Source organism: Oryza glaberrima, chromosome 1 (assembly GCF_000147395.1).
Source record: "Oryza glaberrima chromosome 1, OglaRS2, whole genome shotgun sequence".
NCBI lineage: Eukaryota > Viridiplantae > Streptophyta > Magnoliopsida > Poales > Poaceae > Oryza > Oryza glaberrima.
Genome location: NC_068326.1, coordinates 1,423,033 through 1,547,935, shown reverse-complemented (window position 1 = coordinate 1,547,935; position 124,903 = coordinate 1,423,033). Strand labels below are relative to the sequence as shown.

Below are 124,903 nucleotides of genomic sequence, written 5' to 3'. Positions count from 1 at the left end.
ACACACGAAACATACGGTTTGGTTTAAATACGGATGGCATGAATCCTTTTGGAGAGATGAGCAGCGGCCATAGCACTTGGCCCGTTACGATGTGTATCTACAACCTCCCCCCGTGGCTATGCATGAAGAGGAAGTACATAATGATGCCGATTATAATTCAAGGCCCCAAGCAACCTGGTAACGACATCGATGTGTACCTAAGACCACTGGTCGAAGATCTTAAACTGTTGTGGAAGAAGGAAGGTGTCCCCGTGTGGGATGAGGACAAACAGGAGGAGTTTAACTTACGAGCGCTGCTGTTCGTAACCATCAACGATTGGCCTGCACTTAGCAACCTATCCGGGCAGTGCAACAAGGGGTACAAGGCTTGCACCCACTGTATGGATGAAACAGAAAGTACGTATCTTAAGCACTGTAGGAAGGTTGTTTACATGGGTCATTGTCGATTCCTTGCAGCAAACCACCCGGTACGGAAGAAAGGCAAGCACTTTGAACATAAGGCGGACCACCGTACGAAGCCTAAACATTGCAGCAGGAAAATAGTGTTTGCTATGGTTAAAGATCTTAAAGTAGTGTTTGGAAAGGGGCCTGGCAGCCAGCCTATAGAGAGCGAAGATGGTCACGCGGTGATGTGGAAAAAGAACTCTATATTTTGGGAGTTACCCTATTGGGAATTCTTGGACGTCCGCCACGCAATCGACGTGATGCACCTCACTAAGAATCTTTGCGTAAACCTTCTTGGCTTCCTAGGTGTATATGGAAAGTCCAAAGATACACTGGAAGCACGTAATGATCTGAAGCATATGGAACAATGCGGTGACCTTCACCTGGAACCAAAGGAGAAAGGAAGCCATTACTTGAGTCCAGCCAGCTACACTCTTAGCAAGGCAGAGAAGGAAAGTATGTTTGAAAGCTTGGAGAGCATCAAGGTACCATCTGGATACTCCACGAATATAAAGCGAATAATAAGCACGAAGGAGAAGAAGTTCACAAATCTAAAGTCTGATGACTGTCACGTGTTGATGACACAGCTGCTACCAGTTGTAATAAGGGGTATCCTCCTAAACAATGTCCGGGCAACAATAACAAAGCTATGTGCTTTCATGAACACAATTTCGCAGAAGGTCATCGATCCTGATAGATTAGAAGCCCTGCAGAATGATGTGGTGCAATGTCTTGTCAGCTTTGAGTTGATATTTCCACCTTCATTTTTCAATATAATGACGCATCTGCTATGTCACCTTGTCAAAGAGATCGGTATTCTCGGTCCTGTGTACCTACACAACATGTTTCCTTTCGAGAGATACATGGGCGTTCTGAAGAAGTATGTTCGTAACCGTGCTCGTCCAGAGGCAAGCATCGCCAAGGGGTATGGAACAGAGGAGGTCATTGAATTCTGCGTAGAATTTATCGAAGACCTTCGCCCAATCGGGGTACCTGAATCACGCCATGAAGGGAGACTACGGGGAAAGGGGACTCTCGGAAGGAAAGCAATAATGACGGTAGACAACAATTTATTCCGTAAAGCCCATTTCACGGTTCTGCAACAATCTTCATTGGTGGCTCCCTACATCGAGGAGCACTTGGCTCTATTTCGCAACAGAAACATCAGTAAGTCCGATGCATGGATTACAAGGCATCACATTGATACTTTCTCCACGTGGCTGCGACAACATCTCATGGGTAACGAGACGATTAACCAACAACTGGCCTTCCTGGCGAGGGGACCATCTAGCTCGATCGCGACATTCCAGGGATATGAAATCAATGGGTACACATTCTACACGAGGGCCCAAGACATGAAGAGCACGAACCAGAACAGTGATGTTCGTATCGATGCCATGGGACACGATGGTACAACTGGCATGTATTACGGTGCCATCGAAGACATATGGGGAACTTGACTATGGACCTCTCAAGGTCCCTCTGTTCCGGTGCCAATGGGTTAGGTTGACTGGTGGAGGCGTAATGATTGATGACAGTGGGATGAAAACGGTTGACCTTAACAAGGTTGGATACTCGGACGAACCTTTTGTCCTTGCCAATGATGTAACCCAAGTTTTTTACGTCAAGGACATGTCTAGCAAAGGAAAAAAGGGCAAAGGGCCTAACGAGCCGAAGCGCCACGTGGTTCTCCCAGGAAAAAGAAAAATCGTCGGAGTAGAGGACAAGACTGACGAGGATTACGATCAGTTTGATGGGCAACCCCCTTTCACGGTGACGATTGACCCTAGCATCCTCCTATCAAATGAAGACACCCCTTACTCATGTAGCGATCATAAGGAAGGAACAATAGTGAGGAGAAAGTACGTGCGGTCAACCGTCACCGCCGATGTATTGCCATAATTGTTCTGTACACGATGTAAACTATGTTGGATGTACTGAATATCCATACAAATCAATTGTTGTATGGCATATGTTAAATATGTATGATTATTAGAATTTTTATCAAATTGAAATCATCCATATGCTAGTTATATATGATTATTAGATTTTTTGTTAATTATGTACGATTATTAGAATTTTAATCAAATTGAAATCATCCATATGCTAGTTATATATGATTATTAGAATTTTTAAAGGTTTTAAATCATGCACGTGGTATTTACATATGTTAATTATAATTTTCAACAATTTAATATCATGATATGCTAGTTATATATGATTATTAGATTTTTTATTAAAATCATACATGTGGTATTTACATATGTTAATTAGAATTTTCAACAATCTAATATCATGATATGCTAATTATATATGATTATTAGATTTTGTATTAATTTTAAATCATGCATGTGCTATTTACATATGTTAATTAGAATTTTTAACAATTTAATATCATGATATGCTAATTATATATGATATTAGATTTTTTATTAATTTTAAATCATGCATGTGCTATTTACATATGTTAATTAGAATTTTCAACAATTTAATATCATGCATATGCTAATTATATATGATTATTAGAATTTTTAACAATTTTAAATCATTCATGTGCTTATTATATATTATCCACGTATTCTACTACGTATAACAATAATTTTTCGAAGGTTTTATCATTAATTGTTCGACTTTAAATAATTGTAATGCATTATTTACTATTTTAGAAACACATATGCAATGAAATTCAAGACACAACTGCTATTATCTTTAGTCCCGGTTCCTAACCCTAACCGGGTTTAAAAAGAATTTGGAAATAGCGGGAAAAGATCTTTAGTCCCGGTTAGTGAGAACAACCGGGAGTAAAAATATCTTTACTCCCGGTTGGTTGTTCTCACCATCTCAACAACCGGGAGTAAAAATATCTTTACTCCCGGTTTACCAACCGGGACTAAAGAGGTTGGTAACAACAACCGGGACTAAAGATTCTTTAGTCCCGGTTGTTGTTACCAATCGGGAGTAAAGATATTTTTACTCCCGGTTGTTCTCACCAACCGGGACTAAAGATCCGGGGGTATATATATTCCTAGTGCGCCCTCGTCTTCTCCACCAACACTTAGACGTTTTTCGATCTCGACTTCTCCTTTGCCGCCACCGTGCCTAGGGCAACCCCGCGCCGACACCGCCGTCGTCTCTCGCCGTCGCTTGGCGGTCCTCGCCGCCTCCGCCGCAGACGCCGCTGCCGCATCACTTGGGTGAGAGCCGTCGCTGCCTCTCTCTCTCTCTCTCTCTCGATCTCGATCTCGATCTCCCTCTCTCTCCACGGCCGACGACCGACTTTGACGCGGCCACCGCTGCCGACGACGCCATCGCCACTACCACGAACGCCACCCCCGCCTCGAGCTCGCCACGCCGCCGGGCTGCTACGCCACGCCGCCGCGACGCCATGCCGTCGCCCCTGCCACTCCGCCGCCACCGCCTCGAGCTCGCCACGCCGCCGCGACGCCACGACGCGGCCGCCGCGCGCCGCCGCCGCGCCCCCACGCCGCCGGGCCCCCTCGCAGCCGCCGCCGCGCCCGCACGCCGCCGGGCCGGCCCACGGCGCCCCGACGCCGCCGCCGCGCCACTGCCGCGCGCGCCCAACATTGCCGAACGTGGTTGAAACGTGACCGAACGTGAACGATACGTGGACGACCTTTGAACGAACGCTGAACGAACGTAACGAAACGTTAACGAACGCGAACGAACGTGGACGAAACATTAACGAACGCGAACGAACGTGCACGAAACGTTAACGAACGCGAACGAACGTGAACGAAACGTTAACGAACGCGAACGAGCGTGAACGAAACGCTTACGAACGTGACTGAAACGCTTACGAATGCGAACGAGTGTGAACGAAACGATTACGAAACGCGAACGAACGTGCACAAAACGCTTACGAACGTGAACGCACTTGTACTAAAAGTGTGAGAACGAACACGTTTATACTAATACGATTTACTGGTAATACATATATGATTATATATGTAACTTGGCCCGTTTAGACTAATACATTTTCCTGGTAATGTTGCAGAGAAGACGTCGTCGTCGTCCCTCAAGCCGAAGTGGTAGCTAGCCATCGAAGGAATTCGCGCAGGCAAGTGATGTAAAGAAGTGATTGTTAGATATTTAATATAAGATTGTTAGACTTAGCATATATGATTATTACAATTTTAATATAAGATTGTTATCAATTTAATATAAGATTAGTAGCGATTTAATATGAGATTGTTATACTTAGCATATATGACTATTACAATTTTAATATAAGATTATTAGAGATTAAATATAAGATTGTTAGAGATTTAATATAAGATTGTTAGACTTAGCATATATATGTATGATTATTACAATTTTAATATGAGATTAGTAGCCATTTAATATAAGATTATTAGACAGCATATATGACTATTACAATTTTAATATAAGATTATTAGAGATTAAATATAAGATTGTTAGACTTAGCATATATATATGATTATTACAATTTTAATATGAGATTAGTAGCCATTTAATATAAGATTATTAGACTTAGTATATATATATATATATATATATATATATATATATATATATATATATATATATATATATATGATTATTACAATTTTAATATAAGATTAGTAGCGATTTAATATAAGATTGTTGTACTCAGCATACATATATGATTATTATAATTTTAATATGAGATTAGTAGCAATTTAATATAAGATTGTTAGACTTAGCATATATGATTATTACAATTTTAATATAAGATTATTAGAGATTAAATATAAGATTGTTAGAGATTTAATATAACATTGTTAGACTTAGCATATATATATATATATATATATATATATATATATATATATATATATATATATATATATATATATATATATATATATATATATATATATATATATGATTATTACAATTTTAATATGAGATCAGTAGCCATTTAATATAAGATTATTAGAGATTTAATATAAGATTAGCAGAGTTTTAATATTACGGTACGTAAATACATCCTATATACCTAACAAATATTTTTTGTATGCACAGATGGCTGATCGCAATTAGGAACAGATACTATACGATACAATCGCAGAGGGAAGCAGCCAGTACTGGAATGAAGGAGAGGGGAACGAGGATCCAAACCAGTACTTGAACGAGGAGGGGAACGTGGAGAGGGATGCGGAGGGGAACGAGGAGGGGAATGATGAGGAGGAGGCTAGTGGAAGTCATCCCTCCGCTGGACAGAAGAGGGCACGCGGACAACGTGGTGCCGCGAAGAAGATAGAGGGTCGGCACATCATAACTAAGGTGGACGAAGACGGCCGACCTAGTGCCCCGGCAGAAGCAGCCAAGAATTTTGTATGCCACAGCGGTTGGGTTGTGAGGGACAACGTGCCTGTCAGCACGGTGTACTGGCGCAGAACAAGGGCACGCGGGGATAATGACAACTTTGTCCCGGACTTAGAGAAAGAGATGCTGTGGACCACAATGCTCGAGACGTTCACGCTACCCGCGGGTACGGAGAACATAGTGAAACAGTGGACTCTGAAGAAAGTGGCAGAACAGTTCCAGAGCTTCAAGGGAGATCTCTACAAGAAATACATCCTGAAGGGACTAACACCGAACTTCGACGTATTCCCAAAGCTAAGGGATCATTGGGACGAGTTCGTTGCTTACAAGACAGGGCAACAAGGGCAAGCGATGATGGCCAGAAACAAAGACAATGCTGCCATGAAGAAGTACCATCACCACTTGGGGTCAGGCGGATATAGTGTCGCAATGCCGAAGTGGGAGGAGATGGAGGCAAGTTTGATTGAGAGGGGTATCGAACCGGCCACCGCTAAATGGCCGGATAAATCGAAGTTTTGGTACTATGCTCACGGTGGAATGCTTAACCCAGTTGATGGCTCCCTTGTCTTCAGCGATCAGATACGCGAGGCTGCCAGTCGACTAACGGACGCAGTGGTAGCCTCTTCTCAGGGCACATTCCGACCCGACAGAGAGAAGGATGAGCTGTCACTCGCCCTACAGACTCCCGAGCATCCAAGACGAACACGAGGGAAAGGCGTGATTCCCTGGAAGATTGGATTTAAGGAGGACATCCACACGTACAGGAGTCGGATGAGGAGCAAGAGAGATACCGAGGCGAAGATTGCAGATCTTGAGTACAGGGTATCGAGCTACGAGCTCAGCATGCAAGAGGAGGTGGCAAAGAAGGTGGATGAACGTATGGCCGCACATCGGTCCCAGGATCCCCAGCCGTACATTCATCCTGCAATGGTCAGCCCATCAGACAATCATAGCAGCTGCGCCTCAACGGGGCAGGTCGGATCACAGAGCATGGACGCCATGCAAACCCATGACGAAACCACCTGCCCCGTTGATGAGATCACGCAGCGGACACCATGTGAGCTGCATATTCCCTTCAAGAACTTATCAATCAAGGTATGCTCGTAGTTTGATGATTTTTGACTTGTACATTCCGCAAGTTGCTGCTTAGGTTGATTACTAATAGATAACCTCTCATCACGTGAAGGTGGCGTCGGGAATGGCCATCCCAACGGACCCTTCCGGGACTTACCACTGCAGGCCGATTCCAGCAGGATACTCGAGGGTCGAAGTTGAGCTGGTGGAAGCCGCGTACGAGGACCTCGAGTTGGACTACCCAGGAGGAGACGGTGAGACGCATCTACGAGACACAAGCCACGCCATCATACTATGGCGCAAGCGGTACATCATCCTTCCTGGGCGACAGGCGGCGTCTCGTGCACCATCTCCTCCGGCTCCGCCATCTCCTCCTGCACCATCTCCTCTAGTTCCTCCGCCACGTCCTCCTGCACCATCTCCTCCGGCTCCTCCGCCACCTCCTGCTGCACCATCTCCTCCGGCTCCTCCACCTCCTCCGCCTCCACCGTGTCTGCTTGCACCTCCCAAGACAAGGTCTTGCCAAGCTCCACCGCCTGCCCGCACAAGGGCAATGAAGAAGGCGAAAGTTGATGCCACCAAAAACAAGGAGCCACCGTACGATTGCAGTCAAGAGGAGCTTGATGCTTATGTGGCAGGAGAGGTGAAGAGTCAACTCAAGCCTCGGAGTCCTGAAAAGAAGATACCTATTGACCCGAGCGTGAAGAACTTCTTCAAGGGAATGTCCACAACAAACAAGGAGGCGTTACAGATATCGGACTATGACCGAACACTTCAGAGAGCCTATCACAAGAAGTCCAAACCAGTCCCTCAGCTTGGAGAACAACCAAACCAAGAGGTCGAGCCGTTGGTGACCGGCGAAGATTTTGGCATAACGGAATTCATTGCAGACACCGGTCTAACTGTGGATCAATTGGTTCGAGGCGCACCAATCCCGAAGGCAGAAGTGGCATACAAGTTTGAACTCGGTAAACCGCTTGTCAAACCTGAACAGCTGCAGTCCCTACCGACATAGATGTACAAATTCCATGAACGGTACATGGAAATGAGTGCCAAGGGTAGAGAGATGTTCGGAGCGAGGATCAGAAACCCCGACTTCTTGCAAGGAGAAGATGTTCTCTGGATCCATTTCAAGGATCTCTTCGATCTGTACCAGTTGGACGCCCTCGACGTCTCTCTTCTGAGCGCATAGATTTTGTGAGTATCTTTGAGTTCGATTTGTTTCGTTCAATAATTAGCTCCTGGCATATATGTAAGCAATAATACTTTCCTTTCATCGTTGTAGAATGGAGATTCAAAGGGCCCGACAGTGGAGGGTCTACGATACTGGGTTCATCGACCCTCGGAAAATCAACACCGAAATGATCGACAAGTACGAGAAAGACACAGAGGACAATCTCGTCCATCTCCTAACGCAGCAGCATTTCAAGACGTACATACTACTGCCGTACAACACAGGGTGAGTTTTTATTGTCGTTCGAACAAATTTCATTCCCATACATATAGCATGTACATTTTCGATCATATATATCTCATCTCACGCATATTCTAGATTCCACTGGGTCCTGTTATTCTTTGACTTGGACGCATGCAGAGTCACTGTGTACGACTCAATGAATAAAGAGGAGAAGATTTTTGACAAGGTCTTCAAACTGATAGACAGGTAATATAATGCCATCTATTCCAAAGTCGCGGGGAATCTATTGCTATTATGTTGATCTCAGGTAATAATTAATCATAGCTTGCAACTGCATATGTAGGGCTTGGGATCGGTTCCGTCAATTGGTCCGCGGGACTTGGAAAGAAAAACTTGGACGGAGGTTTCATTTTCCAGTGAGTACATGCATGATCCTAAATTATATTGAATTGAATCTCTAATTACAGTTAATATAAAGAGTATATTAAATCTCTCATCGTTTCTCATGTAGTGTGCAAAGCAGGACCAGGGAACTAACTTATGCGGCTACTACGTATGCGAGTATGCCCACTGCCTATCAAACCAAATATGCACAACACGAGAGCTCGATGTACGTATACATAAACCATTCAAAAGTTCATTGCGTATCGATTTGTTAAGTTGTTTATTAATTTCATATATTGATACGTCATTATTTTTCGAATGATAGCGTATTCACATGAAGGATAATCTCCCACACAAGGATTTTATCACGGCTGTTCAAGAACAACTGATGGGATTCATCAACGAAGATGTCCTTAATCCCGACGGTGAATTCTACTACGACGGATCGACAATTCATAACGTCGGTCCTTCCTCTTCTGACATAACGCCGGCGTCGAAGTCGTAGCTATATATAGCTACCGAGCAAAAGAATTGTACTATATACGCATGTATATATATATATATATATATATATATATATATATATATATATATATATATATATATATATGTACACATTTACTTTTGTGTTAATATATATTTTGGTAACATATATATATGCACATAAAATGTTAAGTGCTTTAAATTATACATATGTGTGTAATATATGATTTATACACACACACACACACACATATATATATATATATATATATATATATAACCAACCATGCAGCAAACAGGGCCATGAAAAAAAAAATGGTGCACCGATCTTTACTCCCGGTTGGTAACACAAACCGGGACTAAAGATGGTTTGGCCGGCCACGTAGCTGATCGATCTTTAGTCCCGGTTATTTCACCCAGGACTAAAGATAGCTATCTTTAGTCCCGGATTCGTAGTCCCAGTTGGACAACCGGGACTAAAGGGGGGTTACCAACCGGGACTACAAACGGTTTCTCCACCAGTGAAACATTGGTTAAAGGATGATAAAAAAAAATGGTCCCAGTAATACTTCTTCTACTAAAAGTATTTGCCTCAACCCCTCGTCCCCAGATCCTCTTCTATCTCCCTTAATCCTAAGATGAGTGCATTGCATCATGGCATGCATCATTTTGTTTTGAATTGCATTGTCATCACATTCTCACTAGAGATCATCATGCCTGTCCGGCCAAACAGATTACTGTATGCTGTACCTACGGCTGTAGTAGTAATAAAACCTCAGACCTCAGTAGTCGAGAAAGAGAGCGGCAAGATGGATCGCTTTTTTCTCACTCTTTCGCTCGTCCCTTATGAATTATGATCGACATGCTCCAAGATCCAAGATCCATCATCCATGATTTGTTAATGTTTGGGTGGTTAGTGGCGTACGCAGTGTGGCCATGATACTATATACTCCAATCAATTTGCTCATGATCGATGCAAACCTGTCAGATCCTCCCGTGTGTAACGTGCTTTTAGTGGTAGGCGTTCAGTCTAGCCGAAAATTTCAATTTCGGTATTCAGTTTTTCGATCATTTCGGTTTTTATTTCGGTTTTTAAAAAGTCAGGACCAAATTTCATCCAAAAAAGTCAGGACCGATAAATTCGGTCTCGGTCTCGGTCTGACCGAATTTGGAGGAGCCGGGACGGAGGTGTGCCGAGACGGGGCCGACTTGAGGCGGCACACGCCGTCGATGCCGATGCGGCGGTGGTCGGTGACTCGGTGGGAGTATGGTGGTGCCGACGCATCGTGGTGGAGGTGGAGGATGGATCCAGCGGGTAGCGCGACCGGCGAGGCGGCATGAAGGCGGAGACGGCGCTGGCGAGATGGAGGCGGAGGGTGGAGGGCGGAGGGCGGAGGTGGTGGCGCCGCGCGATGGGGGTGGAGACGGAAGTAGCGCGGCCGCGCGGGATGGATAGGCATGCGGCGGCGATGGGGATGCGGACCCGGAGGGCAGCGCGATGGGGGATGGATGGGGATGTGCCGATGCGGCATGTGGGTTGGAGCGGGTGGCCTCTAGGGTTTAGTGCAGTATTGGGCTTATTGGGCCTCTAGACCTATTGGGCTTGTTCTCTCGGTTAATTCGGTTAACCGAGCCTAATAACCGAATTACCCAAACAAATTTTGGTCTTTGACAGGCTGAGACCGAATTACTAACCAAATTTCTTGGTCTCGATTTTTTCGGACTTGGTCTCGATCTTTTTGGTTTGGTTATTCGGTTAGGTCTTATATTGCCCACCCCTACGTACACAATGATCGTTGACAGTAGTGGGCCTATGGTGATCCTAGCGATGAAACCGCCTAGCCCCGTTAGGTTTCAGGGAAACCACGTAATGGGCCGAAAACTCCAGCCCAACATAGATCCCCTCGTATCCGGCCTGGCCCAAATTTTCCTGCGGCCCACGTACTCCATCCTTCACCTGGGATTAAGATATTTTCATTTTTCTCCCTCCAAAGCAACACGAAGGGCGGCTAATGCTAATCTGAAATCTCCTCTCGCCCTATCGGTTCCGCTTCTCCTCTCCCCTCGCCATGTCGCTTGCCGTGGCCACTCCCGCCTCCGCCCGCCTCTCCCCGCTCACCACCTCCTCCCCCGAACCCTGCCGCCGCCGCCGCCTCCTCCTCTCCGCAGCCGCCCCTCTCCGGCGCACCCGTCTCCGGCGCCGCATCGCCGTCGTCGCGTCCGTCCCCGACCCCGCGGCGCGGCCGGCGGAGTACACGCCCTGGCTCATCGCCGGCCTCGGCAACCCCGGCAGCAAGTACCACGGCACGCGTCACAACGTAAGCGGGATGCCTTCTCTCGTTGCGCACCTTCCTGTCCGATTTGAGATGCTCACCCTCTCACCGCTTTGTGCTCGCGTTCGCGTTCGCGTTCGTGATTAGGTGGGGTTTGAGATGGTCGATCGCATCGCGCGAGACGAGGGGATCACCATGAACACGATCCAGTCCAAGTCGCTGCTCGGAATAGGTACCGTACTCTCTTGTTGCAGTGGAGTGGACTATTTTGTTTCATGCTAGGGATCTAGTTGTGCAGTAATGTCTGCTGTTGCAACTGGTATCTAACTTAAGTCCCGTACTTGGTAACAGCAGCTAGACCTACATTTTAGCTGAAATCACAGTAGTTGAAGCAATTGATTTGGTGCAGAAGACCACATTGACCTTTGTATGAGTTATTGGGATGTCAATTTAGAGTTTGGTGACGTAAAAACATGTTTTCAGCAAGTTTTAACAGAACGAATTCAATGTTTTACTGGTTACCAACTTACCAATCTTATTCTGATATGGAGCCCCTGCCTTTTCTACTCTCGAGTTCTGTCCTTGTGGAATACTGGTGGGGATGTTTTTCATGAACTCACAATATTTACTCCAAATTTCAGCAGTTCTTAGTTTTAGCGAAACTGGATTTCGTTGTCTACTTCTCTCCACTGCCTTTTGCAGTTCCTCCAAATCCAACTTAAGAAATATTATTGTTTTTCAGACTTAAGATTCAATGAATATAGGTACTGTATTCTTTGGCCTTTTGTACAGGGATAACTTATTTTTTTAGGATAGCACAAGTTATTTAATTTGATTGCATTTAACTGTGAAAGTTCTAAGAAACAATCTTCATGTTTAAGAACAATCAACCATATATTTCTGCTGATTGACAGGAATGTTGTTTGGAAGTACCCCATCCCATATGTTGAGCTAAAGCCAAGTATGCTCATGTCCTATTTCTATTTGAAAACCCAGAACTTCATATTTGCATTGAAAGTTTAATTTGCAGATTGGATATCCGACCATTCTATCATGTCTGATCTACAGTTGCACTGAGCTGTCGTTTCTTTCATTCACATATAATAATCACAATACATACTGTACTACAGAGGATCATTGTTAAAATTGCCTTCATTAGTGCTCTCATGCCTTTATTTAGTATTAGTAATATTGTTCAGATTGTCGGAACTTGGAAGTACTAAATATGTGCAGCAGCATATGTTTGATGCACCAATTACTCCTGAAGAAAGTACAATAACCTCTTTCACTGAAGTTTGTCTAGTCCACTGAATATTTTTTTCTTGCTGGAAGTATAGTCTCATGAACTGCAGTATGTATAGCAGTCAGCGTCATAATCTTGTTATTGATATTGTAAATTCCTGTTGTTCGGTGGAATTTTTGTGCAGGTTCGATTGGGGAAGTGCCTGTCTTGTTGGTAAAGCCACAATCATATATCAACTACAGTGGGGAGGCAGTAAGTTCTTACTATTGTTTTTTTTAATTTGCAATTTTTAGCTTGTGAATAATAAAAAGCAACTTCATACTGGCTACTACAAATAAAGGCCTCTTTAGAGGGCTCTCCCTCATTGTTTTCCCATAAAAAAATTTGTCTGCAGGTAAGTTACTCATAGAAATAGCAGCCTCTTATTTTCAAAAGAAATGCGACATATTTTTATGTGCCAAACTTTGTCGTACATGACCTGTTATAAAATATTCAGGGCAGCTGAACTATAAAATTAACTTTTTGATCTGTTTGGTTCTATGCCAATCTTAGCCAAGCCATTTTTTTGGGCAATGGCAAGATTTGGTCATACCAAAATTCTTGGCAAGGTTGTTGATTGGATTGTTGCCTTTTCTTTTTTTGGGCAAGACTACCTAAGCTTTGACTTGTATTGCACCGAAAGGGATGCCAAATAATTTGGCAATGCCAATTTTTTGGATCTAAACCAAATGAATGCAAAAAAAATTGGAATGCAAAATTTTTGGCATGGTTGAGTTGGGCAATGATCCAAACAGGCCCTTCATTCTTTTTTTTTTTTGAAAATTACTGCCTGCTAGCAATTTTGACAAAAATAAGATCAAGTAAACACAAACCTTTCCTAAATCTGTGATCAAGTAAACACAAATTAATCTCTAATTAATAAGAAACAAGATGAGTCTGCGGGGATCTTCAAGTTATATTTCTACCTTTAGACTCTCTTATTCATTAATTAATAGTAACTTTCAAAGCAGAAGTACTTTGAATTGGGAACATGATACAAAAGGAAAGCACCAAATGTTGATAATATTTGGAATGAATAAAAAATATACCTCAGCATATAACTCCTTATTTCTGCTCTTTTTTTTTTCTTAAAATATCATGCATTATGTCTTATGGTGAAATGAGACTATAAATTGTTGTTAGGACTTAAGGATCACCTGTTTTCTTCATTCTAATGTCATATAATTTCTTGCAACTTCTCAAATCACCCTGTACGATCGTGCTATCTTGTGAAGATTGGACCTCTTGCTGCCTATTATCAAGTACCATTGCGGCATATCCTTGTGGTACATCTTATCACTGTTCTTACGCTGATTTATGGCTGGTATTGAGTAGCATGTGCTTGCAACTAACATCAGTATGTTCTGTTTACTAAGATGTATGATGAGATGAGTCTACCCAATGGTGTATTGCGTCTTCAACGGAAAGGTGGTCATGGTCGCCATAATGGGTAATATCCAAGTTTCCAAATATCTTATACCTTTCTCAGTATCGTACTTGAATGTGAGTTGATGAAATCTTCGAAAAGGTGGATAGCTGCATTGGGTTTAAATGCTTCAGTATGCTTGCGCCTGTTCAGCTTTACTCTATATAGAGAAAATTGTTAATTTCTTTCTTGAGAGGCTCTATGGAGCCTGTTAGTCTGCTTATAAGTATTATGTGTTTGACATAGCTGTCTATGTGGTCCTAAACTCCTAATAGTTAGAGACGTTACCTTTTATTAATCCAATACCGACTTCGCTTCACATTAACCAGTTTCTGTGAAAAACAGCCTGCAGAACGTAATGGAATGTTTGGACAGTTCCCGTGAACTTCCTCGTTTATCTATAGGTACGTCACCATGTTCACCATGCATTCTCTGGAAATTCATATTGGACCAATATTGAGCTATTGACTGCTGGATATAGGCATTGGTAGCCCACCCGGCAAAATGGACACGCGTGCTTTTCTTCTGCAGAAGTTCAGTTCAGAGGAACGGCTGCAGGTATTGCTTTGCTCTATGTTTTAGTGTTTTGTAGAAGATATGCCATATAGTGTGAAAAACTCTTGCCTGTAATTTCTTGTCTGCTGTGACCTATTTTTTCTCTGCTTCACCATGTTCTTCCCTCCTTTCGCTCTCCAGTAATGCTCCAGTACAGCTGTAGTGATAACAGGCTAGCGCTATTATAAATTTATTATAATTCATCATAAAAGGATAAAAGATAGAAACAGGAAAAAGATAAAAGATGTCCTACCATTTGGTTCGATCACCACAATCGATGCACATTGATATTGGATGTAAGTTGTAATGTTCACACTTTGTAGAAATGTTCATGTGCAAACTCATCTTATTTATATACAAAGAATAAGCTTCCAGGTTGAAGAGACTAATACTTTGGAGTACCACAACTAGATCCCCCCGACCCCCCAACCAGGAAAAAGTTGGTTCTGGAAAAGAACATTAGGGATCTTACCTTTTGCTTTGTCATTATAAAGAAAAAAAAACTGCTGTTAGTTAACCCTCAAGTTTTCACATTTTCCATTGAGCCTCTATTTTTCTCAGAGCAACTCTATGATATGGTTGTTGCTTCTTGAATAGTGATCTAAATTTGTTCTGTAAATTTGATCAAGATTGACACTGCTTTGGAGCAAGGGGTGGATGCTGTGAGAACTCTTGTGTTGAAGGGTTTTAGTGGAAGTATTGAGAGATTCAATCTGGTTCAGAAGTACAAGTTCCACAGTGTTTGAGAATTATTAAGAGGCTTGGATATACTTGCTGAGGACGCATAAATACGCATCATCAATATCATTGGAAGTGTCGGATGTGGTACTTTGCACAATCTACGTAAGTGCACTAAGTTGCTTCTGCAGTATCCTATAATTTTGAGGATGCTAAGAAACTTGCAGGGTGTATATAGGTAGAGTACTTTTGCATTCTTTCCTTAGAGCAAGTTTCATTAGAGAGGTAGTTGTGACCTCTAATTTTGTTCATATGTAAGCTACTTATTAAGTATAAGAGGTAGCATATACAATACACCACCTCTACACTAGCTTTATTACACTAACCCCAATAATCTAAAAGTATTTTCATTTTATTTGTTTGTTTAATCTACTCTTCTCTTTTCATATAGAGCTTATGTAGAGATTGCCCCTTGAGTGAGGGGTGGCTCCTCCTATCCCTCTTCTCTTCTCTCCCTCACCTCATCATGTGAGCCAACATGCAATCTTGGGGCAAGTGCTTAGGGGTTTATTATAATTGCTCTTAAGAACACAAATTGTTTACTCAAATTGGAAGCTAAATATGTTATTTTGACAAAGTCTAGAATTACTTGTCACTTCTGTAGGTTAATGACGAAGACACTTTAGTGATGTAAAAGAGGAAAGAGTCTTTCCTTCTCCTGCTTCCTAAATCTCTGATTTTATCATGCAAATAAATGTAGCTGTCTTTGTTGGAGTGGATCATCTGCCTGCAAAGTGATCGTATAGGTGTTTTTATTACTCCGGCCGTACAACTCATTTTCATCAACTTGATGTGGTAAAGTTGTTTAGTAGTCTGGCATGTTATATATAGACTTATAGTTATACATGTCTATGCCCTGATGTTATCTTGTCATTAAGAAACTTAAGGAGATCCTTAGCAAATCTTTGATAAGGACTTGATATTGAATATTGTTTTCTATTTTCTTGTGCTGATATGTCAGTCTGAACTCGTGAGGGTGAGTATGGGCAGAAAATCTTCTTTGCCATGTAAAAGTTATCTCAACTTCTCGCATCAGTTAACCTACAGTACTATCTAGAATAAGAGTCAAGCTGATTTAACCCTCTACTGTTCAGGGCTAATCTGTAACTTTTGGTGATTAAATGCCACCTGCAGCTCTCTTGCAACCTATTATCTAGCTTAGCTTAATAAAAAACTAGGTCTAGAACATTGCGATATGTGATAATTTAAGGAGGCGACATCTGTTAGGCTTTGGTTAATCTATTTTCAAGTGATGACAGGATCCTCTGGGTATTAGAGTACATGAAGATGGTGATTATAATTGTATCACCTTCTGCTTTCATGCCTTGTTTCCCTATTCTCACTTTGTTTCTGCAGTCATCCTATACTTATATCTGTGCATGCTAATATGCTACCAAATGTGCACAAAGCCACAAAATATACTGAAGGCAGTTGTTTACCTCTTAACATGGGGCCATATATTTTTTAGTACCATGAAATGCAAACAATAATCTGATGCGAACATCCATAACACTAAAATCGCATCATATTGTTTTCCTTTTTGTGTTTTTTGGTGGCTGGTACCATGAGCATGAAAAATATCATTTGTTTGTCAGTTTTTATAAATTCTATTTTTTTTTCTGTGGTATACTTTCTAACAAGAAGAAAGGCAGTGAGGGAGCAATGGGTGAGGAGAGCATCATAGAGTAGAGACTGAGGATACATGGAGTTGAGCAAGAAGGCTAATAGTTTTTCTTTTTTTCTAAGGTGGAATGCCATGTGGGCTAGCTCTGTCCAGCATGCGTGATTGTTATCATTTGATGAGGCATTTAACACACTTATCCCACACACTTGCAGTAAGTATTTTTTCTGCCTTAAATGGTTGCTTGATTAAATTTATGGTTATGCATTGCATTGTCTGGCATTGGAAGTGTGTGAAAGCTAAAGGAAATAAGCATGCACCCCTTCAAAAATAAGATGCAATAGCTGTTGGGTTCTTCATTCATATTCGGTGAAGAGATGCAAATCAAATTTAAAAAAAATCATCGATGTTGAGTTACTATTATACATTGGTCCAAAATACCCGTGTTTTAGTAACAATTTGTAAGCTGCTACTTCCTCCTTTTAACATTTCTAGATCATCACTTAAAATATCTTGTGAAAGAACCATCTAGAGGTGAATGTCTCATGAAGTGGAAATTCTATCTTATGATGATCCAAATGTGTTCGTTTCTTGCTGGCTTAAAAACAAAGTGTAACATTAACTTAATCAGTTCTTTTTACTAGTACATCAAAGTGAAAATGGAAAGAACTAGTCCAAGTGCAGTACTACCTATGTTCCAGAAAAGCTAGAGATAACTTGTGGTGTGATATTACCAATAAGGCAATAACCACCAGGTGATTTGTCTAATACATCACAAAGATACGATATTTGTCAAAGGCTTAGTTTTGACCTTGGTTTAAAGACCAAAAAACATTAGTCTAATTACCTCACTTCCACTACTTTCTGCTAGGAAAATTCCCTCCGCCTAATTCTTTTCTAACCACCAAGTGGATTCCAAAGTTTTAAAGATTATATTATCTAAAGCTCTTTCCTCCACCATCACGTTACCTAAACTACTTGCTAATCCTTTTCTTAAAGCCATCACAGAAGTAGGGTATGGAGTAATCATACATCTAATCCATGTGCATCCATCTGTTGATCACTCGCTCACAGAGGCGCATTAGATTTACCAAGTGTCGTGATTGTAGCTGTATATATTAGCTTAATTCACGGGCTATGCTGGATCCCTGTTTTAAATATTTTCTGCTGTGACGGTTAATCCTAGTGCTTGGTTAAGCTTTGGACATTCTAGATTATAAGATTTTGTTCTAGGTGTTTCTTTAATCCCTCATTGCATAATTAAGTATACTGGAGAATCACTTCACATGACTTTAAGTGAAATCCACCCAATCTCAAGTACTTATTTTTATGGAGTAGGTAATGTCACTTGGCATACTAGAACATAGTTTATAGTCCTTGCTCACACTGCCTGGGTTTATTAACTAGCTTTGAAACTTATTCTTAAGGAAGACATCAAACCCAATTATTAAGCCAAACCATTCTTTAATCCCCCGTGGTGGCCCAAAAAGCACTTGTGGAGAAAATAAAGAGATATGGTTACTAACTTGAGTGTTCTATATACACGCATTTATATATATATATATATATTTCCTAGGAGCAAAATGGGTGAGGTCATCCAGGGGATTAAACTATGTGCTAAACTTGTCATCATGAGCCCAAAAGAAGGATTTTCCTTTGAGAGCACAACTTGGTGCGGGCCCCTTATGGGATTCGGGTGATCTTAAATGTTGCCAACTTTGTGCTTGCAATCAACTAACAAAAATGTTGGGGATGTGACCAGGAGCCTTTGTTGAGGCAACACAACAAACAACAAAAACATGGGACCTAGTGTGTCTAGCTTGTAATCAAGCGGCAAGTGACATGCATTGTATCTTATCAGCACCCGTCAAGGCTACTGAGTGGTGTTTTCCTGCTGCTGTGATTAAATGCTTAAATGAATGGTTCACATGTGTTAGGTGCTCCATGGAGTAAGGTGCCGTGACTGCCGTCTAGGGAAGCCTTGTGCAAGCCATACAAGGCAGTGGCAAGCTTTCTTATCTCCTTTTTATAGCCTTGTTCCTGAGCATTATTGCAGTAGCTTTGTAGAAGATATTTGGATCAAAACTATATTTTTTCTGTTTGTATAATTGGATAGTCAACTTGATAGATTTTATTTTCTAGTTGCAAATAAGGCTCTGTATTATATTAGAGAAGCAAATATGCATAACCAGCTAAGAGTGCCACAGGAGAACTATACGAGAGCCAAGAGTGCATAATTTGTGTTTTCTTTTCCTTGAGGGTTAGAGAATTTGTAGATGAGGTGCTCAGTGCACTGCAATGCAAGGTGGAGACCACTGTAGCAGAAAAAGCTATTGACCTATGCAACACCCAAATGAAGTTGTCCCTTGTTGGATAACCTCTAATCTTTAATTGGTGGGACACTCAGATGATTCAATGACCTTATGCTTGTTTTTGGTCATAAACTAGGAAATAGTAAGTGGAACGACAAAAGAAAACGGGTACATGCATTTTATTCCCTACATTTTAGATAGGACATAATCAAATAAAGGGAGATAATATTGACATGTACAGAGATACATGTAGGAACTCCTCTTATTGTGTTCCTAAAACCAAACCTGTCTAAAACCCTAAAAGAACCTGTCTAAAACCAAACCTGGAGGTTCATGACAATAACACAATTGTTAAACTATATAAAATTATATCCAGAGCTTATGTTTGAATTCAATCCTGAGATAATGCTTTCTAGCACCGTTTTCATATTACAATGATTACTTACACTTCTGGGATCAAATCTTAATAATTTGAGTAAAGATGAATGTAACTGTAATACTATTTTATTAACTCAACTTGCAAAATATGATCAAGTGCATCTGCATGTTATGATCAAGTGGATTTTTTAGTTAACTATCTTGCCGAGTCATCAAAAACCTGAACCTCATCATACAATGCATGTGCATTTGCTGGTCGACTAGAATGCATATTAGATTCTTTGCAAGCATAAACAATTCATATTAGTGAAGGAGAACTTGCATATTAAAAGAAAAGACCATGTGCTTTGCTGCAACCTGCAGTCTGCAAGGAAAGCATTTTGGATGGCTTGCCTTCCAACCGTCCAAGCTTCTTTCAGACAATTCCTCCTGGAATAAAACATGTTAGATATTCCGAAAGTAGTTGGTGTCTTTATGGGGTCCTAGAATTGCTCATCCTATAAGGAAGCTCAGAGTATGGAAGGACACAGGACAAGTAGATGAGGACTTTTGAAGTTAAAGAAGCCAAAGTTTCTTTATAGAACGTAGCAACTTGGCTCCTCTACATTTTTGTATTTTGCTAGAATAGTCACTAGCTTGGGGGATGGGTTAGAATCAGTCCTAACAAGTTAACTTTTACTGCTCTCTTCTTGTTCGATCCATACATGGGAGATGAATATTTTTGGCTCAAGTTCTGTCCTATGAGATTGGATGGTTGATCATAATGAATATGTATTTTTTTTGTTCCACTTTAAATTATTAGATACGTTACAGTCCTTTAAAATGATATTATGGTTTGTGGAACTAGCTACATTTCTTCAGATTCATGGAAAAAGTAGTTACTGTAACTTGACTAAAACAGTGTTTGTTTGGACAAATTTATTGATAACTGACTATTAAAAATTAGATGGTTGGACAAATGGACATATCATTGAGATCGAACCTAGCTAATATGCCTTCTATGTCAAGGCAATTGGTATTCATTTCATGTGATCTTTCCCAGTTGCTCCCTGTAGAGTGAAGGGGTCTCAAAATCAGAAGAAGGTTTGAAATGAAATATGACTAGATCTGACTGAAAGGAACACTTCAACCACTCTGTTTTGGGTATCTGACAGGAAAATTACTGTAGTAGATAAGAACCCAAACAGGTTTAATGTTCCTAATAATTCAAATTGGACCTGTACAGGAGTAGGATCTATCTCAATTATAGCATGCATGGTGGTCACATGTGTACAACTTTCCTTCCTCACATCATTGCTTTTCTGAAATGTGCATCATATTGTGTAATATTGTTGATGTTTTTTATGCTTTCCATGCATTAGCTTACAGGCTAGAAAACAATCTTCTCTATTTTTCTTCTCTGTTTCAGGACAGTCATCTTAGGAATTCACGTGAATTGGTACCTCATTTGGCATATTAATTACACTGTTCTTCGTAATCTAGAAACTTGAAACGATTGAGCTGCTGGGTTACAGTTAATAGAATTGTTTACTAGGAGATCCTATGCATTGATTGAATTAGATAGGTGATTAGTCTAGATCCTCCAATTATTTAGAAACAAAAACTCCCTCGTCCATCTGTTCAAAAAACTGTAATCACAATATGAACTCGTGCCGTGTAAAATAATTCACAAAGAAGCTTGCTTAGTTTTTGTCGGTAAACGGTCTTGAGCTCATTGTAAGCCGATAATTATGCATGATGTGAGTAATTATTGGCTCTTACAGGAATATTCATGAGCTTTGGTTATTGAATGCTTGTCTAGATATGTAGCACCGTTTACAAAATGGATCAACTGGGGAGCAAGGGAAGATTCAATGCATGTGATGTTTCTTATGTAGCGTCTGCTAGTCTGAATTAGAATCTAGGAACTGTTACTAGCTATGTATATCAAAAGTTTATCATCTATCTATTACATATATTTGTTGGTTAGTTTTGTACAGAATATTAGTTTAGGTTACAGGTGTCAATATCAAATAAAAGGCAGCTTTGTTGAAATGAAATGGGCTATCAGGTTAACTGATTCATAAGAACCTATGGACGCTTATTAAATGATTCTTTGACTCTACATTTGTTGTGGATGGAGGCTGTTTAGAATAAAAAAGGGTACGGACATATATACTTTATGGTCACCAATGCAATCAAGTATTTGATCAACTTGTCTAACCTGAAACAATTAAATTAAGCTGAAGGTCCATGATCTAAGCATAGGTAGAAACTACAGAGTAAAAAACGAAATGGATCAGATTAAAGCCACCTTAGGTGACAGCTATATAACCACCACTCCTCTATGTGAAACTACTGATAATATATTGAAGATATCGTCATTTCTTTAATAACAGCACTTGCTACCTCAAAGCTCATGTTTTGGTATTTGAAAGGGATAGAAAGAAAGGAACTGAGGGGAGCTGAGTTTAGGGGACAGGGTGGGCCTTGTTTAGAAGTTGGAGAAAGACTTTAGAAAGAGAGGAGATAAGTAGGGAATTTGGGAGTGAAAGATACATAGAACCTTTCTTGGATGGTGGAGGCGAGATTATGTTAGAGAAAAAAAGATGCAGAATTCTAGCTTTCTCTGGGGTTAGTAGGATTTGGGGAGATTTCTTTACAAGCGGGTTGAAGCAAAAGTCTAACCAAAAAGGTTGCTGATTTGAACTTGAGACGCAGGAGATTCTGGGCTTGATATACAGCCCCCAATTAGTTTAGCTGTGTGAAAACACGTACTGTATTAAGATAAAAGGCAATCTCTGCGCACTAGTTACAATTGTGACTTATAAAGGCTTGCACACACACATGATCTGATCCTCCTGGATGCTGCAAAAGTTGCAATGTGTATATAGTGAATGCATGGCAATTCCTTCCTCCTTTTGATTGTAAGTCAAACATGATTTCTTCTAACAAGGTAGTTCAACTGTACAAGTGCCAGTGACCTCTCAGGAGTTGTCTTTTCTCTACAAATGACGCCTATGGCAAGTACAAAGACAAGAAAACCCACCGCATCAGCTGAGCTTTTAAGGTACATGTTTTTCTTGTTAGACATGACTGATCCAATGTTCAGGTAAAAGAATTACTAAAGATGTTAGTAAAGCAAACGTACAAGAATATCAGATGACTGTTCTTGAAGATTATCTAGCATAGCCTGGTGCTTAATTACTAACCTGCACCAGCATTCTACTCAATTACATCATAATACTGTGGTAGTGCATAACTGTGCAAATTATGACATACAAAATAAGATCGTATTCTAATTGACATGGATTCCGCTTCTTATTTTACTTTATAGATCAATTTCTTGAAATTGCCTTTTATATTTCGATGATCCCAGCTTCCGTTGCTGATTAATTCCCACTCATAGCAGTACACCAAGTGGAACTCTTTTCACTTGAGTAGACTAGCAATAATTGAACAAATCTTAATGCTTCATTACTTAAATTAATGATGTGAAATGTTGGGGAAAATATAACTAGCTAGGTTGGCAAAATATATTTTCCATTTTATCGTGCCTCTTTTATTTCCCCTTTTGCAAAGTTTTTCTTCTGCATTGTGTTCCTTTTTTGTGATTAAGCTTAAATTTCTGCCAGATAAAAACAGATACATTCCGAACACTGGGAACATAATTGCGTCAATTCTTGTCCTTGCCACTTTTCCTGCAACATTGTTTATTATTGTGATGGAATATATGTTTAATGCTTGCTGCAAGAAAATTCCAAGTGCGTCTCAATGTGCATTCCTAGTGACATAAAATGCGGTGAGGACGAAGCTGTGCCTGCATGTGCGCTCATGAGCTAATCAGTGAATATTCTTATTTGGTTGATCGTATCTCAATGGTTTATAGAAAGCGATTAACAAGTTTTTCGAGCTGTGGAGTGGTAAATTGCATCTAGATGAAACGAAGAGAACAAAATAACTTTTTTGTGTACGTATATGAAGTAAATTGAACAGATAATCCCTACTGTTTAGAGCATGCAACTGTGCAAATGCCTGTTGAAATCAAGCTAGAGAAATACAGCTACAAATCTACAAGTTAAGCTAAAGGGTTATTATTTCGAACTACTCTGGTTGTCGGTGATTTGAGCTTTGAAGTTGTTGATTGCTTACCATCCGTTATTAATTTGTTTGTGCTTGTTGATTTGCTTGATACAACTATGAATTGTAAGTTGATTTAGGTGCTCGAGGAAGTTGCTCCTGCGGCTTTAATCCGTTGAATGACGTTGGATTTCTTAGCACTTGCGCTTCTTCCAATTTTGTATTTTATTAATCAGTTTCTTGGAAGAGCAATAAATGCTATTCTGTCGCCTGGTGGAATCATATATAGACCCCCACTTAGCCGCTAATAGCGATTGACTATACAAGCCATTTCATATTGGCAGTATTACACTGGGATCTATATTCTACTCTGTTTTTTATAGCCTTAAAAGAAAACATATTGTTCATACCTTTTCCGTACGCAAACACGAATATACATGCATGCTAGCTAGGGCTGATTTTATGGCTAGAATATTTTTATGATGTAGGAGTACTTCATTTTATTTGTGAAAGAAAATCATGTTGAAAGTTTTCTTTTCTTGACGAATATCTATATATTGTTCTGCAGAGACATAATATTGATTCCAGGGATGGGACTCAAAGGCGATTCTTTGCCGAGGTCATCCATCATCATGATAGGAATTGAAAGCTATAGCCCACACAACGGAACAAAACGGAGCAAATACGTACGTACATCAGTACATGTACATTTCCTACGTACGTACTACTGCTATACTCTTCTGCATCATATACATTTCTACATGGAGAATTTTAAAAAGCATATAGTCCAACCCCAACACGCATGAGCATTGCAACTTTAGTTTGTACTCTACACGCGCAGATCGAATAAGTTGAACAATCGGGTATAATTTAGCTTAGCTAAGTGGCACCCACTTAATTAATTAGCTCTCCTGCACATGCATGGTCCCTCACTGATCTCTTATCTCTTTCTACATACATCGATCGAGCCATAATACAAGGCAAATTAAGATATTTAATACATAGACACAGTTATATATAAGTACAAAAGCGCCGTAACAACCAGGAACCCTTGAATAAAATTATATTGTATTCCGTTGCCTCTCCTCTACACAACACCGCGACTCTATCGGTATAAACTATTTGCATTACGTACACAAAACAACATAATTGAGCATCCGGCTGCATGCATCGGTCGATCCAGCTTTGATTAAGAAATGAGCCCTAGTACGTATTAGTTGGCCACTTAGTTCCATCTAGCAAGTGACACATACATATATACTAGTCTACTTCACAGACCTAAGCTACATGCCTACAAAGATATACATATAGTACTCATATATATATTTATTTATATATCTAAATATCCTATCATGCGTGTGCCTCTAGCCCCGGTAGTAATTAACAAATCAACGAGGAAGACGAGCACATAAAATAGTGCAACATGGAGCCGAGACAAGCGCAATCTAGACCTCGACCTGTCTCTTGTGACCTCTGTGTGTGTGTTGCTTCTCCTGTTCATCACAAGTACTCCAACTCATACTACTACTAATCTCTCTTTCCTACTTTGCATCGATCGTCCCTCTCCCTCTAAAGTGCAAGAGGCCGGGATATAATATTGTGTACATGCTGCATGTATTCAAATCATTCACCTGCCTAGCTATGAGCTCCATGATATATCCATTCTCGCCTGTGCAAATCCTGCAGCTCCAGGTCTTATATATACTGCCCCTTCTCACCTGACACAGCTCCAACCCATGCACATCCATCCAACTTAATTTGACAGCAACTCACTGCAGCTTAGCTCTCTTTCTCTCTTAGTTCTCTTCTTCTGTAGCAAGTACCACCAGTGCCAAGCTTCTACAGTGTGCTGCTCGCTAGCTACTCGTCTTTGCAGCCATGAGCATGACGAGCCCCAGGCTAAAGCTCTTCGGCTTCGACGTCTCCGAGGAGGAGACGGCGGAGCACGAGGAGCAGTACTCGGCTGAGCCGGAGAACGCGCCGGTCTGCGGGGGCAACGGTGGCGGCGGAGGCGGCGGCTCGGACTCGTCCTCGTCGTCTACTACGACCACCACGACGGCCACGGCCGGCGGCGACGGGCGGAGGTACGAGTGCCAGTACTGCTGCCGCGAGTTCGCCAACTCGCAGGCGCTCGGCGGCCACCAGAACGCGCACAAGAAGGAGCGGCAGCAGCTCAAGCGGGCGCAGCTGCAGGCGGCGGCCGCGGCCGCCGGCCGTGTCGCGGGCGGCGCCGCCGCGCTCTACCCGCGCGCCAACCCGATGGTCTCCGCCTTCGCTCCGACCCCCCACCTCCTCGGCGGCGGCGAGGCGGGGCCCACCAGCTGGGTCTACTTCTCCCCGCGCGCCGCCGCGGTGGCCGGCGGGGCGCAGGGCCAGCAGTTCCACGTGTCCCACGGCTGCGTCTTCCCCGCCCGCGGCGCCGGCCCTGCCGCCGTCGCCGCCGCCTCGCCGGCTGTGTTCTCGTACACTCCGGCGACGTCTGCCGCCGCCGTCGCCGCGGCCTCGGCACCCTACGTGACGACGGACGAGCACCACGGGCGGAGGATCCACGCGAGCTCGGCGGCCAGCCTTGCGAGATATCCCGGTCCGGCGATGGTGGTGGCGGAGCCGGTGGCCACCGTGCCGGAGGACACCTGCCTGGGGCTTGACCTCCAGCTCAGCCTTGCGCCCGCCGGCTTGTGACTTCACCGCCGCGCTTGCATGAGTTCGCGCGCGTGGTCGACGACGACGACGACGATCCGGCCACACTACTGCGCGAGAGCGAGCTAGCTACTGTTTACTATGGTAAAAAAGAATTAATTACCTACTAGCTGCCTACGTCCGTAGTTGATCCGTACTAAGATCCCTCTCCCTGGCTAGGTAATTAGCACTAGTAGTACTTAAGTAAATTAAGTATTTTTAGCTTCTGGGACTTGGAGAGCTGCATGTAAGCTGCCTGTAACTCCTGTTCTTATTGATATGCATGATTTCAGAGAGATCAATGACCATGGACGCCATGTAAATTTTTGTCCCCACCCTATAGCTTGTTCCTTGCAATTTTCAGACGAAATTACCACCGATTCTTTGGTTGATCTGTATCTAATTAAATTGGAGTGTCCGTGTTTTGTTTTCTAATTAAGGAATTATAAGGAGACAAGACAATTAAGCAAGCAATCTAATTGGGCGTGCATATATACACATTAGCAATGTAATTAACCCTTTTGTGTTTGAGTGCTCCCTGAGTCAGTTTTCCTCTTTCTTTTCTGATGCCACCACCTTAGACTTTGCCCCTTTATATGTTTTACTCCATTAATTAATCATCATTTTTTCAACATGCATGGCTTGTGTACAACAAATTAAGAAGACTAATCAAGCACTAAGATCTTTTTCTAGAGTTAACCCCGGCCCCCAAAATCTGTTACTTTTGCACGTAATCAGTTACTGAAAGCTACCCATAACCTAAATTAATATTACAACTTACAGTGAGCAGCCAGCTAGCTAGTGCAACTCTAGAATTTATATATTTTTGCAGCGTACTACACATGGGTGAATTAGCTCTACTAGGTTAACAATTATCATAGCAAGTTGAGATAATTAGATGCATGCATATGGGTCATTGCAATTGGAAGGATTATGCATGCAGCACCAAGCTAGCTAGAGATAAATGTTGAAGAGCGCACCAGAGGTGATGTAACAATCTTGTTCCGTGTGCAACAACCTAGCTACCATCAAAAAAATAATATTTTTTTATATAAAAAATGTCCATCACTTGTGCATGCCCAAGTTGTGTTTCAGCGATAGATTCATCATACTGCACTGTTCATGAATACTATTCAGTTCAGTCATACGTGTCAACGACATGCAGCTGATGAGCTTAGCAAATTAAAGATGACGTATGCATCTGTACAAGCATGCATGCAACACGTCACCTTTTTTATCAGCTGGAAATTGACTAAAAATATTAGGAGCACTAATTAGTCCAAGCATATTGCTAATATATTGATCTTGCAAGATAAGCATAGTTAAGTGAAATGAGTTAGGAGATGGCTACTCCGTTAATGGGCAATGGTCTCAGCTCTCAAACAGAAGCAAGAAAATTTCTTTTTATGGTAATGTCCGGCGAATCCCTGCATAGAGATTCTGGTGGGCCCCACACACCTACGCACACTCCGAACTCGGTTCGCCTCGGCCACATAAGCTATAAAAAAACCGGCCTCCACGTTTCGGGCTCTGATTGGACGAATCATCCACCCAGTGAGAGCTCGACACGTGTCCTGCACTCTGTGCCGTCCGATTGGCCGCCTCAGCGACAGCAGCCACGACCATGAAACGTTGGCAAACGCAGGGAAAGCCACACATGGCAGCCAATAGGATCAGGCTGTGCTGCTTTACTCCAAGGGTTTTTTTGTTTTGTTTAGTGCATGTGACAGGGGTTTAATTGGTACTATTATTTTGTTAATTTTGTAGGCATCCCCTAAACTAATTAAGATTAGCTAGTCAACATGTGCACAGTAAAGACACTCAGGGAATGGATGATGATAGATCATCCTAAGATCCGTATCACTTATATTAATCACAGGTTGCCCACTTTTGGGCTTTATTTTAACTGGTCATCCACCAGCTGTCATGCGTGGTCTTATTGGTCCCCTCTTCCTTCTTCCATCCCTTTTATCCTGCCCCTGAAGACCGTATTATAAGACAAAACTGTCGGTGATATATTGCACTCTACGCATATATTAATTATCGGTAGTTACGTGCGCACAAGCTTTTCCTACCATATATGCTAGGTTCACCGGTTAGAGAGTGCTCCAAAACTAGAGTCCATAGATTAAACACCATTAATTTGTGTGCCTAGCGTAATAATTAATTTGTTGCGACGACGGACTCTTACCAAAAACTCGCATCGCATTCAGATCGATACGAGTGGATTATGCTAGTTTAAACTATACAGGGTTAACCCTATTCGAAGCTAATAAAATATGCAGGTTAATTGTATAATGCCCTACACAGGTCATTATGCAGTCACTTCACTTAGCAAAGCATCATCATATATAAACTAATCGCCATCAGCTGCTATAATTGTACGGGATGCATGTAGAAAGGTTTTGATAGGATGTCTCCAGACAAGCAACTAGCTTAGTTTAATATATAATCCTAGTTAATCTAATTGTCCTTGTCAGATGGGGGTGTGTACCACAGCACCAGCTCAGTCTACTCGACAAATCTATAGCTGACAAAACTGCACATATATTGACCCCCTCTACATCTCTTTAATTGGCTTAATTTAGTTAGCAGTCTTGACGAAATCAAATAAACCAATCATAATTAAACAAGCTAATTGAGAGATGGCATCATCTTTTCTCGAAGATTTACTGGCTAATTGGCTACGAATTGCATGAGATGGAACTACTGGTAATCTAGGCTTGCATCATCTTGGGATCTTGTGTTGCTTGTGGGTTTAGTTAATTGGTGGCCCAAGTACACGTAGGTATAGGTCTTTTAATAAAAAGACAAGCTGTAGGTGACGCATGGCGAGTCCTGTCTAGTGCAGAGAGAATTCATTCTATATCTCTCCTTGGAAGTTTAGACCAACAAGCAAGTTAATTACTCTTTGAAAGAGCTAGCCGGCCATTTTTAATTTACTACTAATTAATTTGTATTCAATTGTTTGGTGACTAAAACCGGAGATGAGCTCTAGGTTGTGGTTTGAATATTTGCACAAGATCAGGAAGGAAATTTATAGCTAAGAAGATAGCTGCTAGATGAAAGGGATGGCCAAATTAACATTTAATTAATTAATTTGTTTGAAGTGATATGCAATTAATCATCTTCTAGAATTGCGATGTATGCATGTGTGGGGCCGGATTGGCAACTTCTTAGGGTTCAAGTTGCCAAATTCTTGTTCCAAGTGATGTGATATGAAAGGTGATGTAAAGCTAGGCATGTTGATAAACATATTGCGCCGGTAGGTTTCTATCCTGATATCAACTCAGACTTGTCCTTCTTCTTCCTGTCTCGATTTTCTGATGCAATTGTAATCTTCAAAGCACCGAATAATTAAGTATTTAATCTGTACCATTTAGTCCACCAGCGTACGCTTTATTTGAAGACTAATTTAGTCACAATTGTACTGCAAAAAGCTTGCTTTCACTAGGCCCATAATTGCTCTTTAAGAAATTATTTTTTGCCAGAATTAAGCAGCTAGCTAGCACTCATCTGTATGTAGCCGTTGGACTTTTCCAAAATACTAGAGTTCGGCGGTTGCTAGTTTAGAAGTTTTTATTTTGTAATTATTTGTAGTTAATTGTGTGGTCTTCCTGTGATCTGCAAGATGGGTGTTCTAATTTATTGTTTCCGCCCCTGGAAACATGTTTGCCCATTTGCCATTGCCACCTCTTTCTGTCGAGAGAGCTTGCAATGCACGTGATAAAAAAAAATGGTCTCTGATCACTTTCTTATATGCAGAGATGAACCCTCGTACTACTTATATTCAGTTTCAGGGATCGCTTTGTCAGGGTTAACATATTTTAAATCCAATTTGCTGCTACTAAACATTCCTCTGTGACCAATTTGACACACAATGAGTACGATTCCTTTTGGACTGTGCATTGTCCAGTTTCATCAGCTTTTGTTTGGAACAGAAATGCAGGGGATGAACTGTTTCATGTAAACTTACATGTTACATGCTCCTAGTAGTTCTAAAATATATGTAACTGCAAAGGTTGAGGCGTAATATATATGTTACACAGAACAAATTCTTCTCACTGCTAGTTTGACATATAGTTTAAAATTTCTGTACAAGTGGAAGGCATAGTTCCAAAGGTCAATAATTGATCACCATTGCACATTGTTATGTTCTGAAAAAAAAAAAGTACCTGCTTTTGAAAGAAGGGGACATAACAAACTGAATGACCACCAAACAACATTTTCCCAAAGCTTTCTTAAACCATACTTGTAAGTTGGACACCCAACCACTAGAAGCAATAAGTTGATGAACCATCATATTTCCCAACAAACTGCTAGCTATGTTGAATTGATACCCTTATTACCACAAGGCACCTAGAAAAAAAAATATTTTTTGACCCCTAGGAGTAAAGGCTAAAGAATTAATGCTAGCTAAAACCTTTGGCCTGAGGCCCATGTGAGTCACCATCACCAAGATGTCCCAACTACAAACAAGATCTCAAAAGGGGAGATTTGAAAACACTTTTGTTATGATCTCACTTGAGTCCTTGCATTGATGTAGTTTTATGTCAAGAAAACCTTATCTCAAATGGAACGTGATTAGATTGTGGGCCCTACCCTGCCTCTTATCATATTGTTTGTTTTATAGGCCTTCTCTCAACTTGATTATTATGCGCCGAAAGATTGCATCTTAATTGTGTGATTTTTGGAGAGTTCAAATATGCTATAAGTAATTGCGGTGTTCCCAATTTTGGGCAAGCATCTTAGTTGGCATGCAGCATGCATCCTCTAGTGGAACCAGGACATAAGGTAGAAGCACATCAAATTAGGCTTTGACAGACAAGGATGCACTTGTTGATTGAACCATCTATTTGTCTCCGCTATATAGTCACAATGGTTATTAGTGTTATTATGCTATTCTTGACCAATTTGGCTTGAAGCATTGCTTGATGAAAAGGACCATCGAGGAGAAAAGTCTTCAGAATAGAACATATCTCTTTTATTATCATTATTGAATAGAACATAACTCTTCAATATTCTCTATATTATTTTACTGTCAAATTGATAGGTTGCTGTAATATTCAGTGACGTAAACTCGTTTCTTACTTTACTGTAAGGAAGATGTAAATTCATTTTCATGTATATACGCTTCTCTAGTTTTTTAAGACCCTCTGTGGTTTTTAATGGGTTACTTATATGTCCTTTAATTTAATTAGGAAGGTAGCTCGCGCATTCGTGCGGGTATGTATCGTAGGTTGCATTTGAGAAACTTATAAGACAATGTACTAACGGAATAATACATGCCATATTTCAAAACTATGATTTGTCTATGTTTTCTCCGTTAGCATTGCATGACGAATTTAATTACGTTATTTATAAAATTGTCTACTGGAGATTGGGTTTTATGGTACCTAGGACATCTGTCTGTTGAAGTTCTATTGGAAAAGAGAGAAAACTTAAGTTGCTATAAAAGACATTGGATATGTAACAATATATAATTAATTGCTCTACCAATTTATGTAGAAAACCAATAATTAATTTATTATTTGATAGTAGACGTAATCGAATTATCATAGCTAGCCAGCTAGGGATAGTTCCTCATAGAAAATTATGACTATTGTATAAATGGAAATATGATGAGACATACAGTTGTTTTAGTGTTCAACCTTTAATAATTAAAAAATATGATTTAAATGGATAAAAACAATAAAATTTATGATTCAAAGGTAATAGCCATTCAAAACCTTGATATCTCAATCGACTAATGCATTCGACCAATGTGGTTTTTTTTTTTTTTTTGCAAACACTCTGGCACACCCTTATATTAGAAGAGAAATGTGAGATATCTACGATGAGATCAAACAGTGGAGGGGATGGACATGTAGGTTTGATTAATTTAAGCAGAAATAAGGATCATACGTTTAATTTGTTTGTTTCTTTACCATAACTTTTATAATTTCCATTAACTTATTAGAGGCGTTAAGAGAATTTTTTAGTGGCAAGGTGTTTAATACAATCACAAATATTTGCTTTGATTTAAAATACCTTTTTATGTTACTATGGGGTATTTATAAATCATATAATCATTTATCGATTCCAGGTTTAATTTGCATTTTTCTTTATCAAATTTTTTGAATTTTCTTCAACTTATTAGAGGTGTTAAAAGAATTTTTAGGAACAAAACATTTGATCTAATCACACATTTGATTTTATTTAAATTTCACAAAACTACATGTATTTTGATCAAACTATCACAAAATTACATATTTAAGGCGTTGTATTATAAAACTACAGATTTAGCACCATATTTATCAAAAAAATAATATTTAAGGTTAAGTATCACAAAACTGCATATTTAATATTGAAGTTAACACAAAACTATAGTTTTTAGAGTTTAATCCCTAGCACCATTATTATGCTGGAGCTGTAAACATTATTTTTTTTTGACTAAATTGGTTCTAAATCTATAATTTTATGATAATTTAGTTACTAAATATGTAGTTTTGTGACACTTCATTTTAAATGTGTAGTTTTGTGATAAATTTGGTGTTAAATGTGTAGTTTTGTGATACACCAATTCAAATCTATAGTTTTGCAATAATTTGATCATAGTATCTGAAGTTTTTTGTGTTATTTACTCTGAAATCATTCATGGAATCCAGTATCATTGTCCATGGAGTGTACATTAATTGAAATTTCAAAGGTTAGCTGATGCTTTCATGTATACAAGCATGCCAGACATATATAATTTCTGATTGGGATGAAAGAGTATATATATAAGTTAAAGGTATCAATCTATTAAAAACCAAAGTAACTAACAAATTGTAAATCGTGAAGGTATATGTCTCACACTATTTTTTATTTGACAATAAAATCATAGTCAATGTGCACCTTAAATAATTGATTGATATATTAGGATATAAAAAGATAGACTAATAAAAGAACAATTCAACATATATATATATATAGTTAAAAGGTTATTCATCGACGATCACATACATCAGTAATCCATGCCGGTAGGCTCGCATGAAGATATACTTGAGGCCGGGAGATTCGGCTATATACCATGGAAATTTTATTTAAAATTAGTTAACAATATAATGCTTATCTTAACTACCATGGAGAAAAAAGAGGATGGAGAAGGGCGTGCATACGTACGCGCGTGAGCCGTGATGGGAGAGGATCGGATCTGTGGGGGCAGCGGCGCCGTACATACACTATTTTATATATAAATTTAATGGTTTATAATATTGGACCCACGTATTTAAGTGAAAAATAAAAGGGTAGGTGTTTTTGCCATATGGCAATATAAGAGCGTTTTTAGAACGCCACATGGCAGCTTGAGAGCGTTTTAAGGAAGTTTAATGGACTTTTAGTATATAATAGATAGATAGATGGATGAAAACCAACACAATTCACACACAACAACAACCTACCGGCATTCATCAGACTAACAAGAACTGAAAACTTCTATAAAACTCATCCATATGACTATAAACTTAAGTTGCTGCATCTTATAGTACTCCAAAATATGTTTTTTTTTCCTGTAATCAGATGACTGCTTGTTTGTTTTGGGTAATGAAAATTTCCTGTTATCTAAGAAAAGAGTACTCCAAAATGACACTAAATTGTTTTTGAAGAACATCAATTTTAGGCGAGGCAGTTTGAAGAACATTAATAAGGCCTAAAAGGCTACTGCTCATATATATGAAATAAAAAAATTTTAACTAGCTAGCTAAACCAATAATGTTGCTTGCCAAGAAGAAAGAAACATGCATGACTGCAGTGTGCACTAGCATGGATTTCCAATAGAGAAGAGAACAGCTTTGCTTCTTGTTCCGGAGTTCATCAATCCCCCTCTTTTAGGGGGTCCTGCAGGAGGTAGCTAGTCTAGAACTGAAGCAATGGAGTCAATGTCTCCTTCAGATCGAATCATGGAAGACATTAGGGCATCATCATGCTCAAGTGCAAGAAGTCCCTGCGTTTTCGTGGAGGGTGGGGTCCTCCCCCTGTGGCGCCAACCAGTCACAAATCAACAAGTAGAGCCAATGTTTTAGTAGCCCTAGGAGTGAGTGCTATGATTAGAAGGAAGATGCCATGCTTAAGCTAGCAGCTGACACCTTGACATGCATAGCATAGCATTATGTAGGGGAGATCAAGGAGGAGGCAGGGATAAAAGTGCACAACTGTGGTGGACTGCTGATCATTTGGTCTGATGAAAGCTTGCCCACTTTATTGGTATCTGTACTTTGCCTTTCACTTGAGACTTAGCCTGTTTTTTCTGGTATAGCTAAGCTAATCTATGCTTGCTCATCTTTTCCACAAAGGCTTTGTGCTCAACTGGTGAGTTTTGATTGGCTGGGAGAGTACTTGATAAGTCTTCAGATAAAAACACTACCTTTTTGTTCAGCTCCAGCATATGCATTTCAGGTTTCACTCCTAGTAATTAAGATAATGTTTATGCATGATGTGTGTCTGCAAGTGTGAATTTTGGCCTACTTAGTAGCTTTCAGTTGGCCAAGCACTTTGACAGTGCCCTCCACCCTGGCAAATTAAATTAACTCTGGATTAATTCTGCAATGCAATCTGATCCAAAGACCCTAGCTAGTTGCTGATGCCTTATAATTAACTCTAGATTAGCTAGGCACTGAGTTAGTTATAAAAACCATGCACATTGCTAGAGCTGAAATGTTTAAGTGTAGCACATGCATGCTAAGTGCTGTAGGTTCCACGTTTAAGTAGATGGGTCCAAAGACTATAGCTTGGATCATTAAGCAACAAAGGTATCTCATTATTGAGCTGCTTTCTAATGTACTCAGAGCTAATGCTCAGCTACTGATGGAGTCAGTAACTGTGCTAGATTAGCTATAGTGTGGTGTATGCTTGATTACCACTTGTTGCATAGGTACTTAATTAGGTAGGTTTGTTAGTCATCAGTTGTAGGCAGGCATCTAATTAATGGTGATTGTCGGTCGGAGCTAGCTAGGTAGCCACCATCATCAAATTTTTCCTTTTAAAAAAACAACTTGAGTTACTTGCAAGGCAGATTAACAACAGTGACGTGTGATGGTAAACCTGACGTTGATCAGGGACATGATGCAGCACCCAACACGGAACAGCAGATTAGCTTAGCTACAGCAGCAGCAAACAGCAAATTCGGAGTTCATCAGACGACAGAGAGAGATGGGGAAAGGGAAAGGAACAAGAAAGCAAAAGGAAGCGAGATCGATGGATCGAAAGGTGGTGAGAAAAGGGAGACTGAGAAAGGAATCGGGCAAAGCTGGTGTCAACTCCTGTTCCCGATCCTTTTTTTCTCTTTCTTCCCAAAAAAACATTATTCTCGTGTATACTCTTCTTTGCTTGACATATCAGATCAACCAGTGTAGGCCCATGTCTTGGGTGAACGAATCTGCTGTTTTTGCATAATTCTGTTCGTCGAATTTGGTCAGATTCAGGAACTGAAGGGTTATTACTCTGCTTCAGATTTCAGACAAAACTTCGATCCCAAGGCCCAATCACACAATCACTGGTCTAAATAAGGAATATGTATATTTTTCCTCCTTCCTTTTCTTGCTCTATGTAGAATCGCCTCCCTCAAGACTTATTCATCCAAAGGGAAAGTTTACTTTAGGTCCCTCAATTTGTCGACGAGTCTAAATTCATCCCTGAACTAAAGTACCAAGATATAACATGTCCCTCAACCTTCAAAACCAATTCAAATAAGGTCTCTGGACAGTTTAGATGGTGGTTTTGGCTGACGTGACGTCTACGTGGCACTTAAAGTATTTTAAAAACTGTGGGACCCACCTGTTAGTGAGTTCCAATTAAAATAAAAAATTACAGTGGTCCCCCTTATTTTTCGTTCCTTCTTTTTTTCTCTCTCTCTCTCTCACTTTTCTCCTTTCTTGCTTCTTCTTATTCCCGGTACCTGGCAGTCGGCCACAGGTTGCCGTCCTCCTCTACATTCTTGATGTTGCTCAACCTGTTCTGGAAGAAGATTGGCCCGCCCTAGTCGATCACCACGAATGAGAGGGAGAGAAAAGATGGAGAGAGCGGAGAAAAGAGAGAGAAAAAAGGTGAGATCCACTGTAATTATTTTATTTTAATTGGACACTCACTGACGGTGTGGGTCCGATGGTTTTGAAAAGACTTTAAGTACCACATCAATGTCACATAGGCTCCATGTCAACCAAAACCACCATCCAAAACCGTCTTGCGATCTTATTTGCACTGGTTTTGAAAATTGAGGAACGCGTCATATTACTGCGGTTCAGGGAAGAATTCCAGACTTGGCAACATGCTGAGGGACCTAAGTGAACTTATTCCTCATCCAAATAACTCAGAATTTGCGCATTCCGTGGCCCAAGAAACACCCGCAAGTCAAGTCTCGTCATGGGCCTTCGGATAGCCCACGACGTGGTGCTATGAAGTGGGCCTCGCATTGCTTCCTCTCCCGACGAAGCCCAGAGACGAGAGGCACCCACCTGCGCCGCCGCCGTCGCAGCAGCAGCAGCAACGATGAGCAAGAGCGCCGGCGCGGCGGCGGGGCCGACGGCGGCGGCCGCGGCAGCCGCGGTGCAGAAGCAGAAGACGCTCCTCCAGAAGGCCGACGCCGACGTCTCCAGCCTCGTCGACAACTTCGCCGCCTTCATCAACATCGCGCGCGTACGTCCCCCCCTCCCCACTTCTCCCTCCTCCTCTTCCTTGGTGTCGTACCAAACCCTAACTCCTACTTCCGCTCCGCTCGTCTCAGGTCAACGACCCGCCCGTGCGCAACACGCAGGAGGCCTTCCAGATGGACATGCGCGGCTCCCGCTTGGTACACACTTGCTCCATGATTTGTTTCTTCGCGGCGGTGTTTAAATCATGCCCTATAGTATTTGTCTAAATGAGCAAATTTAGAGCTACGATGCCCCTAATTTTAAGCTTTGATATCACATTTGATGTGCCGGCTGGATGGAGAACTGGAGATGTTCCTCCTACCTCAGTAGTGGAGACAATTGGTGTGTAAGAAGAAATACCGAGGAATTACTTGCTCAATTTGGTATTACCATTGTATTAGGGGTCAAATTAAGCCATGGCAGTGAATCCTTGGTGCCATATCCTTGATAGCTGTTTGTTAGGATTTAGGAGTTATAGTATTGATTTCTTGATTTCAGGTGCACCCTGATCTAGTTGGAACTTATAACTAGAAGGCAATCCTAGGCAAGAGTGAAACTAGCTTTGCTTGGAAACCTCAGCTGTTTGGTAGAGGCAAATTAATCTTGCTTTGCTAAGCAAAGTAGGCAATAACCGTCAACAAATCCTTGCCCACCATGGAGAGCCAAGTTGGCTCTCCCTGGACGGCAAGCAATGAAGCCCAATGTCATGGATGCAAGCAGTCAAAGACATGCTGGAACCACTTGGAGGGACGTACAGACAAGCAACTCGCTTGAACCAAACAAGCATACTAACTTCTATGAGCTAGCGATCAGACGGCCTATCCTATCTTATCCTGGCTAAGTAAACTTAGTGAGGATTCCAAACGCGCCTCTACTGAGTCAAAGTTCAAATAGACGAAGCTATCCAACGCAGAGGAGATATCACCGTGTTTAATCCGACACCCAAAAACACTATCTGGAAAGGAGATATCTAGTGCAAACAAGGACATCGCTATAGAGATGGAATTTGATATTTGAATAACGGTAGGGATGTTATCTGGGTAGGGTGAAAATGCAGTGCATATGAAACAGGGAATCAGGGATTGGTTAGTTAAAATTCAAGCAAGAAACTGACTCTAGTCACGCAGAGTAAGATTCAGAACATGATATCATAGTTTGTGTATATCTGTGGATTGAGAAGAACCTACCTCAGACACGCAATGGCCTTACTTATCATAGACAGTATGGTAATGGTAATGAATAATGAGTTTGAATCACATTTTGTTGCCTATGTATTTTCTGATCTACCTTTATGTTAACATATTGCAACCATCCATTCTACAAAGTATGCTTTTGTAATATAATTGGAAGCTAGTTCTAGTAATCAGTATCATTTGGCAAACCCGTTGAATGTGTAATTTCAGCTGCGATATGCTATCATGCTTTTCAGATACATTCAGCTGATTCTCTGTTGAAACTAGTGTCAGAGCTTAAGAGAGCAGCTATCTTTTCTGGGCTTGCTTCGTTAACTGAAAATGTGGATAGGCGGATTGAGATCCTTAGTCAACAAGCTGAAGGAACAGAGAGAATGCTGGAGAGGATTGGGCAGGAGGCAGCAGGAAGCCTAAAGGAGTTGGAGGCACATTACTACTCATCTGTTGTGCGGACACCACCGGATGAATGAGGTAAATTCTACCTTTCTCTGAGTGAAAGATATTTCCTTGTAATTGCTGGAGGTGCATAGTTGCTTACAATACTAAGATTTGGTGTCAATTCATGGTTAATTGCAATTTTCAGTCAAAGACCTTTGCTGATGAAAAATTGTACATCAATTGATATGCAAAGCATAACGTTTAGTTGGGTCTAATTTGGAATTCTTGCAAGATGGACAAGTTGGTGGGTATCCCATAGATTGTTTTGCTGCCTCCATAAAAGATAGCCAGTTAAATTTGTTGAATTTAAGGGCACCTACAATGGTTATCTATAGGCTCTCTACAAGAGATCCATGTCAGCATATTTTCCTACTTGGAAGATATTAAATGAAGAGAGAGAGCAAAGCTATCTACTAACTTAGAGATAGTCTATAGAGAAAAACGAGGCAAGGCATGAGAGAGTTATAGATACCCATGTAGACATACTATTGAGGTGGTTTACTATTAATCTAGTCTATTGCTGAAATGTACATGTTTTATAGAAAGCACATTACTTTACCATTGCGGGTGCTCTAAGCAACGTCTTTTGGCCATTCTACATGCTATGCTTATATACTACTCCCTCAATCTACTTTTGATAGTCATATTTCATCTTGGTACACAGACCAAGGATAAGTAATTCTATTTATCTTTAAACATGCTACTCCCTCCATTCCAAATTGATCTACATATAGTTTTTTTGAGGTTATTTCTAAATGATCTACATATTTATGTTCATTCATTAGGTCTATTCGTTATTTGTGCGTTGGAGTAAATGGACATTGATGCATGCATCCATGCACACAAGCATTTATAACCCACATGCAATATCTTGATTTGCTATTGGCTAGGAAATAGTGGGGATGATGCATGCATTGAGTTTGTTGCTAGAGTAAATATAGTATGAGAGAGTTATTAGTTTTTTTTTTGTCTTGGTATACTTATGAAATATGTAGATCAATTTGTAATGGAGAGAGTACTAGTTATTCCTCGTAAACATGCGATTCATTAATATTTACATTTCTCGATGCACATATAGCCAATCTTGTGTGGAAGAATAGAGAGTTACGCATTAAATCCGAGAAGTCATTAAGAGGATAGGTTGTTGGATTGAAATATGCCTATCAAAAATAAATTTTTCAGATTTGGAAATATGCCTATCAAAAGTAGATGGAGGGAGTAGTAATTAGCAAGTACCTAGATAGATTCACAGCAAAAGGTTTGCCTGTTGATAATTATGGAGACATTAAGGCAGCGCGGCTGTTAGTACTCTAATGATTTATTTTTTTAAGCTTAAGTTATTTGGTTTGGCTTTTAGATGCGACCGTATATGCTCTTTTTATATATGAAATAGACTAAATGACCAACTCCTAACTAGTCAGAAATGACTAGTAAGTCTACAAGCTTTCTACTCATTGATCGTCTTTACTATGTTATCAGGATTATCCCTTCTGAATAGGCGTGGACTTTAAAGCAGTAGTGACAATGACTTGTTCAGTATGTCTTATGTAAAATCACATTTAATTTAATCAAGAACTGATTTGATCTTTTTGCCCCAACTTTACTGTATAAGTTGTTGGGAACTTGGGATGCCTTTCTGGTTTCTACCTTTTTAGGCGTTCTAGTTTCCACCCAAACGAAGCTGTTTGCTCTCGTACGGCTGTGTAATTTATCTCTACGTGCTAAATTGATTACCTTGCATTGGAGGAACAATATTGACGCTAACATGTGTTACAGCGGACTTGTTCAAACTGGTTAATATGAGTACATACCATTTTTTGCATACCCTGCTGATGTTAATCTCAGATCGTTCTGTAGAAATTCATAGTACGTTCTTCAGGACTCTGTAGAAAATCTCAGATTGCTCATCCGACAATCCTTGTGATGTTGGATTGTAGGAGTACCTATGAGGCTATGACAAATGACAATCCTTGTGATGTTAGAAAATATCAGGTTGTAGTAGGATTCTGTAGAACTATGACACGATCTTTACCTTTTCGACGTCCTCCTGCCTCGTCAAATGTCAGTTCCAGCACACTTCTGTGAGCTGTGACGAGAAGGACCGGAAGAAGTGCATGGTATCGTGTCATTTTACAGTGTTATTTCCTTTTGAGTCTCTTTTTATAGCACTATCTTTGTTGGATCTTTTCGTTCATTACTTCTACTCCCCCTTTCCAATTTTTTTATTTTTTTATAGATTTGTTCTAAGTCAAGTATTTATATCTTTTATTAATATTTTTTTTAAAAAAATCATAGTTTAACAACGTGTGAATAACTCTCTCTGTTTCTTTTTTTTTAATTACACAGTACAACACAGACACTCACAACGTACATGCACTTACTCCTATAAACGCACGCACGTAAACCCTACCTCTGTTTGTGTTTATGAGGCATGCCACTATACAATGAAAATGTCAAAGCCAGCGAACTTTAGCCATTGATTCCTCATAAATGGTATTGTTAATATGCATACAAAAGTAATCTTTCACGAAACTACGTAACGTAAGAGTATAATTCTATTGATATCGTTTTTAATACTAAATGTGCAAATCCTGGAGTAATCATTGGTGAAAATTCACTAACTTTGACTCTTTTACTTTATATAGTAGCATGTTTTATAAAAAGAAATGAAGGGAGTTTATATATATCATGAAAATATTTTTAAGATGATGTTAAGCTATATGAATTTTTAAAATTTAGTAATTAAAATATATCAATGTTTGACTGATGATAAAACTATCTTTTTTAGGGAATTGATCAAACTAGAACGAGACAAAATTTAAGACGGAGGAAGTATTTTAATGGTGAAGCTAGTGTAGTACTCCCTCCTTCCCTAAGGCCCTGTTTAGATTTCATCCTAAAACTTTACACCCTATCACATCGAAGATTTAACATCTGCATGAAGTATTAAATATAGGCTAAAAATAACTAATTGCACAGATTGCGATTAATTTGCGAGACAAATCATTTAAACCTAATTGTTCCATGATTTGACAACATGGTGCTACAATAAATACTCTCTTTATTTACTTTTGATAGTTATATTTTCAAATCTGAAAAAATAATTTTTGATAGGCATATTTTAATCGAACAACCTATCATCTTAATGACTTTCTCAGATTTAATGCGTGACTCTCCATTCTTCCACCCAAGATTGGCTATATGGACATCGAGAAATGTAAATATTAATGAATCACTTATTTGCGATGAATGACTAGTAGCATGTTTAAATAGATGATAAGTAGAATTACTTATCCTTGGTCTGTGTGCCAAAATGAAATATGACTATCAAAAGTAGATGGAGAGAGTATTTGATAATGACTGATTAATTAGGCTTAATAAATTCGTCTCGTGGTTTACTGACTGATTATACCCAGTGACACGCCAAAACTTTATACCCATAGAACTAAACACCCCCTAATTAGAGGGCTGAGGATGTGAAATTTTGTTGATGTTGTCTGTCCCTCGGCTATTTGCATGCATGCGGAACGACGCTTGGAGAATTGCTAGGTAGTAACGTTTAGAGAACCGCTCTCTGCATTCCAAAATTTAACATATAACCACCCTTAATCAAAAACCAAGAAATAATTATTAACATATCCTAATTTGGATCACCAATAAATATATTTTAAGAGTAGAGGATTTTAAAAAATAATAATTTAATGGAGATGAAGTCCTAGTCAATTGCATACTACATGAATGCAGAAAAAATCATAGTCAATTGCATATATGAACGCATGCCTTATATTATACTCCCTCTATCTATTTTTGATAATCATATTTTATCTTGGCACACAGATCAAGGATAAGTAATTCTACTTATCATCCATTTAAACATGCTACTAGTTATTCCTCATAAATAAGCGATTCATTAATATTTATATTTCTCGATGCCGAAGTAGTCAATCTTGTGTGGAAGAATGAAGAGTCACGCATTAAATCTGATAAAGTCATTAAAAGGATACGTTGTTGGATTGAAATATGCCTACTAAAAATAATTTTTTCAGATTTGGAAATATGTCTATCAAAAGTAGATGGAGATAGTATAATACTAAAAAAAAAAAGTTATACCTTATATTATAAAATGGAGGGAGTACAACCATTATAATTGAGGACGATGAATAAGGTTAATTAGGACGTGATCTTTTTGGTATTGGCTTGTGTATAGTTCACGTCAAAATTAGAAGTTTGATTAAAATTTTAATGATGTGACGAAAAATTGAAAGTTTTTGTGTAGGAAAATTTTAATGTGATAGAAAAGTTAAAAGTTTAAAGAAAAAGTTAAAAACTAAACCAGGCCTCGGTGATTTTTCTTCACGCTCTCTGATTAGGGACGGAGAGGGAGTAGTATTGACTTCAGTCCTTGCATATCCCTGTACCGCCAAGTCTATCTTGGCCATGAAGAAAAAACATCTGAGCTTGCAGGTGTTGATAATTGTAGTAGATCGATCTTGAAGAGGACGAGCGTGGCCTCGGCGCACAATCCGAGGAGCACGAGAGCTGCCGACACCGCAGAGCGTCCAGCTCGACCTCCCCTGGCTCGAGATCTGTGGACGCATGCATCGCCCAGCACAAAATGGTCACTCAACTTTCCTCGCGATAACATTCATCTCTAGCTTCATGTTGCTTAATTAACTTCCCGTGTAATGTTAGTATTACTTAACACTGTCAGTTGTGACCATTTATACACGGGAAAAGCTACTTTCCCAAACCCACAGGGCCGGGGTTACAGCGCCCCGGCGGTAAGCACGATTACTACACGGTAACTGCGGTAACCGTGAAAAACCGTACGAAATCTATCAAAAATTCAAATTATTTTTTAAATTTATTTAAATTTAAGAAGGTTACCGTTGTATTTATATTACCGTACCCCGCGGTAAGCGCGGTTATCGACGGTAAGTCGAACCCTCCATCCATGTCATATGGTCTCATTCTTTTCTAATTGATGCATTTCATGAAAAATATTTTTTATATATAGAAGCTTCAAAATATCAAATAATTATATCTTTCAAATTTAGTAGAATTAAAAACTTAATTAATCATGTACTAATAACTCATACTTAATCATATAATCGTGCGCTAGTTAGACACATAAAAGTTGATTTCATTTGAAACAAAGAGCATGTAATAAGTACGTTCGTGTAGCACGTTGTGTGTTGCATGATTCCATAGAAAAGGCAGAAGCATCAAACACATCCGCACATTCAGTTGCGTGAGTTCTTGTGCGCCATACACATATACTCTCCCTCCGTTACTAAATATTTGACGCTGTTGATTTTTTAGCATATATTTAACCGTTCGTCTTACTCAAAAACTTTTGTAAAATATATAAAACTACATGTATACATATAAGTATATTTAACAATAAATCAAATAATAGAAAAAAATTAATAATTACTTAAATTCTTTAAATAAAACGAACAGTCAAACATATTTAAAAAAGTCAACGGCGTTGAATATTTAGAAACGGAGTGAATACATACGTACAGTTCCAAGGCGAGAGAAAGCTATGATGCTCGTTGACATTGTGTATTTTTCCTTTCTGGAATCAAATACGAGAAGACTAATTTAGTTTTGTGTCAACGCGTTGACAGTGCACCGCCACTGAACGAATTCGACGGAGTTTAGCACGTGCCAGCTGAAGGCTAGGTTTCTCTTTACAAAATTTTATTACAACGCGGGATGTCTTGGTCAGAATCTCACCCAAAGCACACATAACGGCAACTTTCTCATGCACGTTTAAATTAAAAACTTTAATTACAACTTCTTACAGAATAGTAATTGAAGTGGATAACCTCCGTTTTCTACTCGCAAAACCTAAGAATGTTTTGGTCTCAGATGCAGGTGTGCATTTGCAGATCATTACGGTTGGACTACGTTGGCACTGTTCAGTACTGGAGTAGTACAAGCTCGCTTTTGTCCTCACCCCCATTGCTCAGCAACCACGGAACAGGGTAGACTTCTGCCCAAGTACGGCTGCAACTGCAACAGCTGCACTGCAAGTCAGCAACTGCTATCCCGAATCATAATGCACTGGGTTTGGGAAAGTTCCTGAAGCTTTGCCAAGCACAACCCATTTCTTGAACAAGAACAGCACTACACCTGTAGGACTCTCTCAATTACAGTAAAAATGCTTTCAGCAAAACAGTTCCTTTTGTCGACTGTCGACATGGGGACTCGATGACTCATCAGTTCATTGTCAGTTGAACGATCATTACTACTACCTGCCATACTTTGTCAGAGTTGAAAGTATCCCAGAAAGAAGGAACTACTGCTGCTACATGTTTGAGCAACAATTGCATCCATGCATGTCGCCCTGTTGATATTATGTTAATCCCATATGAATGTTAGGTGCAATGTCAAGGTCGCACGTATGATCGATCTGGACCATCCGCTACCAATCAGATGGCCTCTACTGTACAAGGATCGCCCTGCAACTCGACCTGCAGAGGAGAGGACCATTGGCGTGCCGTGCCATCTATCCATCTAATAATCTACTTGTCCACAGTCTCATCACTGTTATTTACTCACTCATCACCACAAATCGAGCCGTCCAAAATTGACCTAAAATGGTAAGGTAGCAGTCCAAAAATTTAATACCACTCCAACTAGCAACCCGTAATTCCGTATCAATAGCTCTCGTTTATCACATGAAAACAACCGGCGCAGCAGCAGCAAACCCTCTTCCGGCTAATTCCAGCAACGTGCGTGGACCAAGCCCACCATGGTCCGACTGGCCGAGCAAACCTGGCCCGGTCCACGTCCACGACCGGGCCCACCCGTGATCAGATACGTGTCAACCATCCTCAGTTCCTCTGACAGGTGGGTCCCACGAGGCACTAAAAAGCCAAAGTAAAAACAGGCGACGAAAAGGCTCTCCCTGTGCTCACTGGCAAGCAGGCGCCAGGGTTTGCAAAACTGTTCGGCTCCAGTGCGGGCCGGGCCCACCCGTCAGCCTCACTCCCTCTGCTTGCGGCAAGCGATGCTGTTGGCCCAGCCGCAAACCCAGCAGTTACCGGTATGCGACCATGATTAAGGATAACATTGGTAATTAAATACTATAAAACTTACTGATTGGAGTACTACATAGTCAAATAACTTGCATAATATCGTTGCCACCTTGAGCATGAAGCAGTGCAATCGAAAAAAAAACAAAAGGGAATTTAACGATGGATGCATGGAAGGAAGGTAGCATTAACATTGCAATTGAGATGTTGTTAACAAATGTACCATCAAGGAGGACAATACCACTACTGCTACCACTTCATAATTAGGAGGTCCTTCTGCTAACAAGAACAGCTACTCCTTAATTAATTACCACTGCTAATATTGCCGCTACTCCCACTCTGTTCAATCAACCAATCGATTTACTACTACTAGCTCGTAACAACAACACCATAACAAGGGAGGAATTTAACATGGGGTTAATAAGGATCGATTAATAACAGGAGATTGTTGTGATTGTGATGATCGATGAATTACTAGCTTCTGGGATTTCTTGCCTGATAGTAGATGTCACAGTGCTCTGATCTGCTCTGCTCAGCTCACCGATCGTCGGGCACCCGGTAGGACTCGACGGTGATCTCGGACAGCCATGCACCGGGAAATAGCAGCTGGGGACGTGAATTTTTACGAAATTACGGATGGGTCCCTGGAGGATGAACGGTGGGGGCCGAAGCGTAAGGAAAAGGGAAGAGATGGAGGAGGATGAACTCACATCGAGTTGCTTCTGCACGGGGCGAGGTCGCCGCCGAGGCCGGCGGCGAGGGCGCGCGCCGGTGACGGCGTAGACGTCCTCCTCGATCTCCTCGCTCGTCAGCGTCACCGAGAACCGCGCCCTGTCGAGGGCCTCCGCGCGGGCCCTCGCGGCCCTCCGCTCCGGCGGCGGAGACGCGCTCGACGCCGGGGCGACCGCCGGGCGACGTCGACTGCGCAGCTTCCACGGGCGCGAAGCAGCCGCCGCCGGGGCCGGGGCGGCTACCGCCGCCGCAACTTCCGCGTCGGCCACCACGTCGCTCCCATCCACCTCGCGGAGGTGGAGCAGGAGCCGCTCCTTGACCCCGTCGAGCTGCTCCGGGGAACGCCTGGCGGCCGCGATGGCGTCCCCGGCGCGGTTGACGTGGGCGCACCGCAGGACGCGGTGGCTCCCCCACGTCTTCAGCGACGGGAACGACGAGAGGACCGCGGCCTGGTGGCGAGCGCTCGACGCCGCCGCCTCCACCGCCGCGGCGCCATCCGCGACGGGATCCGGGGGAGGAGGCGGGTGCGGCTCGGCGGAGATCACCATGGCCGCGGCCGCGGGCAAAGCCGCGACGACGAACGCGCGCGTGGAGGCCGCCGTCACCCAGACCTCCTCCGACTCCGACTCCGGTGGCGGCGACAGCGGGGGAGGGGGAGGGGGAGCGCGTGGGACGTGGAGAGGAGGGCGGCTTTGGCTTTGGGGCTTGGGTGGGGCGATGGAATGGAAGTGTGGGGGAAAGGAAAAATAGATGGAATAGTTGGTGTTGCTTGTGAATAAATATTGGGGGCGTGTGCGTTGAGGCCAAGTTTTTTTTTCTTTTCTTTTTTGTTGTTGGATGATTTTTTTAAGGAGAGAAGTGTGTTTTCTCTTGATGTTGATGGGTGGTAAATTTGGATAATTATGGAACTGCATGGGGGTGTGGTTTTCTATTTTCATGCAACACCTTCCTGCCGTCTTCTAGGTCCATTCTTTAACAATTGACTAAATTTCGCGGTTAAGCACAGCACGGATAAGCACTATTTTAGGATGATATTAGTAGGATCGAATGATGGTTTTTCCCAACGTTGTCTCCCGACACGGGAGTTATAGCAAGATTAATTGAATATTAGTAAAAAACTTGAAAAATATATTAATATATTTTTTAAAAAAGTAAATTTTCATATAGAAAACTTTTTTAAAAAAAATATACCAATTAATAGTGTAAAAAGTGTGTGCGTAAAAATCGAGGAAATTGAGTTGGGAAAGAGGAGAAAATAACATGGCCTTTAGGCAGTCCCAACCCTCCACCTAGGATGGTGTTTATGGCATTAATTACATTGCCATGTAGGACTTTTATTTTATGTAGCACTATATTAATTAAGAGAGAGTGAAGAGAGGAAGAAATTGGGTCTCATGCAAGATATAGCTTTAACACGAGAACCTATGCAATAGGCACTATCAAGTTTTGCATTGGGAGAGAATAGTGTCTTCATAATAGATGAAGAATAAATATGATTGGTAGAGAAGAGAGATGATGTATTTATTAATAGCCCACTTTATGAAACCATGGGTTGTGGAGTGTAGTTTCTATTGTGATGTCTTATTGGCATAACACCATAGATACTACTTATGGACATTATGAGTTGGGACTGCCCTTAACCTCTACTCCTATTTATACGTTCTTTCCTCAAGATTCCTAGCCTCACCTCTCATGTTATCCATACACACGCTTTTCAAAATACTAGACTATGCGAGTTTTTTAAAAATTAATATGCAAAAGTTACTGTAAAAAATTATATTAATTCATGTTTTCAATTTTTAAGTTAACACTTCATTAATCATGTGTTAATTCATCGTTTCGTTTTGCGTACGACGAGGATGATATCCTAACCTCTTCAAAATAACACAGCCTTAGAATTTGATTAAACATACCTTTGTATATGCTTGGTGTATTTCCATGTTTGTTTTGTGCTTCACAAAACAACGAACATATTTTATTCACGGGATATAAAATATCTACTTGAGTGTAGTGATACATTAATATCTTAAAAGAAACAAACTTTACAAACAACTTAGGACAGTTGTCTAAGCAATTTAAGATTTTTTTTGACAAATCGTATTTTTAGAAACATAAAGCAAATAATCATAAAAAACAATCCAATAGATTAATTACAAAATCACATAAGACCTTATTGGTTTGGAGAAGATTAAAAAGGATTAGAGGAAATTGATGGAAAATAATTTAACACCATAATAAGTGTAAATAAATTGCTTCCAATCCCTCCTTTACGGGGATTAACTGAACATGGTCTAACTGAATTGTCACTACAGTCGATTGGTATTATGAGATGAAAAACTGAACAATTGTTGACACGTGCAATGGCAATATCTCTCCGAGCATGATCCGAATCCCCTGCAGTTTGAATTGCTAATGCTACAGTCTTTCTCGGTAGCACTTGAGCACTTAGATTAAAAACGAAACGGTTCAGATCAGCAAGTATTGTAGCATCAATATTTTATTTTTTAGCTTGTACTATCACGTTAATACCGTAGAGGTTGGTTATAGCCCTAGAATTATGAATAGAAGGTGCAGATTTCTCCTAATTTAATTTACTGTAGCACCTCTCCATTTCATACTCTAATGCAGAGGATCCCAATCCGAGCAATACATGCTTGATGAAACATGCTGGATACAACACAAATAGGATTGTGATATGATTACGAAAAGTGGTATGGATTTCGTGATGATTGTTGCAAAGTACCACTGCCGACCATGTACGCAAGGAAGCGCGAGATGACGAGGGGCAAAATGGGGAAACCACACTGGAAACTGGCTGCGCGGCGTAGCCCGAGACCAAAGAGCATCCATCTCCATCTCCGAGCCCGACCTCGCGAACAGCCCACACGTACGTTACTGACGCCATAACGTCCGAGCCACCCACCAACTAACCAACTGACATGTGGGCCACAGGCGTTGAGCCCCACACTCCAGTGTCCGTTTACGTATCGCGTCCAGGGAGGAGAGCACGGATCGCAACGGAAAGTGCGGCGTGCACAAAAAACTCCGTATCCAGCAACTGGCATGTGGGCCCCACAGGATGGAGGCCCCACATGTCAGTTTTTTTGGGGGGTGTCTCCGTCTTTTCTCTATGGTTTGAATGTTCTTGGGCGTACGGCTGTCACGTGTTTCCGGCGGACGGGTCGTCTTTTTTCAGCGGTAGGGGTAGTACGGCTGCCATGTGGGACCCGCCACCGAAAACCGTAGTGACGCTCTCTCTCTCTCCATGCAAAAGAAAGGAAAGAGAACAGCTTTCGCGATGGGACGGTTGATTCTCCTGCTTGTCTCGCTCGACCGCTGACGACGAAGATACATTGTACTCCCGTCTCACTGCCAGGTGGGCCCGGACGTCGTGTGCGGTTGGCGCAACGCGCAACGATTTGGGCAACACGACTACCACACCGGTTTCGAGGTTTTTGTTGTAGACGCAGTCCATGGACCGACGCGATCAGTAGCCGTCCATTCTGGGCCTCTAAGATTCTCGAAGCGGTCGATCCTGTGGACTGGGTCTACGCTGAATCTACGGAACCAACCGACTAACGAGGTAACCAACTGTTTACTGGTCTCCATCAAGTTTATAACCGCTCGCGTCGCGCCCATCTCCACCAATCCACCACCGCCACGCCACTTCACCCTTGTTTTTTTTTTCCCCTCCTCGCAAAGTTCAAACCCCCTCTTCTTCCCTCCCTCCTCTCCTCTCCTCGCTTCCGGGTTCCGCCGCGGCTTCATCCGATCGCCCGCGCCAAGAACTCGATCCTCATGGAGGAAGGCAAGCACGCGGTTGTTGATCTCTCCGAGGAGGAGGAGCGCAGAGGAGGAGGGGCTCCGGGGGAGGGTAGCTCCGACGAGGTCGGCGATGCCGTGGGCCTGGGGCGAGGGGCCGAGTCGACGGAGCCGGAGGGCTCATCGGCGGTTGACGATGCCGACCATGGGGTCGCGGCGGAGGTTGCCAAGAACGACGATCTCGAGGTGAGTGGATGAGGGATGAGCCGCATTGGGTGCTGGGTGCTCGACCGACTCTAACTTCTCTGTTTCTTGGCGGTTCGTCGGTGCAGGAACCGTTGCTCGAGCCGGAGGGAGTCACGGCGGTGGGAAGCGGCGGCGGAGATGGGACCGCGTCGGACGGCGGCGAGAACGAACTCCATGAGGTGCCCAAGAACCCGATGGCGACTCGCTTCGGTGAGTATTCCCGAACCGCTCCCCTGTTCTTGGCCATCTTCTTCCCGAATGAATGTTCCCCTGTTCTTGGCCATCTTCTTCCCGGATGAATGTTCCCCTGTTCTTGGCTATCTTCTTGATTCGTCTGACGATGATTCTTTTTCAGCGTTCCGAGCCACGGATGCAAACGCGACGCCGGTCTCCACCTATCGCGGCATGTTGTCACGAAGCAGGAAGAATGCCGGCCCGACGCGCTTCGTCTCCGCGGGAGCTCCCCCGTCGGCTGATCCCGAGACTCCTGCTCTGAGCACGTCGTCGTCAGAGCTCGTGAAAAGCTCACCGGAGAATGCCTCTGCAGTGCCCGATGCTGACCATGGCGCCTCGCCAGGCAGAGGAAACGAGCAGGATCTTGAGGCGGCCGAGAAGCAGAGCGAGGCTCGCTTCGGTAAGATCACTAACCCCGACGAGTTCTTGTTCTTGGTTTTCTTCTTGATCGATTCGTCTGACGACGAGATTGCCAGTGTCCGGCCACACGGCGGCGAACGCGATGCCCCCCTCCACCTTCCGCATCCGGCCGTCTCGAAGCAGGAAGCAATCCAGCCCGACGCGCTCCATCCTCAGGGAAGCCGATCCGCCTCTGCCTGGTAAGATGACAATTCCAATTTTCCAAACGGCTTCTGTTCTTGGCTTGGTTTCCATTCGATTCCTCTGATCAATCGACTTCGATCGCCAGCTCCGGACGCGGCGGCGGCGGCGGAGTCCTCGCACCGCGAGCCTTCTCGGAGCAAGAAGCAGCCCCGCCCTGAGCGCTTCATCCCGGAGGAAGGCGAGGCGGCCGCCCGCGCCAAGGCTCGCCGGAGTGGCATTGCTCTCGACAGGTTCATCACCTCTCAGCTCAACAACCCGTCGGGACCGAGCACGGAGTGGGAGAGGGAAGTCACGGCGGCCGACGTCGTCGGCGGCGGCCAGGGAGAAGAATGCACCACGAGCGATCAGCCTTCTTGCTCGATAGCCATCTCTGATTCGGGGCCACCTGAAGAGCCGCTACCTGACGACAGGCGAAGAATCTACAGCGTTCTGGCCGTTCTTGGCGTTTCACTGGCCGTCAGTATGGCCGTGCTCGCGCTGTTCTACATCTTTGGATCCGAGTCTCCATCTCCGCCCAGCGACCCGAACCAGGAGGTAATCTTCAAACAGTACTGATTCTGAATTTCTGATGCATGGTTTAATCTGTTGGTTTTTGTGAGTTCTGATGTGAAATGTGCTGTTCTTGTTGTCTGTGTTCTTCAGTGACAGGGAGCGATCTGAATGATTCAAGATTCAGGAAAGGATAGCTGACACAATTCCTTATCTGTAATTACTTTTTCCTCTTCGGTGACGCGCTGGTGTTATCTGCTTCACTGCTTGTAAGGGAGAAGATTTGCTGAGTTCTGTTCGACGCGTTGCTATTAGATGGTTGTAAATGTAGCAGAATTACTGATTACTGTTTGTCTTGTACAGTTTCGATCGTGTGTTGTTACACGGTCGCTCTGGTGCCTGTATATAAGTGAAAGAAAGAATCACTGCAAGATAGCATTAGTTTCATGAACTTCAGCCTTTCTGTGTTCAGAATGGTTGCAATATGCCGTTTCCTTTTTTTTTCGTAAAGAATCTAAACGATATGGAGCTGCCATTTTTCAGTTCCACAGGATGAAAATATCAGCTTACAGATTAATGAATTCTTGTTATGTGAAGTGTGAATGTTATGTCGGAGATGTATTCTCCCCTCTTAATTGCGGTGGACATCTGTACACTGTTTCAGACCTTGTATGTTCATCTGAATCGTGGATTCTTTGCTTTGGCCTGAAAAATAAGGAAATGGAATACTACTGTTCTGAACCTCCTTATTCTTGGTCTTTCTTAAGGAAAGCAGGAGCTCTGCAGTGCATTAAATATAGTACTCTAGAAAATAAGTAGGGTTACAACATTTGCGTAATGGAAAAAAACTGGAAGAAACAGAAAATAAAATGAATAGAATTATGGATTCTTTTCATAATAAAAATATGCTTTCGTTGAGAGTCGAACTCAAGACCTCCCGCTTACTAAACGGGTGCTCTAACCAACTGAGCTACGAAAGCAACTGTTGGTTCGCAAAACGGCACTTGTTATGTTAGCTTTGTTCTTACTAAACTGCATTAGTACAACATGACCAGAGCAACAACTTACACTGGTAAATCATAATACTCATCTCTTGCATTTACCAATGTGTTAATTTGAAACATTCACAACATTTCTTCTTTATTTGTTCTGCTCTTGAATCCAACCCCTGAATCCATCGACTGCAGACGGCCCAAGACTCTGAACTTTGTGAAAGTGCAGTGTCCCGTAGAGGCCGGATTGGATGCATCCATTGAAGTTAGTATCCAACAAAGCTGGCCCAAGCACTAGAATCCCAGAATCACTGCTTCCATTTTCCTTCCAATTTTCTTTTCCAGTAGAGAGGAGACACCAACAGGTACAGGCGGAGGCTTGTGCTATCCGGCATGCGCTGTGGCTGGCCAAAGAAGAAGGCTTCCATAACGTGATTGTTGCTTCCGACTGTCTTTATGTTATCCAAAAGCTAAACTCAACTGGGCAGGATCGCTCCAAGATCGGTTGCCTGGTTGAGGACATCAAAAAGTTTGGTGTTGAGTTTATCAGTGTTTCCTTTATCCATGTTAGTCGTTGTTCTAATGTAGCGGCACACACATTAGCTCGTTGCTCTGAGCCCTCTGTCTGTAATGTTTACCGTAATGAAACTCCAGACTGTATCCGTGAGATGCTCCTGTCTGATGCTCAGTAATCAATAAAGTGCCGTCTTCATCTAAAAAAAACAGGTACAGGCGGCTGGACAGCGCCAAGCTCGCCGTAACAACAGTGTAGTGAGCTATAAAACGTCAAGAATCACCATAGATCCAGGGGCTTGGCCCCCTAATCTAATCAGAGAGCAAGCAAACACGAGGGCAACTGTAACACCAGCCTGAAGCCAGTAGAAGATGCCAGCCGAGTGAACAGTGATCACTGAGGACGAACAGAAAGAACTGTTACTATACACAGCACAGCCAAACATTCGTTCATATGGCTTCCCTGAATACAAGGGCGACCCTGTTTCAGATGCTCCCCTATACTTTGACCATTGCCGCCTCCATCCTTAGGTTTCAGGTTCTTCAACATCAGCTTAATCTAAAGCTCAGGTTTTTGTTATTAGTAGTACTTCTTTTTTCTCGCACGCACAGAAGTATTGCACGTCAATATATTAGAAGAAAAGAATATTTGTTACACGACACATTAAGCCAGACCGACTTATGCCAATAGAGGAGGGAAACAAAAGACTAAGGAAAAAAAAAAGACTCGGATACTACGACTCCAAACAGCGGGAAGGGGGCATAGCCCACTATTCTCCTAATAAAACCCCAAAATTAGCAATGCCAGCTAACAAACAAAGATGGCCCTACTAGTAGTACTTTTAATATTGAAGCAACATTTGGAGCTGGTGTTAGAAGTAGAAGTGAAGAGAGGTTGCATTACTGCGTCAGAGTTGTGTTAGCTGTGACTGATTAACAGGTCACTTGAACTAGATGTGTCAGTGAGATATGATCATATGGTTGCAAAAAAACTCTTTGGCAATTATGTTAAATAAATCGTTTGCATGCATGGCACTGCACAATGATTTCTGATCTACTCTGGTCCAGCATCTCTCAAAAGCGAAGGCACGGAAGAATAATTGGGCGTGTGTTCAGAAGGAAGGTGACTGTTCAGTTGCTTTAATACTTTTATACAACTATATATGATGTATTGTCCAACACGCTGTTTCCTGATCGATCATGCAGACGTGTACACGGTTGGAGAATGGAGACAGTTACCTTGTCATAGATAGAGTTCATGACTTTTTACCAGAGACCCAGACTAGATTCACCTGTGTGGTCAAAATGGAGAAGAATTCAAAGATCTTTTCGCTTTTTCTTGTTTCTTTCTTCAGTGCGGCGCCTGAATGGAGAAAGAAAAAAGGAAAGAGAGGAGGGCGAGAGGCTACCTTTTCTGATATTTGTTTCTGTCTTGCTGTCTAGAGAGCATGATTTTGGGAAATTTGATCGAAATATGCATGAAATGGAGCCAACATGGGTTGCCCATCCCCCCGTGTTTGCGCTGGTTTCACTGATTGAGAGATAGGGACTAGTTAGGCCACCCCCATCATATTCTGTTCCAACAAAGAGCTTAACAATGTCTTGCTGTCGATGTCTCGCGATGCATTATATTACAGCATCAACAGTGACACAGTGATCATGCATTTTCTAGCCTTCGTTGTAAGTTGTACTAACTAATTGTGAATATCCCACCGATGCTAAATTTAACTAAATCCCAGTATATATCGATGTCGCCTCTGTACATTGCGCCTCATGATTCAATGATGGTTGAATGCATGGGACTAGCATGGATTTTAGAAATGGACAATGCTGCAAACTGAGAGCAAGTTCAATAGTATAGCCCACTACTAGCTCTAATTTATCTATAGCCGATCTAATAGCCAATTCATACAATAGTAGCTTACTATACTATTAATATATGGTCTCACCTTCATACACACATCGCGTCTTGGAGTTCGTGCTACAGCTGGCTACAAATCTATAGCCCGCTGCTCTTCTCTCTCATCGTTTATCTCATTAAGATATGTCTATAGCTGTACCTACTCTGAGTAGTACGAGCAGCAGTACAATATACGAAATGATTAGCATGACGGTTTTGGGTAGAAAGCAGAGCAGCGGCCTAGGTACGTAGGCTAAGCAGGATGAAGGCTGCACGCCACCAAAAATGCCAAGCTGGATTGCCAAAATCTCACATCCAAATAAACGAGAAAACGGCAAAGGCATATGTCATTCACGTAGGTAGGTGACCGACCAGGGGACCCGTCCCGCGCGCGTTACACCGATCGAATCAATCGCGGTCCGCACCGCAAGTGGATTTTTATCCCTTGGAGATATCCCTTTGCATTTCATTTAATTGGTTATAAAAAATTTTTAAAAAAGAAAATATATTAACATGTAATATATCATTTCATAAACATGCAAGTTCAAATTTAACTTCTACATCTCGCAACGAAAAAGATAAATTTGACTGTAAATATATGTTAACTAGGTACGGTTTAATTTGTTATTTTTGTTACGAGATATAGATGTTGAATCTGAACTTATATGTTTGTGGAGTGTTATATCACATGCTAATACATTTTCTTAAATTTTTTCTTAACCATCAAAGTGACACAGAGGATCAAAATAGTTTCCCGTCCGCACCCACAATTCCGCTGCGAAATTTGCACACACACATGCATGGGTCCCCTGCCCTTCCACGCCTCCGCTCTATTTATCCATTTCTTCTCTCCAACCCCGCTTCGCGTCGATCTCGATCTCTCACTCGTTTGTGGTCTCACAACACTACTAGCTGTGGCAGTGGCGCCAATGGAGGAATTAGCACCGGAGCTGATCGGCCCGAGGATCTCCTTCTCTCACGACGGCGTTGTGGCGACCGCCGGATCAGCCGCGACACCGGCGCGGTCGGACACGTCGCTCGTCGTCGTCATGTCGTCGTGGCGGCCGCGGCTCCCCGAGCCGGAGTTCGACTTCGCCAATGCGGCCGCCGCCGACGTCGCGCCGGCCGATCGACTCTTCGCCGGCGGGAAGCTGCTGCCCGTGCCGCCGTTGCCGCCGGTTCATCCCAAGCCAAGCCCGTGCAAGCAGCCGCAGTCAGCAAGCGGCGGCGGCGTGAAGCCGACGAGTTACCAGAGGCGGCCGGGTTCTTGGACGTCGCCGTTCACGCGCAGCTGCAGCGTGAATTCCGCCACGACGGCGACGGCGACGGCGGCGCCGCGGTCGGGGAGCTTCAGTTGCCCGTCGTTCCCGCTCATGCGGAGCCGGTCGGCTGGCTCGGCGGCCGCGGCGCAGGGCGGCGTCGTCTCGGGCGGCGGTCACCACCGGCCGCCGCAGCACAAGAAAGCCGGTGCTACAGCAGCAGCTTACTACTATGGGGGCAGTAGAAATGGCAGCTCCGGCCATGGCGTTAGGGTTAGCCCGGTGATCAACGTGCCATCCATTGGCACCAGCATGGTGAACATGCTGAGCTACTTGCTCTGCGACTGTGGCAACAAGACCACCAAGAACAGGGGTTTCGGACTTAATTGCTAGCTTAGGTGGTAGTAGCTTAGATAGAAGTAATTAAACAATTAAGCAAATGTACTCATCATGCTTGCTAGATTCTAAATTCACTACTACTAGTCAATTGGGCTATGAATTGTGATCAATTTTCGCTAGTTTGACGCTGATGATGATGCTCCTCGATCCAGCTTCTGTGAGGGGAACAGATGGCAATCAATTAAATGAAGTGATCTTTCTTGAAAAGATCCCTTTAATTTAGCTAGCTACTCGCTAGCTATTGGTGCATTGATGATTGGTTTTGTGTTTGGCAACGCATGGGTGAGGGACGAGGAGAGGAAAGGGGGGAAGTGCATGCATGTGTAATTGTGTGTGGGGGACGTGCGTTGGAGGAGCCATGGGAAGAATGGATCATTTTGCGGGGTTGATGGGGTGCATGGGGGAGTAGGGGTCCCCGTCTTTCCCGCCTGCCCTTGCTTGGCTTCGCAGCATCTTCTCCTACAGCAAAATTGCCACGAAATCGACGGGCATACTTTCATTAATTTACCGCATATAGTTGTTGAATTTGTTTTAAAAAAACACTTTCATATTCTTCACGGCATATATATACGTTCGTCCATTTGCCACAATTTGATACTGTGGTGTAGATTTGCACCTGTGTTTCTTCCTGTTCCCTGTCTCTTCTTCTTCTTCATCATCCTGTATGTCGCACCGGATGCCCTACCTCTACCTATTGGACAGACCATACTAAACGAACATGTTTAATTAAGCACGGTTGTCTAGGTTTCAGCTCTAGAAGAGATGGAAGAGCTGTGCCAAACAGACCGTAGCTAAGCACGGGTAGCTCGATTGCAGATTTTACATTTTTTAGGTCAACTGTAACCAATTTTGGCCAAGTGTACTATAGTGTACTACTAACAACAACAATTGGTAAATGGTAATGTCATAACGCATAGCAGTAACTATGATCTCGTGGAGTGCCGGAGAGGAAGCGATCAAAGCGAGGCATTTCTGAGACCCACACAGATGACATATTCACATGCCACCGATCTAACGTGCCTGGGCCTCCGCACCCTGATTTTTTATCAGACTTGTACGATCCACATCGGGTCGCTATTATTGGTAGCTCTCCTATTTCCGTTAATCTTCGTGGGTGGGCCTACAAGCAGCAACAGGAATTTTAGGCGGAGATATTTTGGGCCTAAAAAGCCCTTCTAGTAAGGTTCGTCCCATTTTTAGCTATTTCCGGCCCAGGTACCAGGTGGCCCGATTCTCTCGTCGTACCAATCTCCACCAGCTAGGCCCACTTGGGGTGAGGGCCCATATTACCAGGCCGTGCAGCGAAGAACCTTCCCAAGTGAGCTTAATGGGCTCCGATGGAATCGCCGCCGCCGTCGTGCTCAGACCACGCCGCCGCTATCTCGATGTGGGAAACCCGCCGCCGGCTGCACATCCGAATGGCGGAGCTCGCTGCTCGGGAACCAGGCAACCCGCAGCTTGATTCCCTGCAGATTTCCATGCGCAGCCAGCATCTTGGCTGCGCCGACGACGGCCGGACGGCGGATGCGTCGGTAGCTTGTGGCATCGAGCTCCACGGCCTGGCCTGGCCACGCCGCGCCTCCATGCGCAGCTACTACTGAAGCCAGGCGTTGCGCGAGCCACCCGTGCGGCGCCGCGCGGAGCTCGGCGGCACGCGCCATGGCCATCGGCTGCCGCAGGCGCCATCAATTTATTCTTTGATGAGTGACGGTCGACGGTGGGTGAATCGGTTAGTTCACTGACTTGTCTGTTCAACATGTTAACGAATAGAAGCCCAAAATCCTAGTTGTTCACATCATTGATCCGAATGTCTCAAGCTTCACCAATTGCAAAACCACTGTCAATTGCCACACATAATGCTGCTGGTGTGATACTAGTATACGTTAGGTGTCTGGGGACATATTGCCATCATTGTAAAGAATTGGCAACCTGTGGTTTGAAGCACAGTTGATCTGATGACCAACTACCCAACCTCTAGCTGGCTAGCTGTGTAAATATTAGTCCAGAAAGTCAGTAAGCACTTGATAAAATTTGGCAGGCGTTCTTTCACTGGCCTGGCTGAGGAAAAAGAGAAAGAAAACCAGTAAATGAGTCCAAGCTTACAGCAGAGTGTAACATCTTGAGCAGACATGCTACGCATATCAACTACTAAAGGCGGTGTAAGAGATGCACAAAAGCTTTGGTAATAAGAACTGAATCCATGAGTAATAAGTAGTAACTACTGAAAAATACAGATATCAAGCTACACATTTATGCATTGCACCTTATGTATATGCAGGTCAGGTTCGTCGTTGGCTGACCAGAGGGTGAAACCACCTGCTAATCCAACTTGTTTTCATCAGAATACCTGCTGCAAACCCAACTCCAAAGCCCACGCCAACTAAGAGAAACATCACAATATCGACATGCTCAAAGGAGCTCTCTGCATGTGGTTCAGCACTTGGAGGACTCCAACTGGCACATTTAGGCAGCGGGTCTCCACAAAGTCCTGCGTTGCCTTCATATGAACTGCTTTCAAATGTTGCAAATTGACGTGACTCTGGTATCTTTCCCTCCAATTTATTATTGCTCAGGTTCAAGACGGTTAGAAATGTCAGGTTAGTAAGCTCTTGAGGAATCTCTCCTGAAATTCGGTTTGAAGACAAGTCCAGTGATTCCAGAGCAGTTATGCCGCCAAGCTGGGGTGGAATTCTTCCACTGAAGGCATTATGTGACAGGTTTAGTACATGTAGTGAAACAAGTTTTCCGACCGACTCAGGAATGCTTCCTTCCAATGCATTATCTGATAAGTCGATTGCTGTCAAGGTAGTTAAGATCCTTTCAAAAGTCATAGAGGACCCTTTACATGAGATTGTTACAGTATCTTGGTAAAATCCATATGATATGCCTTGACGATGGCTGATAATTTCTCCTGTATTATTGTACTTCTTCATAGATATAAACTTTTGAAGCCATTGCGGATGCAAATTGCCAGTGAAGTTGTTTGAGGCCAGATCAATGATTTGCAAGTTTGAGAAGTGATCTCCAGATTTGTCCTCAAACGTATAACCTATAGAACCGTACAACTGGTTTGATCTCAAGACAAGGACACGGAGATAGGAAAGACTTCCTAGCCAAGATGGAAAAGTGTCGGCAATTTTATTATTTCCCAAGTCAAGAACCTCCAAATATGTGCAGTTACCAAGTGCCCTTGGAAGCCGACCTTCAATCTTATTCCCATTTAAATCTATTGTCTGGAAAGCACATCTTGTAACATTGGTAGGTAACATCCCTTCAAAGTGATTTCCCCTCAAATTTAATATGTTTCCGAAGTACTTTTGTTCCATTACACAGGATGGAAATGTCCCACTAAAGTTGTTATACGCCAGGTTTAGTACCAGCAGGCTTGAATTGCAAATAGAATGTGGTACATTTCCACTTATATTATTCTTGGACATGCTGAGATACCAGGTTTTACTAAGATATAAAGTGAAGTTTGGCAGAATAGAAGAGAATCTGTTATGTGAATAATCCAAGAATTCAGCTGATGCGTTTGGTATAGGAATCTGTCCTTGAAGCATATTGGAACTGAGATCCAAAGTTTCAAAGTTTCTATTAAAAGGGAGAAGATATGAAGTAACTTCCATACTGGTGAGCATGTTGTTGGAGAGATTTAAATGCACAAGGCTACTGCTCCATTTCTCCCATATCCAATTTGGTATGTTCCCACTGATTTTATTGCAAGAAAGGTCCAGATAAGACATGTCACTCAGACGAGACAAAATACTTGGAAATTTAGTTATATTGCAACATGCAAGTCCTAGCTCGTTAAGTTCAGAGAGATACGTAGATGAAGAGTTATCGCCTTCGTCATCCATAATGACAGACAAGTTATTGTGTGAAAGATTCAAAGCACGGAGCTTCTTTAACCTCTGAAAAGATGAAAAATCCACAGAGCCTGCCAAGTTGTTCGAGTCAATTTCTAGAGCAATTAAACTAGTGAGTTCAAAGAATGACTTGGGAAAGTCTCCTGTCAATTCATTTCTGGTCAACCGCAGTCTCATCATATAGGAAGGCACAGCATCAAACTCTTGTATAGGACCAGAAAAATGATTATCATCAAGTTCCAAGGAGAGTAGTGCTGGAAGAGTGAAAAGCCGTGCTGGAATTTCGCCGCTCAGAGAATTGGCTGGAAGCCCCAAATATATCAGTTTACTCATGTTGACAATTGAATTTGGTATTCTACCAGACATATTGCACCCTTCAATCAATAACACCCTCAATTGCTTAAGTTGTCCAATTGCATAAGGTATTGGTCCAGAAAACTGACAAAGTGTAATTACCAATATCTGCAACTTAGTGAGATTGCCAATTGTGGATGGCATTGAACTGTATGTACTGCAGTTTGATATATCCAAGCTTTGCAAGTCCACGAGATCACCAATTGCAGACAATATTGGCCTAGGGAGGTTGCAGTCATACATACTCAACCTTCTCAAATTCTGAAGTTACCAATGGATGAAGGCATTGTGCTAGAGAAGTCAAACTCAGATAGTATCAAGCTTGTCAAGTTCTTGTGGTCCCCAATCCATGACAACAAATTGGATCCTGAATCTCCTAATAATTCCGAATTATGGAGTTCCAGGTGGCATAAAGACCCAATCAAACCAAATGACGTGAGAAAATCCTTCGAAATTAATTTCCCTTCAAGACCCAACTCCTTCAACATATTGAAATTGCTAGAAGAAATTGGTTTAGCATAGGAAAAGCTAGTCCCCTCTAGCCTCAATGTCTCCAAAGAGGTTGGAACTTTTGGCAAATGCCCTAATAGATTCATATTAAAGGACAAATCGAGGATTCTTAGATTTTTCAGTTGAAAGAATCTATCAGGAAACCACCCTTCAAGATTATTATCCGAAAGTCGAAGCACAGTTAAATTAGCAAAACCCATGAAGAAATCTGGAAATATATTGACAGCTATACCAGGGTTGGACTGAAGATTTATCACGGTGAGAGAATGGAGCCTCAAAAGGGAGTGATGAATAGGAGTGTTGAGAGAGCAACCTTCCAAGCTAAGTACCTGAAGACGAGGAACTGATTGAGCAAGGGTTTTGCACCACTCATCTACATCTGTAGACATATCCATGTTGTCGAGGTAGAGCTCTTTCAGATTGCTAAGGTTTGCTACTAGGGACATCAACCTGGATTCCTGCAGATAATTAGAACTTCCACTTATAAAGTTCATCCAATCATAGCGGTCGGAAAGGTCCAAGGACACAAGATTAATGAGTTTGCTGATGCCCATAGGTATCTGACGATCCAAGCCCGAATTGGAGAGGTTGAGGTGGGTGAGCGAAGTGAGCCTATCGAATTCAGCATCTTTGGTGGTACTACTGGTACCCAAGGAATTCATGCTAAGGTCTAGGCGTTGTAGGGATGTGAGACTGAAGAGTGCAGGTTCAAAACCATCACTGACACTGTACATGCCCCGCCCACTGAGATCAAGTACCGTGACAAGATGAGAAGAAGCATCGCAGCCAACTCCCTCCCAGGTACAACAATCGGTTCCATCTTGCCATGTCGGAAGGATGATCGTAGAATTACCCCAGTAGAAAGATTCCTTTAGCTGGAGGAGGGCTCTAGCCTGGTCTGGATGACACCAGACAGTGTTGTTACTGTCAAGGTGAGCCCTGGAGGTAGCTATTGTGGGAAGATGTAAAAGGAAGAGGAGGGGTAGTAGTCCCAAACCTATGGAAGCCATATGTCGAAACACAATACTACTTAACAAGATGGAGTATATGAGTAAAGAGGATGTGCTACGATATCTACGAGACACAAACATACAAGTACTACATATAAGAGGAGAGAGTAGCTGCAAAGCACTGGTGTAGTGGATCAAAAGAACCTGTTGTGAATGAAGATTACGCGTAACGGGTTGGATGGGTTGCACCAATGTGACTCGTACATATTTGTCCGTTGGCTCAGTGCAATTGTGCGAACATCAAGGACTGAATTTGGTTCATAGAAATCAATGTCCGAGTGAAACGATTTGAGTACCAACCAGCCAGCCACCACCACACATTGCTGCAGGTGGCACCATCACGTAGCTAGCTGAAAGAAAAGAGCCGATGACCAGTCTTGCATACCTCGGGTCACACGCAACTGTGACGCTTGACTATTGCTAGACCAATCGCCAGCCAACACAGACCATTTTGTACGTCAGGACAATGTCCAAAATAAACGGAGAAAAGGCCCTGGTCCTTGAGGCCCAGAAGAAAAGGGCCTATATAGCGTCTAGGCCCGTCATTGTGAAGGTTTGAAGTATTAGGCCCAAGTATCTAACAAAGATATGGAGGCCCAGATATCAGGATTTCCATATGGCACTGTTTACTGAAGACTGACGACTGAAGAAGAGTTGTGTTGAGCCGGAAAAGCTAGCGCGCGCGCGCCGGCGTGGGCCTTTCGGCCCAAAAGGCCCACGCCGGCGCGCGCGCCTCCTCCTTTTTTTTTCGTTTTCTTTGCCGATTTTTCCCTTTTTTTTTTCCTAATTTTTTTCTGATTATTTTTTTTATCTTTTAGCATGTTTTGAGTTTGAAAGTTTTTAAATTTTGAGTTGAAAATTTTCAAATCTAAACTTGGAAGTTTTTAAATCTCGACTTGAAAGTTTTCAAATCTCGATTTGAAAATTTTCAAAATTTTTCGAATCTTGATTTGAAAGTTTTCAAAATTTTCAAATCTGGACCTGAAAGTTTTCGAATCTCGATTCTCGAGTTGAAAGTTTTCGAATCTGAGTTGAAAGTTTTCAAATCTCAAGTTAAAAGTTAATTTTTTTCAAATCTTGATTTGAGAGTTTTCGAATCTCGAGTTGAAAGTTTTCAAATCTCGAGTTGAATATTTTCGAATCTCAAATTGAAAGTTTTCAAAATTTTCAAATCTGGACCTGAAAGTTTTCGAATCTCGATTCTCGAGTTGAAAGTTTTCGAATCTGAGTTGAAAATTTTTAAAATTTAACTTTAAAATTTAAAACTTAAATCGAAAGTTTTCAAATCTAACTTAAAATTTTTTCAATATGTTAGTAAAAAAATCTAAAAAAAATTCCAAAAAAATTTCCTAATTAGTATCATTAGTATTAAGTATATTAACTAATACATGTAGTTAACACTAAAGGGGAGAGATGGGAGTGCTCGCTGCTGGCGCGTACGCGCCAACTAGCAGTCACCGTGTCGAGCCACGCAACATCATAATGGTCAATGATTCTTAAATAGCCGCCTGCCGCCTTCAACGTCTGAAATCCACACGATACCATACTGACAACCTTCAACCACAAAACGAAGCTGTCCACGTTTGCTGGGAGCACCGGTTAGCAGTCAATTTCTCTGATTTCGCTAATGACAGGGTTAGCACTGAGGTTTGGCGCAAAAAACATCAAAAGGGGTTTGGTTTACGCCGGGCCATTGAGAGCGGCTTGTCATCTTATCCTGGCCTCTTGTTTGCCTTTCAATTGATCAATTGATCATGCACGTGGCGGTTTAGCCAAACTAATCAGTGTTTCTTATAGACTTTTCGCAGAATGGCATGATATGCAACAAAGGTTTCGTGTTGCCTGATATGATGTCCAATAAAAAATTCGTTGCTCGAGAATGAACTCGTGATTAATCTCCAACAGACAGCTCAGCTCGCTTGGCTCTACTAGTTTGCACGTACAGTCATCTTATCAGCAAAGTGTGGTGAGAAGAGGGCGATTATGACATGTAGTAATAAAACTGATAAATTGTGGATGATGACACGCAGGAATTCTAGTAATCAGTACTACTATTTCTAGTTAAGCAACACAGTGTTTTCCTCCATGAGTCAGAATAAATAAATAAATAAATAAAGAGTATTTTGACATAAACACTTGTCTTCCAGATAGCTCCACAAGATGGTGTGTTAGTCAATTTGGGTTCGAAGTTATTATGTCATTTTTTAATATGAATGTTTTTTAGTGGTTTGATCGATCCTCGTGATCTCCATGATTTCTCTGTATACAACATAAACAAATAGTTTATTTGTGTGATAAGATGGGGAAACCCTTATTAATTCCCTTAAAGATTTGCGAAGCTTACCGCTGTGCAACTGAATATGTACTTGTGCTGGAGCTGGTGGTGTCAGTTTCGTCTATTTTGGACCGCCGACAAGGATGATAGGAGTGTGAGTGTGGCATGGAAGAAAAATGTGTTCAACGCCTCACACACTCTAGCAGCCGCGTCAGTCAAAGGCACGCCTAACAAGCATCCCCAAAAAATATACCAAGCATGAAAGATTGGCATTTGGCAACATGCTAATTAATATGTTGTTCAGAGATCTGAACGCCTATATATACAGATGCTCTCTTGGGCTTTGGCTATAACCACAAACACAAAGCATAAAGCCATCTACTAGTACAAAGTAGAGGAAATAGCTCAAGGCTTTGGAACGCAAGAACATCACCATGAAGAGCAGCACTCTCTTGGTGATCCTGGCTGTCCAGGCCGCTCTTATCATGGGAATCTTTGCTGCTGTGGCAAAAGAAAATGGTACTGTATACTACTGTATACATTAATCTCTTGCCGCTGATGGATATGATTCGCCTATCTTAGCTAGGCTGCTTAACTGCGTTCTCAGTTTCTCACACTGACCATTTCTGTCTTCTCATATGCTTACTGATAATAATATGTCATGCAGTACAATGTAGTGGCTATGATTGATCTGAAGGATCGAATTTTTATGTGTGCAGCCGTGGGTGAGAGCAAGGCGATCGACATCAACCCGGGGCAGCTCAAGTGCTGCAGCAACTGCAACTTCTCCTTCTCGGGGCTCTACACCTGCGACGACATCGTCAAGAAATGCGACCCTGTCTGCAAGAAATGCGCCGTCGTCAAGACCTACCCTGTGAAGATGTTCAAGTGCACCGACACCTTCCTCGGCATGTGCGGCCCTTCCTGCAAGCACTGATCGATCGATCGATGATGACCTGAATAATGCATGATCGCGAGCCATTGCTGTCATCTATCTGTGATCTGTGCGATATACAGTGTGCATGATATATCATATCTCGATGCTAGCTAGTATACTGTATACTCGAACAATAAGCCGTTGTCTGAGTGAAGGACCCAATAAAAATAATGAAGCTAGCAGGTGTTTGCATGTTACTTGGGAGACTTGTGTTTCCCTTGGACTTGAGAGGGACATGAGACCAATGTTAATATTATCTTGTGATAATAGATATCTATTGTCTATATTATCTGTCAGTAAGGAAAATCTGTCTACCTTCTTTAATATCCATCAAGTTTATTACAATTTGCTGATTAGCACATCATCATGTCAGAAAAACATATTGCATACACTCCTAGTACTATATAACATAGATAATACTTTTTTTATACAACCAATTAATCAATTAATGATTAAACTTTTTATAACAAAATATTCCTTTCAACGGGGAAGCACCCATAATGCGACCCAGACCCATCAGATTTGAATTCTGGTGTGCACGAATATTAAGTACGTTTAAGTGTATTTTCAATAGGATAGTGAAACCAAGGATTTATCGATCGGATTTATTTCTTTGATAGGAGGTGCACTCATCGATGAGGTGGAAAACAAGCTTAAAGCCCATGGTTCAGATCACATTAATTCGAAGTTGTTGTCTGATGAGTCGAGCCAAGCGAGGCTTTTAGCTCATGAGCTTAACAAGAGAGCTCACGAGTTGCACGTTTAGCTCGTTAGTATCATATTTTTATGAATTTGGTACTTCTTAACTATAAGTATTTAATTAGTCCTTTAGTTATATCTAAACTATTCATATTTAGTTAGTTATTTATTAATTAATGTTTATTGTTATGTTGATATATGATAAAATGGTAGATTTGAAATTATAAACATGGTATACATGCCTTAACAAGCTTAACGAGCACTAACTCGCAAGCAAATTGTGTTAGGCTTTTAACTCGTTAAGCTTAATAAGAAAAGCCGAGCTAGCTCGTTAAGAGAACGAGCTCAAACAAGCTGAGCTAGCTCGTTATCCACCTTTACCATCTTCTAAATAATCGGAAAAAAGATACTCCCTCCGCCTTTAAATATTTGATACCGTTGACCTTTTTAGACATGTTTAACCGTTCGTCTTATTCAAAAATTTAAGTAATTATTAATTATTTTTCTATCATTTGATTCATTGTTAAATATACTTTTATGTATACATATAGTTTTACATATTTCATAAAAAGTTTTTGAATAAGATGAACGGTTAAAGATATTTAAAAAAGTCAACGGCGTCGAATATTCATGGACAGAGGGAGTATATTCCTCAAGGGAAACCTCTCAGATCCATGGAACCAATCAGCCTGAAATTCAGGCGGCTTACAATACAATCATATCTGAGGACCCCATTTAGCTGTTTATTGGTAAATCAAGCTTTCCAGATAAACAGTCATTAGGTGGCCCGCCCAAGACGTCGATCGATTGGCCTCCAGAAAGAGATGGCGAGCAACCGGCAAGTGCGCGCACGCTCGACTCGCCGAGGCACACGAGTTGCGCATGGTTTGCGTTGGGCCGTCGCCGTCGAGCCGATCGGCAACGCGGCGCCCGGGACCAATTCCCATTCTCATTTGTATGTTTGGATAAGTTTTAGATTCTGAGAAGCAGTTATCTTTTTAGCCAGTTTTTAAGAATCTGAAAAAGCTCTGAAGCCAGTTTTTAAGAATCTGAAAAAGCTCTGAACTTCTCTAGCTTCTGGCTTCTTAGTTCATTTTTCAGAATATGTAACTGCAGATTCTCAGAAGCTGTGGACTGTTTAAAACAGCTTCTAACATAAGCAGCTTTTAGAAAAAGCTGCAGCTGGGACAAGCTCTCCCAAACAGGGCTTGGCTCGCGCGGGTGGCCGCGCTGCTGTGACTGCTACTATGGTTGTGTTTAGATCCAAAGTTTAGATCCAAACTTCAGTCGTTTTTCATCATATCAACATATCATACATACATAACTTTTCAGTCACACCATCTCCAATTTCAACCAAAATCAAAACTTTGCACTGAACTTAAACACAGCCTATACTTCTCAGCTGGCACGCGTACCATGCTACTATCCCCTATTCTTGCAGCTCGATTTCGACATGGTTTGCATGCAGCTAGCTAGCCGCCTACTGTTGCACTCGTACACCGTCCACGTGCATACAGTCGATTAAAGATTTGGCTTTCTCCAATGGCAGATGGCTAAATGGTCCGTAGTCCGTACACTAGGTTTGGCAGGATGCCATCATGCCAAAAACAAAACGCTAGCTAGGCTAGTACGTACTCCTCGTCTCAAAAAAAATATACTCCTACATCCATAGTAACTTATTCTAATACTAGGGACATTTCATATTAATATCATTTTAAATCATACTATTATTTAGTAAAACTAATAATTATGTAGCTACATTTAATTTGTTACTAAATATTGATAATATCTATAGAATTTTAACAATATTACATTGAGTCTATCCTACCAAAATTTTGACAAACCAAAATATAGTAAGGCTGATATTACCAAATTTTGAAAAATGTTTATTTTGGTATCAATCTGAACAGACCTTACTAATTTTATACAGAAAAACTACTTTACAGTATTCCGTGGAGACGAAACAGTAGTACTGCCTTACCTCCTTCTCTTCCCCTCTCTCTGTGTCTCTTCCCCTCCACTCGCTCTCTCTCTCTCTCTCTCTCTCTCTGACTACCACCCATGAGCACGGAGGCGACGACGGCAACGGCGACGACAACGACAGCGACGACGACGATGACGACGGCAACGACGACAATAGTGCCGTCACCACCAGCCCCCGCGGAGGACCTGGACGACAGCCGGCAGGGCTCCCGACCACCACGGGCGACGGCCGCCGTCGAGAAGCCTCCCCCTCAAACTCCTCAAGCCGCTCCTCCTCTTCGTCGTTCTTGCCACTGCCGCCCTCCTCCTCCTCGGCGGCGCTAGCGCCTCCTACGGCCGGGGAGCGATGGACGCGGCCATCGGGGGCGAGTGCTTGGCACAACATGAGCGACGAGGAGCTACTCTAGGCGGCGTCGATAGAGCCACGGGTTCGGCGGTTTGGAGCGAGGCACAACGACAACCGACGGAATGGCACAAGGTAGGCACCAGATATGTCGCCTCCTCTTCCTCCTTGTTGACGAAAAAATCGAACACACCGGTCTGGGAGATCTGCTTAGCTCCAGTGCAAGTCCAAAGGTTGATGAGATGCGGGCGTGCCAGTCAGTTTGATCCTGCAACTGACAAGATATGCAAATAGTAGATCAAAACAGCCGATCGGCTGTTAAGCCAATGGAGTAGTTCCAGCCGATAGCCGATAATAGCCGATGCCGATACCAGCCGATAGCGATAGGGTTTAAGCAATCGGCTATATGTCTAATGTAAATAATGATATGAAGGCAATCGGCTGATGATGATGTAATAAAATAACAATATAATCCAGTAGAAACCAATCGGCTACAAACAAAATATAATAAGCACTGATCCGAAGGTTAAAGCATACATCGGCTGGAGATCCGATGTCATGAAATCCACAAGATTAGATTAAACAGTGAAATCTTTGTCGTCATCGGCTAAATCCAACTTATATGTATATGCAATCCTTATGAGCTGATGCAACGTTCAGATAACTCACCGGCTGAAACCCCGATGAAACCCTTATTGGCAGTCAAAAAGCAGGCTAGAGATTATGGTTCTAAGCACGACTTAGTAGATCAAACTTAACTGATGCAGCACTAAGTATGAAAAGAAACATAATATCTAGACAATCAAGCCGTTGACTGAGTTTTCGGGGTGGTAGATATCTAAGCTAATCTAATCTAGCAACGCGATTTAGCCGATACCGGCAGAAACCCTAAAACGAGAAGCAGCCGATAGAGCTAAATTGATATGCTAAGACTAGATTAACATAGACATATAATAAATAAGTAGGCAAATATATCATCCAAACCAGAGCAATCCAAGAGGTCGAATGTACTGATGCAGCCTTGAACGACGCCGATGTAGATGAGACAATTGCCTGGGCCAACGGAACATTGGACTTATCCCTTCGCCGGAGATCGAAGACGATGCAGCCCCGCGTCGGGTGCCAAGTTCCGCCGGAACGTAAAAAACAAAAGTAGAAGTAAAAAGGGTGGCGATGCGCCAAATTGTATTGATCGTAGAGATTGATTACATAGACCCCGGGTGTACATATTTATACCCATGGGTTGATACAAGTCCTTGTCGAACAAGAAAGAAACTAACCTAAAGATAAAAGGAAAATATAAAGTCCTTATCGGACACTAAACACACTTTCCTAAAGATAAAAGGAAACTAACAAACTATTCCTAATTAATAGATAACTTGCCATGCCGCATTCTCTTTGAACTCGGTCTCTTCTGGATAAGCTTCCTTTCGTAGATCAATTTCCTTAACCGAATATAGCAGGAATCCGACTATTGGCGACTTGATAACTCCCATCGGCTGATTCCGAGATACTGCAGCCGATAATGATTCTAAGCCGATGGCGTCTTTGCCGATTACCAAATTTCACTGTTAACACTCCTCCTCCGCCGCCGCCCCGCTGCTCGACCTCCCCGACCCGCGACTCCTCATCCTCCTCCTCTATCTTGAGGTATCACGCTGATACCCAGGTACCAAGGCCTGATACCTAGGTAACAAGGCCTGATACCTAGGTACCAGCTCGATACCCAGGGTACCAGGTATCAGTCGATACAGGGGTACCAGGTACTAGCCGATACCAGTGTAATAGGTACCACCTCGGTACCTTACCCAAGGTACCAGGAGGATTTAGCGATGAGGTAGCTGCTACTCTAGGTGCTCAGGGGCTACGATGCCGGCGAGGTATCACGCATGATGCCGGCGAGGTATCACGCATGAGGGTAGCTGCTACTCTGGGTGCTCAGGGGCGACGACGCCGGCGAGGTATCGCGCGAACGCGCGATACCGAGGAGGATTTGGCAGTGAGGTAGCAGCTGCTTCGGCGATGACGCTAGCGAGGTAAGGTAGCCGTTGCTCCAGCGACGATACCGAGCAGGCGGTGGTTAAGTATCGAGACAAATCACGTGTTCTGCGAGGGTGCTTTTTTACGTTGTCGTTTCCGTTTTTAATTATCCCGTGAGTATACTATTTCCGCGGAATCCAATGGGGTAGCAGTCCTCAATTTTATAGGACGACGGGTGTGATTTGTTTGTCGAGGCTAGGACATCTTCTTGGGGAATAGATCGAATCCATTCCTGTAATTGTGAGCGGTCACCGTCAGGTTTGCAAGTTGATGCAAATGGCGAGCATCGTCCACGTGATATGTACGAGTAGTTGCTTAATTACCCGAGGTAGATCACTCGACTGTACTGTGCGGTGTGCAGTTGTACCATCAGATTATGCTGTGGAATGATGCTTCTCTCCATGTTACTGATGCTGAGAAGTGACATTGGGTTATTGTAAGGAGATATAGGTTTTGCATTTGCTAACTTAATTAAGTGAGGTTAATTAAGCACTAATGTCTCCTAATAGCTACACAAAGTAAGCTTGGGAGAAACACCAAACCGACATGTGCATTCCAGATCGCAGACCAGGGTCAAAAAAAGACGCACCTGACGAAGTTAATTTCCAAGGGGAAAAAAAACCGATCTGGACACCTATAAATAGAGCTGGTCAGATGCGCTTAGCCAGCAGCAACCACAACCGCTCAAAGCACTCCGCGAGTAGACCGAGCAAGGGCAGAGCTTTGTGCATAGCTATAGCACGATAACAATTTACAGGTGACCATGAAGAGCAGCACGCTCATGGTGATCCTGGTTCTCCAGGCCGTCCTGGTCATGGGGATTTTTGCAGCTGTGGCTAAGGAGAATGGTACGTGTGTTTCTTAATTGTCAAATTAAGTTTTGGCCCGGCCAAATGCTAGTTAACTTGCTCTGTAAACTGGATTTACACTCTCACGAGATTTCTAATAACTTTATCCAACAAAGCCAGTCAACTACTTTACAGTTTTAGAAAGAACAACCATAGAGTGTGCGTTTCCATTCCCGTAGTATGTTGTTGCTATCAGGATTCGGAATTGCGGTGATTAATGATTATGCATCGTATACTTTAGAGATTTTTCTAAGGCATACAGAATGAATGAAACTATAAGGTCGCCGTCGAGAGGATAGGCTGGTAGATCTTGCCATCTTGGGGTCGGCCACTCTCATTCACTGGATCACTGTCACTGGCACTCCACTTGCTCGACGTGCACAAAAACATCCAAAGCATGTATTGGCTGGGCTCCATCATGCCAACCTGACAGCCTGTATACACAAGCATCATTCAACATCCATGCCCATAAATGGATAGGCTCAGAGCCGGAAAGAACCCAACAATTCAACCCGAGTTTCTACTAACTTACTTTCACCGTTTTAACTATCCAAATGAATGTAAAGAAAACTGCCTGATTAATCACTGAATGGCTGCACGCATAATTGGTTGCAGCTGTGAGAGAGCAAGGGCAACACTGAGACCAACGGTGGCAAGCTCAAGTGCTGCAGCAGCTGCAACTTCTCCTTCTCGGGGCTCTACACCTGCGAGGACGTCGTCAAGAAGTGCGACCCCGTCTGCAAGAGCTGCGCCGTCGTCAAGACTCACCCTGTGAAGAAGTTCAAGTGCACCGACACCTTCCTCGGCATGTGCGGCCCTCCCTGCAAGCACTGAAATCCTCTCAATCCAAACTCCAATGTGCTGTGAGAGCATGGCCATGGTGCTTGAGTTCGTGCATACGCATGCCGTCCCAAGTTACATGCCAACAAATAAGCCGTTGTTTCTTAGATATATGTACGCAGTAAGTGAAGATGTAGCTGGTTGATGTCAGTACTTCACTGACAGTCACTCTGCCAGCACGTGTAATGCATCTCTATGTGCTCAATCGAGCTGGGGCAAGAATAAACGCAGCTGTTGTTTCTGTGCTTTTCATATGCTGCTTCGGTTTTCCATCAATTATCCTAACGTATGGCAGATGCCAAATTGGAAAGAGCATTTTGCATAGGATGCACAATGCTTTATCGTCATGTTCATTAGAGGATTGTTCCCAGATCTACATGTGTGAGTCTACTACAGAACTGATCAGATTGAGCAGAGCTGCTCAAGACGTATAGGAGTCTGGCAGGTTGAACTCTGAGAGAGCCATTCGATCCCGGATCATTACACCGGCCTTGGGCATGACATGCCAGTGTAGAACAAGCTGAACTTTCTTCCCGCGCAAACTGCTTCCCTGATGAGAGCAGATGATTCTAGTCAAGAGAAATTCCAAGAATGCATGCAAACTAACACTCATTTTGAAGCAATATTGACGCTTTACCTGGTCAATCAGAGGATACTTGCTCTTCACCTCCACTTGCAAATTTGCTTTGTCTTTGTCGGGTATGATGTGGTCCCACAATGAAACCTGTCAAATAGCACAATTTCAACATGAGCATGGATTGATCGACCACAACCACTAGAATATAAATTGACCAGCTTAATTGTATATCCGACTACATAGTATCAAAGCAATGAGCAACTTGCTGGAACAACTTAATCAAAAGTCTACTTGCTAGTTAAAGAAAAATACTGCACTATACCAGCACAATGAATACATGTACCAGAACATTACTACAGATTTGAGCCAGTTTCTATAAGGTAGCGTTCAAAACAAATTGTTCACTGAATTATTGCCGCAGATTATTTACTTGATTATAGGGATAAATTAAATATTTTGAGAAATATCCTTAACAGATAGCTTAGATAAGCAATCGTATTTGTAGAAGCATGGAGCAAATAATCCAGTGAAAAAGCTAAAAAGAAAGGGGTATGTACAGTGGTCTAAACATGCCATGCACGATTACAGATTTCATGTAATCATTGATTGAAGACCAGCTACTTGTTCTTAATAGATACTGGCAGGAAAAATCTGCTGGCCATGGTAAAATGTGAACAAGTTACCTGGTTAAGCGAATTCTTCGAGTTCTCATACTCAGCAGTCAGAAAAATGAACACCTGTATCAAAGGAACAACTTAGTAACTGGCTATGAAAACATTGAAGTAAACCAAAACTTTACAAAATCATGTGATAAAAATTGGGAAATCCTACAACTGAAGTATGGACTGCCAAATTGAAATGTTTGTAGCATTAGCTAGCAAGTCAATAACATTCAGTGGATCGTCCCTGACCATATTTTTATTACTGATTTCACAGGGTAAGCAATAATGAACCATGACAACATTAAAGCATCAAATAGTGATACGGTGCTCATTGCTAAAGTTTTGTAATGCCTCTAAACTGAGGACAGCAGTCCAGTTTCTCAGTAACAAATTATGTAAAATGCTCAATCCCTACCACAGCATATTACTTGCGATGTTCATCTAATATATTTTGCCGGCTGGCAGGGATAAACGTGAGCGCATTTTTCTGATATACCACGTTTAAAACATGAGCGCTGCATATTCTAGTGAAATCAAAATATCACCTGTTTTGTGCTCCAAGTGAATAATGACTCCAAATTTGCGGACACATTGAAGGTCAGTGTCACCTGTCACACAAATTTACAAAGTTTTCATTGTAGTTGCAAAGGGAGTAACACGGTATATTTATGAGATCGATATATTCGCAGAATTTCAAAAAAGAAATATTGCAACAGCAAATCATCAAGTTATTCAAACAGATGTGCATATTAGTAGTTGTGGAGAGAAGCATATTATATCAGAAGCGGAATTACAAGACTCTGTTCTAGATATGAAAGTGAGATAATATTACTTTGGAAAATCATTGTTGTATATTTATGAATATCATGCTATTGGAAGTTGACAGATTTTGTTCTGCAGGTGGTTGGAAGTTGGAACATGTGTACTCTATTTTGTATTCAGCATAAGATAGTAACATTTGAAGCCTTTGCAGAAGAAAGGCTTTTTACTAAAATGTATTTCTTGATTACAGAGATCAAAGCAGATTTGCATTAAAAGAAAGCGAAGGCAAGCCTTTGACTGTTAATTCACAACATGGGAACTTCGGACCAAGCAAACTCTTCGTAGCACATAATGAAATGTATTGAACCTAAACTGAAAAGGTGAAAATACACAATGGAAGAACCCAGACTACTTGGTGACAAAAGGTAAAAAAACGTAGTATAACATAATTATACAGAGGAGAAGATTATAACAAACTAGTACATATTGAAATCTTGCTCTATTTAGAGGAGACTACTCTGAAACTGTGATTTGGATAATTTGAAGTTATCGCATAATGAAACCAAATACGTTTAGGCCTCCGGCAGTACACACGCGCGCATGAAGGGTTAAGGGCCTTAAGGCACAGACCTTGTCGTTGCCATTGAGCTGCTTGTGGAATCGGTTTATCTTTGTAACCTACAAGGAAAAATTACATAAGCACATTAATGCTAATATCAATAGGCAACAAGACCAGCAAAGCGATGAATAGATGATAACTGAGCACTGCTTGCAGAGCTAACTGATACTCTGATAGATTCACAATTTTACCATTGTTGAAAGAATCAGAATTTGGCACCCAACCTTCCAAAATTCTACATTTCAGCCAGACAAATCGGTGTCAACAGTCTGTATGTACATGATCTAGCCGAAAATGACAACAACCTACCAGAAATAGCATTTCCATTTGTAAACAAAAATCATCAAAGATCCTATAACCCCCAAAATACCACCTTGCCAAACCAATGACCTCCCAGACATCACAGAACCCTAAACCCTAACCCTATAAAGATCTTTCCAGTGAAAACTGTACAATTTCGCGTTGCTAGATAGACTACGATAACCGGCTAGAACAAATACCTAAACATTTCAGCACTACCTCAGCCATATCAACATGCTGCGCAATGCAGAGAGGATCCCCAATTTCGAGGGTTCCAAGTCGCGGATAACTCCAGGCGTGAGGGTGCTAAGGGAGAGCAATAAGAAGAAGGATAGACGGATTCGTACATGGGCTTGCGCCTGGACGGAGGGGACGTGGAAGGCGTCGAGCGCGGAGGCGGCGCAGCAGGCGGCGAGGAGGAGGAGCGCCGCCGTCGTCGCCGTCGTCAACAGCCGCTGCACCCAAGACTGCATCGGTCCCAGTTTTTTCTTTTTTCCTTTTTTTTTTCTTTTCGGGCTCTTTCTTTTTCTTTTTCCTCTCGAGTTTTTTCCTCGCCTTTTCTATATGTGAATCAACGGACGGCGATCTTGCAACTGCCACGAGTGCACGAACTTGCGCGCCGTCCGATTAGAAATGGTGAAATTGTGTCTATGTTTGCATCTTCATTTTGGGCTAAATACTGCTGTGTTCTCCGGCCAGGCCAGTATGGGCCTATACAGCAATATTGTACTTATTAGGAAAAAGTACACCGAAGGTCCCTCAACTTGTTATCGGGATACAAAATCATCCTCCAACCGCAAAACCAGATATGCGGGGTCCCTCACTTACACAAAACCGGTCACAATAGGTCCCTCGACAGTTTTGATCCCGGTTTTATCCGATGTGGCCGCTGATCAGCGTGGGACCCACGTGGGTCCCACATGTCAGCCACTTCTTCCCCTCCCCTCACCATCTCTCTTCCTCTCTCCTCCCCTCTCCATGGCGGCTGCAAAGAGCGTCCTCATTTCGACTAGCGCATAATATGGCAATAAGATGAGGGTGATTTCCTAATGTGATTAATACAGGGAGATTCTATTTTCGGTTTATGAGTATCATATAATGCGAGTAAGCTTCATTTAAGGTGGGATGAAAGTCACTCTAGTTGTGTTTGGGAGAAGGGGTCGAGAACTGTTAGAATAAATGTCGAATATACCAGTACTATTTGGTTAAAGTTGGACTTGGAGTTGTAATATTTGGTAGGGGTGAAGTTAAAGTCAGACTTTATAACCCGGCATTCTCTTAAAGAGAGGGGGGCACCACAATATAAAGATAGCGACTATAATGTTTACATACACGTAGGGAGACTATGGCGGTGAGGCCATAGACTAGTAGTGTCTTGGTGTTGCCCATAATTAGAGCCCTGAGATGCATGTAGGCTTAGGCTGAATCTATTTAACAAATATCATGTGTTCTTATGTCGTCATCTAGCGTGTCTTGAGTGATCAATGACTAAAGCGATCAAAAAGATTAATTGTTATTCCGTTATATCGGCATACTTTTATAACAATAACCCATCCTCTCTGACACACAAAACGAAGCACACATTAGTGTGTGGTTAATTAAGTATAATCTAAAAGCTTAAAATAGATTGATATAACTTTTTAAAGCAATATTCCTATAATAATTTTCAAAAAAAAATTCATTTAACGGTTTGGAAAACATACACATGAAAAACAAGACAAGTGAAATTAGGAACATTGACTTAAAAACACAACCTAAATAATCAAGTGTACCTTAGTCTCTAGTGGACTGATCACATACATATCTGCATAACATCCTCCTCATGTGTGTGCCTACGACTACGTGATATCCTACTCAATGTACTCGACTCAGCAAGAATTGATGCGGTTTGCCATTTTGGTGTATTGGTCTGAGGTTTTTACATGTTCATGTAACAGGCTACACCTACCTTGTAGCTCCGCCAACGGTATAATTTACTCAAAAATAGTTCAACATGTTCGGGGAAAAAAACATTGAGGTTGACCCCTTTTCTCTTTTTGAGATTTTCACTTTAGTACATATGATTATTTTTCCTCAATATTAAAATAAACTGAACTCCATTTCATTACTAGTAATGCCTTCATCCTGAAAGAAGTTATATTCCACTCACCCCCACATATCGATATAAAATCGAAAGGACCATAATGTCACGCTTTAGTTAAATCCCGATACAATTATCCATTAATTTATCTATTTCTGATACTGTACTTTCACAAACTCGATACAATAATTGGTAAAAATGAATTTGTTTGGAAACAAACGTGAGAGGAAAAAAAAAGTTAGAACGGAGTGAATGCTATTTATGATGAAACATTCAATTTTCTGCATATCCTCAACAGGCTCCGTACAAGAAGATATTCGCAACAGTGGAGTTTGATTAGAGTGACAGAAAGAGGAACATTGCTCCAAGCGATACTACCAAAGTAGCGAGCTGGCTTGACATCTCTCGAAGCCGCAGGAAATTGTAAACAACACTTTAGTGACAGCATTAGTGCTTGGATCTTTCTACTAAAAGCGATTCAGTACAGTGATCCACGCACTGCTCAGCTCTCTAGAGTGAAAGCAAAGCAACCGGCTACTACCTACTACGACTGACAATCCATGAGTTGCACAGGTCAAAAATATCAACGGCAAAGATGAGCCAGGTGATAGCCAAGCCAAGGGATCGAGTGAGAGTGCTCCACACCAGGTCACGAATGATTGATTCCACGACAGTAAAATACGCCAATAATACACTCCCTCGTTCGTCCAACTTGGCTGCAGCCTCCGGAGTCGTTTTGACCCCAGATCATCAGCAGGGTCAGAGGCTGGTGCTCTGTGTCTCCCTCGAGCCCTCACACTCACCTCATCTCGCGCACAACACCACGTGACAGCGACCACACCACTGGCCCTGCTTGCGGGCACCACGGTACCACACGGCAAATCTCGTCAGGAAAACGTTGAGAAATCGGGGGCGGAGCTCACCATGTCGACCGGCAGCTGGTCGGTCAGACGCTGTCGTTGAAGGAGAAAAAAAATAAAAATTAAAACTGAATCTTGTCTCAACTTGCTTGGAGCTGTAGCAACGAGCAGTACTACAACTGTGCGATGTACCGCGATTCCTTTTACCGGCAGCTTTGGATCTTCTCGCAGGAGGACGGACTTGTCACCAGCAGTAGTATATGGACACGTTTGCGATTTTGATGTTTTGTCTTCGCCGTAAGCGGCAATAGCCAGAGGGATAGTAGCAGTAGTATACTCCTATATCACAGGTTTCGGCCGACTAATCAAATGGATTATATTTTTCCATCGACGCAAGCGATATGTTCCAGGAAAAGAGTGGATAATTGGAAGAAGTTGGACTAAGCCACGACTTTGTGCAATTTTCTCCCCCTGGTTCCATCACCGATTTGACTCGGGATGTCGCTCGCGATGGGGACTGTCTACCTGATCAGCAACACGAAGCATGGATCCTGTCAAAACTCGAGCAGGATTAGTGTAGATCCGGATCTGATGCAGACCAAACAGGGCTAGGGCCAATTCAAGGCCGCATTAACAAGCGCCCATCGTGCGATGCCTGTGATGAGCTAACGTGAAGCGCGAGCAATCTGCGTGGCAGCTGCACGCGCCATCAAGCGCGCCACCGTGTCGTCTCCGTCGAGTTCGGCCGTGCGGCGCGGCGCCCGCGTCGCGATCGGCAAATAGCAGCGCCGCACCGGGGGATTGAAGGAAGATTCAACGAACGAACGAACGATACGGACGATGGAGCCGGCAATAACTCCTCTTCCAACACGCAACATTGCGATTTGATAGGCGATGCGCCGCATGCCGCCACCAACTGTTTCGGCATGCGGCAAAGACGACCGTTTCGATCCACACACATCGTCGAGTGGTGGCGAGTCACTCGACGGCCAGATAGCGTACAAACGAGAAGACGAAAACTGTTAGTACTTCGTAACAAGATTCGGCAAAAATCGCATGGATACACTGTATCTCCGTAAAGACGAAGTAGGAACACGCCAAGTTCTTAAGCTTGGATGTCTGCTGGATTCCGCACAGAACGTTCCAGAAAGAAAAATGACACGTCACTCGGTCACTCGTATTCCCGGAGGGAGTGAAGATGTCAACATGGAAGTGAAGTTGGGGGTTCCAATTCTTTTGGGGTTAGGACTGTTCCTTTCCAAATATCCTAGTGCTGTTAGGTGCCAAAAATCCTAGTACTATTAGGTGCGGTCTTAATAATCATCATTATTGCCTTCACCTGGCTCGTGGCCATTCTTCTTGTTGCGTGGACTTTGTTGACGAGTAGTCTATGGCAGAAATCGAACCACCTATCTGAACCATTTTTCTCCGAAAAGACTATGGTTAGCGATCATATCAAGTGTGACTGCCAACAGTTTTACTTTTGCACCACCGTAAGTCCGTAACTAACCTACCTACACACGTGGATTATTAGCCAAACCTAGTACTGCCACAGGTAGCCTAAACCAACTTAGCGCAATGATTCGATGCGTGCACCGGGCGCAAGAGATGAGCAGCAGCAGCCGCCATGACGTCGAACGAGACAACACAGCCACACGCTATGACGTGCGCGGCAAAAGGTGGAAAAAGCAAAGGCAACAAAGCCGTGCGCGAGCCGGCAATTCGATCGGCGCCGCGCCACATGTCAACAACCGTGGAGCAACAAGCGCGCGATATCTCGACCTTGCACGGCCACGCCAAGCTGACATCCGACTGCGATTCATCCTCCACCCACCTGACCCAACCCAGCCACGTCCCCGTCCCCTACCAGCTAACGCATTCACTCACCTCACTCCACCTTCGCAGCGTGGCTTCCAGCTGTGCCGTACCCCGCGTCCCAAGTGTGCCGATGCGTGCGAGTCCTTTCGCAAATTAAAACAAGTTAAGCTCTGGGAAATGGTCTTTCGGAAAAAGGTTAAGCTTGTGGGAAAATCACAACAGAAACGGCATGGACGGCATGTGAGCGAGAGAGGGAGGAAGCGAACAAAACGCGGGGTGCCATGCCAAAGGCGTCGACGTCGTGGCGTACCAGCGCGGCCGGTCCTAGAATAGGATAGCCACGCCATCCGTATCGGTATCGCCCGTATATCGCCTCCCCGTCGGGTTATCCCGCGCCGCGTCATGTCTACGTACACGACTACACGACGCCGTTTCGCGGCCGGGGATAGGACGCGCGGACGCGCGCGGGGCGTGACCACGCGCGGGATTTGCCCTGGTGAGCCGCGGTCTCATCGGGAACCTTATCACCACCCGCGCGCGCGGCGCCACACCACACAACACCACACGCCCCCGCGGGGGAAAAACCATGGCCCCAGCCGGCCAGCCGTCTCGCGTCGCCGCGCGCCGCGCCAAAACGAGACAAGCAGCGGCTGGCCTGCGACTGCGAGGTGACTCACGCCCACACCTCCGTGACTCACACCAAATGCTACTGCTCCCAGCCGTGAGCTGGGTACGCATTTGCTGTACCTTGTCACGTGGGGCTCAGTTTTGTTTGGCACAGGGCGAGCGAACCACCTGTCGCGGCCTACTCTCCCCCACGCCGCCTTCACAAAAGTGCACCTATAAACGAAGAAAGGAGTGAGCACTCTCTCACTCACTCGGTCGATGCCCATGGCCAACTTGCTTGATACTCTCTCCATTCTCCAATATGCTCAAGTCTCGCAATAAAAATCTCAGGCGGCTCAGCTCACTACTACTGCACTCCTAATCGCTCGTAGTAGTGTACTAATACTAGTATACTCGCTCAGTCCCTCTCTAACAGGTCACAACCTCTGAAAATACTTTTAGTACGCACCACCGTGCAACGACCAAGCTCTCTCCACATAAACAAAACGCATCACTGCTCACAGCTAACACTGAACCCGGACTTTGTCTAGCAGCTTGTACGCATGCGTATCGGATCTAGCTGCATCTTGTATACCAGCACCTGTAAAAAAAAACCGCACGATCTGCCCACCAGCGTCCAAAACAACCAGCTGCACGATCACAGCATAGGTAAAATATCTAGCCTCATTAGTCAAAACTCATAAAATTAGCTGCACATCCTCAGTGCAGGAATCTCAGGGTAACAGCTCATTAACTACACAATCTCAACATTAAACCAGCAGAGTAAAATGCATACAGACGAGACGAGTTGCAATGCGACGACATGACCAGATCTCGAGAGCAAAAGATATGTAATGTAATCAAAACTTATTTTTCTTTCCATAACAGAGACGACAGCCCCAAATACTTGACTTGTCCACTATGATTTTCTTGACAAACTTAGGTACCAGATAATATTGAGAAAAGAAAAAGAAAAACATAACATACCACCTATAACTTACCATACTTTTAACCTAACAAAATTACTCTCCGAATGCTAAATGTGCGTTGGAGTTCTTATGGGCGGAACTGAAATCTCAAGGGCACGAGCAGATTGATTTTGCTCGGGGAAAAAACCCAAGAAATCTCCTCCCAAGCACCCACACTCACAGGCCCATCACACCAACATGAATAACTTTAGCAAGCTCTTAATTCACACGCAGAAATCCACCTGCCGGAACATATCACCACGGCCGAAGTCGTAGCCGCTGGGTATCTCTGGGAAATCCTCGCAGAAGTCATCACCGATGTCGTCTAGGTCGAGGTCATCTTCTTCAGCGAAGTCTCCAAGCAGCATGTCCTCAGTGAAGAGTACGTCTTGTTCGCCATTCATGTAAGCCGGCACATCGGAGATATCCAGAGCATCCAGCCCAGCTCGGAAATCCATCGGGTCAATGTCCGGCAGCTGTAGACCGCGCAGTATATCCTTGTAGAACTCTGGGTCATCCGGCAGCTCGGCGGTCTCGTTGGTAGCCTCCACCAGGAGGGGAGTTGCAGCTTGCTCCGGCAGCGGCGGCGACTCTGGCTTTGGAGCTGGCTTGGTGGCTTCGAGCACAGACGACGGCGAAGGGTGGGCGAATGGCGCGGCAGAAGTCGAGGACGACGAGGACGCAGTCGGAGTAGGGGTCGCCGAACTAGCAGGTGAGGCAGAGGAGGCCACACCACGGCGGCGCTTCTCTTCGGCGAAGTTGCGGGAGGCAGACTGGTAGGCGGCGGAGGCCGCATCAGCAGTGTCAAAGGTGCCAAGCCACTCCCTATGGCCGGTGAAGGGGTTGCGGATCTCCGCCGCCCACTTGCCCCACTTCCGGAGGCGCACACCACGGTAGCAGGTGCTCCCAACCTTGCCGATGTTGGCGTAGGCAGCGACGGTGGACGCCGGAGAGGCCTGCTTCGTCGACGAAGCTGGCTTGCCAATGAAGAGCTCAAAGTAGCGCTTCTTTGAGGCGGCGCCGGCGTCCTCGTCGTCGTCAGAGTCGGAGTCCGTCGCGTCAGGGTCCTCGAACACGACGCGGACGCGACGGCTTGGCTGCAGGGAGGCCGCCGCCGACGGCACATGGGGCCTGGAGAAAGCAGCAGAGGGTTTAAGGCCAAACCCGGATAGCCTCTTCGTCTTGGGCTTCTTCGCCATCACCTTCTTGAGGAGCATCTGCTGCTGCTTGGAAGGGGCCATTTCTCTCTTCTTCTAACTCTTGCCGGAAAAGAACTCTAAAATTCCTCACCAAAACTGACAAAACTGAAGGGGAAAAACTCTAAAAGGGGGAAACTTTTTTTTTTCTCTTGTGCAAAAATTTGACGGAGACGAACACGAATCGATCGAATCCGTCAATCTCCTCGACAGAAACCACACGGCCTTATGTGGAGGAACCCGGAATACTTGACCCCGAACCCGTCCCTGCAAAATCACAGACGAGAAACAAACCCATCAATCAAAAACCCCACAAAAACCCACCAAGAACCCTCCAGATCTGGACGAACCGGCCGCGAAACCCGGTCAAATCCACTCCAGATCGGCGTAAACCTCGCCAAAGATGAAAAATTTCACGGTGGGGAAGGGGCACCCGGACGCACCTGAGCATCGACGTGGACTTGTTCCAGCCGTGGAGCCTCTGGTGCATAGATCGGCGGGCGCAGACGAGGGCGAGGAGGACGGCTGCGGCGACGACGGCGCAGACGAGGAGCACGACTACCACCAGATCGGAGAAGGGGCTAGAAGACATATACGGGTGCTGGTACTGGTGCTTCCGCGGCCTTCTTCTCCGACGGCGGCGCGGTCGTCGTCGTCGCCTCCGGCCTCCCACGCGCTCGCTAAAACCCCGACCCAAAACGGCGAGAGGAGCAAAAGGGGTTGGGCTCGTCTCCTCCGCCGATATTTAATCCCCTCCCACTCCTCCACCCATTCCTCTCCCTCACGCGCCTATCCCCCACCCCATCACACTGACGCGTGGGCCCACCCCACCATCTGGTCCCACATGTCACGCGGGAGTGGCCTCTCTGCCTCGGGATGATATTCTGCGGCTTCACGCACCAGATTTCTGCACAGTCGCCTGCTACGAACACAGTGACGGGTGGGCCACTACTACGTCCGGGCCCACGCGCAGTGACAGAGCGGTCACCTCGCGGAGTAAAAATCTCGGTACCGGTGCTACCGTCCGGAAGCATGCGGGGGTTTTAGCTGACATGTGGGGCCCGGGCGATGTGTCCCCACCACTCATGGGGATAAGCACCAAATGGCAGAGGTGGGGAGGGTTTTGGGGGGGCTTTATGACGGGGAAGCGAATGGGCGAGATGAGGCGGCTAGCAAATGATAAATGCTTCACCTACACGCCTGGCCTGTACATCATCGTCTGCATGACATGTGGGCCCCTTACACTTCTGCATAGTGACCAGATCTAGTGATAGGGCAACGGAAAAGAAGGGGATTGGGATTCTATGGTTGAGATTCCACGCGGCCAAGGCTAATCTCCCAATCAAGACGTCCTTAACTCAGAACTAATTTCTGACACATGGAAATGGCGATAGATATTTTTAGAATAAATAAAGTACTTAATGCTGAAATTATCGTGAGAGGCCCCACGACAGATTGGAAGGATTTTGTGTTTCCAGCTAACTTGAGGGCCAAGGTAAACGGGCACCGTAAAACGGAACGGAATTTTTTTTGGAAAAGCGGGCAAAAACATGTGGCCACGGAGGGGCCGTTGATTGGTCAGCTTCCTCTTTTTTCGTAGCGTGCCTCGTTTGACACGTAAGCATGTTTTGTGCGAGAATCTCTCATCTGATGACCCACGATATATTTTGGAAGATTTTCCTCTACGTGGACTTGGCACTTGCTGACAATCCCAAGATTTGTTTACTATACAGTGATTCTATTTTTAGGAGAGACTGTTTCATATGGCCAGATAAAAAGACGGAAGCTAAAATAAGTCTTCCGTTAATCCGCAGATCTGATTCTGTTCTCGGCACTGTATCGGCATGCAGTTAGGCGTGATTCTTCGATCTTATTATGCGCCGTAAACAGGATTCTTCGCAGAAAAAGTCAAAGATTTGTACATTCGATCTATATTGAAAATCGAAAAAAAAAACTTCCTTTTGATTATTTAAGGTTGGTTACCAATGTAAAAAAAAAAGAGTGTATACTAACAGTAACTTCTGCACTTGTTATGTAGTACCTCCTACATCTACTTTTGATAGTCATATTTCATTTTAGCACATAGATCAACAATAAGTGATTCTACTTATCATCCATCTAAATATACTACTAGTCATTCATCGTAAACAAGCGATTTATTAATATTTACATTTCTCGATGCCCATATAGTCAATCTTGTGTGGAAGAATGAAGAGTCACGCATTAAATTCAAGAAAGACATTAAGATAATAAGTTGTTGGATTAAAATATGCCTATCAAAAATAATTTTTTTAGATTTAGAAATATGACTATCAAAAGTAGATGGAGGGAGTAATTAGGAAACCTTGGAAATTATTAAATGTAAAGGTATTTTTTTTACTCAATATGCATAAGATGGAAAAAAAATTTTTACTCAAAATGCAGTGACTCGAACAAAATATTCGCTCCTTATAGGAGCACGAGCACTAATCTTGTACAAACATTTAAACCCTAATATGCTATACCTGGAATATAGCGAGTATATTTACACGTTGGAGGAGAAAAAAAATAAAGAGGGAGATAATATTCGGGAAGGAATTAGTTCGGCAGGAAAAAGCAAAAGGAATTTCTCATCGTGGCGAGACCAACGTGGACATTTGTCGCAGGAGATGGGCCTCGGCTCGCCTTTGCAGCTGGCACGCCCGCCCGCGTGAGGTGTGTCATGTGTGGACTCGATGTGGTGCGCGTAGGCGGCCGCCACGCAGACCCAGACCCAAAGGTGCTCACTCACGAGGCCCAGGGAGTGAAGCGAGCCGGTCCGGTTGGGTGGGTGGGTCCCAGATGGAAGCCCTTGTCGGTTGGTGTGCGCAATTTGACTAATCTTTCTTTCTTTCTTTCTCGCTAGTACCGGTAGTGTCCCTTTTTCTCTTCTTCTCCTCTTTTCTTTTCTCCCTTTTCGAGGCGTGCAAGCTGTTTGCCCTGTGCACGCAGCTGCCTTCCCTCATGGCCCAGCACGTGCGAGCTGCGTGCGCCGTTTTAGTTTTTCATTTTCCTCTCTCTCTTTTCAGACGGGATAATATACAGTATCATCAGCTGCAGCAGTATGCATGGTCGAGTAGTAGTAGACAGTATAGTAGAGTAGACCATGCCGGTTTTTGTTGCGGCGGCGAAGAAAAGCATCGGCGTCGGCGTGGCACGACCACGAGCGGATCCGATGAGTCGCACGTACGGGGCGGCATGCGCGCCACGTGACGCGCGGCCGAGTCGCCACCCACTTGGACGGACTCTCGCTTTCTCATATGGTGGTACAGTACGAAATATTTTATTTTTGTGAAGGAAGGTGCGAAATATTTTATGCAGCCAAATGGATTCCCAACTTTGTCGTGGAGTCGTGCGGTGCGTGGAGTGGAGATCCCCTGCGGTGACCAAGCGAACACAAACAGCGGACCGGTCAGCGTGCAGCAGTTGCACCGCTGCGTTGCACGCCGAGTAGGAGTAGAAAGGCTGGTGAAACGAGTAAAAAATGCAGTGGACGGTGCGGGCCAAAGGTTAACTGCAGGGTATACGTAGCGCGCATGCGTGCCGGTGGGGATTTACCGTTACAAAAAGGTTCGTGTGCTGTTTTACCTTTGCAGTCGCGGTAAATGTCAGTTTGTTAGCGCACTGCTTCTTTTTGTGAGGTACTACTCGTTTTTGCGTGTGCTCGTAAATGGCTATGAACAATTCATGCGAATGGCATGAACATGTTTCGAGAGAAAAAGGTTGGCCGGATATTTGTTTGGCCCATCACAGTCCAGATCCGCAAGGTGGGCTAACAGGCCGCATGATTTCACCATATTCGCTCGCCGTGTTGGGCTAAGGGAACCGAGCTGCCCTTACCAGTCATTGATACATGGAATAAGTACATATGAGGTCCCTTAACTTGTCAACGAATCCGATTTTCGTCCTTCAACCGGAAAACCAGATACAACGGGTCCCTCAACTATCAAAACCAAAGCAGATGAGGTCCCTCGGCGGTTTTGAGGGTGGTTTTGGCTGACGTGGCGCCTACGTGGCAAATTTGACTTGGTCTTCTTTTGATGTGGCATTGACGTGGCGCCATACGTGGCAATTTGATCCGGAAAAATAATAAACTTCGTGGGACCCACATGTCAGTCTTACACATAAATCAATAAAAGAATGGTAGGGCCCACGTGGGCCCCACAAGTCCTTCTCGGCTCTCGTTTCTCTTCCTCTTCGCTCTTTCTCGTCCTCGCGGGAGCGGTGGTAGGAGCATGCCGGCGGACGGAGCGGCGGCGGGGCGGAGCGGCGATAGGCCACCGGCAGCGGAGGTTGCCGGAGAAGAAGGAGGTCGCCGGCGAGCGCGACAGCTACACTCCGTCAGCCGCTCCGCCCGCGATGCCCAGCCGGACGGCGCCGCCCCTCCTCGCTCAGTAGCCGTACGCGCCACCTCCCTCCTCGCCCGGCCACCTTCGCCGACGTCCTCGATGGTTACATCCGGGTCGGAGCTACCCTTCGTCGCCCGGCCGCCGAGCGCCGCCTCCCTCCTCGCCCGGCCGCCGCCTCCCTCCTCGCTGGCCGCCGCGTGCCGCCTCCCTCCTCACCCGGCCGCCGCGTGCCGCCTCCCTCCTCGCCCGGCCGCCGCGAGCTGCCATCCCTCACCCGGACACCGCCCGCCACCTTGGGGATGGGAGAAGGGAGAGAGAGGAGAAGAAGAGGGGCTCTAGTTGAAGAGAGGGAGATGCTGAGAATGACATGCGGGGCCCACGTGGGCCCCCACCATTTTTTTATTAATTTATGTGTGAGGCTGACATGTGGGTCCCACGAAGTTTATTATTTTTTCGATCAAATTGCCACATATGCGCCACGTTAATGCCACATCAGATGAAGACCAAGTCAAATTTGCCACGTAGGCGCCACGTCAGCCAAAACCACTCTCAAAACCGTCGAGGGACCTCATCTGCACTGGTTTTGATAGTTGAGGGACCTGTTGTATCTGGTTTTCTGGTTGAAAGACGAAAATCGGACTCGTTGACAAGTTAAGGGACCTCAGATGAACTTATTCCTTGATACATTGGGCCTTAGGCCCACCAAGCGTATGTCTTTTCTGGACTATGTTTCAGTAGAGTAGACCGGGGGTAATTCAGTGAGAGTGATATGCTCCCGAAATTTCACCGTCACGCACCAGCCCATCAGAACCAAAGGAAAAACTATTCAACGTCACTGCATTGCAACAGGTCGCACCGTTTGCAGTTACAGCTCGATATTATTATAATATGGGCAGCATCAGCCACAGAATCACCCACTTCAGACCATCGTTTTCTCACCACATCCTGAACCGGTTCATGGCTCTTTGATAAACCACCCACCTTTGATCGTTTGAACAAGTAAAGAAAGAAAGGGGGAGAGCTCACATCAAAGACCAGACCACCACCAGCGGTTGCAATGAGTTGAACACAAAGTCGGTTATTTAGATGAGATCCCCGATCCAACCACCGGCACCGGCACCAGTCCATGTGCGTGATCTGCAGCTCGTCGCACGCCGCATGGGCCGGCGGCCAGTTTAGACGCTGTACCGGTAATAAAGATATCCACACACATTCGCATGCAATGGCCATCAGATGCAGCCTCTGCCACCACTCCACCTCCACCTTTTCAATTCCTCCTCCGCCATCATTGCCGCCTCCTCTCGACCTCCCGTCACGTACTGTTTGCTTGCGTTGCAAACCGCCGTGGCAGCGGTCGGTCGCCACCGCCGCTGCCCACCATGTGGCCGTGTGCGGTAACCGATCTCGCATGCCGTCCTCTCGCGATCCAACCACCTCCCCAACCGACCGTGCATTACTCGTACGTACTATACCCCCTCTCCCTATTGCATACCACGCAAAACGCCAAGAGAAAAACCGTACCGCACTTGACCGAGAAAAAACGCGGTGCAGTTTGTTGCTTCTGGACTACTATAGATATGGGGTACTGTACCGGATCGATGAGTTTATGTGTTTCGTGAGGGGGGATGACGAGGAAACAGCCAAGATTGGTGTCCATCGATCTATACAGTGTACATGATGAGTTTGGATGGGTCGGGTGCAGTTGGTGCCGGGGAGTAATGGTTTTGATCGGCGCGCCGCGAACCACATGAGAGCAGGCGAGATATCACACGCTACAAACGAAATGAGAAAACCCACCGGCAACGCACATCTGAAACCGGCCTTACTCATACGAGAAAACGACGTCCCGAGAGAGAGAGAGAAATCAAGCACCGATTATTCCTAAACAAGCACAACGCCGTGGGTGGCTTTAGCTTGCGTGGTTTGAACACAACCTTTTGTGGTAGGACTACTTTGCAATCCGGGGCAAGCACGACGTGTGCGATGCGATCACAGCAATTAAATTTTCCTGGTAAATGGCCCTATCAGCTTTCCATCTCCCAATCCAACTTTCCTGCTCCCAAAATAAATATTGCCAGAGAATTACAGAAGGTTTGATTGCGAATAAATTACTGATGACCCGTAAATATTATACTTGCAGTTGCAGGAAAAGTATTTTTGTGGTTTGGCCCCTAGCGTCAATGATAGCACTAGACAGGCACTGGAAATCTTCAACCAAACATGGAAGACACAAATGGAGAGGGAACGAAAAAAAAAAAAGAAGGAAGAACACTCGATTTTCGTTATGTCATGTGAATTGCCGCCTAACTTAAAAACGCAAGTGTTAATCAATGTCAAGTAGTACTAGTAGGGAGTTTTTCAGAACAAGATTTGGTTTGCGCACATACGACCTAGACTTTGACATCATATGCACCCACAAGATATTGTTTTTTCTTTTGTTTATTAAAGATTAGGAGTAGTAAAGAAAGGATGATTCCACGGGAGTTTCGTGAACTCTTCTCCAGCGTTCCCATTTACCTCAAGCCGACGGCAAACCTGAAACCGACGTGAAAGACGTTGGCTCACCATCTTTTCCTGTGGGCTTTATCTCGCTCCACGAAATTGCATAAAGATTTCATTTCTAGGTCAACCATGCCGGCCTCAATTATCCGCTCCTTTTCAATTAAACGTTCACAATTTCCCAGCTTCACCTTTTTCATGCACTCCAAGGAGGACTGGAAGCTTCGGATTTCGAATTTTCCGTCCATTTTAGTGCTGTACAGTTCATTGCAGATCTTTTGTTCCATCTCGGTTTGTCATGTGTGCAGGTCAACGTCGACAGTTCATCCACCATGAAATTATTTTCTCTTCCGTCCACAATATCCTTTTGAAGTTTGAACTGCTCCATGTAATTTATCGTGGCAGCTGATTAAATTAAATCTTTCGTTTGCTTGAAATAAAATATTTGTAAGATCGTAGTACTGGTATGAAGGCATGAAGCCATTCTTCTCATTTTTGTTCGTGAGGCATTGTCATCAGAATTTTTCTTTTAACCATGCCTACATCTGTTTTTTTTTTCTCCTCTCCATCCATGAAACTTTTTTCCAAGTTTCCTCCCCTCTGTTTTTTTAACCTTCTACTAGAAACTTTACATCCAAGGTTAAACAAGGGTAGAGCTAAGGTTAGCCAAAGGTAAAAAAAACGAGGAAAATAAAAAAAAAACTAATCCACTTCGGCCCAGGCCCATCAGACGGCCGGCATGGTCTCGTGGCGAAGCGCCGAGACCTCGTCGCCGAAGCCGAACAAGCCGGCGTCGAAGCCGTCGTCGTCCCACTCCGCCGCGGCGGCGGCGGCGGCGACCGCCTCCGGCGAGGTGAGGGCGAAGCCAGCGTAGCCGCCTCCGCCAATCTCGTCCTCGAACCCCCAGATCTGTCCGCCGAACCCGATGGCATCCTCGGGCTCCCCAGCCCCGGCCTCCTCCTCCGACGAGGACGCGGTGGCGGGCGGCAGGCCGAGCTCGTCGTCGGAGGCCTCGAGAAGGAACCCGAGCTCGGGCTGCGTCGTGGGGGCAACGTCCCCGGCGACATCCCCAGCAACAATCTCCTCCTCGAAGCTCCGCATGACGGACGCCAGGTCGCCGGCGGCGCCCCCGGCGTCGGTATCATCGTCGAGCATGTCGAGCAGGTCCTCCGCCCGCAGCCTCTTGGCCTCGTCGGCCTCATCCTCGGCGTCGCGCGCCCTCTTCTTCTTGTTGTTGTTGTTATTAGAACTGTCCATGGACGACGGTGTGTTTTGCCGCGTAAGGAAGAGAGAGAGAGATAGAGAGATTGTGAGATGGAAGAGTACAAAAAGCAAGGGGGGGTTGCTTTGCGGTGCGACGCCGAGTTGGGGGCCGCGTAATATATAGCGTTGGACGCGGGTGCCGGGTGCGCACTCGCGGGGGGGTTTTTGCGCAAAAACGTGTGGCGTGCGTGCGTGGGAGCGGCGCGGCGCGGTGCGGTGAGGGCTTGGTTGGCACGGCTGGCTCTCGTGAGCGGAGAGACGTTTTCTTTATTTGGTTTTGGTCGGGGACGGGTGCGTGTGGCATGTGGAAGACCAGCAAGCAGCCGGCAAGTCAGGTTTCTATGGATGTGGTCGTGCCTTTGCCTTGCCGTGCCGTGCGTTCTAGATGGGGGTTGGAACGGAGACGCCTTCCAAATGGAGTGATATTTTTCTGCCACCGGTTTGGATTTTGATTCGCTGTAAAGTCATCCGTCTCTGCCTCGTGGGAGGGGTAATTGCTAATCGGTGCTGTTTTAACGGGTCTCTTTTTAGTTAAGAGGGGAAAAAAAGAATGGCTATATTTTACCCACGCGGATCTTGATATTTCTTCTTTTTGTTCTGTGTGTGTCACTGCTGTGCACATTTATATGGTTTTACAATAGTACAGTATGGTGAAAGGAATACCTTTAGAACAAAAAAAACTCAATTAATTGTTTTGGAGTGATAATGACAAAATTAGGATTCCAAATGGATACTACAACTATAGAATCGACCATATATATTAATCGACAGTGAAGGGTTAGTGCCGGCAGCTATCATGGAACAGTGTGAAGATCTGACCAACACCCAAAAACTTAAAAAGCATCCCTCACAAAAAAGAGAAGAAAACAGTATTCAAGCACGGTTTCTTTGTTGTCCAAAATGGCTTAGGCAGAAAAACCGAGACGACCCGGCGCACCGTACAGAATGGACCACCCAACCCAACCCAAGTATCCAACCAACCACTCTACCCTTTATCCGGGCAAAAACCACGCTCCCAACCCAACCAGCCAAAGCGCCAAGCATGTGACCCCAACTGTCGGATCAATTCTCAAAACATAAAAATCTTGGGGTCTTAAACGCAAATACACCGCACATTCAAGCACCAGAACAGTGGGTACTTTTTCAAATACTTTTATTCAGAGGATTGATAGGATAAGAAATCTTGGCAGGGGCTAAAGCGCAAAAAGTGGCGGGAGCGTGGAGATCGGGATTCTGGGGCCATCCGTCACGGGCGCGTCGCCTTTTTCCAGTTTCTATTTAATTTCCCGATTTAAATTTCGATTCTTAAGTCCGCTATCCGCTGCGCTTCAAGTCCGCGGGTTTGGCGTCCGCGAGCCGAGCCGACCCAAGATGAGCCGATAGCGATCTTCTTCTCCGACCAATCGCGAGTGGACGGCTCGCTTGGAGCCGGCCCAACTACGGCTGGTGGTTTTGCTTTTTTTCTATTTTTTGACTTGGATTTTTCAACGGTGGGTTCTCGGCGCTTTTACAAATTGGCAAGGCCAACTGTGCGCGAGACTGCATTTTGCCCACTAGTTTTATGGAAAATGCACACCCACGTAACCATCACCAAGTTGTGGTTTGTCTGATGATTAGTCGTAAATAGGGTTGCAGCTAGCAGCCTCTCACCAGGATCTTGTCTTGTATATTATAGCCTCTAGAGTTTGAAAAATAGTATAACCCCTTTTTAGTTTCATTTTTTTTTGTGTATTTGTGTTTTTTTAATTATCCATGCTTATATAGTCATGGATGCTACCAGTACTCGGCCAGTCATATACTTAAAGATCGTACATAAAAAGCTAGTATATCTTTTAAGATCGTATTCTTAGTAATCTACTACCTTCGTCCTAATGTAATAACTTTTGGCTATAAATCTGGACAACTGCTATGATGTTATTCAGATTCATAGCTAAAAATACTTATATTTTGGTACGGAGGAAGTAATTAATAGATATTCGTTTTACAAACTCTATAATAGTTGTTTGTATTTTTTTGAACTCTATAATAGTTAGTTGTAATAACTTTTTTAAAGTAAAGATCGAATTAAATTTCACTATGAAAAAAGGTATTCATTATATTTGCAGTTCAAAGTATGGACATGAGTTAAGACAATCGGTACCTCCAATTATATTTTTCATATGTAAAGTAGTCTCAAAGTAATAACGACGGTGATGTGTTATCGATGAGTTATGTCTCGATAATCCAATTTGTACCTATATGGTTTGTTTGGAAGATGTAGGGATCAGCTGATATAACGATACAATAGATATTATACCGTCTTAAAATATAAAAGATCTTAGTTTTTATTTTGAGATAGAAGTGTCATTCGTTAATTTTTGAATTTGTGCCAAACATGACCGAGCACATATTTGTGCCAAACACTAGTATATTTTAACTCTTTTGTCATCAAGTTCTGCCATTTTGGTTTGTTCCCTAGCTACTTAGTATTGTATCGATTGTGTAGAAAAAGGTTGAAGTTAACAACTTTTTGTAGACTTAATTAAATTAGTTGCTCAGGTGGTAACTTGTTAATAGAGACAGGCAACTAAATGCAGGCCATTTGCAAATTGATTAGTTCTAAACACGTTGTCACAGATCCAACCACAACCAGAGACTTGTAGCATCACTTGTATTGACCGCAAGCCAGAACGAGAGAACAACAAAGCACCCTGACTGGTGGTTGCTCCCTTGCAAACGAACATGATGCACTTGTACTACCTTGATCTTTTGCACCTAAGAAATTTCGTTGGACAATTACGTGTTCCATCCAAGAATTGCACCAGCGGCGGATCGAGGAAAGAATTTTGACAACCACGTCAAATTCGTCCTTGCATAAGTTGAATAAATTCATCCAAAGCAACTGTGTAGATCATTAACCACCTCATATATGCAAGGTAATAAATAGCATTCGTAGCGACCATTGTAACAGTGTAGCGGATATCTACCGTTACTGCTAGAAGGCAGCGGACTGAAGATAGCGTGTTGAAACTTAGCAGGTACTGCAGCGCTCCGCAACCATTATAGTAGCCTGCTATAGCATTTCGTGACCGCTATAGCAACCCACTATTAACTTTGTTGGATCGCTATAATGCTTAAATGATATTATTCACATATAATATGAAAACTTTGCATCTTGTGCCTTTAATATTGATACACAATCTAAATGTATGGTTATTTTTTAATTTCGCTATTGGAACTTAGCGTTCGTTATCTTTAATTCGCTACCTAGACACTAATCGTCTGTCAATCCACTATATCCTATTTATTAGTCCTTGCATATACGATAACAACATAGTATTAGGTAAAAATAACAATCAGTAGACAAACTCGTCAGTTAACTTTTCTGACGATAACTCATCTGATTGGAATAGCCTTAACACATATAGAATTCTTTGAGCGTTTTCCCTCGTACCTATGGAACAAAGTCGTGTGTGCACGATCCTGAAACGCCGTATTGCCGTGGGTTGTGTACCAGGTTATGGTGGGAAACTGGCTAGCTAGGCCAGGTCAAACACATGAACACGTACACCCTAGTGACCCTGCGGCTACACGCATGACGATATATTCGATTGATGCAAATGGGTGCGTACACGGTGGAGGTCGCTTTCCCGTGTGCTGTGCGGTGCGTGCAATCCATCACTCATCGCGATCCGTCGATGGGTCTAGAGATATGCTAGCTAAGCTAACGGAGTACAAGTCAAGTCGCCTGCATATGCCGAGATCCACAGGTTGGAAGGCATCAAGGAAGGCAGGCAGGCAGGCAGCCGGTGGATCGAGTCCGAGTCGCGAGCGTGGACGCACGCATCGACCGATCGCTCGCTTTGCTTCACGTATAGTTTGCCCGGCACGTTGGTTCGCCGTGTTTGCAACTTCGAATGCCATAATCTAAATTATTTTCTTTAAAAAAAATACATTAGTCGCTCATATACACATATCGGCACACTATATTCCTACTACTACAATTAAAGACTGAATCAACTTTATCGAATTCACCATAAGCGTCTCGTTGTCATCAAAAATTCGAGCATCGTGTCACTAGATTAATTCCAGTGAAAAAATCTATAGTAAATGTGAGCACCTATGTCACCAGACTTGATTTCGGATAAGTTTTACCAACAGAGACCTTACTGGCTGAGCGTCGCATAATCTAAATTATTTCTTTCACACCTTTATGGAAACACACATACATCTCTTACCTGATGAGCATCTCTAAGTATCTCGCTATCAATCGACACATTGCATATCAATTATAATAACCCGTAAACATAATTATCCATGCCAAACCTATAACTTGAATCCAACACTACTAGACTCTACGCCTTAAATTGTTCCCCATGAGGGACATGAACAACATAGGGAAAGAAAATATCTCTACCGTATTATAAATCAAACGTAGGGAAAGACAACACTCCCTACTCTTATTTCAATTTCGTATAGAGAACCTAACCAGGTGGGTCATGGTCAGTTCGCATATAAATCTTAAGGGTGTGTTTTTCTCCTCTTTCGCAACTTCTATTTTCTTGTTTTTCATGTGCACGTTTTTCAAATTAGGTGTGTGTTCTTTTAAAAAAATAAACATTATTTTTAAGAAAATTATATTAATGAACCATCCCGTTTTATGTGTCGAGAGGGAAGGGTTTTGAACCCTCAAAGGAACCCAACCTAATTAATTAAAATGAGAATAAAAGGTGCGTCTTTGTATGTGACATATCACACGCGCAAACGTAATAACACCCGTTCAAATTGGGGTACTAAATGGAAAGAGTACTCCTAGTTGTTCTCTCTTTCTTTCTCTTTTTGTTCTTTTTGGGTGACACGTTATTTCGGTTTGGCCTCACACAATCGCTATCTGTGTATTCATGGTTTCCGGCGGCTACTTGTTGCGTCTCTGGCAACTTGGATTCGCTTGGCAGTTCTTAGCCAGGAACAGGAGTGAACCAGCGATACCGTTCCGATAGATAAGAACTGATTGGGTTCTGCAGGTATTTTTTTTTCTCGAAAACTATTCGATCTGCAGGTAAATGTAAACATCATCCACGGATCCGGTGCAAGGAGAAAAAGGCCATGCATGTCCATGCATCTTCTCTGTTCTAAAATAAAATATGAAAATGCCCATCTTCTCGATTCCCGGATGTGATAATGTGCTTGTCAGTTTCTCGTCCGCAACTTCTAATAAAGGATAGAGTAGGCTACAAGGTGATGTATGAGTCACTGTTTCATCATTTCTATCTTCTTAAATAATGTTACATCAGTAATGTAATTATTGACAAAAACGTGTCCCTCTACCAATGGCGAACCCATAAAAAAATCACCAGAATCCTATACATGTCCTAATACATATAATACTCTAATTTGCAATTAATAATATAATTATTATATAAGCTTAAACAGCTAAAGAATGGAATATCCGGGGTCTTGTGACCCCGGCTACAATACCGTAGGAACACCACTGCCCTCTACACACCGATCATTCTGTTTGCAACCCACAACGGTCTGAAGATGCTCCGCTATGGGGATACTGAACATCCAGTCAATAAATCGGAACTTCCGGTGTTGGTATAAAGGGACCTCGTCATGGCACGTGCTCTCGATCGGCCGATGAAACCTAGGTAGTAGAAACAAAAGAAATCTAGTGCCAATTCTAGAAACCGGCAAGAAAAAAATAGGGTAGCGCACGAGATTAAAGTGGATGAGTAAAAGGATAAAGATTTAGAGATGTTTAGACTCTCTCGACGAGAAGTAATCCTCTACTCCTGTTTCGGGTATTGTATCTAAAGGAGGTTGTATTGATCTAAAGATCTTAATGTGCTTATGCCCTGAGGGGGCTCTTTGCCCACCTTATAAGGGAAAGAATCCCAATCGTACACGACTCGGTTTCCTCATATATTTACATAATTGTACACTACTAAGACTTATGGAATATGCCTGGATAAACAAGTCTAGTCTATATTTACATAATATACATATATAGCCCACCTCCTATCTTCAGTTGGATATGCTATCCATGCGCGTATACAGTATCTCTAATCTTCACACCTAGGTAGTAGAAATAAAAGAGAGAACGAGATTCAAAGGGTAAAGGGCTAAGGAGAAAAAAGAAAAGGTAAAACTAATAAATTGATTTTGTCAATTGGACGATGTTTTAATTTAACTATAAGATCTATTAAGACAAGACCACACCTTCTAATTAAGCCAATGCCGATTGAAACAATAGCCCATCAATAAAACTAATATATTATTTCTCTTCCTTTTCCTTTAAAATCGGGTTCAAATCTATTTAAAAATCGACCTAAAATCTTTCTAAAACCCCCAGTCCTGAAAAAGAATTCCAATCCATAACTCGGAAATTCTGGTTAGGGTTGTTTTGTTTATCAAATAATTCCATTAAGAAGTTTTTTTTAAGAAACGACGGTAGGAGATCTATCGGCATTTATAAGCATAAGAGAATTGACCCTGTTTATAAGGAAAACCAGGCCTAAAAACCATACAACTGCACTGTTTACTACGGGGAAACCGGCAAAAACCCACATAGAAGACAAAGCGAAAAAGCCTGTGATAAAACAACTACGAGCCACATAAGAGACCGAGTACGAGCTAGACCTTCAAAGCGAAGCCTCCAAGGAGAGAAGCAACGATAGAAGCCGCTGCCATCGCCCATCCAAAACTGGATTGGGTTTTTACCCGAAGGGGAAGAGAGTCAAACAAAGTGACACCTCCAAGGAGGACACGGCACCCGCAGGTGTCGATGTCGCTGATCCTGGAATACTAGGTAGGGCTTTCGCCCGAGACTCCCTCGAAAGGTGCAGAACCTCCAAGAAACCAGAGCAAAAGTGCCGAGAGTTATCATTGCCCAGCTCATCGGTTAGACCCGATGCAGCAGCTCCGACTCCGCCTAAGCACTAAAACTCTAGCACTACAGAGGACAAAGCACACCGCTCCAAACTCGGCCCTATAACATGTTCACTAGCACACAAGGCACTTGAAGCACGGGCGAGACCAAAAAGCTCTGACCACAAACAAGTTGGACCAACTTCATGGACGAACACGTCTCCTCATCCACCGATAGACTCCACGACCAAGGTCTAGAAGCAGACCGGCCAACAGAAGGGTGGAGCATCAAGGAAGGCGAGGAGGTCTGGCCTGCCGGAGGAGGAACTGAAAGTTGAAGACAGGGCAACAGAGACATCAGAGTCTTCCATGTTTCCGACAAGATCCAAGAAGAGCTTTGTGGCGGAGGCCACATCTCCACCAAGAACCATCGGGCTTTGCAAGAGACCATCCCTGGCAACTGAGACAACCACCTCCAACTTTACCACCAACGCAGCGAAGAGCTGGGGCGAGCAGAGCAGCAGAGCAACTAGACAACTAGGTGGGGAAAAGAGGAAGGGAGGAAAAGGAGGGGGTGGGAGGAGGAGAGGAAGGGAGGTGGCAGCAGAGGTGGGTTGGGGGAGGGGATGGACACCTGGAGAGGCGCCAGAGTCGCCACGGTAGTCTAGAGAGGCGCAGAGTCACCAACGCGCCCTGACGATGACCGTCCCACCGGACCACCGAAAGGGCGACGCGCGCCGGCCTCGCCCGCCGACACACACTGCAGCGCCCCAACGCCGGCTACACGCCATGGTGTCACCACCCGCTTTGACCAGATCCAGCCTGTGGCGGGCCAGATCCGGCGATTGCAATGGCGGATCTACCGCCGCCTTGCCGAGAGGGCACGTTGCTGCCACTCCTCGCCGTCGGTGCTCGCCGCCTCTCCTGCGCCTAAAAGGATGTGCCGCCGTCGGAGAAGGCCCCGTCGTCGCCCTCCTCGCTCACCAGCTGGCTTTCCGGCGGTGAGCTCCGGCGGCGGCGGCGAGGGTGGGGGGGAGGGAGGCGGCGGCGTTGGGCGTTTCGCCCCCCGTGTCGCCTGCACAAGGGCAACGTGGGGAGATGCGATCTCTTAACTAACTATCCAATAAGAAGTTTCAATATGAACAACGGAAGTTCCAGAAATACTGTTTTCTGGAAATTAAGGTGCTAGATTCTGATGTAAACAGTAATATTTTCATACGTAGACAGTAGAAGTACAACATCTAGGAAAATAATGGGGGCTTTCATGAAGGTCGCTTGTGTGTGTGTGTGTGTGTGTGAATTGAGCTGTTTTTTTTTTTTTGGATATTTTTATTTTTCATCCAATTAGATGCTACGTGAAACGCAAGGATCGTTACGTGGTACTGTAGTAGAATATTGTTTGGAAGCTGCTGGTGGACAATGAAATAGCGCGTGCCTGCAGTAATTCTCACACCAGACCCGCGTGGCTTAGTCACCGTTTTGTTGGCCACATCTAAATTTGTCCCTTGCTTCGTTGCTTGTACATGCAACTTTAATTAGGCTAGCTAAATTGCATGCATAGCACCAGGATTCTTTCTTGGAAGGCTATAGCTAGGTATGTACACTTTAGCGGACTAGCGGTGGAAGTTACGGGTACAGAGCACTGTTCGTCCGTGTTGATATATCTTAGATTGACAAAATTAGGGAGAAATTTAGAGGTTGTTAGACGTCCAACCATTGAGATAAGAATGGCTGCCAACTCATTCTTGATCGTGATCGAAAAGAGTTGCACAAGCAAGGCCCTCTATCGGTTGAATCTCATCACAACTCGATCCCACCTCATCTAAAAGAACAGTAAAATTATCAGCTCAACGGATTGAGCAGAACCAATCAGATACTAGCTGAGCAAGGAGATTTATAATAATACTTCCTTCCGATAAATTTGATTTATCTTATTAAAGAAAAAATAATTATATTTTATTTTATTACAAATTGATTTATTATCAATTTTATTCAAGAATAACTTAAATTCTATATTTGTAAAAGAAATTGAATAAAACAAATGATCAAAAGTTTGTTAAAAATTAATGGCGTCATCAATTAAAAACGAAGATAGTATCATAGTGTTAGAGTCCGGCCCTGTTTAGATCCCAACCAAAAACTTTACACCATATCACATCGAACGTTTGAACACATGCATGAAATATTAAATATAGGCTAAAAACAACTAATTACACAAATTGCGACTAATTTGCGAGACGATTTTTTAAGCCTAATTGCTTCGTGATTTGATAATATGATGTTACAGTAAACATTTGCTAATGACGGATTAATTAGGCTTAATAAATTTATCTCACGATTTACTAACTAATTATATAATTAGTTTTTTATTGCAAAACACCCTTACGACATCTATATAATATCAGATATAGTACAAAACTTTCTGAATCTAAGCACCCCTCATTTAGAAAAAGTTTTACGTGTCAAATAGTGGGACTACTTTTGTGGGCCAGAGCACGTGAGGTGAGACGAAGAAACCGATAGTGGCACACAGGTAAAAACCTCTCGATGCGGGTGGCTTGGGTAGCGGTGCGGCAGGCACGGCACGGGATCGGATCCAGATCGGATGCGGCGTAGTAGTAGGTGTCCATGCCTATCCCCGAGCCGGATCGGACATCGGAGCCCGACTCCGAGCCGATGCGGCCCATCCAAAGCCCACGTGTCGCCCTCGTTGCGACCGAGACGTCGCGCTGCGCGAGGCCTACTCCTTGTGGGCCCCACCGGCTGCGTATACGACCGGAGGTGGGGCCCCGCCGCGTTAAATTCCGCGCCTCCGCGGCGCCTGACCTCGAGTGGATGAAAATGCCCGTTTTGCCCCTTCTGTCACTACGGTGCCACGTCTCAGGTTAGAGAGGGTGTTTCCGTCATTACGGGTGCAAATGCGACGAGTGCACGGATTTGGCACGGCGGGGGGTACCGGAGTTTATCGTTTTGCCCCCTGTCTTTGTCGTTAATCAGTTGCCTCGGCAAGACGTGGGTCCAGGTCCGTTGTGGTAATTATGGCAAAGTAGAAGTACTCCCTCCGTCCTATAATATAATGGATTTTGAGGTCTTACTTGCACTGTTTGACCACTCGTCTTATTCAATTTTTTTTAATTATTATTTATTTTTTACTTACTTTATTATCTAAAGTACTTTAAGCACAACCTTTTGTTTTTTATAACTGCACAATTTTTTAATAAGACGAGTAGTCAAACAATACAAACAAAAACTCAAAATCCTTTATATTATGGGACGGAGAGCAGGGGCAGAGCTACAGTATAAGAATCGGTGTCAGGCGACACCGACGACTTTCGGTAAAAACTATACCAAAACTGCTTATCTATATATTATAACATCATAATCTAAGTATAATTAGTATACTATAACACCGACAGATACATCATGACACCAACGGACCGATTTCTGGATCCGCCACTGACGGAGAGAGTACCATAGAACTATGGAGTACTGTATTGTATTCCATGGAGTAATAGTGTTACTGGTACTGACGACTTTGTTTGGTGGTGTCACAGCGAGATGGGCGAAAAAGTCCGTTTCTAAACTTACTGGATCGTTGTGGAAAAAAGAGCAGGTTATGGAAATATTAAACGGTTTATTTTTCGCGTAGATTAGGGTAGCACACGGGACATGATGAAGGCGCGGCGACAAGGATGAAATTACTTATTTATCGTGGTAGACTACCACGTTAATAAATCTGGTCGGTGTAACCAGGGGGCGTGGTCCACGTGAGCCGGACGTGGCTTGGATGGGCATTCCGGTCATTTCAGTCGACGTGGTACACACGCCGTGTCAACACATGTAACCAAGCCAAAGATGCTCGCGGTAGAGTTGGGACCCACATGTCAGTATAAGAGCGTCCGTGGGCAACGCAAGCGCCGACGCCAAGGTGATCGATCTTCTTCTTTTTTTTTCTCTCTCTTTTGTTTCTTTTCGTTTCGCGGATGTTCCTTGCGACTTTAGCCTATAGCAAGCAACCCATCTTATCTTGGATTACTCCATGCAACTTGGCGGTGTAGGACAAATTAATGGCGCGACTCCATCGATGGGGGTCTCCTTCGCCGCTGTACGTTTTTCTCTCCGGAGTTTATCGTTTATCAGACTAATTTGATTTGTGTGTATAAGTAACTTAAGATTTGTGATGTGAATTAGGCTCAAAAGATTCGTGTCACGATTTACATGTAAACTGTGCAATTAGTTTCTTTGTGTACAGCGGCAACTGATTAGCTATAAGTGTTACAGTAACCTACATGTGCCTACATGTGCTAATGATGGATTAATTAGGCTCAAAGATTCGTCTTGCGGTTTCTAGATAACGAGTTATGAAATTAGTTTTTTCATTCATGTCCAAAAACTCCTTTTAACATCCGATCAAACGTCTGATATAACACTAAAATAAAATTTCATTTCACTAACTAAACATACTCTAAACACCCCCAAGATGCGTTTGCCTAACGGAGCTGGCCCAGCCGGCCACGCACATATCACTAGTGGAGAAACCATTTATACTCTCAGTTGGTAACCCCCTTTAGTCCTAAAGAGAGGGTAGCGGCAGTCCCATTAGGTCTCTTTTTTTTTCATTGTTTTTTAGCTAGAGTTTAATCCCTGTATTTTCTCCCAAATCAAGTGGGATACATATCCCCAAATCAAACCTCAAATCAAAGTAACATCCCAAAACATTCACATCACAAATCTTAAGTTACTTATACACACAAATCAAATACATCATAAATCTTAAAAAAATTACACACAAACCAAATACATCACAGATTATACATCTCAGATCATGCAACAAATTATAAAATTATACATCTTAGTGAATCACAAATTGTAAAAAAAAAAAAGATGCCGGCAGCGGCTGCCACCTACCGCCGCTCGCCACTGGGCCCGTGCGCGGCCCAGCCGGCTGCCTGCTGCGTGGGAAGGGAAAGGGGGAGAAGAGGGCCGGGGATGGGAGGGGAAGGGGAGGAGGCGGAGGGGGAGGAGGAGGGAGATCGATCTGAGAGGGAGGAGGGGATGAGGAGAGGGAGATCGATTTGAGCGGATGGGACGGGAGGACGGGGAGGAGAGGGCCGGGGATGGGAGGAGGAAGGGGAGGGGGAGGAGGAGAGGGAGATCGATCTGAGAGGGAGGAGAGGGAGATCGATCTGAGATGATAAGTGCGAGGCGGTTGTGGAGGAGAGGATAGGGAAGAAGGATTATATATTAAGCGTTGAATTTTAGTCCCGGTTGGTAATACCAACCGGTACTAAATCTTCTAGATCTTTAGTCCCAGTTGATAACACCAACCAGGAGTAAAGTTAGAATCTTTAGTCCCGGTTGATAACACCAACTGGGAGTAAAGATCCCGGGGGCCTAACAAGGCCTGACAGGTTACCGGAACTAAACATCATCTTTAATCCCGGTTGGTTGCTAACCAGGACTAAAGATCAAATATGCCCACTGTAGCCACCAACCGGGACTAAAGATCTCGATTTTTAGTGGGACCGGGACTATTATAAATTTTGGCCAACCGATCAAAGATGGTTTATCCACCACACCAGTGTATGCACCGGCGGTTACACTTGCCAACATGCTAGCTAGCTTAGCTGCATCTCGACACAAATTGGGCATGTCAAGTCGGTGAAGGAACGTCCTTTCACGTTGCCCAACCTGCCAGATTACACCACCGATCCTATCTATCTCCTTCGTCGTCACGCGGCGTAGTGGTTATTTTCTGGCACCAGCAACGTACTGGTGGTGATTATTCTTCCAGAGGAGCTCGCTCGCTAGCTAACTAGTAGGCACGGATTTCTCTCTTTTTTGCATGCAACTGGGAAGCTGTAGCTACTAGTCGTCGTCGTCGTCATCTACTGATCTGCAACGACTTCCGCCACCGATCGATCACACAGCTAGCACAGCTACCGCTCCGTCGATCGAAATCATTCATGTCGACGACATGTTCATCGCGTACCAGCTGTATTATTGTCGCCGTAAATTTGATTAAGCTCTGCACCACTGGATCGGGATCTCATCCTACACGTCGCTGCGTACGTACGGATTGCAACTTGCTATAATTGCCAAGTGCTGACTCAACTGTCACCGTCCAAGTGTGTATATACGTGTCTACTGGACGTATCAACAGCGAATCCAGCTAGCAGTACGTAAGTCAATTATGGCCTTGTGTAGTTTCCAAATCAAAAACTTTCATCTATCACGTCAAATGTTTAGACATATATATATATATAGAGTATTAAATGTGAATAATTTTTTTAAAAAATAATTATATAGTTTGCGTGTAAATTGCGAGACAAATCTTTTAAGTTTAATTGCGTCATGATTTGATAACGTGGTGCTACAGTAAATATTTGCAACTGACAGATTAATTAAGCTTAATAAATTTGTTTTACAGTTTTCTGGCGAAATTTGTAATTTGTTTTATTATTAGATTACATTTAGTATTCAAATATGTGTCTGTATGTCCGATGTGCAACCAAACTAAAAATTTTTCCCAACTAAGGCCTATATTCCTTTGGCACGAACAACACGTAAGTACTGTACTTAATCACGTAGCTTAAGCTAGAGCCTGTAGAACTCGTGGAGACGATCCATCGACCGATCTCGATTCAATTCATCACTCCTTGTTTTTCTTGTCTTGGCTTGCAAGGGATTAATGGATGTGGATCCTTCTGTCGTACAAGCATATGCAGTTGTGAAATATCTCTCTAAAATTTATGGCCGGTGCTTGTACATGTTTAGAAAACGACCAACCTTTTAAAGTCTCTCGCAAGCGTGCCAAGACCAATCGAATCGAACCCCAGCAATTGATCGATCGATCGAGCCAACATTGCACATGAAGCAATCGTATTCAACAGTGGATGCATGTTTGGTTAGTTGGGTTAGCAGCAAATGGAGGTTTGAGTATAGTACTACTAACTTAATTAGTACGTTTGCCATTATGTTCGTCAATTGTCACGAAGCCAACAATTAGTGCACACGAAAGGTACATATGGCCATCTGGGAGAAACTACTGCTGCAGCTGCATGCACACCAGTTTTGCTTGTCTGCAGATAGGGTCACTCGTTATGATTTGAAAATTAAAAACATTGATTCAACAAGAGGACAAATGGATAATAATCCACTGCAGAGATGTTCTTCTCTTCTCTTCTCTTCTCTTACGAGGCTAAGGGTATGTTTAATTTGCGAAAAGAAAATTTTTGGATGTCACATCATATGTTTGACCGGATATCGGAATAAAAAAACTAATTTCATAACTCACCTGGAAACCACGAGACGAATCTTTTGAGTCTAATTAATTTATCATTAGCACATGTTGGATAATGTAGCACTTATGGCTAACATTAACTAATTAGGCTCAAAAGATTCGTCTCGTGATTTCCCCCCTAACTATGCAATTAGTTTTTTTAATCTATATTTAATGCTCCACGTATGTCTACAAAGATTCGATGTGATGTTTTTAGAAAAAAAAATTGGGAAACTAAACCAGGCCTAAGAACGATGGTTAAAAACGATTGGTTATCTATGCACTCCAATCCTAGTCTTGAATTGATACTACTCCCTCCGTCCCAAAATATAAAGACCTTGTATTTTGGAATGGAGAGATCACTTATATTTATTACATTATTTGACTAGATTTTGACAAGAATTTCTTATAAAACTAGTATAAAGTTGTACCCAGACAAATTCCAACCATCTAAAAGCCTTTGATATATTTATTTTGTCACTGACATCAAGAAAAAAATTAACTAGTTCACCATGTACAAAACAAAAGAACATGTAACCAATAAATATTAAGATGATTGTTTGGTTTTTGGTCAACAATTTTATTTATCAAATAAAGACTACAAATATGTAATTTGAAAAAAAGCAAAAAAAATATGCTTCAAACTTTTGGATGGAGGAAATATATAATAACAATATCCATCCAGTCAGCCTAAGATAACCCAATCGTTTCCATCTTTCATTCCGATTTCAAAGTCAAAGAATGTATGTATTATGTTAAAAAAAAGCGTACGTTTATGCATTGGATCCTGGAGAAATTAAAACATGATTTAGGGAGTCTTTTACCCCTATGCCATTAAGAAAGTTAGAGGTTACGCGTGTGCCATAAAAAAGTTTTGAGTTACATGTATCATGGTATACATGATACAAACTTTCGTTTACCCGTGTGTCATTCCATCCACCTTCTGTTAGAGAATGAGCTACAGAGCGTTAGATCAACTATTGAATAAAATTTTCCCACATTCCCATGCATTTGATATACTCCCTCCGTATCATTAAAAAAACGAATCTAGAACTCGATGTGACACATTTTAGTACAATTAATCTGGACAGGATAGAGAATATCTATATCCATATTTATTGCACTAGGATGTGTCATATCTAATCATTGTTTTTTATGAAATGGAGGGAGTAAGTAGCGTGATCTACCACGTAGCGTGTATCATACACATACAAGTACATAGCATGCACGTACGTAGGCAAGCATATATATCGCTCATTTGGACATTTAAAAGCATATGAATGATAAAACACAAAAACAAAAAAAACTAGTATTTTCAATTTGATAATATCTATATTGCAAAACACATGGAAAAAAAATACACGAATGACCAATTGGATACACCATAAAAAACACAAAAAGAAAGTGAGGATAAATAGACTCAAAGTAATTTGTCGTTGGTTTCTGTTTGTCTAAATGTGTGTTAGGAAACATATTTGTTGGGGTGTGTGTGAGCGTGATACTATGTTTATGTTTATAGTAGTGTGTGTGCATCTGTCGTATAATTATGGGAAGAAAATCCTAAGAATTTCATAGCGGCCTATAAGGTCCGTAACTATGTTTCAAATGATCAAAGAGGAACATTTTCCATCGTATTAAAAACCTATAAAGTTATCCTTCTGAAAGTATGATCGGGTGGCGAAATTTTGTTGTGCATAGCGGGGAGCAAGACTTACCTTACATGATGGCTGGGCTACTGTAGTATACAATTTCTTGTTTTGTAAAAGAAAAACTAAGATGCTATAATTTACATCATTTTGCCAATATTTTCTATTCTGAAACTTTACAGTGTAATATATTTGGGTTTTCAGGCCTTGGGAGTAAGGTTACACAACCCTAGCTGCTCTGTTCCTGTCTCTGCCCATGGTTTTGCTCCTCTAGTCCTCTTGCACCCTCTATAATCAAAGGATAATTAAGCTCTCCACTAATGACTTAGACCAGTTTTGGGTCAAAACTGTGTACATCTGTACCATAATGCAAGATCAAAATCATCCGTTGTGTACGTTTCTCCTTTACTTTTCACTGCAGACAAGCTTGGTCTTTCATTAGCAAAATCAAGAGAAAAGAATTCCTCGTCACAAATCCCAATTGCTTCAAAAGCGGGGAAAAATCACAGTTCCGTCCAAATCAATCAGACATGTTCAGCCGTAAGCACACATCAATGACCTTCTGACTTTCAACCAAGAACAGCAATAGACCAAATTAACAACTGAAATTTGTTGCTCAATGAGAGCAGGTACAATGGCAGACAATTAGCCAGTTATAAACATATTTTAATAAGATAAAAGATGAGAGAGAAAAGCAGTGGGCTATAAATCTGTAGCTAGCTGCAATACGGACTCTAAGACGTAATATGTGTATGACAGGTGGGATCATATACTAATAGTATAATAAGTAATTATTGTATGAATTTTAATTGGAGCTAGTAGTAGGCTATACTATTAAACTTGCTCTCAAAACTGCAATTGACATTCCATATGACCGCACATACCCGCACAAAAAAAGAGAATAAAAATATACATCAGCTAGAAGAACAAAATAATTTATAAATCTAAAGTATTCTTGATGGTATAGCAGTGAAGTTGTGGCTACATGACCCTATCCAGCAAAGTTCAAATCGGCGTACAATTACACAAGTGTATTTTCAATATAAACGAATTTAGTGAGGCTAGTAATTTGCCGCTGGTTCTCTTTTCTTCCTCTTAGGCATATGTTAGAGGTACATTTGTTGGTGCCTACTCCTTTCATTCCCTAAAAAACCAATCTAAAATTGGATGTGACACATCTTAATAATATAAATCTGGATATACATATATTCAGATTCGTCGTACTACATTCGGTCTTAGATTCGTTTTATATGGGACAGAGGGAGTACGTGTGTAGTGATGTGTATATGCCCGTGCATTTTTCGAAAAAAATAATGCATAAATCCAACCATTTGTTGAGTGGAAAAGTCGCTGCTTCTTCCATGTTCTACCCGACGCCGTCGTCACACGCAGCACATGTCCACTGATACGTACGCTTCATCGATCGCCCACGGCTAAGCAGCCACCACCAACAAGTCATCCACAAACAATTCCATCTGCATATATTTCTTGACCAAAGAAAAGAGAGAGAGAGATGTGACTTTTTAATTCTCGAGGGGGGCAGATTCCACGTCTTAAGATTACCTACTTGATCTCGCTCTCCTCTTAAGAATTGTTCATGATCGATCGACGGCAAGTCAGCAGCGAACAAACGTCAGTTCGATCGAAAGAGAGGTAGGCCGGAGATTATAATAATTGATTAATAATCATTCACCACTTCAGCAAGTTGCACAGACATGATATTCCTCTCGTCTCTTTTGTGGCTTCTTTTTTTCTCTGAATACGAATACGAATGAGGCGAGGAATCGTTCTTTTGTCCAGGTCAGGGAGATGTGCGATTTGCTAACCTGAGGAGATAAACAACTACTACTCCAGCGTTGTGTTGCTCCAATAATTCAGACACTGACGCGGACATGGAGAGGCCGGGCAGCGAAGGAGAGAGCACGGTGCCGGCACTTGGGCCAGACAGAGATAGGCACTGCGATTTTTGGTCCGGAACTGATCTGTGCGTGACTTGGCAAAAGTGTGTGCAATCATCCATGCGCATCTACAGATAAAGATCAAAGCAAAAAAGAATGGTACTCATATCAATCAACTCTATAAAAGTATCTCTCACTCAAGAAGAAACAAAAAGAACCGGTGAATTTTTTTCATATTTCTAAGATTCTGAGGGCCCTTTGAATCGCATGTTAGAAAAAATGGAGGAATAGGAAAAATACAGGATTTTGATAGGAATTGAAGTTTAAAACAGATTATTGCAAAACACAGGAAAAACACAGGAATGGTCGTTTGATTGGAGCGCAGGAAAAATACAAGAATCGGATGAGAGAGATAGACTCAAAGGAAATTTTCCAAGAGGTTGGAGCTCTTACTAAATTTCCTCAAAAATCCACATGCAATGTACCATTCCATAGGAATTTCATAGGATTTGGAAAGCTTCAATCCTTTAAATCAAAGGGCCAAATAGGAAAATTTCCTATAGGATTTGAATCCTATGAAATTCCTACATAAACCCTTTGATTCAAAGGGGCCCTGAAGGAGTGCAGGGCACCTCTAATATCTGTATCATGTATTTGCCAAAAAGATATAATATGTGTCAATTGTGTGCAAAATTGTACTATTTTTTTTAACGACTCGTACGAGATGGTGCGAAGTTCTATTAATATAGCATGAAAAAAATTACAAGATTACAACCCTGTAAGGTCATAACCAGTAAAAAGGAAAAAAAATACAACCACCCACACATTGACAGCGCCACCACACAGGTCCGGAAGAAGGCTAGCACCGGACCGACCGCTGCTAGACCAACCAAGCTCCACCACCGCTCAACCTCTGTCGACATGTGGGACCACTATGTACTGGCGCCCCCCGCCGGCAAGCCTTCGTGCGCCGTAGACCGCGCCACACCAACCGGCAGCTCCTCCTCGCACCGTGGTCGCCTCCTCCACCGCCGGCCGCGCCTCTCGCGTCACGCCGGCCTCCTCCACCGGGTGCGCCTCTCGCGCCAGTCTGGCCTCCCGCCATCGGCTGTGCCTCTCGCGCGAAGCCAGCCTCCATCTTCGCCGGCCACTCCTCTAGCGTCGTACCGGCCTCCACTACCATCGGCCGCGCCTCTCAGCGCCAAGCCGGTCTCCGACCTCTCCTCAAAACACTGCTGCGCGGGCCAGATGCAGCCGTTTGCCACGCCCTCGGCTAGCCGTCCGAGACCGCCATGCCTCCTCCACCCGCAGCCACGGTCGTCCACGGTAGCTATAGCAGCTGCCATCGTCTAGCTACCTGCTGTCCACCGGCACCCGCTGTCGTCGCCCGCGAGCTCCACGCCGCTAGCCGCTACTCCACACCACCACCGGCCTCCACGACACCCTTCCGCTACCGCATGCACCGCACCCGGCCTCCACGACGCCTGCACACGCCGCGGACCTCGCCACCCACGAGGCCGCACGACAGCCTCCACATGCCGTCGGCCTCCACGACGCCTGCACAGCAGACCTCTCCACCACCCTCCGCCATCACCGCTGCCTACCACCTCCTCCCCGCGCTTAACTCTAGATCCACCGGCGGCCGACACAGATCCAGTCGCAAAGTCCGTCGCCGCTGCCTTCGCGCCCACGGCCGACGCCATCCCCGCCGCCTTCATCCACCATTGCCCGGCGCCGCGCGCCCCTGCCTTCGCCATCGCCCTCCCCTCCAGATCCGGCCAGAGCAGCTTGGATCTGGCGGTCACTGCCGCCACCGTGTACTATAGTTTCAATACAACAAGTACATAATTTATTTATCTGTTTGGAACTAATAGCACAACGAAAAGGACCAATAAAATCTGCACAATAAGTCTATGTTCATCTACCATAACAGCATCAGAATTCCTAGAATATGTAGCATAGCTACTCTGACGAAGACCATCAAAATTTTCCATATCTATATCTATACTAGTGTTATGGCTGTCCAAGAGATGCCACCGATAAGTTTTTCCGGCACTGCTAGAATACGCTATGATCGATAGAGTAAAAGTGAGCTTAGCCATCATAGCCGGTGTTTTATATCTAATCAAACATTATAATCGATTCAGGCCTGCGTTAACCAATTGGATCACTTAATGTATCATATCTTCAGTTACTGCCCGCGGTATCCGGCCGTAAACAAGTTGCAAGATAATTTGAGTGCGTAAGTGGCGAATAACAGTAGTTCTGAATTTCACGGAACCACTATACGAAGCATATTCAGAGCACAAAAGCAGAAAACCATAACGCTGCTCCACTTGTTCTGTTTCCAATTCTGCAACATGGCGATTGTTTACAGTTAAATTGTAACTTAATTTTGACATGAACCTACCTTCTTTTCGTTGTCTGAATGTTTTTTTTTTCTTTTGCATCAGCCAATTATATGAACTAAATCAATTGTGGATTGTTTTGTAATGCTAATCTGATCTGTACCTCAGAATTAAGATAGGATTATTAGTGTGCTCGAGCAAGGACTAGAGCACTTGCGTCTGTGCAATCGTGAGACAAAGCTCCACCAGAGATCATGGACGATTGCCAACCTACGGTGTTGACCTAACATGACATTTCATTTGGGCCCTCTCCTCCTCTTAAATCTTAATCATTCACGCATGACAGCAATTTCTTTCCGGCCTCACTGCCCACTGTGAAATGATCACCTGTCTCCCATTGTTGTTGATCCATCATCCGACCATTTCCCAGAATTTCCTAGTGCCAAAAAGCTTAATTAGTTGATTCATTACTGCAACTTGGCTAGTACTAGCAGCCTCAAGTCTACATTTAGGACGACTTAGTTGGGACCTCACCTCTAGTCTTTTAAAATTCTTTCGTTGGCTTTTACATGTTTTCTTTTGTCTTTGATGCGAAATGAAACTTCCAGTAGTGGCCGTGTCAAACGCAGTGCCAACTTCCTGAAGCTGTCCCGGTTAGTGCGCAGGAAATTTTTGCTACCATCCATCCAATAAGAATCTGAGCTATTATATGGATAGAAAACTCAAAGTCTAGTTCCAGAAACTAGGCCTTGAGTTGAGCAACTTTGTCTCACTTTTATACAATCAGCTTTTGAAACTGCCACCATAAAGTGCAGCGGCTGAAGAACTTCCTGCAATCTCATGTGAAATTGCAGGCAATAGAGAGGAAGAGAAGGATAGATTGGCCATCTAATCTTCCTCTGAATACTGACTACTCCTACTTAGGTTAGGTACAGCCATTCTAGAACACTTCTTTGCAAGAATCATGGTACAAGATGGGCTAATAGCTTTATGTCGCTGCTTCAGGCGCAACTTCTTTTTTTTTTTCTTCGATAATGGAATCCAATCCGGCCTCTACATCAAAGATGTATCCGGGGCAATGTGTGAACGGTTTGCACCAGTGATTGGATGATCCAGTTCAAATCTTCTAGTCGGATCAAGGCATGGTGAATTTGGGGAAAGAGATGGAATTCCATCGAAATGGATGCATCAAAAGATGCCGCAGGTACAGATGAGTTGGGAGGCCTTTGTTCCTAGTAAAGCTGTGGGAAGTGGCTTTGGATCTTTCCTTTATTTAGCACTCTGGCTTTTGCTTTTTGTGGCACTCTTTTGTTCATGGTCCGCAGCAGCATACGTGTTGATCATTTCTCAACGCGACAGAGACATTCACAAATGGAAGAAGGCACCATGAATTTCATGCAAATTCATGCTGTTGGAGTATGACATCACTGGTTTTTCTTCCTTGTGAGGACTTGTGAGTGACGACTTCTTAGTGAGCATGCCCTGCTTGTTTGTTCTGTTTATTCATCCCAAGAACATATGGGTCACTTGTAACTTGTAACATATTCCGTGCCCTCGTCGATCTTGTTTTCTGAACCGTGACTGAGATGCAGGGATCTGCCTACTGTATGTCTGCACATCACTGCTTTTATTTTATGCCAGCGCGAACCACTAAGTTAGGAAGTTGCATCATCTGAAGAAGTGGTTCGTCAGTAACAACAACGCCTTTTCTTTTCATTTCTTTTCCTTTTAATATAAAGCAAAGAACGACCTCTCTTCTTTCTGGATAAATCGACAAAGCAATTGTGGAAACGCAGCCCAACTATCTTGCTACACGTCTGTTTGGTAATTTGCAGCGTCGAAGTAGATGTGATCAAACTGCCAATTCAGATATTCAGAGATGCACGCGTCTTCAGAGAGAGAGAGCGTTGTGCGGTAGCTTCACGGAGCGGGTAGACCAACCCTCCCTACCCCAGCACACCCACCCCGTCTCAATTTTAATCACGAAGAAAAACACTAAACACGCAGCATGTTGTTCCATCACCGGCAATGCCACATCAGCATGAAAAGGGGTTATGGAATGCCGGGCATAGTTTACGTAGCACCTTCGAAAGACTAGATCGACATATCTTGAGATTTACAAAGTCACCATGTAAAAATGATAACTCCTCCGGAAGACTAGGTCGACATATCGTAAAAATGGTAACTCCTCTAGAAGACTAAGTCGAGATATCTTAAGATTAATGAAATCACAATGGGCGCCATCTGTGTTAAATCTAAGATTTAAACCCAAGTGGGCTATTTCCACCACAAGAAACCTAATCATGTTACAATCCTCACTAAATAATTAAATTGATAAATGTGATTGATTCTCAATCAACCGAGAATCGATTTCGTAGATATGCTACTGTTTTCGACCGTTTCGGATCATTTTCACCCTTACTAATATCAGTGGAACTTTCTTCTTCCAATCGTCCAATGTAGCCTCCGTTTGCAGCATATCTTGAGGAAAAGCTGGATGTGTGCGAATATTTGAGAGAGATGGAGGAGGGTGAGAGAGAGAGAGAACAAAGGTGTACGACAAGTCGAATGTTTTCGGGCACCAAATCACATGAAGCGAAAGGGACGCAAGACGCCGGCCGGTCGAAACGTGCAGCCCGTGGTGGCCATCCCCCAGCATGCAGTAGCAGTGCTGATCCGAACTTCCTTTTTTCCCTTTTGCGTTTCTGTGTGTTTTACATGAATCATGTAGCATGCATTTTTACTATACTATCTGCTACAGTGTGTGAATCGATTTGACCGTGTTAGCTTTTGGCGACAGGAAGAAAAGCTAAGCGTGACCACTAACATATACTCCCTCTTTACTCGTAAAGGAAATCGTTTAGGACAATGTTTAAATCAAACATGGGGAATATAAATCATGAATAACTCTCAAGTTGTTGAGTTTGAAAATATAAAAATTATATGAATAGATTTGTCTTAAAAAATATTTTCATAAAAGTATACATACATCACTTTTCAATAAATATTTTTATAGAAACAAGAAGTCAAAGTTGTATTTTGGAGACCGTATCGCTGTCCAAAACGACTTCCTTTATAGGTACGGAGGGAGTATACTACTACTCCCTCCTTTCAAAAATCCGAGACCTATTTCTTTCTGCATCAATACCAAGAAGCAATTAACTCACTCACCATGTGGCAAAACCAATGAACATACAACCAATAAGCACTAGAGTGGCTTCTTGATTTTCGATCAACAATTCAATTTAGCACATAGTGCCTACAAATAGGACTTAGATTTTTGGAGAAACCAAAGAATGAAATAGTACTCAGGTTTTTGGAAGGAGGGAGTATATCTTAAGATCCACCGGAGTGCTGTAGCTGGGACGCTGTAGCTGGGATGCTGTCACAGTAGTGTCATTGGCATCTCCTTTTTTAACGATCATAATCAAACATAGCGATGATTCATTAAATAGAGTAGAAAAAATTATAAAACTATTGTCATGTAAGACAATAGCTAGAAAAGAAAAAAATTTTCACCACCACCACTATGCACCGATAACGCCTACATACAATCAAGGAGAAGATTAACACCGGATCGATCTCTACTGAGCGTGACCGGTTGCCGCTAGACCAATAAAAAAGTTATAGCCGAGACCGTCCAAACCTAAACTCTTTGGCCACCAACTCAAATCTATCCAAGATTTTGAGATCTCGTTGTTCAGCAATTTGCATGTTTATGATTCTAAACTTATAGCAACCAGTACCACGAAGGTTACACTCGCTGTGAGACTTAACGTCTTACTGCACGAGCTGACGATAGACATGCATCACCTGTATCGGCGTTCTTTTTTTTTTCTTTTTTTTTTTTTTTGGAAGCCACCTGTATCGGCGTTCTGATGCCGCCTTCATGCGTCTTTGGATTGTCGTCTTCTTTGCAGAATTGCAGTTGAGGGCACAGCCCGGTAAGGTCAAACAAAACCCAATGAGTAATGGTGGGCCGGCCCATTCAGATTAAGGCCTTTGTGCCGGCCATATAAATCCGGCCCGTTTGTCAAAATTGCTGCAGATCAGCATCTGCGTGGTCGTCTCGTCCCAAACCAGACACGGCCCAGTCAGATACTAGTATTGCCTGCCAGGCTGCTAACTACTCCTAGGTGGCTCCATAAGTGAGATTTGAGACTTGTGAGGGTACTTTGAGATACTCGTACGTACGTACAGTATCAAATAGTACCGTACTATACACTACTAGTACTCCAGTATTAGCCCGAGTACTAGTATCTTGTTCCATCACGTTGTGGAGTAGGACTGTAGGAGTATATCCCGTCACGTCAGATGGCCAAACGTGGGCGGTGAGACGAGCGAACACGGGCAGGTGCAGACGTGCAGCGCCTCCTCCTCTCGGCGCAGGACCCGGCCGACCACGAGGCAAGGCACGAGCCTCCTCTCGTCAAATCTGGTTGTTCTGGCAGAGTGGCGTGCCGTTCCGTCCGTGCAACGCATTGTAGGAGTATTATGCATGTTCCTGCATAAAAATACTCGTATTATTACGACTCGAGCGGCGTCAAGTTGGCAAGGTGTTGGGTCCCGTGGATCTGCGAGCCATTACTCACGCCTCTTTGCCGACATATGGCCACGCCCCTGTCGGCCCTTAAATGACCCTTAATCCATCGCTTTCTCGACTGAGATACGGCTAACACACACTTTCTCCTCCCGTCCCTTGTGCCACGATACAAATATACAATGCCGCTATCACCACTAGTATACACGTAAAATATCTGTCAACCACACGATCGATGCACGTCAAGTATACGCATACTCCGTCTGTAGTAGTAGTAAAAAAACACGAGACTAAAAAACACTAGTAATACCATGAAAAGTAGAGATTGGAGAGCTTTGGAAGCTAATAGTTGTACAAAGGAGTGGTTCACGATGTCGGCATGCGATTTTGCGTACGCAGACAGACAGGCGCACGCCCTCGTCGACGCCCAACCTCCCCAAGTTTCCGGGGGTTTCCACGTGAGCCGTCCCTCCATCACTGGCCGTTGCTACGCGCACATATCGTGGAAAAAAAAAACTGCCAAAGCCACACACCCTGGCCCGGTACGCTGCACAGCACGACTCCGACTCCGACTGCACCCAACAAAATGTCAGGAGGATTACTACTGCTGCTCGTTTCCCTGTCTACAGTACAACCTCGTGCGCTTCATCAATTAATTAACTCGTTAATTTTCACTATCTGAAGGGAAAAAAAAAAGCGGTTACCTACAACGTTGTGTGATTGGTGCGTTTACCGGTTGCAAGTTGCCTCGCCGCACGGGCTCCCGTCACGACTCGGACCTGGCCCGATACACCGCACGCCAGGATAGAGGAGGCGACGCGACCTGGTCCGCACATACCGGCTGCGCGCGCGCGCGGCGACGGCGGCGCGCCAAACCAGCCGAGCCACTCGATGCTGGAGTACACTACAAAAGCGCGAAGAGGCGGCCGCCTCGCTGCCAAAACACTCCCACTCTCACTGACTCACACCCCGTCACTCCCCTCTTCTCCTCAGCTCGCCTCGCCGCTACGCGCGCTGAAGAGGAGGCATGAAGCGGACGAGAGCGCAGCAGCCGAAGCTCCAGGAGGGGCAGGACGGCGCCGGCGCGGCCGGGAACGCCAACCCGAAGCCGCAGCGGAGGGCGAAGCAGCCGAGGCAGCCCAAGGCGGCGTCGGCGGCAGCCAAGAAGGCGGCGGCGGCGGCGGCGGCGCGCGAGTCGTCGTCGTCGTCTGTGGGGGCGGGGGCGGCAGTGACATCCGCGGCGTCCTCCTCCTGCTCCTCCGGAGCGGACATGGCGCCCACCGTGCCCGACGTGTGTGGCGGCGGCGGCGGCGGCGCGGGATACGAGGCCGGGGCGGCGACCACCGTCGAGTGGGACCTCGACGGCGGGCTCAGCAACGGGTCGTCGTGGTGGACGTTCGGGGTGGAGGAGGAGAAGCTGCTGGGGTGGTTCCCCTTCGTGGAGGAGGACTTCCGCTGCCTCGGCGCCCGCGGCGACGCCGAGATGGCCTTCGACGACGACATTTGGAGGATCCACCAAATCTACGAGATACCCAATTACGCCGCCAAGTGATCGATCGGATTCATCTTTGGTTTTTTCCCCTAGATTACTTGGTAGTAATTGTTGCGTGGTACAGGAATCAATGTCGAGTGCGTAGCCAACAATGTGTTGACGAGGTTAGCTAGCTGGAGTAGCTGATGATGTGGTGGCATCTCAATTCCCAGATTGCAAATTGCTGCAATTCCAAATGCCCCTTCTTTGCATTCTTTGCCTGCTTGCTTTCGATCACACTTGACGTGGTATACCTTCCTTGATCAGCATGTCATCCCTGATCAGTGATCATTCAAAGTGGGGCTTGCTATCAACATTCGGAATTCTCTGTCCAGGCTGTAGAAAGGTGGAATGCAGTATTCCCAGCATTTTGCGGTTGACAGTTATGAAATGGATCGGGCTCGTGACAACTTTGTTATTTGTCGGTATTGAAAGATTTATTTATCAGTTCAATTTTCGTCCATCCCATACGATGGGAATGGGAGGCTTATTCAATTCCAACAATCGAGTAGTCTCTTTTAATAAAGAGGATGGCCGATATTTTAAGAGTTTGGGGCCATTGGAATGTGGAATAGATATTGCTCTTTTTAAACTAGTCGTTTTGATTATTTTTTCCTAGATAAACTAAATCTATAAAAATAATCAGCAACATCAGCAACAAAATACTATTAGTTTAATTAAATATAATATTAAATATATTTTGGAATGTGGAATAGATATTGCTCTTTTTAAACTAGTCGTTTTGATTATTTTTTTCTCCTAGATAAACTAAATCTATAAAAATAATTAGCAACATCAGCAACAAAATACTATTAGTTTAATTAAATATAATATTAAATATATTTTGATAATATATGTATTCTGTCTTGGAAATGTTGTTCTACGTACGTGATCAAACTTTAAAAAGTTCGATTAAAAAAATGTTAAAATAATTTTATAATATGAAACAGAGGGAGTCAATGAGCTCCAATGAGATGAGTCATCTAAATACTTATTAATTGCATATTTGCATTCACTCCTTGATTTTAATTAGATAAATTAAATATTTAATTAGAACTTAAGGAGTAATCTAAATACTTATTGGCTGCATATTTGAATTCACTTTTGATTTTATAATATCTAAAATGATTTAATTTTTTTTAGTCTTGGTGACAAAATTTTTATGGATGGAGGGAGTAAATCGTAACATATGGTTGTTGGTTGGTTATCATCTTACCTAATATGCTATTGACGGTGTGCCGCTATGGTTACTTGCCGTTGAAAGTAGTAGCCAAGCTCATATATTACGGATTTACTACCTCGTCCCCATATTATATAAGGGACGCAACCATTTTATTTTATTTTCGCAGTGTAGGTGATCTAAAGTATTAGCTACCTAATCTAACTCACATTCAAGTTTCTCCTCGTATTGCCTCCAACCACTTTTTCCCGGTATTTGCCAATTTTAAGTTTGGCAATTATCCAAATACCTCTTTTAGATTCACGCTTAATAATTTACCACCGGAGAGAGGTGATTTCTTGACTATTTGCCACTTTTATCCACGTGGCTTGCCATCATGGCATGTCCGCGTGGAAAGCAACGTGGACCCCACCCATCAGCCCTCCCCTTTGCTTCTTCTCCCTCTCCAGCCTCCGACGAGGTGAACGGGCGCGGCCACGAGGTGAACCGGCGGCCGTGGAGCCAACGGGCGTAGGGCCAGCGGCCGGCGCGAGGTCGGCGGGCGTCGATGGCGCGGGTCTTGAGGAGGAGGAGGCTTGACGGAGACACCTCGTCCTCCCCTCCTCCAACTCCTCTCCTCCTCCGGCCAGGCGAAGGATGGCGGCGGCGATGGATGAGGACTTCGCATGGGCGGTGGAGGACGACCTCAAGCTGTCCAAGCGCCTCGTCCTCCCCGGCGGCCGCCCCCGCCCCGCCCCGTCGATTGTTGACCCGGCCGCTGTTGACAGCCCCGATGTGCCCAGCTACCAGCCACACGTATACGGCCGCCTCGACCCGCCCTAGCTCAGCCCACTCCACATGCGTGAGTCACCTCGTTGGAGGCCGGAGAGGGAAAAGGAGAGGGAGGGGCTGACTGGTGGGATCTACGTTGCTTCCCATGCGGGCATACCACGAAGGCACGCCACATGGGTAAAAGTGACAAATAGTTAAGAAATCATCTCTCTCCAGTGTCAAATTATTAAGCGCAAATCTAAGAGGGACATTTGGATAATTGCCAAACCTAAAAGTGGCAAATAGTTAAATTCCCCCCTTTTTCCACTCTTCCCTTGCCTCTACTGAATCATCCTCGGCGAGATGGATTTGGCAAGAGTTCAGTGCCTCGTCTCGGTGTACAAACTAAGTGAAAAAGTGGAGGAAACTGCCATGCATATGTGCATCCATGCCTTTCACAAATGCATTTCGGTAATCTGTTGGTATATACTCCCTCCGTATTTTAATATATGACACCGTTGATTTTTTAACCGACGTTTGACTATTCGTCTTATTTAAAAAATTATGTTATTATCATTTATTTTACCGTGACTTGATTTATCATCAAATATTCTTTAAGCATGATATAAACATTTTTATATTTACATAAAAAATTTAAATAATACGAATGATCAAACGTTGATTAAAAAGTCAACGGCGTCATACATTTAAATAGGAAAGGGAGTAGTAGATAACAATGTCGCCCATGGAGGAGCTGGCGATTTTACGCCCCCCCCCCCCCCCCCCCCCTTGCCAGGTGAGGATGCCGCGCATGCACTACCAAATGTTTTAGAGTATAATTTGTTGCTGGGGTTTATGGGATCACCTCCACAATGTTGTTTTTCACGTACTGACTAAGATCATGTTTAGATGGGAGTAAAACTTTTAAGTCTCTATCATATCGGATGGTTGGACATTAATTATAAATATTAAACGTAGACTATTAATAAAACCCATCTATAATCTTGAACTAATTCGCAAGATGAATCTATTAAGCCTAATTAATCCATGATTAGCCTATGTGATGCTACAGTAAATATTCTCTAATTATGGATTAATTAGACTTAAAAAATTTGTCTCGCAAATTAGCTTTTATTTATGTAATTAGTTTTGTAAGTAGTCTATATTTAATACTCTAAATTAGTGTCTAAATATATAGACTAAATTTAAATCCTAGATCCAAACACCACGTAAGTCGCTACCTCGCTTTGTGACTAAATGTATTGAAGACGGCACACTTTGGGCGAGCATCTCCGACGATCGGCCAATTATTCTCTTGGAAGGAGTTGTTTTCCTCCTCTCTTCCATAATTTGTATCCCCTGTATTTTAATGTATGACGCCGTTGATTTTTAGACGAATGTTCGATCTTTCGTCTTATTCAAAAAAAATTATGTAATTATAATTTATTTTATTATGACTTGATTTATCATCAAATGTTCTTTAAGCATGATATAAGTATTTTTATATTTGCATAAAATTTTTGAATAAGACGAGTGGTCAAAAGTTCGTTAAAAAGTCAACGACGTCATACATTAAAATATGGAGGGAGTAATATGTAATTTGAACGATTTGCTGTGTGGATTTTCCCTCTAATTTAATAAAATTCAGGTATGACAACCCCCTCCCCCTCCTCCCGGGGACGGGTTTGATATTCTAAAAGAAAAAAAAATAGCCCATTTAGTACCGGTATGTCACACGCTACCAAACATGCCGGTGCACGCTGCCTGTGACGGCATAGTACTCCTTTGGCGGTAGCAGAGGTGTGTGCCTGTTGGGGCACGCGCACGTACAAAGGCAAAGCTACCATCCACCGTCCAAACTCGGCGATTTTGCCTGGGATTCGCCAAATTGACTGACGTGCTTGCTGCTGTCGTACAAACCGTCCGGGCGATCGATCGAGGTCGTCGATCGGTTCCGTGACACGATGGAACGGCCAGGCATGTTCATCCCGTGAACGATCTCGTAGACCACACTGTCTAGTACGCATGAGTCATGACACGGCTACTGGCCGTGCTACACTGCCTTTGTGCCTGGGAGTAGTCCCGGCCGGGCCGGAGTGTCACGCAGCAACACGTTGCGGCGCGCCGACATATGGGAAAGGGACGTGACCATGTGTGTGATTACTGATTAGCAATCGGTGTGTCTGGACTGCACTCCATTGCTCGCATGTTGTGCTGCATGCCTGCGTTGCGTTGGTCGCTTGCTCGACCTGGCTGCCATTGTTTTATGGGCAACCGCACTTGCATGCGCAATCCAATCCAATCGATCTCAGCCGATCGTCGCTTTTGCCTTTATGTAGGAGTGAGTACTCTGCTCCACCCTCGCTGAATCCTTTTCTTTGACTACTGCTGGGCCACTATTCCGGCTACCAACACAAAGACCAGACTGGCTGACAGTTAAAAGCGGCTCCAATGTTCATTTGTTCGGTTTCCGGCCTGAGCACGAGCTACTCCAGCTGTTGCCAATCATTAGGCGCCACTAAAAATGATTCCGGCGGAGATTGCGCCCCTTTACAACGCTCACGCCGTGTCCCTTGATCCTTGTAACACTGTATAATTACGTGCACCATTGCGCACGCACGGATCACGCCGTACCGAATGGCAGTGTCGGCAGGGATACGTTCGTACAGCGAGACGGAGACGGAGATGGTCCAGTCCAGCCACGGTGGGCGACAGGGACGCCTGTGGCAACCGTCGGCGTCGCACGTACATACAGCACGTACCGACGGAAAGGGATGGCAGTGGTGGTGGTGGTGGTCACAGGCTGTGGTGGCGGAGGGCGGCAAGGCAGGCAGGCGAGCGAAAGGAATACCGAGACGGAGACCCCAATCCGTGCGTTGCGGTCCATGGCTGGTACGTGCTGCGACTGCGATCCGGTTGCGGACGGTCCAGCCAGCGCCAGCCACGGACGGCCAAAGTTTCGGCTGGATCACCGGGTCGCCCGCTTGGGCTGGACCACCGGCGGCGACCCGTTGTCACGTGACGGATGGCTGGATTGATGTAGGACTAGTACTACTAGTACGATGGTAGTACGAATATGATATCCATCCAACGTCCTGCGTGATGTGTGCGCGGTGGATGCGATGCGATGCAGTCGGCAGCCAGGGCAGAAGGCAGCAGCAATCGTTGGTTCCATCGATCACCTGGGTTTTGGCTTGGCGCTTCTCTCCGGCTTTTGGCGGGCAGCTAGCGCAGCAGCTTCTGGCGTCCGATGGAGACGCGACGAGGCCAGCCCAACCCTGCCGCCGCGCCAGCCATGGAACAGTACAACTTGTGGAGCAGTAGTACGTGCACCATCGAGATCGGTTTTGGATTCTGATTGCACGGACCGATCGACGCAGAGCGCTGCACTGCCCCGCACCGGCCGCGGCTTGACCGGACACGGGCCTCTGCACTGCATGTGACCAGCGATCCGGACTGCCAGGGAACGAGAAGACAGATCAGTCGCCGGAAAATGTCAGGTCCTCGTCCTCGCCATGTTACCCCTACCACAACTGCTCCCTGTCCAGTGTCCACCACCACGGTAAAAAAAAAAAAGCGACGAAAACGACAATGCGCACCCTGGAAAAATAACACAGTTTTTTTTACAGCGGTGATTCTGACCCCTTTGAAGGCTCATCCCCGACAGGGGCATGCGAGAGAGAGAGAGATCGGTCATCGACCTCGATCCACGAGACGGTGGCAGTCTGGCATGGCCGAACAGAGCATTGGACGTGGTGTGCATGCGCGGAAGCCTTATCGCGGACGCTTTCTCTGACGACCCTTTCACTGCACGGTGGCCCCCGCCGTTGCCGGCGAAGTACTACTAGGCCTCGGCTCCCGGACTCTAGACCAGCTACGGCTTCCTCGTATTGGGAGGGACCCATCCACACGCAGGCTTTAAAATATCGCGGGAAGGACCAAAAAAAAAAAAAACAAGAAGAAAACGCCTTTCGCGCCAAACCGGGGCTTGGCTCTTCTGTAGCTGCACGGGTTTCGCGGCAAAAGTAGCTGTCCTTGCGTTGGCTCGTGGCTTGTCGATCTCGCGCGCGGCAACTACGGATCGTGCATGGATGGACGCGGAGAGCCTCTCGTGTGCTGAACCGCGCGGCACACCGCAAGCGAGAGTGGGTTAGTCTTTGGCCGGGGCTCGAACTCTATTGATCAGAGCAAGTACACCGTCTTGGACTCTGCCAGTACAGTTTTGGTGATGTGCAGTGCCCGGAAAACCGGGCTAACGTCCAAACGGATGCCGAGTATTGGCAAACATGGTCGTCGTCGCATCACGTACGCCACTAGCCAAGCCAAATCGAGGAAATTATTGTTGGTGAGCACATAAATTCCAGAAAAGCAAGTAACTCCGTCGACCATTCTCGGTGTGTCGGCACGATCACTTTCTACAACCGCCTGCGCCAACGATCGCAAAAACGAATCCGGAAATCCACCACCACTAAGCGCCGATAAGGAGGCAAAATAAAGGTGATACGAAAGGCTTGAACCGGACATCCCCAACAAACCTCCGCGCGATGGTGAAACCGGGCATCCAAGTGGATCCGGGCTTGCGGCGGCTGCGGCGGCGGTGCGGTGGGTTTCGTCGCGCGGCAATGGGGTCGTGTGTCGTCGTCAGTCGCGGGTCAGCGCCTCGAGCGGCACGAAAGGTGCGGTGCGGAGTTTTGCGGACCGCGACCGCGCGCTGCGGCTGCAATGCAACTGGCCTGACCTGACAACGGCGCGGCGCCCGCTCTGTGTTTTGGGGTCCGGTTGGTTGGCTGGTTCGGCGTCGCGTGGTGTGCCGTTCGGCAACTTGTGCTCTGCCCGCACGCGGCGCGGCTGCAGCTGCATGGCGGCCGACTCCTCATCGGGCCTCGGCGCGGCGTGGCGTGATTTGGCGCCGCGCGGCTCACGAGTGGGGGGGACGTGACCTGACGTGACGGGAGCCGCGCGTCGCTTTCGGGTGTCGTCCGGCGCGGAGCACCACGGACAAGGAGCAGAGCGGCCACAGCAATTTGCAGTGAGATAACCTTCCAGACTTGAGATAACCTTCGCCTGCCGACTCGATTAGCACGAGGACGAGGAGTACGTACTTGACGTCGACATCGCAACTCAGAATCGGTTCGAGGACACAATTTGCAGGTGGTTAGAAAAAGACTGAACCGAATAGGCTGAGACTAAAAGATTCGGTCATCAATTCGATTTTAGATAGTAAAAGACTAAATTTTCTTCGATCAATTCGGTTAGTCTTCTTGGTTAGTCTTCTCGATTAATCGAATAGACAAGAAAGACTTAATTATAGAAAAATATAAATGTAACCTATAATTCACTATGTTTAATAGGATTAAACTCTAATTTTTACAACTCTACTTCTTCTAAGCATGTAACCTAATAAGAGTCTTTACTCATAAGTGCTTACGATTTTTTTTTGTGATTTTTGTGTTGAAAATTTCTATTATTTGTTTGCATATATGAAAATGTTGTTAAATTTCGGTTTGGACCGAGACCGAGACTGAGACTGAATTTGTCGGTACTAATATTTTTGCGCTGAAATTCGGTCTTCACTTTTCAAAAACTAAAAAGACCAAAAACCGAGACCGAAATTTTCGATTAGACCGAATGTCCATCCCTACTTGATAACCTTCGCCCGTCGACTCGATTAGCACGAGGATGAGGAGTA

General features: G+C 43.8%; 14 protein-coding genes and 1 non-coding gene across 18 annotated transcripts; 8 read left to right on the top strand and 7 right to left on the bottom strand.

Moving 5' to 3' along the window:
- The first annotated feature begins 11,145 nt into the window (after positions 1 to 11,145).
- LOC127776087 (chloroplastic group IIB intron splicing facilitator CRS2, chloroplastic) lies at positions 11,146 to 15,768 on the top strand. Its single transcript, XM_052302419.1, has 8 exons — positions 11,146 to 11,451; positions 11,554 to 11,638; positions 12,834 to 12,901; positions 13,924 to 13,974; positions 14,065 to 14,138; positions 14,460 to 14,518; positions 14,596 to 14,672; positions 15,299 to 15,768. The coding sequence occupies exons 1-8, from the start codon at positions 11,203 to 11,205 to the stop codon at positions 15,413 to 15,415; spliced, it is 780 nt and encodes a 259-aa protein (XP_052158379.1). The 5' UTR covers positions 11,146 to 11,202; the 3' UTR covers positions 15,416 to 15,768.
- LOC127776068 (zinc finger protein GIS3-like) lies at positions 15,488 to 26,752 on the top strand. Of its 3 annotated transcripts, none has more exons than XM_052302406.1 (3): positions 15,488 to 15,512; positions 17,154 to 17,242; positions 24,346 to 26,752. In XM_052302406.1, the coding sequence occupies exon 3, from the start codon at positions 25,656 to 25,658 to the stop codon at positions 26,457 to 26,459; it is 804 nt and encodes a 267-aa protein (XP_052158366.1). In that variant the 5' UTR covers positions 15,488 to 15,512; positions 17,154 to 17,242; positions 24,346 to 25,655; the 3' UTR covers positions 26,460 to 26,752. The 3 variants fall into 3 exon arrangements, with proteins under 3 accessions (XP_052158366.1, XP_052158360.1, XP_052158352.1); XM_052302400.1 differs by lacking the exon at positions 15,488 to 15,512 and adding an exon at positions 22,672 to 22,767; XM_052302392.1 differs by lacking the exon at positions 15,488 to 15,512 and adding an exon at positions 18,966 to 22,767.
- Positions 26,753 to 36,910: 10,158 nt separating this feature from the next.
- On the top strand, positions 36,911 to 40,331 carry LOC127766830 (mediator of RNA polymerase II transcription subunit 22a-like). Its single transcript, XM_052292022.1, has 4 exons — positions 36,911 to 37,106; positions 37,195 to 37,260; positions 38,532 to 38,766; positions 40,213 to 40,331. Exons 1-3 carry the CDS (start codon positions 36,960 to 36,962, stop codon positions 38,763 to 38,765), a joined length of 447 nt encoding a protein of 148 aa, XP_052147982.1. The 5' UTR covers positions 36,911 to 36,959; the 3' UTR covers position 38,766; positions 40,213 to 40,331.
- A 5,621-nt stretch (positions 40,332 to 45,952) lies between these two features.
- LOC127767315 (uncharacterized) lies at positions 45,953 to 47,352 on the bottom strand. The gene is made up of 2 exons (XM_052292607.1): positions 46,490 to 47,352; positions 45,953 to 46,385 (listed from the first exon to the last, which is right to left on the bottom strand). The coding sequence occupies exons 1-2, from the start codon at positions 47,057 to 47,059 to the stop codon at positions 46,317 to 46,319; spliced, it is 639 nt and encodes a 212-aa protein (XP_052148567.1). The 5' UTR covers positions 47,060 to 47,352; the 3' UTR covers positions 45,953 to 46,316.
- A 2,826-nt stretch (positions 47,353 to 50,178) lies between these two features.
- Positions 50,179 to 52,292, top strand: LOC127760435 (uncharacterized). Its single transcript, XM_052284695.1, has 6 exons — positions 50,179 to 50,519; positions 50,606 to 50,729; positions 50,875 to 51,153; positions 51,230 to 51,352; positions 51,442 to 51,890; positions 51,999 to 52,292. Exons 1-6 carry the CDS (start codon positions 50,310 to 50,312, stop codon positions 51,999 to 52,001), a joined length of 1,188 nt encoding a protein of 395 aa, XP_052140655.1. The 5' UTR covers positions 50,179 to 50,309; the 3' UTR covers positions 52,002 to 52,292.
- A 459-nt stretch (positions 52,293 to 52,751) lies between these two features.
- On the bottom strand, positions 52,752 to 52,825 carry TRNAT-AGU (transfer RNA threonine (anticodon AGU)). Its single transcript has one exon. It is a non-coding gene; the product is annotated as a tRNA-Thr (tRNA).
- Positions 52,826 to 56,102: 3,277 nt separating this feature from the next.
- On the top strand, positions 56,103 to 56,991 carry LOC127760014 (uncharacterized). The gene has a single exon (XM_052284222.1). It carries the CDS (start codon positions 56,180 to 56,182, stop codon positions 56,900 to 56,902), a length of 723 nt encoding a protein of 240 aa, XP_052140182.1. The 5' UTR covers positions 56,103 to 56,179; the 3' UTR covers positions 56,903 to 56,991.
- Positions 56,992 to 58,341: 1,350 nt separating this feature from the next.
- On the bottom strand, positions 58,342 to 61,371 carry LOC127760576 (receptor-like protein 33). Its single transcript, XM_052284859.1, has one exon. It carries the CDS (start codon positions 61,369 to 61,371, stop codon positions 59,188 to 59,190), a length of 2,184 nt encoding a protein of 727 aa, XP_052140819.1. The 3' UTR covers positions 58,342 to 59,187.
- Positions 61,372 to 61,382: 11 nt separating this feature from the next.
- On the bottom strand, positions 61,383 to 62,864 carry LOC127760577 (receptor-like protein 7). The gene has a single exon (XM_052284860.1). It carries the CDS (start codon positions 62,727 to 62,729, stop codon positions 61,383 to 61,385), a length of 1,347 nt encoding a protein of 448 aa, XP_052140820.1. The 5' UTR covers positions 62,730 to 62,864.
- Positions 62,865 to 65,274: 2,410 nt separating this feature from the next.
- On the top strand, positions 65,275 to 66,144 carry LOC127766371 (Bowman-Birk type wound-induced proteinase inhibitor WIP1-like). Its single transcript, XM_052291432.1, has 2 exons — positions 65,275 to 65,442; positions 65,643 to 66,144. The coding sequence occupies exons 1-2, from the start codon at positions 65,358 to 65,360 to the stop codon at positions 65,858 to 65,860; spliced, it is 303 nt and encodes a 100-aa protein (XP_052147392.1). The 5' UTR covers positions 65,275 to 65,357; the 3' UTR covers positions 65,861 to 66,144.
- A 5,460-nt stretch (positions 66,145 to 71,604) lies between these two features.
- Positions 71,605 to 72,854, top strand: LOC127760573 (Bowman-Birk type wound-induced proteinase inhibitor WIP1-like). Of its 2 annotated transcripts, none has more exons than XM_052284855.1 (2): positions 71,605 to 71,773; positions 72,396 to 72,854. In XM_052284855.1, exons 1-2 carry the CDS (start codon positions 71,689 to 71,691, stop codon positions 72,605 to 72,607), a joined length of 297 nt encoding a protein of 98 aa, XP_052140815.1. In that variant the 5' UTR covers positions 71,605 to 71,688; the 3' UTR covers positions 72,608 to 72,854. The 2 variants fall into 2 exon arrangements, 1 of the variants encoding a protein (XP_052140815.1); XR_008015108.1 differs by having other exon boundaries at positions 71,625 to 71,773; positions 72,389 to 72,537.
- A 24-nt stretch (positions 72,855 to 72,878) lies between these two features.
- On the bottom strand, positions 72,879 to 76,070 carry LOC127760572 (signal peptidase complex subunit 3). Its single transcript, XM_052284854.1, has 6 exons — positions 75,881 to 76,070; positions 75,245 to 75,292; positions 74,398 to 74,460; positions 73,874 to 73,927; positions 73,251 to 73,337; positions 72,879 to 73,163 (listed from the first exon to the last, which is right to left on the bottom strand). Exons 1-6 carry the CDS (start codon positions 76,004 to 76,006, stop codon positions 73,035 to 73,037), a joined length of 507 nt encoding a protein of 168 aa, XP_052140814.1. The 5' UTR covers positions 76,007 to 76,070; the 3' UTR covers positions 72,879 to 73,034.
- Positions 76,071 to 81,754: 5,684 nt separating this feature from the next.
- LOC127785161 (ethylene-responsive transcription factor ERF118-like) lies at positions 81,755 to 83,252 on the bottom strand. Its single transcript, XM_052312586.1, has one exon. It carries the CDS (start codon positions 83,104 to 83,106, stop codon positions 82,090 to 82,092), a length of 1,017 nt encoding a protein of 338 aa, XP_052168546.1. The 5' UTR covers positions 83,107 to 83,252; the 3' UTR covers positions 81,755 to 82,089.
- A 7,084-nt stretch (positions 83,253 to 90,336) lies between these two features.
- Positions 90,337 to 91,294, bottom strand: LOC127761189 (uncharacterized). The gene has a single exon (XM_052285474.1). It carries the CDS (start codon positions 91,182 to 91,184, stop codon positions 90,654 to 90,656), a length of 531 nt encoding a protein of 176 aa, XP_052141434.1. The 5' UTR covers positions 91,185 to 91,294; the 3' UTR covers positions 90,337 to 90,653.
- Positions 91,295 to 116,679: 25,385 nt separating this feature from the next.
- LOC127766334 (uncharacterized) lies at positions 116,680 to 117,498 on the top strand. Its single transcript, XM_052291408.1, has one exon. The coding sequence runs from the start codon at positions 116,781 to 116,783 to the stop codon at positions 117,303 to 117,305; it is 525 nt and encodes a 174-aa protein (XP_052147368.1). The 5' UTR covers positions 116,680 to 116,780; the 3' UTR covers positions 117,306 to 117,498.
- The last annotated feature ends 7,405 nt before the right edge of the window (positions 117,499 to 124,903 follow it).

What these genes read in the sequence shown, in the direction of transcription:
- LOC127760014 (XM_052284222.1), top strand. Translation starts at nt 56,180, where the DNA reads ATGGAGGAATTAGCACCGGAGCTGATCGGCCCGAGGATCTCCTTCTCT.
- LOC127776087 (XM_052302419.1), top strand. Translation starts at nt 11,203, where the DNA reads ATGTCGCTTGCCGTGGCCACTCCCGCCTCCGCCCGCCTCTCCCCGCTC. An exon ending in GGTCATGGTCGCCATAATGG is followed by an intron (nt 14,139 to 14,459) that starts GTAATATCCAAG and finishes TGTGAAAAACAG; the next exon opens with CCTGCAGAACGTAATGGAAT. An exon ending in ACTTCCTCGTTTATCTATAG is followed by an intron (nt 14,519 to 14,595) that starts GTACGTCACCAT and finishes TGCTGGATATAG; the next exon opens with GCATTGGTAGCCCACCCGGC.
- LOC127785161 (XM_052312586.1), bottom strand. Translation starts at nt 83,106, where the DNA reads ATGGCCCCTTCCAAGCAGCAGCAGATGCTCCTCAAGAAGGTGATGGCG.
- LOC127766371 (XM_052291432.1), top strand. Translation starts at nt 65,358, where the DNA reads ATGAAGAGCAGCACTCTCTTGGTGATCCTGGCTGTCCAGGCCGCTCTT. An exon ending in TGCTGTGGCAAAAGAAAATG is followed by an intron (nt 65,443 to 65,642) that starts GTACTGTATACT and finishes TTATGTGTGCAG; the next exon opens with CCGTGGGTGAGAGCAAGGCG.
- LOC127760435 (XM_052284695.1), top strand. Translation starts at nt 50,310, where the DNA reads ATGGAGGAAGGCAAGCACGCGGTTGTTGATCTCTCCGAGGAGGAGGAG. An exon ending in CCAAGAACGACGATCTCGAG is followed by an intron (nt 50,520 to 50,605) that starts GTGAGTGGATGA and finishes TCGTCGGTGCAG; the next exon opens with GAACCGTTGCTCGAGCCGGA. An exon ending in CCCGATGGCGACTCGCTTCG is followed by an intron (nt 50,730 to 50,874) that starts GTGAGTATTCCC and finishes ATTCTTTTTCAG; the next exon opens with CGTTCCGAGCCACGGATGCA.
- LOC127766830 (XM_052292022.1), top strand. Translation starts at nt 36,960, where the DNA reads ATGAGCAAGAGCGCCGGCGCGGCGGCGGGGCCGACGGCGGCGGCCGCG. An exon ending in CCTTCATCAACATCGCGCGC is followed by an intron (nt 37,107 to 37,194) that starts GTACGTCCCCCC and finishes CGCTCGTCTCAG; the next exon opens with GTCAACGACCCGCCCGTGCG. An exon ending in ACATGCGCGGCTCCCGCTTG is followed by an intron (nt 37,261 to 38,531) that starts GTACACACTTGC and finishes CATGCTTTTCAG; the next exon opens with ATACATTCAGCTGATTCTCT.
- LOC127760573 (XM_052284855.1), top strand. Translation starts at nt 71,689, where the DNA reads ATGAAGAGCAGCACGCTCATGGTGATCCTGGTTCTCCAGGCCGTCCTG. An exon ending in AGCTGTGGCTAAGGAGAATG is followed by an intron (nt 71,774 to 72,395) that starts GTACGTGTGTTT and finishes TGCAGCTGTGAG; the next exon opens with AGAGCAAGGGCAACACTGAG.
- LOC127761189 (XM_052285474.1), bottom strand. Translation starts at nt 91,184, where the DNA reads ATGGACAGTTCTAATAACAACAACAACAAGAAGAAGAGGGCGCGCGAC.
- LOC127766334 (XM_052291408.1), top strand. Translation starts at nt 116,781, where the DNA reads ATGAAGCGGACGAGAGCGCAGCAGCCGAAGCTCCAGGAGGGGCAGGAC.
- LOC127767315 (XM_052292607.1), bottom strand. Translation starts at nt 47,059, where the DNA reads ATGGTGATCTCCGCCGAGCCGCACCCGCCTCCTCCCCCGGATCCCGTC. An exon ending in CCGTGCAGAAGCAACTCGAT is followed by an intron (nt 46,386 to 46,489) that starts GTGAGTTCATCC and finishes TCACGTCCCCAG; the next exon opens with CTGCTATTTCCCGGTGCATG.
- LOC127760576 (XM_052284859.1), bottom strand. Translation starts at nt 61,371, where the DNA reads ATGTATGACTGCAACCTCCCTAGGCCAATATTGTCTGCAATTGGTGAT.
- LOC127760577 (XM_052284860.1), bottom strand. Translation starts at nt 62,729, where the DNA reads ATGTTTGTGTCTCGTAGATATCGTAGCACATCCTCTTTACTCATATAC.
- LOC127776068 (XM_052302406.1), top strand. Translation starts at nt 25,656, where the DNA reads ATGAGCATGACGAGCCCCAGGCTAAAGCTCTTCGGCTTCGACGTCTCC.
- LOC127760572 (XM_052284854.1), bottom strand. Translation starts at nt 76,006, where the DNA reads ATGCAGTCTTGGGTGCAGCGGCTGTTGACGACGGCGACGACGGCGGCG. An exon ending in CCGTCCAGGCGCAAGCCCAT is followed by an intron (nt 75,293 to 75,880) that starts GTACGAATCCGT and finishes TTTTCCTTGTAG; the next exon opens with GTTACAAAGATAAACCGATT. An exon ending in AGTATCCTCTGATTGACCAG is followed by an intron (nt 73,164 to 73,250) that starts GTAAAGCGTCAA and finishes TGCTCTCATCAG; the next exon opens with GGAAGCAGTTTGCGCGGGAA.